Source organism: Patiria miniata, unplaced genomic scaffold (assembly GCF_015706575.1).
Source record: "Patiria miniata isolate m_02_andy unplaced genomic scaffold, ASM1570657v1 HiC_scaffold_20, whole genome shotgun sequence".
NCBI lineage: Eukaryota > Metazoa > Echinodermata > Asteroidea > Valvatida > Asterinidae > Patiria > Patiria miniata.
Window position 1 is genome coordinate 37,749,701 of NW_024037059.1, and position 142,863 is coordinate 37,892,563.

At 41.8% G+C, this 142,863-nt stretch overlaps 9 protein-coding genes across 10 annotated transcripts; 7 read left to right on the forward strand and 2 right to left on the reverse strand.

The window, feature by feature from the left end:
* Positions 1-693: 693 nt before the first annotated feature.
* Positions 694-25,978, forward strand: LOC119728993 (voltage-dependent calcium channel subunit alpha-2/delta-3-like). The gene is made up of 23 exons (XM_038201470.1): positions 694-835; positions 1,910-2,420; positions 3,354-3,503; positions 4,258-4,394; positions 4,828-4,980; positions 5,170-5,334; positions 6,164-6,292; positions 6,829-6,957; positions 8,733-8,854; positions 9,660-9,763; positions 11,830-12,092; positions 12,813-12,957; positions 13,855-14,001; positions 15,033-15,143; positions 15,658-15,766; positions 17,044-17,281; positions 18,795-18,950; positions 19,370-19,578; positions 20,374-20,575; positions 22,053-22,263; positions 23,534-23,672; positions 24,249-24,411; positions 25,436-25,978. Exons 2-23 carry the CDS (start codon positions 2,217-2,219, stop codon positions 25,644-25,646), a joined length of 3,597 nt encoding a protein of 1,198 aa, XP_038057398.1. The 5' UTR covers positions 694-835; positions 1,910-2,216; the 3' UTR covers positions 25,647-25,978.
* A 5,315-nt stretch (positions 25,979-31,293) lies between these two features.
* LOC119728994 (carboxypeptidase D-like) lies at positions 31,294-44,067 on the forward strand. The gene is made up of 8 exons (XM_038201471.1): positions 31,294-31,670; positions 33,077-33,177; positions 34,073-34,245; positions 34,631-34,815; positions 35,753-35,947; positions 41,599-41,751; positions 42,518-42,672; positions 43,123-44,067. The coding sequence occupies exons 1-8, from the start codon at positions 31,427-31,429 to the stop codon at positions 43,294-43,296; spliced, it is 1,380 nt and encodes a 459-aa protein (XP_038057399.1). The 5' UTR covers positions 31,294-31,426; the 3' UTR covers positions 43,297-44,067.
* A 1,414-nt stretch (positions 44,068-45,481) lies between these two features.
* Positions 45,482-53,558, forward strand: LOC119728995 (cell wall integrity and stress response component 3-like). Its single transcript, XM_038201474.1, has 8 exons — positions 45,482-45,834; positions 47,651-47,782; positions 48,561-48,725; positions 49,998-50,279; positions 50,538-50,930; positions 51,150-51,473; positions 51,657-51,735; positions 52,187-53,558. Exons 1-8 carry the CDS (start codon positions 45,753-45,755, stop codon positions 52,680-52,682), a joined length of 1,953 nt encoding a protein of 650 aa, XP_038057402.1. The 5' UTR covers positions 45,482-45,752; the 3' UTR covers positions 52,683-53,558.
* A 6,015-nt stretch (positions 53,559-59,573) lies between these two features.
* LOC119729001 (monocarboxylate transporter 13-like) lies at positions 59,574-66,694 on the reverse strand. Its single transcript, XM_038201481.1, has 5 exons — positions 66,240-66,694; positions 65,434-65,702; positions 62,047-62,190; positions 60,207-61,373; positions 59,574-59,817 (listed from the first exon to the last, which is right to left on the reverse strand). Exons 2-5 carry the CDS (start codon positions 65,684-65,686, stop codon positions 59,630-59,632), a joined length of 1,752 nt encoding a protein of 583 aa, XP_038057409.1. The 5' UTR covers positions 65,687-65,702; positions 66,240-66,694; the 3' UTR covers positions 59,574-59,629.
* A 4,607-nt stretch (positions 66,695-71,301) lies between these two features.
* Positions 71,302-80,327, forward strand: LOC119728099. Its single transcript, XM_038200172.1, has 11 exons — positions 71,302-71,331; positions 72,434-72,479; positions 74,573-74,679; positions 75,661-75,859; positions 76,707-77,441; positions 77,908-78,219; positions 78,320-78,402; positions 78,527-78,725; positions 79,010-79,095; positions 79,611-79,806; positions 79,900-80,327. Exons 1-11 carry the CDS (start codon positions 71,302-71,304, stop codon positions 80,325-80,327), a joined length of 2,421 nt encoding a protein of 806 aa, XP_038056100.1.
* Positions 80,328-80,417: 90 nt separating this feature from the next.
* Positions 80,418-85,520, forward strand: LOC119729002. Its single transcript, XM_038201482.1, has 7 exons — positions 80,418-80,949; positions 81,064-81,262; positions 81,413-81,718; positions 82,214-82,585; positions 82,693-82,791; positions 83,922-84,012; positions 85,134-85,520. Exons 1-7 carry the CDS (start codon positions 80,566-80,568, stop codon positions 85,348-85,350), a joined length of 1,668 nt encoding a protein of 555 aa, XP_038057410.1. The 5' UTR covers positions 80,418-80,565; the 3' UTR covers positions 85,351-85,520.
* Positions 85,521-96,345: 10,825 nt separating this feature from the next.
* On the forward strand, positions 96,346-107,631 carry LOC119728100. The gene is made up of 18 exons (XM_038200173.1): positions 96,346-96,372; positions 97,143-97,341; positions 97,899-98,633; positions 98,854-99,165; positions 99,482-99,564; positions 99,671-99,869; positions 100,022-100,107; positions 100,523-100,718; positions 100,950-101,267; positions 101,890-101,981; positions 102,129-102,218; positions 102,366-102,497; positions 103,158-103,302; positions 103,509-103,805; positions 103,934-104,239; positions 104,389-104,546; positions 105,200-105,353; positions 106,905-107,631. Exons 1-18 carry the CDS (start codon positions 96,346-96,348, stop codon positions 107,234-107,236), a joined length of 3,861 nt encoding a protein of 1,286 aa, XP_038056101.1. The 3' UTR covers positions 107,237-107,631.
* A 333-nt stretch (positions 107,632-107,964) lies between these two features.
* Positions 107,965-116,268, forward strand: LOC119729004 (PITH domain-containing protein 1-like). Of its 2 annotated transcripts, XM_038201484.1 has the most exons (6): positions 107,965-108,219; positions 110,041-110,084; positions 111,207-111,284; positions 112,116-112,220; positions 112,765-112,873; positions 115,181-116,268. In XM_038201484.1, exons 1-6 carry the CDS (start codon positions 108,031-108,033, stop codon positions 115,280-115,282), a joined length of 627 nt encoding a protein of 208 aa, XP_038057412.1. In that variant the 5' UTR covers positions 107,965-108,030; the 3' UTR covers positions 115,283-116,268. The 2 variants fall into 2 exon arrangements, with proteins under 2 accessions (XP_038057412.1, XP_038057413.1); XM_038201485.1 differs by lacking the exon at positions 111,207-111,284.
* Positions 116,269-116,587: 319 nt separating this feature from the next.
* Positions 116,588-119,280, reverse strand: LOC119729003 (39S ribosomal protein L15, mitochondrial-like). The gene is made up of 4 exons (XM_038201483.1): positions 119,127-119,280; positions 118,389-118,546; positions 117,664-117,829; positions 116,588-117,355 (listed from the first exon to the last, which is right to left on the reverse strand). Exons 1-4 carry the CDS (start codon positions 119,229-119,231, stop codon positions 116,894-116,896), a joined length of 891 nt encoding a protein of 296 aa, XP_038057411.1. The 5' UTR covers positions 119,232-119,280; the 3' UTR covers positions 116,588-116,893.
* Between the last annotated feature and the right edge of the window lie 23,583 nt (positions 119,281-142,863).

Below are 142,863 nucleotides of genomic sequence, written 5' to 3' on the forward strand. Positions count from 1 at the left end.
ATTTGGCGATGGAGCTTGATCAGAAGTAATCATGCTAATGCAAGCGCAAAGACCTTAAATGCGCCTATCAAATGTTTTGGTATCTGTCTTTCCTCATTTGTTTTCATAGCGTGTACAATATATTTGTGTGTATGCATATGTGTGTATGTTTTTAACATTTTCCTTTTCAAAAGGTGTAAAATAAAAGTGACACTGCAGTATTTAAAGTTTGAAGTAGTACATTGTGAGATTTTGTTTTCATGTTGTGAATTAAGGGGGTGGGGCTTTAATGAGTACCAGCCCACTTTTTGACCATCAAAGTAAGGTGTCCTTGAAAAGACATGCAATGTCATTTTTTATGCTGTTGTTTAAGGTGTTGTGTTGACAATTTTTCCTTTCTGGGCCATCATCAAAGGCTAACCGCCTTTTTCACAGTTCTGTATGTAGGACACTGCACATGCTGAAATCTAACGTTTCGGAATCAACTCTAGTTTAACCAATAGTGTCTACTGCCAGAAACCAAAATCTAAAAAAGAAATGTATTAAAAATAGTGTGAAGCAAATCGGCCATGTGATGTTTAGATATCACTTCATGAATCTCCGCCCCCAACTATTGACAAGTCAAGTTGACATGGATATGTTGTGCGAACATGAAACAGCCGTTTGGAATCTGCTAATCAATTTAATTATGGGGGTCAATTGAGGTCACGTCCGCCATCACTCGCGAAGTGCAGTAAATAACACGGCAGTTACAGTAACAAATTCGTTTGGGACGAGGGTTTAAAGGGAGAGTAATGATTCCTCAGCCAGAAGAATGAATGAAATACACGTAGGGGGTAATCTTCATCTGTGTGGTGTAAGTATCGTTTTTTTCCCCCAGCAATTTTCAGTTGATCATGAGGGATTGATCATGTTGAAAATGAAGTGATCGATCAGCATTTGCCATTCATATTCATGCATGTCAATGTTGTTTACTTTATGATCATGTTCATTGATTCAAGCATCGATCTTCATCATTTTCTCGGACATCCCTGGGCGATCGACCTTAAATTATAGACAGTATGACAGTGGTATTGTGTTTTCTTTCTGAAAAGAATATTTGTCAAACGCCACTCACTGTTTACTCAAATTCTCTTTGGCAAAGGTGCCTTCTAATTCATGTAATTGTAGAACTAGAAGAATCTCTTTAGCTGTTTAATTAAACAGTCGGCCTAAATAATTTCTTTTGGGGGGGGGGTTACTTTTTTTTTTTATAGATCCCTTTCATAGACAGTTTGTAGGCAAATTACAACTGTGTATTCAACGCCATCAGGTATTTGTGCACGCAGTGTGCAACATTTTCTAAACACGCATGCATGTTGCTCAAAATTTTTTCAAAATACAGCTCAGCTGATGCGCATCACGAAAAATGTCACTCCCAAAATGCCGATGCATAATGATGTGACAATATTCAGGCAAAACTTTAGCTATGTAGAAAGGACAATGGCTCCATCGGAAGCAATTTTGCATCAGCAAAAGAGTAGAGAAAATTGAGGAATCCATCCGCCCTCATGGAAAATCTGCCACCTTAAAGTTAAAAAAAAAAAAAGCCTGCCTCCTTTATTTTTTTCAAAAAGTCCGGATGAAAAACTACTGAAAAGGCCGGACGAAATAGTATTTTTTACTTGGCCTTATTAAATTTTTAATTTTGTTTTAAGGAAATATGGCATTAGTCACTTGAAAAGTGACTGACCGAATACGAAAAACAAAGATGAGTTCTTAGGCCCAAGTATCTTGGAAGAATAAGTGATATCGATGCACACATTGCCAATGCCAGGTGATATGTTTAGATTCATCATATAAAATCATTCCTTGCTCTTTGATCTTTGATCAAATAATGTACAACATTGATTTGTTGGTTAAATAAAACATTCATTTTTCCCTCTTACAGTGAATGAAAAGCTGACATTGCCTTCCCAAAATCATATCAGCAACATGAACTGACTGCAACAACCAACATGCCAGCTTATTCCCGCAACTGCAGCAAGCTCTGGACTTCGAGGGAATTTCAGCGAACACTGCAAGATTTCTCGATGACCAGGCACTTGCTAGCATCCCAAATTATGCACCGATAAGATGTTTTCTCCATACTTTTGTATTTAAAACTTGACATTCATCATTTTCAACGATTTGAAAATCTAAAAAAAAAAAAAAAAATTTATTTGAAGTAACTCTTGCACAGCGCAACTTTTACAAAAATGGTTGCCATGGGAACAGCTGTATTCTTGTGCCATTGCTTGGTTGCCACGGTGTTGATGTTGCCGTGCACGGAGACCCTGAATTACAACGAGATTGATCACGACGAGGGGCCCGGCTACAGTTACGCCTCGGAGGACGGGGGCGGACGATTGGTCGGCCACGTCCAAAACTGGGCCACGCTCATCCAAAATTACATCCTTCAGGTAAAACTGTTCAGTTCACAGGGTTTTCCAGTTGAAATTGTGAACCCAAACATTTACTCATTGAAAACATTTGTGAGAAAAGTTTGCTCACAGGTTTACTGTCGTGTAAACAACAACGAATCGCCAAAGAAAAGAAAATTTGTGATAGCAAAACATGCAAACTTTAAAGGGAATATACATCATTTGCTTTTGCTGTAATTTTCAGAAATGGATGGAATTGGGGGGTTGGAAATGTATAGCAAATATAGTTACACTGACTTTTTTGAGGTTTTGGGTTCAAAAATGCTATAAAAACCAAGAAAAACGATCATTTTCCTGTAGTCTGGTTCCCTGACTCCATATAAGAAAAAACAGAGCAGTTTACATACATTGGGGAATTGTAAGGTCAGGGAACCAGTCTAGCTGGCTTGTACCCGTTCATAGGTTTGTAATCGATTGCAAACAACTGCGATGGTCAATTGGGGCCAGTATTTGAAAAAAAGCCAGTTGTTTCCAACGCTGATCGGCCGATCAGCGTTGGAAATTGATACAAAAATACCACTTTTCTTGAAAATGACAGTATACCAGGTGCCATGATTTTACAGGATGCTTTACACTGTCATTCACTAACAGTCCAGCAAGGTATTTCACAATGATTTGGTAGTTTTATTTTTTGATGTTTGCAAATGTTGTATTTTCCCTTTAACATTGAAGCTTCTGCCTGAAATGACATCACACATTTGCTCATGACTATGGAAATTTGCATTAGCATAAAAAACAAAATTCACCAAAATACCCTTAAAAATGGCAAAACAAAAATTGAAAATAAGGTTAAATGGGACACAAAGGTGTATTTTTAAGGATTACATTAAAAATTACATTGCATGCGCCCTTTTATACTGTTAAATACATTTTTTACTTAAAAAACTCCTCCCTCATCTTGTTTATGTTTAGTTGGCCAGTGATGGTTTGAAGACGGAGTACACACAGAGTTACTATGACAACGCTGACTACATTTATCAGAAGAAGAATGCTAGTAACATTGTGGCCCACGTTAAGAAACTGTTGGATAGTTACTTTGCGCGTAAGGAGGACGTCGCCAAGGTGAGTCTTAAGATTGAGCCAGTTAGACTTTGGCAACTTCAACTTTTTTGGAATCTATTTTGATTTTCCAGATCCAATTCTGCTTAGAATGGACTGCAAGTTACCCAGCAAAAAACATTACAAAAAAATGTCTCCATAATTTCAGAGCTAAAACCCTTTCTAGAGGCCCTTTTTGCTTGGAACCATCCGCAATCCTCCAAAATCCTCCAAAATTATGCACATTATGTTCAGATGAAGGATACCCAGCGCCTCAATCCTTCAAAATCATCCGACAGTTCTGCCTCTCAAATGCATTCATCCTCAATCCTCCAAACTACTCCTCTTCAAACACCATTCCTAATCATGTGCTTCAACATGTGCTTCAACACCATTCATCCGCAATCCTCCAAAATCCTTGTGTTTCTCAAACACCATTCATCCTCAATCCTCCAAAATCATCACGTTTCTCAAACACCATTCATCCTCAATCCTCCAAAATCCCCAAAACTTCCAGGAGGATTTTGGAGGATTGAGGTGGGTTAGGGTTAAGAGATATAATCTCCAGCTTGTGTTGGACTTCACACTGGGTTGAGAGAGGCAATTGGGGTAAAGTGGCCTGCACAAGGACACAACACTTTGCAGACCCTCTGATCACAAGTTATGAACCCTATCCACAGACCAACGATTGTAACCTGCTTTATGCACAATTGCCAATGTTAGCAATTCATCAATTCTCTCATTGTTAATGCATGGCAGTTAATGTGATTTACTTTAGCGTATTGCGAATGCTGTCAAGCGTCTCCACGACGACAACTTGGGGAAGATTATCTACCGGTCGCTGCCCGAGATGCCTAAGGAAATCTACAAGGATTCGGACATACCGGGCCGCTTGCCCAAGTTGGAGTATAACGCGTAAGTCTGATCATTAGACTGGTGTTTATGGCCAGTGGCCTAAAACGACTGGAAATAAGTTATATTTACCTGAATGGGATGCCAGTCCACTGCAGGTTACTCCTCAGCGAATACCAGTACTCACTGATACTCTTGGGTGGAGAGAGGCACGTTGTGATAAAGTGCCTTGCCCAAGGACACAATATATGGCCAGCAGCTGGATTCGAACCAATGACTCTCTGATCATGAGTTACAAACCAAAAAAACTGGGACACTCTCCCCACTAAGTACAGGCAAAAACAACACTTGAACATTCAGATAAGTTGGCCAAACATCAGAAAAAGGACAAAAACTACAACTTTTTTTTGCAAACATTAAACAACGAAAGTTTTCATTGTAAGGATTCAACTGTTGGATGATGTACATTTGAAGTGAAAATTTCTTTTCTTCGCAGATATTTTCGGCAAGCAGTGAGTACCGAGTCGAGCACAGTCAAGATATCTGATGAGGTGCCACGCGAGAGTCAAGACACAGTGAACGCCGTCTTCTACACTAAAGATCTAGACGACGTCTTCATCAGCAACTTCAACAACGATTCGTCACTCAGGTAAAGTATCAGAATTTCCCCCTCCCCCCCCCACCCGGAAAAAACCTCTAAAAAAAAAGAAGAAACTATTTCATGAAATGTCACCGATTGTGGTACCTGATGATATACTAGATTTGGAACCAGCTCATTTTGCACTTGATGGAATTTATGTTACAATTGTCTCCATATTTTTTTTGTGTTGCTGTGTAGATGGCAATATTTCGGCTCAGTGGAAGGCGTCCTTCGCAAGTTCCCCGGCCGGGAATGGAGCCGCAACTTTGCCGGTTTCTACAACGACTACGATCCGCGGGTCAGGCCATGGTACATCACGGGCACCAGCGACCCAAAGGATGTTGTCATTATCTTGGACTGCAGGTACGCAATTGCAGTAAAGTCTCTTGCCCAAGAACACAAGTGCCATGATTGGTGTTCAAACCCACATACCACCACATGAGTAAGGCCGAAAATCCATGTGTCTGTCGGGCGGTATAAAGCGTAGTGCGCACTGCGTGATGTGTGAAAATCGGTTGTTTGAAAAAGCAACGTGCTTACGTCCATGTGTCCGTATTGCGCAGTGTGCTATCCGTACTGCGCTATCCGTTGACATTTTGTACGTTTCAGGTGGCGATTGAAACGGATGACACATACAATACGCACAGGATTTGTGGCCCGCAACTTAAAGAAACGATGTAGCGGTGGGTTAAAAAGATAAATATTTGTGGTTGTCTTTAAAACAAAGCAGTTATGTGAATCTTATTGAAACAAACTAGGGCCTGCCTCAATTTTAATTTTCAAATCCTCCATTGATAAAACACAAAATATTCATACCCTTTGTATCTTATTGAGAGGTTATAATCTTGTCAGTGTTTATTTGTAAAATGTGTACTTTGCCAAAGCTAATCCAAATTTGATTGAGACTTGATTTTTCTACTCGCACAACTGCTGCGTGCTCTCTAATTGCGCTTTTACGTCCGTCAAGTGTGCAGAGAAATACGTACACATGGAGTTACAGAGTACAGATACGCAACTGGTAAACGCACAGCGCAATACACACATGGAAAGCTGACACATGGATGTTCGGCCTAAGACACCATTATCATTGGACCTAGGGGTCTACATTGTCATAAAAACAACTTAACCATTGCCACTTGTTTTTATATTACCACCGTTTGTTTCAGAGGTTTTTGTGTTTCTTTCTTTGCAGTACATCGATGGAAGGCAAGAAATTTGACATTGCTATCTCCTTGGTACGAATCATCTTGGACACGCTGACAAAGCAAGACTACGTCAACGTCATCTGTGCGCGGGCAAGCCACTGGGATGAAGTCGGAGAGTAAGTTATGAAGAAAAAAAAGACATTTATATTCAGGCATGCAACTTTTTCTCGGATCCGCTGATTTCCTCTTTTTTTTTTACCGCTCATGAATGCCATCTCAAATTGAAAAACACTTTACAAAGTCCTGTGTGTTTTGGAATTTCCTCGTTTTTTTTTTCTTCTAAATTCCCAGTTGCATGCCTGTATATGAGAATTACTGATAATTTTAAACTGCGTGCATTTTCTGCATGAAGCTGAGGAGCAGACTGAGACCCCCAAAAGTATAAAATGTTCAAAACAAAATCAGGCAAATTTATTCACTCAAAACACAAGTTTCTCCAAACTTTTCATAAGGAGGTCCTTGGTATTTCAATTGCCAAGTTGGAGGTCTCTCACTTTTTATTTCAAGGAACAGTTTTCTTCAAATGTTTACACCAAATACAACTTTGAGACCTTCAGCACAATATTTTGAGAATCCCACATTTTTTTTACTGGTTACGTCGGGAGGGAGAATTTAAGTTTTTTTGATTATAAAACATTATGTATATTTGCAGTTGGTACCCCTTCAACACAACCGTTCTGAGTTGCAAAGATGACCGTCTGGTTCCTGCCACCACGGCTCATAGGAAAGACCTGAAGGAGAAGACCGGTGAACTGAAACCAAAAGGGACCAGTGAACTCAAGTAAGGAGAAATTAAGCCGAACCTATTCTGGATTTTAAAATTATATTTCTGTTTTTATAAATGAGAACAAATTTTTTATGATAATGAAACACAAGGATGTGACGTTTACACATTGAAACGTTAAAACAAAAAGTCAAAATACATTCACAGCTTTTCCTCAAATGTTAAAATGGAACCCATATTTAAATTTAAAAAAAGGATCTTGTATTGACGTGATCTGCCTTCCAGTTTTATTTTACAAAGAATCTAGGATGTCTGTAAACCTATTTAGTTTATGAAGCATTAGAAGCACCTTAGTGCCTAATCATGTTGTTGGAAGTTAACTTTACAAGATTTCAATGATCAGGAACTAGGCCAACAGCTTCGGTCCAAAAATTGGGCCACCGGTATCAAATGATCGAAAAGAGCAATGCTCATAGTGATTTTTGGCAAGGTATGCACATCTAGAGTTGGAAAATGTGTGATAGCTTTGCAGTGTGAGCGGTGGCAGTTTTTTGGGTGTTTCAAAATGGCCGCCAATATGCTTGAACTGGATTAATTATACGTGGTAACAAGCATGTTTTGGCTGCCATTTTTTTCTTTTTTTACTTTTTACAAGGTGATAGCACCCAAAAAGCTGCCACCGCTGCAATGCTGTCACATATTTTCCAACTACAGGGGTGCATACCTTGCCAAAAATCACAATGATCATTATTCCCCTCATTTGATACGGACAAAACCCCCAGGCTGATGGCCTAAACTATCTCTTAGTCGGCCATATACATTGTGTGCAATTTATTGTGTATGATGTCGTTAATACAGCATCTGGCCAAGAGCCAATATTCCATGCCTCTACTACGTGCACACATACTGGGGCAGCAGCCGTTTGTAAAGTATAGACCCCTCTCATAGACATCTTCGTAGGAAAATTACAACTGCGTATTCAACGCCATCAAGTACGTGCGTGCACAGCGTGCATGTTGCTCGAACTTTCTTTGAAATACGGCCGATGCGCGTCACGAAAATCTGACCCCAAAATGCCGATGCACGTGACAATCTGTAGGCAGTGGCGTCATTTGAGAGATATCTATTGGCTAAAAAGCCAGAGTCCATCATTTGCAGCTATCCAAAAAGTAACTGGCGTAATTATTGTTCAAAAACATACTTGGTTGAAAGATAGTAAGGGGACTAAACTCCCTGTGAAATTATTCTTTCTGGCAAGCTGTCATTTTGAAGAAATCAACAAAAGAAGGCCTTTCCAACGGTGCTTCTTAAGAAGCACCGTAGAAAATTCAAATTAGTAGTTCGTTTTGTTATTCGGCGAAGCGCGCGCAAGCATTGGCACGACGCACACATGCGTGCGGTTGCTATAATTCGTCGGATCGGTGCGCGACGTTGCGTAGCTGCAATCGGCTCAGTGATAACGTGTCTTGGATGCTGAACTCAGGCCCAATTCAAAACATGATTCAGCAACTTTTGATTTGAAATCGAGATCCTAGAATACTGTTTTTCTCGAAATAAACAGCTAAAGCTGAGCTGAAAGTTCATCAGGTTAGTTGTTCAGCACCCTTGTTTAGATCTTGAGCACTTTTGTTACTTCAAACAAACAAAATGCACAAATTGCAAATGATGGACTATACCTTTAAACAGTAATTGAAAGTTTTTTTTCTAAAAACTTGCCAAATTAAGCTTGGACACCAGGCCTTAACTTGGGGCCCATCTAGAGTGCATTGGCACATCCACTTTGAAGCCTGAGGAAATTAACGTCTTTCTTCTGTCATTTTTCTGCCCAACAGACGAGGATTTGAGAAGGCCTTTGAGTTGCTGTCGGGTAAATCTCGCACTGGTTGCCAGGCCCTCATTATCCTTGTGACGGACGGCAAAGACACGGACGGAGAAACAGTCCGCTGTGGACCAGGTACCGAGAATTTGTCACGTTCAATTCTATTTAACAATTATCCTTTTATCCTACTTGTGTTGGACACAATGAGAGGGCGCTATTTAGATTGGGTATTGTGGGTGCGTTCGTTTAGCTCACCCGGGTCGCCACGGGTCAGCTTCGTGCCGTTCGATTAGCTCTGACGTCATTCTCGGAGCTCACCCAAGTCAGCCATCACAGACCCTGCTCACGGAGCAGAGTCAGTGGTGAAAATACGTCACACGCATGCGTTGTTCATTCCAAGAAATGGATAAATATGGAGGCCGGGCAGCAGAAATCTCGATAGGACTTAAAAATTAACTTTATTTGAAATCGAAACTTAATTATTTATTGAGTTCATTGACTTTTGAGGCTATAATTCCAGCCCAACTTTTTGTGTGTTTTGCAATTGACTGAAATGCAGTAAATCTCAAACTAAGGCCCAATCCAAAACGGGCATTTTGTCAGTGGCTACAGCCGAGGCTACGAATGTCACGTGAGGATCGTGATGGCCCGCGGTTGAGCGTTCGATTAGCCCGGCTGTCGTGGCTAACCCGTCTGCCTTTACCGTAGTCGATCGGTGAGCTACTCGAACGCACCCATTACAAAAGAGTTTACCCACTCCAAAGAGTGACTTTCTATTGTGTCCACCACATCTCAATAAGGCTCATTAAACACCACATGATGACAAATTTCTGTTGTCGTTCGCCCCACTGTGCAAACGTATATTGGTACTGCACTAGCAAAGTATTACTTCGGCAAGCATAACTTCAACCAAATTGACATGTGGTGTATGGTTTATTAGGTTATTACACACGGAGTGGCTACGTACCGGGACCCATCTGCAAATACGATTGGAGCAAAGTGTGGAACCGAGTCAAAGAATTGAACGCTGTTGCTCAACCACAGGTATGTGTCGGCAGTGTCTTTATAATACGGGTCAGGGCTATTGACTGATTGTGAGTATGTAAATAAGGGAATAAATGTGTGCTTTGGAGGTTTTAATCAATCTGTTTACTTTTGTTCAACAAGTTCACTTCATGTTTTTTTAAACACCCCTCTAGCTAAATAATGGAGTGTCCAGCTCGCGAGTAAGATGTAAACAACTCCTCTATTGGAGATTGGCGCGCGTGTACTATGCGATGTCGCGCAGAATGCACCTGGGGCGTCGCGTTGTGAATTTAGGACTATAAAATACTGACTCACTGGTAGTATTGCGCTTGCCTACGTGAGGATTGTGAACGTTCAACCAATAAAACGGTAAGAGGCACTGGATATTTAGGAGTCCAAATTTCATGTGACACTGGAAAAGTGTTTAAGACCAGCTAGCCATGTCTTTATCATCCGTTTAAGGCCGGCCACGTGATGGGCTCTCGACCAATAGGAATGCGTCTTAGGTATTTATGAATGGAAATTAACACTTCTATTGGAAGACCCAGTGCATGAGTAAGACTTTCTTTATTATCCAACTCTTTTTCAGTGAAGTTCATTATTATTCCAACAAATTTTGCGGTGAACCAACACTTGGTGAAGCATGAACTGGTTTGTGAACCATGGACTGGTCTTTACATTTCTGTGATTTTATGATGCAGTCGGAAACAAAAATGTCCACAATATGGACATGTATTTTGGAGAAAGCATGACTAACCAACAATTTTAATTACATAAAATAAGACAAATTGCCTGAACTGTTACATTAAAAAAGACTTGTATACGATGGATTTTTATAGTATAAGGTTTGCAAATAAGGTTTACAAGACAGTATACAAACATTGAGTGGCTCAGAGTGAAATGGGAGGAAATATTATCACAAGGTAAAATCTGGACTTTCGCCGAGTGAACTGGAAAAGTCCAGATTTTAGCGAGCGATAATATTCCTCCCATTTCACAATTTAAAGGTAGAGTCCATCATTTGCAGCCATCCGAAAAGTAACTGGCGTAATTATTGTTGAAAAACTAACTTGGTTGAAAGATAGTAAGGAGACTAAACTCCCTGTGAAATTATTCTTTCTGGGAAGCTGTCATTTTGAAGTAATCAACGAAAGAAGGCATTTCCAACGGTGATTCTTAAGAAGCACCGTAGGAAAATTTAAATTAGTAGTTCGTTTTGTTATTCAGCGCAGCGTGCACAAGTATTCGAACGACGCACATGCGCGCGCGGTTGTTATAATTCGTCGGATCAGTGCGCGACGTCGCGTATAGTTGCAATTCAAAACAATTCAAAACATGATTCAGCAACTTTTGATTTGAAATTGAGATCTTAGAATGCTGTTTTTCTCGGAATGTACAGCTGAAGCTTAGCTGAAACTTCATCAGGTTAGTTGCTCAGTATCCTTCATTAGATTTTGAACTCTTTTGTTGCTTCAAACGAACAAAATGCACAAATTACAAATGATGGACTCTACCTTTAAAGCCATTCAATATTTGTTTTATATAACTGACATATAGATCCTTGTCATTTGATATATTTGAACTTTTATTTCAATACAAACCTGGCGGAAAATGTATTTCTCTCTTCCAAACCACCCCTTTATGAAAATGTTTGAACCCAACTCTGTAGCGCTGCCTCTTTGGAACAATACGCGCTACGCTGAACGTGCACACCAGCATGCATTTGCACACAAATACCGCGTCATGGAACAACAATGATCCTAACTGTTGAATAGTATTTCCCATTCCCCATGGGCGAATGGGACTTTTTGAGCCCGGGCGTGAATAGGAGCAATAACGAATGTCTCGTGATGTGAGTTCCACCAATCAAATGACAGGGATCTCTAATAATGTACATCACACTGCTGAACAAAAAACATTGGACAGGCCAAACAAAAAGAAAGTTGCTAATTCAAATTTTGCACCGTACGCGTATGCTGAGTTGGTGAAGAAATTTGACACTGTATTTGACCACTCAATTGTACTGATTCAAATTGTCCGTAATTTAATGGGTCACCCAATGTAAACTCTATTCATTTGTCCAGGCACGTATCTTCAGCTACGGCACCATCGACGCCGGCGAGATCTTCCCGGGCCACCTGGCCTGCAAGAACCGCGGCTACTTCAAGAAGCTGACGGACGGAGAGAACCTGATCGGCAAGATGCGGGACTACTTCAACTTCCTGTCCTCCAACTCCCAGCAGACCAAGGACTTCGAAGGGAAGTGGACCGCGCCGTACATCGACGCGTTCGGCCTGAAGCAGATGGTCACGCACGCGATACCGGTCATCAGCGATCGCACTGAGAAGTGAGTCAAATGGTCTTCTGGGCTCAGCGCGAAAACGTGGGAGTATACAGCGCGTGTCAATAAAAATGTTGCAGTCAATCCATAAATATTAAAAATACTAGCACTCTCTTTTTGCAAAACTTATCTATCAAGATTCTTTTCACGGAGAAATGGACTTTTAATGAAAATTTAAGGGATCAGATGTTCATAGTGTATGAGTTTGCATACATATTACAGAAATTCTAAACTTTGAATCAGGCAAGCAGTTTGAATAATTAACCCTCCTACATGTATGCAAACATACATTCTGTGCCAATTAGTCCTTTCAAAATCAAACAAGTGACTGTTTTCAACAGTTCAGAATTCCCAGCCTACAGAGAGCAGGATTGGCTGGCTGGGACTGTTTAAGTAACTTGATACAGCTATGCTTTGCCTCCGGGTGAGTGATAAAACAGCTGTGACCACAACTTGCCTGCTATGTCTGTTGACCCAGTTTGACTAGTCACAGTGCTTGCTTGACATATGATCTGACTGCTGGTGACTAGCCGTTGTTAAAAGTATAGCAGGGGAAGTGGAGGTGAAGTTTGACTGTCTGTGACTGTTTAAATATCAGGAGGGTTAACTGGAATATTATTGTGTGCTATATTACCAGCATTACCACTTGAAAATCTGTCAACCCAACTTCAGTATTGCAGTAATATATTGCCACATCTTGTAAACATGTAACTATGCATTTTGCAGACTTCTTGGTGTCGTCGGCGTGGACTGCACCTTGGAAGAAATTGAGAATCTGATCGTGAACGAGCAATGGGGATCAGTCTACGCATTCCTGATCGACAACTACGGGGGGACCATCTTCCATCCTCTCTTGAAACCGAGCAGCGATGTAAGTTCATCCGTCTACGGGCCCTAGAAAAAAATCAGGGTTGCTGACAGACTGGTGACGTCACTTCAATAGATGTAAACAAAGTGACGTAAACAAATGGCGACGAGTTTCCATACCAGAAAGATGATGACCTCTGAGTGAGCTCATCGCTTCAGTGGCAAATATTTTGGACCTAGCTAGGACATTATTTAATTGTTGCTTGCTGTAACAGGGTCTATGGTGTTTTGTACACCCGAGGGTGCAAATGGCACCTGAGGCGAACCCATGTGTAATAGGTGTTTATAAAACAAATGTGATGCGATCAAGCTACATGAGTCGTTTATCGGAAATTTTCATTGGAGATACAGGCCAAAATAGGGCCACTTCATCACATCACTTCATCACATCTCTTGGTGTTCCAACTTCCATAATTTTTGAACTAAAGATGGTACCAGCATGCGGTTTTCACAGCAGTAATGCTGAGATTGTGCTCTTTTCAAATCTGTAATATAAAAAAAAAATTGACCAGGGTCGACAAACGACTCGTTTAGCTTGATAATGAATGTTTTTCAATTCCTGCAATAGAAGGAATATTTTCATGAGGTGAAAGATTGATTGTCCATTAAACTTGGCTATGCCTCGTTGAATGGAACAGTCAATCTTTCACCTCATGAAAATATTCCTTCTATTGCACTCATAAACATTCATTATTTGTATACTGGTTCCCGGAGAGTCCATTCCAGTGCTTGTTAAATAGTTTTTAGAGACGTGGCTACTCGACACGAGTTCAAATATTGAGTGATTCTGAGACAAAACCGTTTGCAAAGGGTTTGCAAAACATCACTGAGCAAGCTGGTCTCAAAATTGTTGTTGAATTGAAACATTGAAACATTTTCACTAATTTGTTCCCCTCCGCAGCTTGTAGAAGATCCCATTCTAGTCCCGATCAGACAACTGGAGCAGCCTGAAGGCCAGCCAGAGGAATTCAGTGCAGTCATTGATGCTATGCTGAAGGGCGAGACTGGATATAGAGAAATCAAGAACGCACAGAGAGGGGTTCCTAAGGTAGTTCATATACAGGTTTATGGCTTCTGACTAGCGCCCCGTGAACAGAGACATTGACCAAATGGGGAACCACCAACATAGGGCTGGATAGCTCAGTTGGTAGACTACCTGAACGGCAATCCGGAGGTCCCAGGTTCAAACCCCGCTCCATTCAATTTTTAAAACAATATTAAAGTTGTCACTTGTTTGACCCTAAACCCTGCCAGGTTCTTTAAAAACCATCAGAGGGTTTGGAGGGTTTTGTAGGAAGAAGGAACAACTTAAACACTTTGACTTTTACATGGTGCCTGATTTCCCTTGAAAGTTAAAAGCGCTGAGAGTTTGCAATTGGATTCCAGTACAGTGGAGGGTTTTTGGAAGACTGAGGATGGTTCCTAGTGAAAAGGTCTAGGGAGCTACAATCCCGGCCAAAACGGTTAAGACACTTCCTGAGCCTGCCACCGTACGGTCTACCACTCCCCCGCTCCCCCGTTCAATATTGTTCTCTCCAGCTGATGGAGCACACACCAGGCAATGAGAGACAACATTGAGTGGGGGCCGGGGGGTTGGGCCGGGGCCCAGGGAGATTTGGTCAGGATTGAAGATCTAGCACAGTGTCGTAGAGTACTTTTCCAATATAAAGTTGACTGGCAAATTTGTAACTGATTTGGTGTGAACAAAGCTTGAAAGTGTGGACGGTGGATCAATAAGTAAAAGCTTCAGTCTTAGATTAGAAAATAAGTTACAGACTTTGGAATAGCACTTTTAAGTGGAAATTAAGCTTTGTAGTCAAAAGAACTCCAAAACACTCAACAAGTTGCTTATGTCGTACAAGCCTAAGTTTACAATAATTTGATAGTTCATCATCTGGAATCTCTTTGTTTTTGTTTTACAAAAATTATAAAAGGGATATTACTGAGCTGTTCATGTTCAAATGTCAAATTGCTTTATTCATTTGACTTGAGCTTTATAATAATCTTTATTTCTTCAATGGTGGGCTTTGTGAGTAGTTTTTAAAAGTTTGTGTTGATGTTTTCATTTTCTCATTTTAGGGTAGTTTCTCTGACGGTGTCAAGCGGCAAGTCATGCCGGCGACGTACTTCTACACTCACCTGGACAAAACCGACTATTCCTTTGCCTTCAGTCTCGCCAAGACAGATGAAGTAAGTAACGACATACTCATCATGGTTACCTTTGCATTTGGCGTGTGTGTCTGAGGATCGAATTGCAGCTGGAAGCTCGGTCTGAAATATCTCGGAAGCTGCGGGCCAACAAATTCGTGTTCATGCAGGAGTCACGTGATTGTGCCATGTAATTGCTGGAAGGAGTAGTGTTTTGAGTTTTAATAAAAAAAATCAGGTTTTTGACCCCAGTGACCCCCTGATGACCTTTGACCCCAGTTTGATCATGTGACATGTTGTGGTGGGGCTACTGATACTTTTGACAAAGTTTGACTGAAATCGGTCAAAATATGTACGAGCAGTAGACAATGTGAATGTTTGTTACTAACTAACGGGCTGACAGAGAGATAATGATCTGTTGAGTTGCTATCCCGCGGCTAAATATTATGCCTGAATCTTTGCAGATGCAAAGCATAGACTGCTGTTAGCAGTAGTGCCATTGCCCTCTTGTGTCCGGGATTGTATATCTCACTCTCATGTTTGTATTGTGTTCTAGGTTTTCCGGCAAGCTGAGGAACCCAAAGACCGATCCCACCTCCAGCCGACCAGCTACTTCAATCTCCTGAAGGAGTACAACAGCACACTGGGCAGGCAAGAGCTGCCAGGTAACGTCGCTCTTAGTACAGTTGTTAAATCACTGTTTGTAGCTTTTAATAGAATGTTTCCGTTGAGCAGGTGTTAATTTCAGTATAGAGTTTGGCCTTTGAGACACCTGTGACTGATTTCACGAAGCCCTAAGATATATCTTAGGAAGGGTAACTCGTCTTAATTTCGGCACTCATCCTAGGATCGATTTCTCTAAACTTAAGACGCACTCAACATGTCCTAATTTCCTTAGCAACGCAGCTGAACTCATCTTAACTTAAGATCGGTCTGAGAGTCGTCTTATCTCATTACTGCGTGCGTTAAGTCGTCTGGAAATCATTGCCGTTACAGATGAGGGTCGGCCTAGAGTTATAGTTGCAAGAAAAAAACCGCCATAGAAACAGATTTGAAAAGATTTCTGATACGTGGGTATTTTTAATAAAAATCGCCCGTTTACAAAATTTGATTATATGCCAACACCTAGTCGACTTTTTAATATAGAGTGATGAAACAGGGAGCATTAGAATGACTCTATCGTATCTTGTGTAGAACTGCCTTGCGTGTGAAATTGATTGAGTACAGTATTTTTTTCTGGCAAAAGTTCATGTTCTGTGCATGCGCACTGGAAGTCGGTTTTGCATGTATCTTTTCAACGACTGTTTCGTCCAGCGGTAAAAACCAAACATGAAACAGCCATAAAATTGGTAGTTCTGATGCACCGTGCTTAACTTGGGTTTAGTGAAATCGGTCTTAGGACGCTTCTTGGCTAGGATCGATCTGAGAGTGGGGACTCGTCTGAAGTCCTAAGATGAGTCGCAAGATAAGACGAGTTTTGTGAAATCAGCCCCTACACTAGTAAGCAGGAGGTTGTGGGTTTGAAGCCTACCAAATCAAGCTTCTGAAATGTTTCTCACCAGTTCTCAGACAATTGAGTGTCCAGTTCAAACGAATTAAAGTTGTCAATCTTGCCAAGCAATCTAAGCATGGAGATGTTCATCGAAAATTCGGCAGGCCGTGTCTGTATTTGTGCAGTTGTGTGTTTGGAGATGGCCGCCACATGGTAGATGGAAAAAAAATTTTACCAATGGATTTCTGGCTTAGGAAGGTAAACGCTATCCAAATATGACAAAAATTCCTTCTTTAACAACAAAAAAAATGCAAAGGTCAAAATGCGACATAATATATTATACTAGTTGCCCAAGCCAGACAACAGTGCCCTTTTTGGTAGCAGCTGCATTTTTTTCACCATTTTTTGGGGAGGGATAATTGGATTTCTTATTGATGATCTCGATTACAGGTGAATTTGAGAAGATGCAAGTATTTTACAACGAGCCCAAGTACCCGGACCTGCGGGTCTCCTACCTGTACTCCAGCTTCTTCCTGGCGCCCCGCTGCTACTGTGACCCCAATGTCTACCTGGTGGACGACGACTTGGCCACTAAGACGGTGGCCGCTCACAAGTTCATCAACGGCTGGGACCCAGACGTGGAATGTCCTAAAGATGACAAGAAGAATAAATTCCGGAAAGGCATCAGGTAAAAGAGCTGTCATTTACTTAACCCTTTCCTTACCATGGGCGACTTTTGTCGACAAGAACCCCCCTGCTGATTCCCATGGGCGACTTTAGTCGACCAGGAAACCACACACAGAACACCCTCAACACAGATATATTTACTAGTTTTCAGAAAGGCGGCATGTTAATATGTTTGGCCGCCATATCAACCATATACCAGCTGAAAGAGTGTTTTCGAATCGTTCTAATGGTGTAGTTTATTCACAGTGTTACCATAACAAAAAATTTAGAAAAGTGCTTCAGAAGTATCCAAGCACAATTTGAGGTATGGAGTGCCATTTGGTCATGTGGTGAAATGGCTTGCAGTTTGATAAATGGGACCAGATGAACAAAAAGGCATAGCTTTCTTATATTTGCGAATATGGACTTCATTTTTACATCACATGAAAGAGTAAGGTTCAAGGAACAAACTTTACACACAACACCTATGATTTTAATCACTCCTTGGCAGTGAAAATCTGGGTTGAAAAAGTGAGTTTTCTACTTGTGGTCAATTTTTCACGCTCTAGTGATTTCCACATGATTGAGCAAACAATTTGGTCCTGGGGAGAGCCAAGTCAATAAACAATGTGGTAATGAAAGGGTTAACTATCGACAAATCCGGCGGCAGCCATTTTCTGCGATGGCACCAGGTTCGCGCGAGTCTGGCTCCGGGATTACGCACGCACTCTGGGCTCCCTCGACCAATAGGAATACTAAAATGCGCGCGCCTTGTCTTTAAGAACGCGTGCAGAATGCGCGTGAGCATGACGCCACCGCAGTAAAAGATTCTAATTCTGGTCGCCGGATTCCACTATAACAGGCAAGTGCTGTGGCCTTGTGGTCCGGTGCGTCAAACACAAGATCTAACAGAAAATTCTGCAGGTTGTGGGTTCGAGTCCAGCCTGGGGTTGCGGTGCGCGTGTCCTTGGGCAAGGCACTTTGTCACAACTTGCTTTTCCCCGACCCAGGCGTAAAACCCTGCCTGTGAGGGTGGAGATGGTTATTTGAATTGATTTTTATTGAAGTCGGATACTGATGTGACTGCATTTCAAACAATGCAGTCACATCAGTATGCGATATCAATAAATTTGTTGAACCATGGAACCTTGGTCAGAGTGTTTTTTAAGCTTGTGTTCTTTGCTAGCGCTTTTCGTCAAAATAGTACAATGGATATACATGAAACTTTCACCAAATATGTCAAAAACACCAGCCTATAACAAATCTCATTTGCGCTTGTTTTGATAATTGCTACTTAATTTTAATATTTTAGTTTGCTACTTCATTTTAATATTTTAGTTTGGGTCCAGATCATTCTGACTCACCCTGTATAATTTGTTAAGTCTTGGACATACTTGGAAATCTAATGGTAAAGAAACAAATCTAACTGGATCCAAAAATGCTTTCAACTTGTAGGTAATTCTGATAAAATTATTGAAAGAAGAACTTCCATAATTTTGTGTTTTGAGTTTTGTATATTTTCGTCATGTGCGCAGAGCCGATGTGTTGATCACCTCCCAGATTGAGAAGATCTGGCGAAGTCGCAACAAGAAGATGTTGCAAGACGTGAAGTGGACGTACATCGGCTGTCGCAGCGGGGTCTTTAGGACCTACCCTGGCCACAGGTCCAAGAGATACTACGACCCAACTAAGTAAGATCAAATGGGGCCAATTCTGTTGAGCTTCTAAATAGCCTGAAGCCAGGTTCGGTTCATACTCAACGCAAATTTTACTGTGAAGCAAATTTGTTAAGGTTACGGCGAACGCCGCAATGATAATTCAAGTGTTGATGTCATGCCATTTGCTTCGCTTTCACGTTCGCTTTCATTTTCGTGTGAAATATGAACAGTCCTTTAAATTATATTCTGTTAAGATTTTTAAAAACCTGCTGGCTCAGTATTTTTTGTTTGGTTTTAAAATGAAATTTATTTTTTGGTTGGGCTAAGTGTTTCTCTGGATTGTCTTAGATATTGCCAAAACATCATTTAAAGCTTTTCAGATCTTGAACTTCTGAAATGTCTCAAGTTCATTGCATCCTGTTGTACCGGTACATTCGCTTCCTTACCATCAGGAGACCGTGGTACCACCGAGTCATCACCAACTCCGACAAGACCTCCATCTCCACGGCTTACATGGACTCGGCCGGCGTGGGCAAGATCATCAGCGTGTCGCAGGCCGTGTTTGAAGGAATGCCCACCATCGACGAGGAGCAGTGCGATCTGGTCGACGGGAAGAAACCGGGAGGTTGCAAATGCAGTACGGACGCCGACTGTGTGTCAGGTAGGCCCTGGGCCCTATATTCGGGGAGCTACAGAGCAGACAATATTGAATCGAATATCGAATCTGATGTAGCATTGTGTTTAAAGGAAATATACAACATTTGCAAACATCGAAAAATAAAACTACCAAGTTTTTACGAAGTAGCTTACTAGGATGTTGTTAAATGACAGTCTAAAGCATCCTGTAAAATTATGGCACCTGGTGTGAAGTCATTTTCAAGAAAATGGTATTTTTGTACACATTTCCAGCGGTGGTCGGCCGACCACCGTTGGAAAAACCTAACTATTTTTTAACTACTGCTTCAAATTTACCATTTTTTTTTTCAGTCCAAATTTTGTTTGCTATTGGTAACATGTTCATGAACGGGTGCAGGCCAGCTAGACTGGTTCCCTTTACCTTACAATTTTCCAGCATCTATGAATCGATCCATTTCATCTTTAGGGGAGTCAGGGAACCAGACTACTTTAAAATTTTTGTTTTTTCTTGGTTTTCCAGCATTTTCAAACGCAAAACTTCAAACATGTCAGTGTAACAATATTTGATCTAAAATACTAACCCCTCAAATAGTTCATTTCTGAAAATTACAGCAAAAGCCAATGATGTACATTCCCTTTAAGCAGTCAGTCATTATTGTATAATATAATTTTCGTCACTGAGATGGACATTTTTTGATAATATTGCTTATAAAATAAAACATTTTTCCAAAATTGAAATAAGATATATGTGTGGTTTCTTTACGCCTTCCTGTTTTAGAGATTCTGAATTTCATGCCCTGTTTATGTCCTTCTTCACCAGCTCGATGTTACAAGAGCAAGGCGGTTAACTTGACCGACACGACGCGGTGCGCGTCGGTCAAAGTAGAGGCAGTCACATCGTTGGACATCCTGTATAATGACTTCCACCTCAACGTGTTTGAGATCATGCGTGACATCGACATGCCATTGTCATGTCAGTTCACCTATCCGTGCCCCGACGGGGAGCCCGGCTGTAGTACGAGGTATGTAGTGTCCCTTTTTGTCATTGTCTCCCCTTTGTGCAAAAATCCCTTGATATGACACTGACATGTGACTGTCACATCTGAAAACAACCTGTTGGTAATAGATCAGCACCCGATTTCACGAAGCGCTGCGACGCGTCGCAACTCAAGTTACGACGTGTAACACGTCGTAACTCGCGACGCGTCGTATCTTCCATTTCACTAAAGTTGCGATGTGTTGAATACGGCGTAAATTCCTTGACAACGGCTTAAAACACGTCGCAAGTTACGACGTGTATAGTGGTCATCGCAAAATAAGAAGAGTCAGTTCTAAGCCAGTTTTATGCCACAAACATTACATTAACGAGATTATAATACCGAGGCAATGTGTGTAAAGTTTTAAATAGAAAATTCATTGAATAATTATGAATTAGACCGGAATATTAGAGTTGAAATTTCAGAGTTGAAGTAGCTATACAGTCCAATGAGACCTTGTTTTCCTTCAAAATTGCATCGCACAGCCGCCATTTTGTTTTACGTTTTAACATATTTTGAGCTGAGATCCGACGACTCTTTATTGAATATCTGACAACTATTTACTGTACGCTGACTAAAGACATAAAACAGTCACTGAGTTGGGCTATAAATACACCTGAGACGTGTCGCACTTACGACGTGTTTAGTGAAATGGATCGCAGGACGCGTCGCAGCTGCGACGCATCGTAGAGATACGACGCGTCGCAGTGCTGCGATGCATCGTAAGTTACAAAGAGTTTGATGAAATCAGGTGCAGAACTATCAGAACTAGGCGTCTGCGATTGGCTGGACGCCGCGTACGTCATCCTGAAGTAGCTGCAAGCCAACTCATCCTATGGGAACCCACACGTGGAGTAGCCTCTCGAGGTGGGCAGATGTTGACCAACGTGGGCCAGCTGCGTCGGGACACTGGGCTAGCCTCCGCAGCTGAGATCAGGACGGCCATGGGAGAGCGTGATGTATGGCGTGCCTTTGTTGCAGTCCGAGGAGAGTCGACCTGATGATGATTTGAGAATGTTCCTATGGCTGATTTTTGGATAACGATTCTTCTTGGGCTTCGAATTGGAGAGTGTGATGACGATATGATTGAGTAATGACTGTTCCCAGAGTTTAACAATTTCTTTTTTAGCTTGAGCAAAGATTTCTTCTTGATGTGCCCCAAGTTATGTCACTCTCATGTCCCTGTCGTGCATATATGTCATTAGTTTGACAAACGTACATTTTGCCCCCTAGACTGTACTACTACCACCAAAGTGTGACGTTATTAACCTCTGACATTGACATGATGTCATTGTCATATAAGGAAACCCCAAACTGTGACGAGGTTACATTTGTCACTCTCAGTCCAAATCTGCTACCTGTAGCGTCACTTATTCATCCATTGGGTGGGTTTCGAACCAGGGGTAGCTGCAATATTCTTTTTGATGTAAACTTGTCACATGTCATATACTTTTCTGGACAGGTGCTACCTGTTTGACAACTCCGCCAACATCGTCATCGATCCCCAGTTCATCAGCATCAGCGACCTGGACACGGCCAAGTACAACCGCGTCTCCCTCGGCAAGAAGGAAGGGGAGATCATGAGAGAGCTCATCTACAAACATAGGTTCTTCTTCCGCAAGGAGACCATTGATTTCCAGGGATCCTGTAGCTTGTCCTCCTCATCTCCGAGGGTGAGATTTATTTCCTTAAAGATTTCTGTTGTCTTCATTCCTTTTTCCCCCTATGTCTTTCCTTCAGCAAGGACTCATCTGAAGCTCAGAAGTTTCTGGTAGCAGAAGTGGGATTCTCATTGAAGTTTAGAAGTTTCTGGTTGCAGAAGTGGGCTTCTCACTGAAGTTAAGAAGTTTCTGGTTGCAGAAGTGGGATTCTTACTGAAGTCCAGAAGTTCATTACTGGACCAAGCCCAGTCTAATGTGGCTTTCGCGAACCCGGGATTCCCGGGTTCGTATTCATGAGCCCCCTACTAAGATAATGGCTATTTAATCAGTTGACGACCATAAATATGTTCGCACATACTAATAAAACAGGTGCGAGTGCAGTGATTTGTCCTTGATAAACAGTCAGGCTATCCCTAATGTATGTGCGTCTGTTGTCCAGAGCCAGCCTGCCTCCCATCAGAATTTGAGTGACGAGTGACGAGCCAGTTAAGTGCTGGAAAGCTACCTACAGCTAAGAATGCCACATTAGACTGGGCTTGGTCCAGTAATGTTCTGGTTGCAGAAGTGGGATTCTCACTGAAGCTCAGAAGTTTCTGGTTGCAGAGGTGGGATTCTCACTGAAGTTCAGAAGTGTCTGGTTGCAGAAGTGGGATTGTTTGACCAGGCAGCACCTGATTTGACAATTTCGGCAGAAGTGGGATTCTCACTGAAGTTCAGAAGTTTCTGGTTGCAGAAGTGGGATTCTCACTGAAGTTCAGAAGTTTCTGGTTGCAGAAGTGGGATTCTCACTGAAGTTCAGAAGTTTCTGGTTGCAGAAGTGGGATTGTCTGACCAGGCAGCACCTGATTTGACAATTTCGGCACATGGGGAAAAAAATGTTACATACCTGTATGCGTACGATTAAACCTTAACTGTGTGTGCATATGTAATGTTGAATTCAGTTTCATGTTAGGAATCGTGCCTCTACATACATATATTCAGCCTGTATACTGTTGCGCTTACATGCAATATACAATATATACAAATATATATACAAATATATTTTATATTTTAGTCAAATCCTGCTAAAAATCTGAGGAAATTGTGGTTAATGGCTGAGCTGATTAGAAATGCCCATACTGTGAAAAGTTTTTGGTATCAAAAGATGCGCAAGGCTTGAGGCTAAAAAGTCATAACAGCTCGGGTCGCGAAAAAAAATTTTTTCAAGGCTATCGCGGAAAAAGTCGAGGGCCGCCCCCCCCCCCCGGCCCTTTTATGAGATGAGTCCATTTTGTTTCTTCAGGTCAATCTCAATGGAATCGCTAAGACACCTGGGGAGCTGGACGATTACTACAAGAACAAAGGCCCCATCCCCAACTTCTCCAACAAGTTTGGCTGTATTCAGGACGTGGTGGGTTACCAGGCAAACAGCTCGGTACTCGGTAAGGACACTCTGAACTTTTGCCTCCAATCATTCATTAGACTTATTTATTTACGATTATTCGGCTAGTGGCCGGGATAGCCCACGAAAGTCTTTTGACTTATTTCCACTGGGGTCCCAAGATGTGGAAGGAAGTCACAGTTTTAGTGGGGGGGAAACCCCAGAATGATAAAGTCTAGGGAAAACCCACGGAATCAGGCAGGGACTGAAAACCCAATCCATATATTGGTCCAGGCAGGATTCACGCCCGGGTCACCATGGTGGAAAGTGAGGATTGAAAAAAAAATAGGCAAAGTCTCTTTTTTTGTTGGACAGTATGTGAGAAGCGTATTCAACTCGGACACGTTAGTCCCTTTTATTGCCCCAAAATAAAGGGACTAACTAAAGTTAGTTAAACTAAAATAAAGGGGCTTTATTGCCCCAATAAATTGACTCGGACACGTTAGTCCCTTTATTGCCCCAAAGTGCCAAAGCACTCTAAAGTTTTATGGAGTCATTAGAGAATAAACACAATGTAATACAATGTAATACAATGTAGTAAAGAGGCTAATTGGTCAACCTGTTCCTTTTGGCACAGAGCCAAGCGGCATGATCATTGGTAACATCTCCGGATCCTGCAAGTCGGGCTTCTACTATGTGAAGGCTCTTCCTAAGACCAACCTCTTCCTCTTGGTCGTGGAGAACTGGAGGAATTACAGGGAGAGTATGTACTTCAATTTCAACTGCCGCATCACCAACAGGTAAGTATGCTGTCTAAATCACAAGATCACAATTCAAATCACAGCTAAGTTCACAAGTCAATGCACAAGATTTCTAGTCAAGTTACAAATCACAAGTCAGATCACAAGGTCACAAATCAAATCACGAGATCACAAGTAAGGTCACAAGTCTATCACAAGATTACAATTTCAAAATCACAAGTCAAATCACAAGGTCACAAGTCAAATCACAAGGTCACAAGTAATGTCACAGCTCAAATCACAAGTACGGTCACAAGCCAATGCAGACAATTACTAGTCAAATTACAAAATCACAAGTCAAATTACAAGGTCACAAATCAAATCACAAGGTCACAAGTCAATTCACAAGGTCACAAGTCAATTCACATGATCACAAGTAAGGTCACAGATCAAATCACAAGTAGAGTCACAAGCCTAATAACAAGTCATATCACAAGTCAGACCGCAAGGTCACAAGGCCAAATCGCAATGTCACAGGTAAAGTTAAACCACAAAGTGACATGTAAGAGCACAAGTTACTGCTGTTTAACAGCAAGAAAGGAAATGCCTTTGTCAAAGGTTCAAAGGTCATCTGAAGAGCTTGTCACATGACTTGTGATTCAGCTTGTGATGTGGCTTGTGATGGTTTTATTACGACTTTTGCAACAAGCAACATTGACAGAATTTAACATTGTCTTCAGATGTTGAGTTTTGGTTGTGCATCGTGTTCAATTTGTTTGGCAATTTAGGGATTTTTTGTTTCTCAGTTCAAAAATTGATTATTTTGTAGCAATAAGCCTGAACAAACCTGCATAGAGAAGACAGTGAAGAAATGTGAAGTTTGAAGAAAAAATTGATATGGGGTTTTGCTCCCACTACTAAAACCAAAGATTTCTTCATTTGTCCACAGGATTCTATAGGCTTGCAGGCTACAGTGCCATGGGCGCTTTTGAGAATTCGTTTGTTTCATTACCAGAAAATAAGAGAATAAGTTACACCACATAAGCTAGTGTGATCCTCGATCTTATTTTGCCTTGTTTTGCAGAGTATCTGCGACCGGAGCGTTCCGAATCATCAACGGCACTTGCGCCCATGAGGATGACACCGCCTCACTGGCGAGCCTGAACCGGTGTCCCGTATCCACAAACTACGAGATCACCAACTGTACGTACAACACCGGCACGCCAACAAACACTCAGCTAGCGTGGAGCCTGTTGCTAGTTGGTCTTGGCTCTATTCATCTTGTAGCTCTTTAAAACAGGTGTGTTACATTTGGAATGGTCTCTGTAGACAAGTACCCCCTCAAGTGGTAACAAAGGGAGAGTTGGGGAAGACCACTTGGAGGGACATTCGAACCATTTCCGACAGCGCCTGGCACTCTTGCGAAGAGCTCTGAGTTTGTGTAGGTACAGAAGTGGTCTGTGTTCTTTGCACCATACACTCATGGACCAGTACAGGCATAGGTTGTGTCCTTCCTGCTTGGGCTTTTGAAGATGGTAACAAGCCCCATCTACCCTTCCATGTTGACAAGTTATAAAAATACTAAAGGTAGAGTATATCATTTATCATTTGTTCATTTTTTTTTTAGTTTGAAGCAACAAAAGTGCTCAAAATCTAAAGACGGGTGCTTAACAACCAACCTGATGAAGTTTTAGCACAGTGAATGCTGTATGATCCGAGAGAAAAAAAAAAATTCTAGGATCTTGATTTTGATTCAAAAGTTGCCCAGTCATGTTTTGAATTGCGCCCGAGATCAGCGTCCGGACCACGTTCTCATTCAGCTGATTCTCATTCAGCTACGCGATGTCACGCACTTAACCGATGAATTTTAGCAACCGCGCACATACACGGCTTTGCCGAATTAAAAACGAACTATTAACGGAAATTTCCAAAAATGCGTCTTTAGACACATCTTTGGAAATGACATTCTTTCATTGTATTCTCTAAAATGACAGCATGGCAGAAAGAATTCACAGGGACTTTATTGCTATCTTCAAACCAAGTATGCTTTTCAACAATAATATCGTCAGTTACTTTTTTGATAGCTGCAAATGATATACTCTACCTTTAAACTCAGTTATTTGGTACATTCTGGGTGTACGTGTTATTAATTTGTGAAAGTATTCAGGAAGACAGGGTTAAGTGGATTTAAAATTCACTGAGTGCAATGAAAATGTTGAAAACAATTTGTTTTTTTCTGTTACGGAAATAGGTTTTTAAAACCCAATCGTAAAATCAAGTTAGGCTATTGAAACTCATCTGAATGTTAAGATGCCAAATTCTATACCCTTGTTAGTGATTTGTTATATTTTGTTGTTTTCAACAGTATTAGTTTCAACAGTATCTGTAATAGCAGTGTACCAAGGAAGGAAAATACTGTTACTAACTAGTTAACTTGGCTAACTACCAAACTAGTTACCTAGTTAACAAACAAGTTAAATAAGTTAACTATTGATATATTTGCAGAACCTTTTATAGGAAGTTGTACACATTTTTCCTCAAAGAAGTGTTTGTCAGTATTTACTGGATATTGTTTTTGAATGAGATTCTAACTAGTTAACAAACTAGTTAACTAGGTTTATAATCATTGATATATTCACAAAACCTTTTATAGGAAGTGTGTACAAATATTTCCTCAGAGAAGTGCTTTTCAGTACTTACTGGGACCACTGGGTATTGTTTTTGAATGAGATTCAAACTAGTTATCAAACTAGTCAACTAGGTTTATAGACATTGGTATATTCACAGAACCTTTTATAGGAAGTATGTAGAAATATTTTCCAAAAGAAATGCTTGCCAGTATTTATCACCTATCATTTTTGAATGAGGTTCGTGTTGGTTTTGTCGTGGTAGATAAATTTTTACCATTATTTATATAGAATTAATATATTTATTTATTGAGCTCTGTGGAGTTGGAGTTTTGAAGATATTATTGAAAGTACCTTCAAATGAGTTGTAAGTGGTTGTGCATTTTATACTGAATAGACGCTTTATGGAGGCATTGTGAGGAATGTGTACTCTGCAGGGTGAGTAAAAAAAACACCCAAAACGGCATCCTCAATTTTTGAAGAAGTTCTGCATGTTGCGCGTTCATGATCTAGGATGTGAAATCCCAAGTTATAAGCTTTCTTTTCAGATTCAATGAAATCGCCGATGTACTTTTCCAGTTACGGAATTTTAAACACAAACACAGTTTTATAAGTTTGCCCACGGATCGCAATAAAGCAAATATATTTCAGCAAAACGAAGACCATTCACATATCAAAAATACATCAGAACTCTCTCATAAACCATGATAACTGGCACATATCATAACCTTTATTTAAAAACCTGCTGCTTCCAATGTTAAAACAACATGCTTTATAATGTCAAGAGTTGATAGTCTTGCCCTGCCTTCTACTTGGCTACCCCGGAGACTTATGGGATTATTCAGATATCATTTCATGATACGACATGGTTTCATTTTACCGAAATATCACGTACCTTAATTTAACCCTGGCCCCCTAGTACTTCCTCAGGACTTCCCTGCTAAATCAACCCGAGTCCAACCGGACTTTCCTGCTCAATCCACTGTGCCTCATTTTCAGTTGTCTGCTGAATCCAATGTAGCCCCATAAATGTGGCCAATTTGCTGGACTACCTCCGTAAACATAGGCCACACATCCACATGTACATAAAACGTGTCGCACTTTGCCAAATTTTGATTTTCATATTTAGGCTTAGTCTGTACGTTTTTTTTTGCTTTAGAAGCATACTCACCCTCTTTATAGGTTAATCAGACAGTGCTGCCTTTTTCAGATGTCTAATTTTTGTGAAATTTCATGTTGAAATTTTGATACGCAAACGTGTGTAAATGAATCTGGAAATTTCACGAAAAATTTATTTTTTATAATGCGGTTCAGTTGCCTGCTGAATCCAACATCTTGCATGAGGAATGTACACAAGGGGTTTACTGCTCAATATAACAGGCTCCATCGGGTATATGATATAGCTGGATCCTGTTGGATTCAGCAGGGTTGGGGTCAAATGTGATCTGTGGACAAATGTCTAAAAAGTGTTTGTGTTCAAAAGTCCATACCTGGAAAAGTACATGAGTGATTTGAATGATTCTTGTACTAAAAGAAAGCTTATGAATGGCCTTTAATATCCTAGATCTGGAAAGCGCTACATGCAGGACCGCCTTACAAAATAGGGGGCGCCATTTAGGTTTCCCTTTTTTTTTACTCGCCCTGTCACATTAACAACTTTGGTAAATACATGTACATTTCTGATGATCACTTTATCTTTCAATTACTCAAAAATCAGTTAGCTTTGTTACTCCCAGTTTGATACTTAACTTTTTGTGATCACTGACAATCCTTTGTAAGATGTAATTGTGTAAAGTTGTAAAATGCACCATACCAAGTAGCAGCATTGATAAGTATTTGATAAAGTGTAATAGATAACGTAACCACATGGATTGTCCATTGAACAACAAAATTGTGTTCTCTTATTATTGCAGTTTTACACATAAACTTAAAATATTTTCCGTTAAAGGGAATATACAACATTTGCAAACATCGAAAAATAAAACTACCAAGTTTTTACGAAATACCTTACTAGGATGTTGGTAAATGACAGTCTTAAGCATCCTGTAAAATTATGGCACCTGGTGTTAAGTCATTTTCAAGAAAATTGTATTTTTGTATACATTTCCAACGGTAGTCGGCCGACCACCGTTGGAAAAACCTAACTATTTTTCAACTACTGCTCCAACTTTACTACACTTTTTACAGTCCAAATTTTGTTTGCTATTGGTTACATGTTCATGAACGGGTGCAGGCCAGCTAGACTGGTTCCCTTACCTTACAATTTTCCGGCATTTATAAATTGATCCATTTTATCTTTAGTGGAGTCAAGGAACCAGACTACTTGAACATTTTTGTTTTTCTTAGTTTTTCCAGCTTTTTCGAACACAAAACTTCAAACATGTCAGTGTAACAATATTTGATCTATTATACCAACCCCTCAAATAGTTCATTTCTGAAAATTACAGCAAAAGCCAATGATGTACATTCCCTTTTAAGCAGACATACGAAATTAGGCCAAAAACTCAACAACAGCACTTTTCAGTAAATATCACCCAAGTACTGTTCGGTTGGTACTAATCATGTGCAATTTTGAACTACAGTATTAATCCACATTTGAGTTTGTTTCAATATTCATAGACGTAATTTATCGCAAAGAGGTAAAGTGACTGACATTATTTTAGCTTGTAGATATTTATTCAGCTGTAAATGCAAGAGGTTTAACAGTACTTAGAATTATGTGTGTTCAGTTGGTATTCGATCTGAAATTTATGAGCAATATAAGTCTATTGACTTGACAGTGGTTGTGAGTAGAAATGTGTTGAACTGTTTAATCTACAAGAGTCTTAGTGCAATAAACAAATTCCCCCAGATAGGGAGTTGACTGTCAATATCTTGCGAGGATTTTTTTAAGCTCTGGCAGGAGCTTCCACATGTCGCTTGCTGGTCGGTCGGACGGTCCGTCTGTCTGTCTGTCCCCGAAAATTGACCAAAATACGGTGTTCCATATGTGCCATCGGCGTCACATTTTTCGGCGTTGTATTTTTCAGCTCTGGCAGGAATCATTGTGATCGATTTCATGTAAGACTTTCATGCAAGACTTCTTGCAACACGGCCAGAGCTTATTGTGCGCTCGCTTTTTTTTTTAAAGTCAAGCGGGAACTCGAGAAGCAATTTGAGGGATATTGGCCCACTGCATGAAGACACAGAGTATCTGTTCATGTGAATCACGGAGGGAAAATTCCCGAGGCAGGATTTTTTTTCCTGGATTACAAATTTATAGGTGAGGGAAAATAGAAGCCGCGGCATCTTCGGACCATTTCATTCACGGAAATTATCCAATTTTTTACCAAGATGAAGTGATTTGTAAAGTTATGTTGCTACCAGCGGGATGTCGCGCTTGGCGCGGCACCCGCTAGCAGGGTGGAGTCATAATGTTTACTTTGACCTCAATTTGCATGTTGACCCCAAAGTGGGCGTGGTAAGCCTTGGTGAAGCTATTTTGCCATATTTGTTATCATTAACGATATGTTTACGTAATAGCGTTACGTTTTGGAGTGTTTTCATAGAGGTAATGTAATATTTAATAATTCAAAGTTTGAAAGAAACAAATTTGCTCAAAAAGCAAAATCGGGACATTATATACAACCACGGAGCTTCATGTTTTAACTAAGCCTCCCCATTGACCCTTGCATTTTGTGTTACCGCGAACTTCTTAGGCCTTTTTACAAAAAAAAGTGACACATAGACATGACACAGACAGCGTAGCTTTGATGCTGTAATTTCCTCGATCTAGAACGGTCACGTGTAAAGTTTTGGAAAAACGAATTGCGACATCACTAGTTGGGCCTACGTCGCTGAAAACGCAATAAGTATGTAGATATCGGTGCGCGAATAAACTTCCTTGCACCCGATGTCACAACTAGGGTAAGGGCAAATCGCGGCTCAAGTTGAGGTATACGCATGAGTGATGCAGTCAACAAATGATTTTCCAAATTAGGGCCCTACACATGTATTTTTCCCCTTGAGAAGTTGCAGGGCGTTATATTGACAGCAGAGCAAACAGACAACGTACTCGGTCAACTTTTCGTGTTTGATCACGTTCCAAACGTCCCATTGACATGGGCGTGTCCAGTTGTATACTAGGATCAACAACAAAAAGTTTCAGCGCGCACTCGGCAACCGCCGCCTGTCCAACCATTATTCTTGATCCTATAACTTAAGATTAAAGGCAAATATTGTAAAAAAGATGAGTAATGTTTACACAAAGTGCAATGAATAATGCAGATTTTACGATCTATTGATTTGCCCACCCGGCACCCACACACTAGCACCGTCAACCTTTGTACCCGTACTTTAATAGTGCAGTGATAGGCTTTATACGTCTTTGACAAAAACTTCACAACAACCGAAGTGATCATGACTCGCTGATACATGTATTACATTGTGCATCATCGGAATCTACACGCATGAACGCCCAACCGGGAACTACACATAAAACTAACGTTATAGTTTCCTCGTTCAAAAAACACCTTGTCACGATGGCCACCGTTCACTGTTTGTTGCTGTTGGCACTCGTCCCGTTTGCTACGGCAGTGCCCCAAATTCAGCACGAATATCATAACTATGAGCAGCTGACGTCGCTGATGAGTTCACTAGCCGACGCGTACCCGAGCAAAACCCATCTGTACAGCATCGGTACTTCGGTTCAAAGTGAGTAAATACACGGACCGTACATCCGATAGTGTCTCTTGATGTCTACTCAGTTTGTGTGTATATAAACTGATGTTTTCTTTTCGCCGGCAGCACGTGACAACACGAACAATCTTGTAAATAAGTCTGTGAGAAAGAACTAAAATTGCCTATTCGTCCACCAATTTATTTTAAAAAAGGTTTTAGAAGAAAGTCCCGAGTTGTGAATGTTTCCATGCATACAGTACGAAGAGTAGATAGGCCTACATGAGAAAAGCGTCTTTGGAATGTTGATTCGGTCCCTTTTACATGCATGGCGGCCTTTGTGTCAGTAATAACACATAACCAAACCCGATCAAGGACTACTATATGTTTTCGGTTGTGACTCGGTCTACTGCACCCTTTAAAGTTTACTTTTTATCCCTATCGTACGTGACTGTACCTTTACCCACATTCAATCCTACTATCTTTATGCGCCAATGCTACCGAATATAGATTAATCCAAGTAGCCAGCACGGTATTAATGTACACACACGAAGGCCCCTTCTGTGGCGAATGCATTGCCAGCTTTTAACTGCACCCATAGACCTTATAGACCTTACTACGCTTGGTTGGCAAACTGTATTTTTGCCAACCACGGCCTGCAAAACTATGGAAGGTCCAACACTGCGAAAATGAAGAAGAGTTATTACAGATAACCCAAATATTATTTGATACTTTGGAAATACAACATTGTCAACAAACATACAACATAATTTCTACACATGCCTTTTGACTATGTTTTGAAGGCGTTATGAGGACGTTTTCTGGAAAAATAATGGTCAACCCTGGCTTCAATTTATGCGCTTGCGGCAGTCCATATAAAATGGCGTCAATGTTTACAAACAAAAGAAAGGCCTATTCACGAAGAGGCCATGTTCGATCGTGTTCCCTGAATCTGTTTTGTAAATTGTAAACTGTTGAATGGAATGCTACCAGACTATTTTATGATTGGAGTTCGTTACAAGCCTCACTTTCATTTTTTTTTTTTATGTGGCTTAAAACATTAGGGTATGATAAATCACAAATTTTAAATTATTCATCAAAGCAGACTGGTATTACTTTAAAATGAACTTTATTTCTTTACTTTCATTTCTACTCGCACGTTCCAAAAATGAAGAGTTTGCCTCGCTTTCAATTCAATAATTATGGCCGACGGGTGATACAAAGTCTACGATGTATATCTGAACAATAGCTGGCTGGCGCAATGCTTTCCGCCATCGAAGGGGGCCTCCGTCGATTTACTTTTAACGTGCTCGGATTGGCCTATTCGCCAAACAGTTTTCTTTATAGAATAATTATCTAATTATTAGTTGAAAGCACTTTTTAAAATAGTTCAAAAAGACTTGATAACATTATTGACATTTTCCTGGCTATTGCTTTTTCAGATCGAGAACTCTGGGTAATGGCGATTTCTAACAGCAAACCCGACGACATCGTCCCCAGAAGACCCGATGTCAAATACGTTGGTAATATGCACGGGAACGAGGTAAATATTGGACAAATCCCCTGTTTGTAATTGACCTAAGACACAATGACGTCACGCCCAATGATAATACATGTGCGCTTTCCTGTGGGAGCCATTAATGGGGACGGTAGCCAATCGTGTCCCCACCTGGCTCCCATAGGAAAGCGCACATATAAACAAAACCGTGACGTCATTATTATATTAGGTCTATTCAATTGCTAATTCAATTGTTTCGCCTGGAATTCATCAATATCACACAGTGGGAGTTCAAGCAGAAGTTTTCGCATACTTTTTTGTCGTCAGTGGAAAAACCTTTCGAGACAACATAATCTGATAGATTATTATCAAACAATTCATCCATTTTTTTCGCATTTTACTCCAGTGGAAAGCTCATTTTGAAGTTCCAGTCTTGCCAAGTTTATACACGTTGTTGTTATTTTAGTAGTCCATGCCTTAAAAGATGGCGAACCTGTAGTGACGGGCCCGGTTCCCTATAAGAGAACAAAATCCACTTCTAATTTATTTGACTTTCCAAACTAGTTGGCGGCATTAAGACCATGCAGGTATGTCATACAAAAGAGGGCAGGGTTTCGATTTTTGGAGGGACATTTTGGGGTAAAATGACGATGACAACGACAAAACGCAACATGAAAATAAAGATGGCGATCACCGCGATGTACCGTGAACGCGCAATTAGGCGCGCTGAATCGCACGGCACCATGAGTACCAACCGTAAATCGTAATTTCAACTCAAGAAACTGTTCGAAATTACAATAAAAAAGTGTCATTAGAATTGAGAGAAGTCTGCTTTAGGTTGAAAAGGTAATTTTTGAATGGTTAAAAACACCATTCAATCTAAGTTGTCACTTTTTGTGACTGAGTTTTTATCCGGATTCACCCGTGGTTTCTCCACCAGGTTATAGGCAGAGAGGTCCTACTGCAGTTGATCGAACATCTCTTGGTGAACTCCGACAGTGACCCGGCAGTCAAGCAGCTGCTGGACGACACAAGGGTCCACGTGCTGCCCTCCATGAACCCGGACGGATTTGAAGTAGCTGTTGAAGGGGAGTGCACCGGCAACCTGGGCAGGTATGACGTCACGCCACGTCACACGATGAATAATTCATAAAATCGATACACTATTACCGATGACGACTAGCGCCATCTTGTGGCAGTGCATTTCTGTTGGCAGTTCCTTTTTGCACTTTGAAAAGATTAGAAAGGTATGGTAAGCCTATCAGTCTTTTCCCGTTCATCCAAACTAGCACAAACAACCTTTGCATTTGTTCCGATTTTTTTTTTCTTTTTTACTTTTCTTCCATAAACGTGTAGAGGTTTTGTTCTACATCCAAGTTTGGACACATTTTATTTGAACCTTCATATTGTTTTACAAACCTCATCAGCTTAGGACATGTATAAACAAAAATGAGCCTTTACTTTATGTTTTGATGACCCTTTTCCCCCATTTCCTTAGGGGTAATGCTAACGGACTCGACCTAAATCGTAATTTTCCGGACTTTTTTGAGCCCAACGACGAGGAGATTCAGCCCGAGACGAGAGCGATCATGGATTGGGTGCAGAGCAACCAGTTTGTCCTCTCCGCCAATCTGCACGGTGGCGCCCTTTTGGCCAACTACCCCTTCGACAACATGAAACCAGGTTGGTCAATAATGTGCCGGTGGTCTTTGTCAGTTTCGTGGTCAAGCTCGCAAGGACAGGACTCAGACCCACGACCTCGAAATCAAGGTTGTGGGAGGTCATAATGACCCAGTGTGGGATGTGCCTAAAGACCCCACCGTACCGCTTGGCTGCCCAATAATGTTGAAGTTTGATAAGCATTCTGAATTGTCAAATTAGATTTCAATCTCCGAAAAAAACCTGACCATTGCATAATCATGCTGGGCAAGTTGATGTAAGATCTCAGATTTCAACATTTGTTTTCTCTCTTTCATTTGTCCTCTGCGGTTTTAAATACAGGACGCTGCTGTTTACTGCTGTTTTAAATACAGGACGCAAAGCAAGTGTCCGAGGTCCCTAAAATGTTGGAGGCCCTGGGCCCCGCCCGGCCCGTGCATTAATCCTCTGCTGCCATACCAGTACAGAATGTCGTACCTGGCCAGTAAGCAAGAGGTCATGGGTTCGAGTTCGCTGGAGCATGCAAGCCAGAAACTTTTACTTCAAAAGATCTTGGACACAAGGGCGGATCTAGAACACAATTTTCTTTGGGGGCACCCAAAAAAATTTGGTCCCCCAAAGAGTGGGTCAAATTTTGTTTGGGAGGGGGATTCTAGATGCTCTGTGGTGCGATCTGAGGCAATTTCTGACCACTTTTACCAATTTTATTTTGGGAAAAAATGGTGGTGTACGCAGTGCCTGCCTTTATTGCGACGTCACTTTAAAAATGGGTTCGTTTTAGGGGCATTGGCCCCCGTTGGCCCACCCCCGGATCCGCCCTTGCTTGGACAATGCTCGTATAAATTACATTGCGAAGCCCATGCTGTAGGAAATCCGAGTCAAAAGTTGGAAACATTCGTCACGTCAGCCACAGGAACAGTTCTGATATAAACTCAGCTAAGTTATGATTTTCGATTGACAGAGGACAAGCCAGCAACTGGCGGTGCAGCCTACAGCGAGAGCCCGGATGACGCTTTCTTCCGAAAGATCTCATTGGCTTACTCCCTGAACCATCCCAGAATGCACCTGGTGGAGGAAAATCGGTGTTTCAGTAACGATAGCAACGATGGGTTCCCGGATGGAATCACCAACGGAGGGGAGTGGTATCTTGTCAAAGGTAAGATAGATAGTTTATCATTTTGAGGTTTTATCTGGCGAGTTTGAAAAGAAAAAAGGTGACGATGCCATGAACTCCGCGTTTGTGGACAAAGAGGGAGCTATTTGACTTCAATAACAATAAAAGCCTGTCAGTGAAAGTCGCTCGTTAACGCAAAATTGAAGGGGTGGGGTTGGGGTGTGGTGGGGGAGGTGGGGGGGGGGGTTGCTGGACATCATTTGACGTACGGGTGCGCTCTCCGATTTGATAGTACCGGACAACATCAAACCTTATGTGGTGCTATTTATGATGGCACATTTGCCTGAAAATTGCACAGTATTTACTTTTGACTAAACGGGGAATCTTTCCAAGATATTAATTTGATAGTCCGGCTGCCGACTCGAGGTTCTAAATGCCGACTGAAATAAATCTTCTTTATTAATATTGTACAAGTTTTGCCAACATAGGGAGTACAAACATATTATATCTTAATGATGCCTTAACGTCACCACCTCGCACAGTGTTCATCCAAAATATCTTAGACTCTACAGAATCTTAAATCGGTGAAACGCATCGGGGTCTTAAATAATAAAAATGTTCGAGAAACTGTAAGAACTATAAACATTTAGACAATTAGTTAAAATTAATTACAATGAAACTTGTTTTATAAATATTATTTAAACGTACGCTGTTTTGTGTATATCGTCCTACGAAAGTATATCAAACGGCAATCTCACTTTCTCTTCAGTTTGTTGCGTGTGCAAAGTTGAAGTGAAAGAAGTTCGCCATACATTGTTGTTTTTATTATTAGAAACTATTATCAACCAGCGAAGCTTTGTACATTGCATAAAACAGTCGAATCTGGAGTAATTAACATGGTTGCTATAAATTAACCTCTATTTTTTTTAATTTTTTTTTTATAATAAACTCCTTTTTCAAAATACAGTGGAAAATGATTTCCTAAAATTTGTCATCCTAAGATGACAGTGTCATCTTTCTGATGACACGTTTGCCGCGGCGTTACACTGTTAAAAATGTCTTCAGTGTCAACTGATATAATGACAATGTCTATTATGTGCACTGCAAAAACTGTAGTGTTAATTAATTTAACACCATTCGGTATCTATATAGGACAACACCAGTAAAATTTAACACCAGATGGTCCTATATAGATACCAATGGTGTACATTTAACACTCCAGGTTTCGCAGTGTACAGCGGTTATTTGCAAACTGCCGTCGTGTTATATTTGTTACACTGAAGTTGTTACTGTGCAAGACATTACAGAAGAAAATTTACATATAACTCGACGATGAAATTAATGTTATTATTGGTGAGTAAAAAAGGGAAACCCAAATGACGCCCCCTATTGGTTCTGCATGTAACCCGTTCAAGGTCTAGGATGTGAAAGCCCAAGTAATAAGCTTTCTTTTAGTAAAATAATCATTCTCATCGCTCATGTACTTTTATAGTTATGGACTTTTAAACACAAACACAGTTTTATCATTTTCTCCACGGATCACACTAAAGGTATTATTTCAGCAGAACAAAGACAATCCACATATCGAAAAAAACACGTCAGAACACTCTCATAACCATGATAACTGGCACTTATCATAACTTTTGTTTAAGCAGCTTCTGCTTCCGATGTTAAAACAACATGTTTAATGTCAAGAAATTATAGTCTTGCCCTGCCTTCTACTTGGCTACCTGGAGACTTGTGGGATTATTCTGATATCGTTTTCATGATACGACTTTCATTTTACTTAATTATCACGTACCTTAAATGTGATCCGTGGACACCATTTTAAAATTGTGTTTGTGTTCAAAATTCCATAACAGGAAAAGTACATGAGTGATTTGAATGATTCTTGTACTAAAAGAAGCAAGAAATTAGGGATTTCCTTTTTTTTTTTTTTACTCACCCTGTACATCGCACATTCTCACAGTTGTAAAATTAAGAGTAACAGAGTTTACTGCTGGGATTTTAGTGATTCTCCTCAAAGACAACAGGACTTCGTGTAAACTGTTGTAGGACTAGGACAACGTAATTGTTAATAGCACCGGTGTCATGCCAAAAAATGTCCGGTGCCCAATGGTGTCCGCTTAGCGTGCATCCTGTGACACGCTTGCGGTCAGCTCTCAAGACGTCACGAATGAAATAGTTTTCATCTAATTTTTCTTGTATAATTTCGTTTCAACTGTAACTTTTCTATCTGTTATAATTAAAACTGATTGAAGAATTTGTACTGAATTGATATTTCTGACATTTAAACCCACATTTGGGGGAGTAAAAATTTGTGTTTTCGTGCCAGGTCACCGACGCGTGTACGAATACGAGTGTAGACTAGATAGCGTGATAGTGGTCAATTTAGGAGTTATTCCGCTGGCTGCTAATTAATGGTTTCGCTCACAATTTTGAGCGTCGTTTTGCACAGTATTTGGCAAGAAAATTGACGAACAGTAGCGTAAGAACGGACTGAAATCCGTGCTGCAATGCATGACAGATCTCGGACACTATTTGGCACCGGACACAAGTGTCTTGCGTCTCAGATTGTACATGCTCACAGCGGACACTATTCATTTTGGCACTGGACAGCTTTTTGGCATGACACCGGTTTAATTGACTTCATAGAGACATAACCTGTATTTGGCGTCAGATACGCAGCCTCTTCTCCTCCAGCGTTTCTGGGCGGGGCCACCTTCGGTCCACCCCTCGGCTCGTCCCTCGATTCGTGCTGAGACAGTCGCCGATCATATACAGGTTTCGCCTCGGAGACTTGTTCGGCCTGATGACAGCGCTGCATGCCATTGAGAGGAATTTCAGTGTAGATGTGAAATTTGTCTTGCTCCGTTTGACGTGCTCCGGTCTCAAGACTTTGGATGGACCCGGTGGATCCACGATTTTGGGCGGGGACAGATCCTTGTTGACCCGGCATCGAAGTGTTTCTGTTCTTGAGTAGGTACATGACGATGCAGATGATGATCACTTGAAGGATTGCGATAGCCAGGATGCTGCCGATAATCGTCCACTGTCCAAGAGACTGCTCGCTGGTAACATACTCTGTTGAAGCTGCTACGGTCGTGCCTGACACTTTCCGGGTTGAGCGTAGTGTTCCTTGCTCCGTGGTCGCTGCTGCTGTTGAAGTTGCTTCGGTCGTGCCTGGAACTTTGCGGGTTGAGCGCAGTGTTCCTTGCTCCGTGGTCGCTGCTGCTGTTGAAGTTGCTACGGTCGTGCCTGAAACTTCCCGGGTTGAGCGCAGTGTTTCTTGCTCCGTGGTCGCTGCTGGAACCAAAACTAATTTGTACCAAGAGCTCATCTGCTCGCAGCTTGTGCTAAATGCGACCATACATCTTATTTGGTTCTCGTTGTCCGAGGCCGTGAGCGGAGAGATGATCAGTCGATTCGACGAAGTCGCGCGTCTGTCCGCAGTGGCGATTGAAACAGTCTGGTTCTCTGCATCCATCACGACCCATTCAAAGGTAGAGGCGTCTGGGTGAGGATCGATGTCGCAGACAAACTCGCCTTCGTCACCGACAACAAGATCTCGACTTTGATCGACTCTGATGGAAAGTTTCGGACAAACTGGTCGATCAGTCACAGTCAGTAGAGCGCTGTGGGAAATATCGTAGTCGGATCCAACTGCAATTCTGAATGCAAGGCAGAAATACTCTTTACGATCGTCCTCGGTGACATCGTTTATCACCAGTGTGTACGTCGTCGAGTCACCGCCATTTTCCAGACCGACCGAATATTTCTCAACATAGGCTCGATTCCGGAGTTTCGAGCAGGTGGATATTACCGAGCCATCCTCCCTGCCTTCTGACCGCTTCACCCATTTGATTCGGTCGTACGAACAGTTGACCGAATAGCTGGTTTGACAAGTGAATGTCGCAGTCCCTCCCACCAATACTCTCTGGGGCTGGGGATGAAGTCGAAAAGGATCAGCTCCCGATGCAAAAGAAGACGAAATCTGAAGCGAAATGAACACACAGAACACAAGAAACGATTGAGCCATTGTAGCTGCGCGTGGATCAAAAATGTAAAGATTCGAAGTTCATCGAGGGTCCTTTTATAATGAAATGCTCATCGAAACAAGATTGTTTTTATTTACATTAAACCAGATCGAAATTTCGTGGGAAAAGTGAAGTTTGAGACAGAGTTTTGATTCAAGAAATCACGTGATGCTGAAAGCTAGCCGTCTATTGGACTAGGATTCCGTGGTGTATTTTGTTTGTTAAAAAAGTGCATTGATTAGGCGAGTTTGCAAAACTAAGGCGAAACCTCGATTTTGCTCCATCCACTTTGTTTGTGTTTCGAAATTAGTCCGACTGAAAGTGAAGGATGTAGCCCAGCCCCACCGTAAAAGAGAATGGAACACTTTATACAATACCTGAATAAATCCCCGTCGTCTGATTGGTGGGTCGTTGATCACGTGTCATTGAATTATTCGTCCCAACGCACGGCCCGGCCGCACGGCAAAAATAGAGGTTCCATTGTATGGTCACACTTTTGGCCGCCCTGAACCAATCAGATGACGAGGATTTATTCAGGCGTTGTGTACAACAAAATAATGAATGTTTCACATTCGTCCAATGGAAAGATCAATTTCATGAGATGCCAGATGGAATGTTCCATTTCACCCGGCTTCACCTGGTGGAATGGAACATTCCCATTCCATCTGGCACCTGGTGATATTCTGACCACGAATGGGCAACATGCATTATTTGTATATTGTTGATCCTGGACAGGTGTCGTATTTATGTTATATAAGTATAATTTTGTTGAAAGTGAAAGTACATGTACATGAATAAGTCATGTGAATGGTTTCTCTTTGGTCCTTTAAACGGTACGGTGAGCGGGTTGAGAAAATAGCAAAACGGCAGAAATAAAAAAATATATGTGTATATTGTTATTTTAGTACCCGTTCATGTCTCTTTTTATTTAACGACACATATTCGGTTATGATCTTACTTTAAATCCATTTCATATTTTTATATTTCCTATTTTGAATATTTCCTAGTTTGAATAATTCGTGTATACTTTAAATCCTTTTACATTTGGTTCATTTCTTATTTTTCTTTGTAATTTTATGCTCATGGCCCCGTGGGAGATTGCATTATAATGTGAGCCGGCTACCCCGATTAAAGATCAAAAATAAATAAATAAATAAATAAATCAATCAATCAATCAATCAATGAATGAATAAATAAAGTCGAAAATAACACGAGGAAAGCAACATTAAATAAAGGTACAAATTCCTTTTAATCTCTGAGTTTTGGTGGGTTTTTCTGACTAGCTGATCTAAATTTAAACCGGTCTGTGTCACAAAAGTGTTCCTTTTTTGTAGTGAAGGGCCAGTGGCGTAGCCACGTGGGGGGGGGGGGGCTGGGGGAACGTTCCCCCCACACTTTCTGTACCCCCCCCCCCCCAGGTACCTGGCCCCACCAAAATACTGATAATGCTCCTTGTGCTTCTCTAACCAAAAAAGTTTTTTTTTGTAAGTTGTATTTTTCTCAGTGAAATCTGCAATAGGATTTTTGCGATAGTCCCCCCCCCCGGGATATTCTGATGCCCCCTTTGCCCCCCCCCCCTACAAAAATCCTAGCTTCGCCACTGTGAAGGACAAAACTCAACAAAGACTCTTCCTTTATCATTGTTTTTATTTCAAGGTGGTATGCAAGACTACAACTACATCTTTGCTGGCTGTCCAGAGATCACGTTGGAGATAGCCTGCTGCAAGTACCCGGCCGCGTCCACACTAAGCACACACTGGGACGAGAACCGGCCGGCCCTGCTGGCGTACCTCCAGCAGTCACACAGAGGTGGGTTCGGACTTCGGAGTTGAAAAGAAAGACATGATTGGAGGATAGGGATGGGGTTGGGGTTTGCTTGTTGCCAGTGTCTATTTTCCGAAGCAGCTTAATTTTCCTGTCATTTCTGACAACTACAAAAGTCACGAGTCAACTATGTGTTTGAAAGGGAATATACAACATTTGCTTTTGCAGTGTAATTTTTAGTGTGGGGGTAAGCGTTTTATAGGAAATATTGTTACACTGACCTGTTAAGATTGATATGTTCATAGATGCTAGGAAAACCAAGAAAAAAAAATTGTTCTTGTAGTCTGGTTTCCTGACCCTGCTTCAGATGAAACGGAGCAATTTATATAGACGTCGGGGAATTGTCAGGTCAGGGAACCAGACTAGCTGGCTTGCACCCGTTCACGGATGTGTATCGATTGCAAATGAAATGTGGACCTATTCACATTTGGTAAATTGGGGGCTGTATTAGAAAAAAGGTGATTTGTTTTCCAACAATGTTCAGCCGACCATCGTTGGAAATTTAGAACAAAAATTGCACTATTCTGAAAAATGACAGCACACCAGGTGCCAGGATTTCACAGGATGCTTGAGACTATTATTCACTTACAACCAAGTAAGGTATTTCATAATAATTTGACAGTTTAGTTATGCGAAATGTTGTATGTTGCCTTTAAGAATGTTGGGGTGGACGTAGGAGTTTTAGAAACGTTGGAAATAAGAATTTGCAAGGTCTATTTTTGAGCACACTTGCTCTGCGTCTGAATAACAGGTGTGAAGGGGGTCGTCAGAGACCGGTACTCAAGTGAGCCAGTAGAGGGGGCCCTTGTATCAATCGTAGGGCAGGCGAGCCCGCCGAATCCTGCGTCTACTACGAAAATGGGCGAGTACTGGAAACTGCTGCTGAACGGAACTTACGAAGTACAGGTAAGAGTTGTCCAAGCGCTACCTCATGGACGTGTCTCAAATCCCGACTGTGTCTCCGTCTCCGGCTTCCGGCACGCAGTTTGGCAATGGAGTCGGAACGGAGACAATGCCGGGGTTTGAGGAACGGCCGATGTCTCACCCGGATAAATAGTCAGAAAAAAGGGAAAATTGCGTCTTTGTCCCCTCCAATATGGGGTAAACTTAAATGGCCATCTGTAGCCCATATCTTTGTGACTTCAAAAATCTAAAAAAGAATTGTTTAAATGACGAGTCTCGCTTTTGTTGCCGGCTAAGACAAAACAAATTAGTAAAACCTATTTGATTAAAAAAGTAAAACCTATTTTGTATTTACCAAAATGTACTCACACTAGCACTGTACCCTCCTATTTCAAAAAAAGGTTTATACCTGTATAAACTTTAACAAATATTTTCGTCATTTTCATCTCGTAGATATCGAAGCCTGGTTACACGACAGAGTCCAAGTCAGTCACGGTGCTCGATAGTGTGGACCCCGGTGACGTCGTCATTCTTGATGTCCTTCTCAATGCAGCTAGTCTGGGTGCAAGTCCCTCTGGCGTCGTCATGGCAACGCTGCTCGTGGCTGGAAAATTGAGTCTCTTTTGAAAAAGAGCGGGGATTTGAATGAAGGTGTCTTCCATTTCTTGAAGAAATTAATGTAGGCGTATACCTTAATAAAATATTAGCTGACAAAAAAAATTATCAAAGAAATCTGTAATCAAATAAATAAGTTTCGTTGCACAATGGTATATTTCCTATGCCTGCATTTTGTAAATGCTGTAATTGTTTTTAGTTCAGAAGTTATCGACTATGCAAATAACTGACCATTTTTAACTTATTACTATTTCATGGAATTACGGGTCGGAATACACATTTTGATGAAATAGAAAAATAATATTTTTTTCATCTCAGTCACTATCATTAGAGATGCTAATTATTTCAATATAGTTTTTATGAAAGAAGTGCTGCAATGATTAAATAGTAGATAATAATTTGTTATTGAATGAAATTCCGTTTTTCTTTAAAAGCAATCCTAAAAGTACGACGTACGAATATATTGAAATATAAAATAATGATTTAATAATGATTTGACTTATGTATTGTAGTTTTGAACTTATAGGAGTAATATTTAATGCCATAACTATGCATTGGCCATCATTTAAACCCCAAATCGGTTGTGCTGACGTCATTGTGACGATGTCGTTGAAGATTGTGGCTTCAAAACTTGAATAATAGTTTACAATAATAGTTCAATTAAAGTAGGGAAATCCAGATTTGATCTTACTTCGTATATTAAACAAACTCTTTGGGATTTGGGAGAATAAAACATAAATGATGGGGGCAGGTGAAGCCACCGGAAGTGTTTCGAAAACTCAATTGCAGCTGTTTGCAGAGCTTAGGTTGTCAGGGTAATTGTTTCGTTTGGAATTCTGTTCCTGTTTTGTGGTTGTCATGGTAGTTACCCCCATGGGCGTCGCGAAGGGGGGGGGGGGAGGTCTCAGCATCCATCTCGTACCCAAAGTCATAAACTTGTGCTTTGTAAATTGGGGACTTGCGGGTTCGACTCTGTAGCCACAATGATCGCACGTTTTTAAACAGTTGTTACTGTGTTATTTTATTGGTGAAAAGATAACGGTGAACTACGCCGAGGATTTCCAAATCACGGGTTCGTTACAAATTCGGCTTCATCCTTGGCTCCACAATAATTTCAAACCATGTAGGCCTAATGCTAAAACCAAATGACGTTATTGGCCTATACTCTTAACGTTGGCTTTAAAACAGTTATACACGTAGTTTCTTGCATGTCAAATATGGACCTTTTTTGGCCAGAGTCTCTCAAGCCAGGGTTCCAAATTAAGATCTCCTTAAGCCGAAGCTTAAGATGAACCCACGGTTAGGAAAAATCGATAATATGCATGTACCCCCTCCCCACACTGCTCCATCACTGGCTAGGTTCCAGCATAACTACGTCAATACACCGGACGGATGTTGTTGATTATTCCACCACAACGTGGGCCTCACACCCCCACACTACAGATGACACTCCTGCCCCAATGATCACAATATATACAAGGATGCCCATAAGTTTGTTAAAATGTGAACGCATGAAGAAAATAGAGCCTTTTCGTTCATTTAAAAACAGGACTTTGTGAGAGTGGGTTTTTTTTTTGGCATACAACAACAGCGTTGGGCTTGTGTTGTTTGAATTCACGTGATTTCTCATGCAAGTTCCAGAGGTTCCACTTGTTTTGAAACGTAGTCTTCGGAGTCCATTATGTGTTGTTTAATTAAAAAAAAAACCCAAAAAACAACCTTGCAGATATAGATTCGGTCGCGAAAATACTGTTCAAAAGGCCAAGCCTGTATTGCGCAAACTATAGTCACATAGAGCACTCTTTGCTGTGGTTAAGAGACCAAATAGTGCTCAATCGCAAAAACATCCACTTCAACAATACAGATTTTTGAATAGAGTCACAAAAGCGAGTCGTCCACAAAATGTACACCAAGGACATAAAAACCATACATTTTAAACTTTTGTTTCAAATCTACACCCCTGTACTTTTGTGGTCACACCACGAAATATTATTTTCCCCTATATTTTCCCCGGGTCTTCTTTTTATATTATGGCGGTCAACGACTCGGAACCCGTAAAGAGCACGAAGGATGTTCATTTGTGCATGTGACACAGAAAAGGTACGACCTACACACAGTTATTTGCCCAGTGCTGGTCAGTGACTCAACCTTAATATTTTGCATAAGAAAAGCCGTTTTATGCAGTATTAACCATACACTATGTGCATTACCCACTATACTTTATGAACCGTCCAAGCGTGCACGCACTTTCTATTTGCGTTTCTTGCTGAATTCGTTGACTCATGGGAGACATGACAAACAAAATATAGTCTGTCTGCCTGAAAACCGACGGCATAAGTTGGGTAGACCATTAAGGGTTTGCAGTAAACTTCGATGTAAAGAGTACATTTACGAGAAGGGGTGAAGAAAGTACGAGGATTTAAACAGGATACTGTGTCATCAGTCATAGTTTTTATTACACGGACGAGATGGAGATAAGATGTCGTTGCTGTTTCTTACTATTGGTGTTATCCGTGGAAGTGTCATCACAAGACCCTATTGAGTTGACAGGTAAGTTTTGTTATTTCACGTCGTAGCCCCATAAATGTGGCCAATTTACTGGACTACCTTCGTAAATAAAGGCAACACTTCCACCATGTACAAAAACATGTCGAACTTTGTCAAACTTTGATTTTCACATTTAGGCTTAGTTTGTAGTTTATTTTTGCTTTAGAAGCATACTCACCCTCTTTATAGGCTAATCGGAAAGTGCTGCCGTTTTCACATGTCTAGTTTTCGTGAAATTTCCAGATTCGTTTGCACACGTTTGCATATCCAAATTTCAACATGAAATTTCCCGAAAATTAGACATCTGAAAAAGGCAGCACTTTCTGATAAGCCTAAAAAGTCTTTAAAGAGGGTGAATATGCTTCTAAAGCAAACATAAACTACAAACTAAGCCTAAATGTGAAAATCAAAATTTGACAAAGTTCGACATGTTTTTGTACATGGTGGAAGTGTGTCCTTTATTTATGGAGGTAGTCCAGTAAATTGGCCACATTTATGGGGCTAGGCTCACACAGCATATTTTGAAATAATTGGGAAGAAAGTACAAGTTAAAATCTTGGCCATTATTGGGGAATCCACAAAACATCGCTTTGGCTTTCCCTATGGATCGTTTCGGTAATATGCCAGTTTCTTTGCTCAATTTCTGTGTTTGAATTTGATTAATTCGGGTGCCGTCCGGAGTAGGGGGGGGGGGGGGGGGTTCGGAGCTGGGGCAAAGTTTACCTGGCTCATATTTATTACATTGCTTCTTGGTCAATGAAAGGTTGGAATTTAGCAAACAAACAAAATCTTAAATTGGGGAACATTTCAATATGGTGCCTTTGTCTAAAATGTCCCCAAAATAATGTTCAAACAAATTTGAAAATTAGGCATCATATAGTTTGTTATCAGTATAGGGCTAGAAACGAATTTCAAACTCGCCTCATTTCAGTAAAAAAATATATGAATGAACATAAAGGCCTGACACAAGGGCACAGCCACTAGAAGAGTGAACCTAAATTATTATGTCTAAAGCACAATAAGCTTAGGGCCATCTTTAAATTTTTCGAAATCGTCATCCATTGCCCACAACTGAGTCATTAATATTAAGGCGAGGAATGCACGTAATCCCGTTCTTAAACATGACTTTCTTTACAAACAACAGTCCCTGCAATTACAGAACATTGTGTATAATTATTGAAAGGCAACGACCCGTAGCGTAGGGATAGACATGTTTCACAATCACCAATCTATACAATAGTACACGGTCATATCACAATATCTGCTGTAACCTTCTACACCTACGCGTAAAGACGTCTTACGAAATCGTTCTTGAAAATCTTTTGTGTCTGTCAGTTGAAGCATGGAGGAAGGAACTCTCGAAAACCTCAAAGTACGTGGCTACAAGTAATCCTTTCAATGTACGTTAATCGATGTGAATGAGGAAAATTCCATGGTCAAAACTCATAGCTTTGCTCAGAATTTCAGCTATTGAGGATCTTCTTCGGAATTATAACATACAATGAAGACAAAAGACTGGCATTTTTATCGATTTCTCATTGTGATGACTTGATTTATGACTTGAGTGCTTTTTTTGGCTTGAAGTATAGGAACCAGACAATACTAAATTAATAAATAGTTTTAATATGCAGTTTTACTGCCCTGGCGATTTTTTTTTCTATCGGGATGAAAATTTGAAATCCTTTTGTTTGGAATAAACATGTTCGGAAATGCCAGAATCCTGAATTTACGGTCTTTGCTGTGACGAGTTCAACAAGAATTTGAACTTGCAGCCCAAGTCACTACGTGTTCATCGTTTGGTGAATGGTTTTCTTTACAGATGTCCGCTTGTACACAGAGGGCGGGCTTCTCTTTGGCGGCGCTGTGGAGGTGCGCACGCCCAACGGCTGGGAGCGAGTTTGCTACGACGGCTTCGACTCGCAAATGGCCGATGTCGTCTGTCACAAGCGAGGTACGTTCAACACGACTGTGATCCCGCCTATAATAGCTTGCTCAAGTGCAATTTTTGTCTTGCCGAGAAAGCAAACTTTGTATAGCAAAGCAAACCATCATTCATTGACACCCATTTCCCAGAAAAAAAGAGACTTTAAATAATTTCCCCTACCGTGAAATTAAAAGATCGTAGATTGTTTATAGAAATAGCCATGCCCTTTTATGGCAAGGACAATTCAACCACAGAGAGCTGTCATACCGTCTGCAAAGAAACTTTTCATTTTAAGGCTTGGCCAGTGCTCCCACTTTCCAAAATTGAATTTCCTTTGATTGACATATTTTTTTCTCCTGAAATTTCCTTGGAATTTTCTTGGGTTCTTTTCTGAATTTTTTATCTCTAACAGTGTAATTTGATATCACCTTGGTAATAACAAAATAATATTTCTTACTTGTTCCTAAGTTTCTAAGTTTCGCAGAGAAAAGTTTGGCTACGTCCTCTTTATCTGTACTCGCTATGCAGACAGCGGCTTCGGCTCTTTCGCGCGCGTGTGCTGGCCATGAACGCGGCCCTCGAGCCGTAGTGTCGACCCCTGTTCCGTAGAGGTTCCAAAAATAGCTAAGATTTTGTTTGGACACAAAAGTATTATCTTTTTAAAAATATTTTCTTGATTTTTCCTTATATTTTGCAATTTCTTTGAAGAAATGTTTTCAGATTTTGGATTTTCCTTAACATTTCCTTAAATTTTTCATTTGTACGATATAATTGATTATTATATTTTCTTTTTTTTCGTTTGAAGATTTCGATGAGGGTGCTATGGCCGTCCGATCATCAGCCAGCCTCGGGATAGAAGTCAACCCACTACCTTCGTTGGCGTGTCAGTTCACCACGGCAGACGGCGAGGAAGTAGTGCAGTGCGAGTACGCATCGACCTGCTCAGATCACGTGGTCGTCATTTGTAATTGTAAGTTTTTGCTGGTACACCACCATGACGGTGCTATCCAAAAGCGCCGGTGCCCTAACTGTGATCCATCTCTTCCACAGAATATTGTTTAGTAAACGCAAAGCATTGTGGGCACTTTACCACCATGTTTTATCTTGAATACAGTGCGCAGTCGCCATGCGCCCGTGCGCGGAGGAGTTGACCTCAGGTCAAGGGTTAAAAAGAACTTATCCAATGAGAGCTCACGGTAATCAGTTGTCACCAGTATCCATAGAAACAGCGATTAAATACGAGCGAACTGTGCGTCAAGAAAAATCTCGTTTACGGTGATTCTTGAAATGTTTTTGATCATACTTATTTCGTTTTATGGCGTCATGAGACATCTTGGCTCAGTTATTAGGACATTGGTGGTTTTTATTTCTGGGAATGAAATCAAGGATTCTATAAAATCACGGCGCGCCTGTTATATAGCGCGAAAATGGCTGTGGGTGATGAAGAAATGTGGTTCCTTTTTGAAAGGTAATTTAGAAGGAAGGAAACAACTTTACACAAACTATATTCTGGTGAAACCCCACACAAAACATTTTTTTATTACATGTACTATAAAACCCAATCCACAGTTGACCATGGCAGTTGGTTGTTTCCTCAAGAAAACTCGGTCACGGAAGTGGAAGGCGAGAGGAACGTATTCCAAATTTCCAATCAATAAACATCAACTGGACAAAAAAAAATACAGGGTGGATAAAAAACCCGAAACCGAGATATTAATGCTAACTGGAACAGAAGTAGGGCACATGTGAATCAAAGGGAGATATCCTCTGTTAGGGTTGAATCTCCTCTTTAAAATGACACCCTGATCATGTCATTACATTCACGGTTGACTGAGCAGTGACCAATTTCATGAAAGGGTCTATAGAGAATTGCGCCACTTTTCATGGTGAAATCTCTTTTTTTCCCCACCTGCCTTGATTGGCAACCATAGCCTTTCACTCTGTGACAAATGACACCACAAAAACCACAATTGAAAAGTGGCGCAATTCTCTATAAAATAGACCCTTTCATAAAATTGGTTACTGCTCAGTCAAACGTGAATGTAATGACATGATCAGGGTGTCATTTTAAAGAGGAGATTCAACCCTAACGGAAGATATCTCCCTTTGATTCACACGTGCCCTACTTCTGTTCCAATTAGCAATAATATCTCGGTTTCGGTTTTTTTTTATCCACCCTGTATATACTGAAACATTTACACGTTCAAAGTCTTTCGGTTTTTGTAAATTTGGAATTTCCTAGATCCCGGCTACCTGGGCTGCTACCCTCACACCAGGACCAACCCTGCCCTGGACGAGGCCTCCTTCGCCTTCGCCAACATGACCGTCCAGCTCTGCCTGTCGCTCTGCCGCCAGCGGGGCTACCCTCACGCCGGGGTGGCGTTCGGTCAGGAGTGCTACTGCGAGGCACAGGGAGTGGATGGCCTGGCGTCCGAGAGACTCGGCAACGAGGAATGCTTCTTACCCTGCGTGGGGGATCCGCTGCAGATCTGTGGCGGAGGGAAGGCGGTCGGGATTTATGATAGTAAGTAATCATTTCTTTCACCGGCATAATCTGTGTAGTCAAGTGCATTCCACATAATAATTTCCCTATTTTGTTTAAGATGTACATTTTGTTTGTATATCTGCGCAGAGGTACATGCCGTATGTAAAACAGTACAGATGCAGCAATTCCAAACTTTATCTTACTTTGACGAGCCACTGCACAAATCCAAATCAACAAGAAAAATGAGGACATCAATAGATTTCACGATTTATTTTGTGATTTTCTTTTGTTCTTCAGGTCGACTAGGATCGTGCAATAGCATCTACACGGATGTAGAGGGCGCTATAGCCACGCCGGGTTTTCCCGACAAATATTCAAATGACGAACAGTGCACGTGGACGGTCCGAGTTGATAACGCGGCCAACATCACGGTGCAGCTGAGGGCCGTGGTGCTGGCTCAGGGAGACAGGGTGGGCGTAGCCGCTCCTCAAGCCGCCGAACTCGTCGCCTTCACGGGAGGCGCGAACCCGTCCAACATTGGCTTCGAGTCGACCAGCCACATCCTGGATGCACGGCTCGAGTTCACGTTTACCGGGGGCGAGGTCACGGTGACCTTCAACTCCACGCTGACGTCACTCGGAGCTCAGGGAGTCGTCATAACGTTTTGGTCGTCGATAGGGCCGCCTACAGGTGAGCCATGCACATCGACATTTGTCTTGCGAAAAATGTAATCCATGGGTGCACTCAAGATGGCGCCCGCTGTGTCGCTTAGCAACGATAGTTGCTGGTATTGTTCGCTGGTTCACGTGCACTTATATCACACTACAAGCTTTTACTAAAGGAGCTGTTCGTTTTGCCATTACGAATTTGACATTCGATCTTCACAAAGTATTTTATCTTTTGACATAGATCGATCAATGCAAATAAATATGACACAGCCAGCCTCGACCGTGACGTCACACACAGTGCCCAAAACCACCACGGCGGGCCCAACCACCACCACCACTACCACCACCACCACTACCACCACCACCTCCCCAGAATCGATGACGTCACGAGCATTGCCAACGACGTCATCGTTCTCGCCCACGGTTGCAACTGACGACGACGACAACGCAACAACTGCAACAGCGGCGATCGCTCCCAACACTGCCACCGTTGATGGCGCACTACCCACCCCGAGATCGGTTACCATGGTGAATGGAGGTGGTTCACGGGAAGCGCCATCTATTGGTGAGTGTCATGAAATAGATCTCAAAATACTATACCAGGGTCTGTGAATGTTCAGGCCACGTCAGAATCTATAATCTGTCGCTTCTGTCCAGGTCTTCGACACTTATATTGGGAACAAGCTGACAAACTTTATGTTCATAGTAATTTTAGACAATAATATTCATATTAATTTTATGTACACAGCTGTTATCGTAGCTATCGCAGTTGGCATTATTCTGATCCTGTTGCTGTTTCTGACTGTTGCGGTTCTGTTTACAACGAGGTAGGCGATTATATGAGTTTTTATTAATACAAAAAGAGTAAAGTCTGTCATGAGCCAATGTGGCTCATCGGGCCGGCGTTTATCTCCAGTTTCAGTGGCATGAAACGACTGAGAATTTTTCTACTCCCCCTGGATGGGATGCTAGTCCATCGTAAGTTACTCCCCAGCTAATGCCGGTGCCCATTACTCCTGGGTGGAGAGAAGTGGCTTGCCCAAGGACACAACATATGACAGGCCTACATGTGTTTATATTTTGGATAAGTTCACTGAAAATTAACCAATACCACGTGGAAGTAAGTGATAAGTAAGATTGGTAGGCGATAATTGACCGAGCAATGACTGAATTTCAAAATAAAAACTAATTAATCCAATCCCCGATATTTAAATAACCTAAAAGTAACAAATCATAATTAAATACTGTTTGGTTTTCTTCCTGTCTTCGTCCTTCAAGTCACAAACACGATCGCAAGAGGAACAGACGTCATAACCACAACGTTCACGTGAACGCCGCCTACGCCATGTCGAACGATAACGACGGGCAGACGGACTCCGGCATCTTCGACCCGGGCTACGAGAACGCGGACCTGGGAGAACCCATCTACCTCTCCATCCGCAATGACCATAGGGCTAGGGCCGACTTGAAGTCAGCCTACTACGGCGGCTCGGACCAAGAGCAGGACAGCGACCATTCTTTGTCCCGAACTGCAAGTGTTAAGACCACCAAGACAGACGTAGACCACGATTACCAGAGTGTATATAGGCTCTCGCGGAGTAATACCGAGAGTTCGTATATCTCCATTTACCCCGACAGCAAGAGGTCTACTTTCATTGGCGGAAGGGTGTCACCGATCCAGGGGTCATCAGGCACTCAGTGTGAAGTGGCGGAGGACGGCTACATGGTGCCGACGCCCAAGAACTCCACGCAAATTCAACAGACGAAATTATGAAGAGTTTCGGACGAACAGCAGGGAAAAGATGATGATATCTTTGACGGTTAAGGACAATTGTGAAGATGATCACAATATGATGACCGAAACGTCAGTTCGAATCCAAACTGTGCTCTTTTAAAAACGTACATCTCGTGACATAATCGTGTGGGTATGCATACAGTGCGCATTGCACTTGTTGACCCGTACCACGCCGAAAGATACTGTATGGGCTCCGTGCGCCAACAAAGAGGGCACCCTTTTACATAGCAACGATGTCCCATGGGCGGGACATTTAGTTGGTTGACGCGCACCGTTCCTTGTGTGTGACCACGTACAGTACACCAGAGGATTTGTACTAACACGCAGTGGTACGGTAGCGCGTCGCGGCAAAATTGCAGTCAGGGAAGATGGCGTCGGTCGGTCGACCCCACCTGTACTTTCTTTGCCGGTGAGGGGGTACTTGTGAACGGAGCGGATGTTATTTTGGCAAACCTCATTTCAGAGCCACATTATAATATTTCGTGAGATGTCTGCATATTGTTTTCGAATAGAAAGGCTGGCCCATTTTTAATTTTTTTTTATTCTGTTTAATTTTGTTTTAATTTTTTTTTTTTAGATGCTTTAGAACGTTAACTTAGCTATGCATACGCAATCGGGAACGACACGTGCTGGCGAAAATGTCCATTTAAGAAGTGAACTTTATTTTAGCTCAATGTACTTTTCTTGAAATAGCAAACGTTTGAATTTTTAAATTCCTTTTTAATCGTACAAATAGATAATTAGTGATAATATTAATGCAGGCAGGAACTGCAGGTAACGGTGAAAAAAATTGTTAAGGTGAAATTTCTATTGTACATTTTGTGTGTGATGTACATTATATTAATGTATGGACATGCACATAACGATATTATGTTTCTGTGGGTTTATTTGTGTTCATTAAGTTTGAGTGTCCCAATGCTCCTTGCAATATTATTGCTTTGTACAGGGCGAGTCAAAAAAAGCGAACCCAAAAGTCGGGACTATTGTTTTGGTGAAATTCTGTATGCAGCAATTTTAAAACCTCGAATATGAAAGCCCAATTCATAAGCTTTCTTTTAGTACAAGAATTATTCAAATCACTCATGTACTTTTCAAGTTACTGAATTTTAAGCACAACCGCCGTTTTAAAATTCTGTCCACGGATCACAAAAAAAGTGTGCGTTCTTTCAGTAAAACGAAAACAATCCACACACATCCCTATGTGATTTGTTTTCGTTTTGCCGAAAGAACACTTACCCTCTTGTGATCCGTGGACAGAACTTTAAAACGATGGTTGTGTTTAAAATTCAGTAACTTGAAAAGTACATAAGTGATTTGAATGATTCTTGTACTAAAAGAAAGCTTATGAATTGTGCTTTCACATACTAGATTTTGAAAGTGCTAAATGTAGCACTTCACTAAAACAATGGTCCCGACAGTTGGGTTTCGTTTTTTTATTTTACTCACCCTGTATAGTGGCAACTTTGAAATGCAAAATCCGTGAAGTAAACACACAGGAATATGAGTGATCAAAGCAAAACACGTTTCAAGGGCGAATCTTTTATCACCCCAGAGAATGTTTCAGAAATCGAGGCCTAAAAACAATGAAATATCACAAGGTCAGACAAGGCTAGCAAAGCTGATCCAGGGGTACACAATTTCTATTCATTGATTCAGAATTAGTGGGGCAGATAGGAAAATAATGTGGAAGAATTGTGCCTTTGATGATGCAAGTATGGAATTTGGCACACAGTCAGAGTATGTCTTGAAAAAGATATTTTGGCTATGGAGCCATCGCAAATTTGTCCTTTGAAAAAAATATTGGTGCAATCACAAGCAATAGTTAAAATATTCAAAATGGCTGCCATTGCTTGTTATTCCTCCTATGTTTCTTTCAAAGGACAAATCTGCGATGGTTTTTATATCCAAATATCTTTCTTATGACATACTCTGACTGTGCCAAAGTCTATACTTGTATACTCAAAGGCACAGTCCAAACACATATCGGCCGTACTAAATGGCCATTCGCCGGGAGTCTGTTGTGCACACAATTGGCCAGGTTTAGCCCATTCATTGGCGTTACGGGGTAACCCTATACGACAGTACTGCCCGACTCACGAGAGACAGTCAATCAGTCAGTGACGACTATAGCCTGGCCCCAGTCTGTGGCCAGCAAAATGTAATGGCGCTTGCGTGACAATAATTGCTCGGAAGGTCAATGCCTCGCGCGTGTGGAGGATTAACGCATAGCGAGTTTCGTCGGGGCGAACATAATTCGAGTGAACTGAAGGCCGAGCAGGTGAGGCGCGATAACACGATTTGCATCAACCGCGTTGAAGACTTCCTCCGACAGAAGCGCAGGACTTAGAATGTCGATTGAAGTTGACTATCCGACGGTCCACCTTGTCATTATGTTAATTCTCTCTTGGCCATGCACGCAAATGGTTGGCGAGAGGCAAATGTTTAAAAGACAGAGTTAAGCCTTTTGGGTATAAGAATATTTTGTACCTGAACTGACAGGTATAAATTCACCGATGCTTGTTCAGACGTTCACGAATATAATCAACTTTCGTTGTTAATTTTGCACAATTTCACTGTTTCTGTTAAGGCAATTAACGACGAAGAAGGTGGAGATTCTTTGATTCGAATAGGCGAGGACGCCAAGCGTCCAAGCCCACCTTAATCAAAAGCATCTCCATTTTATTGAGTCGTTTCTCCGACTTAAACTACGTCCCTATGGACCTTATTCACAAAAGCCATTTTTTTTCGTGTTCCCAAATGAACTGTTGAATGGGATGGTGCCAGACTATTATGCATTCTAGTCTCACTTTTTTTTTAAGTGGCTTAAAATATTAGGTACGTTTAATCACAAATTATAAATTATTCATCAGAGCAGACTGGTATTAATTTGTAATGAACTTTTATATCATTGCTTCCATTTCTCTACGCAAGCTCCAAAAATGAAGATTTTACCTCGCTGTCAATTTAACATGGCCGACTCGTGAACAAGGCCCGTTGTCCAGTATACAAGGGAATAACAAGTGTGGATTCTTATTAAAGCTTTGAGCTATGAGATGAATCCGACCCATTTCTAGGCTGTACCGGATCTCATTGTTAACCCTTCGCATGGGTGCACAACTTTTGTTCCATTCGTCACTATGCACAGTACATTTGGCCTGGAAATACATGGAGAGTCGTCGCACACATGCATTTGTTGGGTGTGGTGCATATAGACCCTCTCTGTTACCTCTCATGTCCAAATGAAGTTATGCATCGTGTGCAGGGTGAGTAAAAAAAACGACACCCAAGTGTCGGGACTATTGTTTAAGTGAAGTTCTGCATGTAGCACTTTCAAAGTTTAGGAAATGAAAGACCAATTCATAAGCTTTCTGTTAGTACAAGAATCATTCAAATCAGAATTGGGCTTTCATGTCCTAGATTTTGAAAGTGCTACATGCAGAACTTCAATAAAACAATAGTCCCGACATTTGGGTTTCGCTTTTCTTGACTCACCCTGTATACGGAAATATACTGGATAAAAAAACTATTAGATGGTATCGATGTGATCGTACAGGATTGTGGGTTTTTATCACCAACCACAAGGAAATTTGACGGGCAACTCATTTGCGGAACCACATTTCATCGTCCATTCAAATAAAGACCACGTTACTCGCCTTTATATTTGCAACATGGAGTACACATCGAAAGATCGCATTCACCACTCGGAATTATTTCGTTGGGAAGATACGTAACTTTGGAATACCATCTGAGAAGTATACTGATCGGTAAGTTTCTAGAGGTCAATTTGATTAATTCATTTATTTTTTTCATATTCTATAATCATCCACGGATTGTCCTTTTGGTTTCAAGCCACAAACTGAAGAAGAGATATGATAAAAACTGAAAGTAATGGGCTAAGAAATGTGAAATACGGTGAAATTCTTTTGGAAAGAAAAGAGCAAAGACAAACTTTAAAAATCAAGTTGCAATTATTTTAACATTAAGATATAAATAATAAATATAAATAGAATTTAGAATTGGGGTCATTGTGTTTGAATGGTGATATATTTGAACGGATTTAGCAATTTAAGTAGTTTTTTTTTTCATCTAAAAGTATATGAAATTGCTTTCCAGTCATTTTCATTGTTGGTGCAGCAGGGGCGGATCCAGGGGAGGGTTTTGGGGGTTAAGCCCCCCCCCCCAGCTCTGTCAAAAAAATATCATACAAATTCCTAAAAATAATGCGAAACCCCCCCCCCCCCTGCTGTGACACCCCCAAAAAAGTAATACTGGTATAATGTCCGCCTGTTTAAAATACGGTACACTATTCTGTAATCTAGTGTTAATAATTGTCGAATTTGAACAGCACCCCCTATTGAAATATGGTACCAGTCCCCCCCCCCCCTTCCTCCCCCCCCCCCCCCCCCCCCCCAGTTTGTGATTTTACGGAGGCCAAGTGTCCAAAGAAAAAAAAACCTGTGTACATTTAAAGATTTTTTTGCTGATGAACCCTCCCCCCTGCGAAAATTCCTGGATCCGCCCCTAGTGCTTCATGCTTGTTTTTAAATATGAAATAAATTTGTTGAGGTTTTGGTTCTGCTTTTTTTTTAATCACCCTGTATTTACTTGCCGTATTTCAAGGCTGGGTTGGGGCAGGCCTTGAAAATATAAAAGCACATAATCCTGCGCACTGCATTTATTAATGTTAACCAAGTTCATAAAGTACAATACCTGTAATTTGTGTGAATAAAAAATGGCATTTGCAATTATTACCAATATTTTTAAAGCATTTACTCGCATCTGTATATGAATGTAAAAATATGCACACGAGCGAAGGTACGCACTTCAAAATAAACGGGCATTGCGGCCTGAAATCCCCGAAAGTGTTATTTTTTGGATTGTTTGCTTATCCTATCAAAGGTCTGGTTGAAAGAAAACTAGCCTAATGTCTTAACTTTCTCGAAAAAAACCCACGAAAAAACCTGGTTGTTTACATCGGACGCAGTGGACATTTGTGGCATACGTATACGTATTTCCAGCCGGCATGGAATTGTGGGCTCTATCTCGGCGCGGTGACAGCATCAGACTGGTGCCGCAAATAGCTCTGGTTGATAAATTTAGAACGACAGCGGTGGTTTTTTTCAACCCAAATAAGTCCACATCTTTACTCAACAGATGAACACACGCGCCTTTTTGATAAACGTTTTCAAAGTGAAATGTGTGCGACTGGAATCACGACTAGCGACAAAACACGGCTGGATTTTTCGAAGTAAAAATTGTGACCACAGAAATTCGTTCTCGCGCGCCATCTCACGAATAACACAAAAACGCCCAGTTTTTAAAGGATGGTTGTGTGGATGTTTATATCCTACTTTTAAATGCTCTTTTCAATAAACAGCATTTCGTTTAAAACACGTTTTGTAGCCCAATTGGGCGCATTCACAGGACGTCCCTTTAAAAAGCTTTAATTGGTCGAGAGCAATTCAATTTCCAATTGCGTTCGTTGATCCATAAAATTGTAATACTCCACAATATTAAAATTTATCTATTAAATGACAACTCGCTTTTATTAATTTCATACAGCACACCCGTCTCAAGTCCGCCTATAGACCTACACCGAAATAATATTTTAAATAAATACAAGTATATTTTACAGTTATCATTGGATAGAAAAAAACAATCTTATTGCTGAAAAGCAGTGAATGTGCACATAGGATATCATGAATATGGTAACAGCATAGTTGAGTTGTTTTGTATATAGGACAAAAACAATTTTTTTTTCAAAACAGTATACTTTTTGGGGTTAAGTATGCGTAGATATGGAATGGATTCTTTTCGTTTTATGAAACAATGCTGGATTCTAAATACATATACACTGTAATGCATTAATTAATAAATAAAATAAATCCTATATGAAAAGATCCTACGGGCAATTCCACGGTTACTCACGTTACATTTTGGGTGTACTTTTGAGTTTCCTTGGACTGTAATTACCTTACTGAAAAGGTTTAATAACTGTTATCCCCATGGTAGATAGAGTAGACCTAGACCTACTTAAGCACCAAAGATGACATCCAGAAAAATGTGTTATGTATGATAAACAAGACGCACAAAATCGGTTACTCACGTTACAAAAATGTAACGTGAGTAACCGTGGAATTGCCCCTACGCTGTCTCCCTGTGTGTCACATTCTTGGTAAAATGCCTAAGGAGTGTGCGGAAGCGCAAAATGCAAGGGTTCAACCTCCCGCTATTAAAACAGTCACAAACAGTCAAAATTCACTTCCCCTTCTATCCTTTTAACAAAGGCTAGTCACCAGCAGTCAGCTCATTATGTCAGGCAAGCACTGTGACTAATCAAACTGGGCCAACAGACAAAGCAGGCAAGTTGTGGTCACGGTTGTTTTATCACTCACCCGGAGTCGAAGCATAGCTGTATCAAGTTACATGAACAGTCACAGCCAGTCAATCACGCTTCATGTAGGCTGGGAGCTCTTAACAGTTGAAAACAGTCACTTGATTGATTTAACTGGCAGGACAGGATGTGTTGCATATGAGTTAGAAAAAACACCTCAAACTCGCCTCCCAAATCGGAGTGGAACGGTTGCAGCTATATATACGTTCTTGCCATGATACAAGGCATTAGAATACAGATCCTCAACAAATTATTTACAAAAATATACCTCTCCCGAATCGAAGTCCGAAATATCAAGAGCGTTTCCCAGCTCTCAACTGATAGTTTGTATCATGAGAATTGGAAGTCAAAAGATTTGAAGTCAAACAAAGAAAAAATAATATACAAAGATAAACAGAACAAAGTTTTACCCCACCCTGCCAAACGTTCCAAACTACAAATATGGTACGACATTTTCTTATAGTCGGCAACTTCCCTTTTTTATCTACAATGCTTTTAGGTCCATTTTCTATTTTAGAAATCTAAAGAAAATTCAAATGCTGTGATAGTCTCCGTTTTCCAGTCGTTTATTGCTTTCCTCGTCCAGTTTCGCATTCTCCCGCCCACGGTGCAGCCTCATCATGAAATACACGAGGGTTATAAATACGGTAGCTAGGGAGTAGTATACGCCAGTCATACAAAAGGATGCGGTGTAGGTGCCGGTGACGTCACGCAAAAGCCCTGCAGTACGACAAAGAAATGATGTGTATAAAATGAATCACAGATCAAGAGGAGTTCCAGTCGGATCCGTTGAAAGCTAATCACATCATCACAAGTCAGTCGCAAGTGATCGCAAGTTAGTCACAAGCCTTACGGTCTTACATAATCAAACGGATGGTGACGAGTGCGTTCCGATCCTATTCCACAGTTCATCCCGTTACTTGTGACTTGTGATTTGACTTGTGATGGACTTACAACTACAACTACATGCACATTAACCTCTCATTAACTCAAAGTCGGATAACTTGAAGCTCCGTTTATCTCGAAGTAACACTGCATTCCCGTCAAGAGAATAGGATTTTATGTTCATGTGTACACGTTTACTGAAAAATAATTGACTTTAAACCAACCTGCCGTAAAACCGCCGGCGAACACTCCGCAACTGTCAAAGAACATCGCTAATCCGTAGGTGGTCGGTAACCCGCGAAGACTGACCAAATCTCGCAGAACCACGGGTACCAGTGGATACACGGCACCAGACGAAAACCCGATCACGAGGCAAGTCACAATCACGCCTGCATAGGTCCGTGACAGGGCGTTCCCAAAGGCGCCTACGGCACCTACGACGAGAGCAACGATGTAGGCCGTGGTGGCGGAGATCAGACCGCGGTGGATGAACCAGCCGTGGGTCAGTCTGGTGAACGAGGAGCCGGCACCTAGCGAGGACAGAGACATGCCTGCCAAGTGGGCCGACACCCCTATCAGACCCGTGCGCGCCACCACGTGGAAGGTGACCGAGTAGAACGCACAGGCCTGGAAGAAACTCACCGGGCAGATCAACACGAACGCCGCGGTGTACTGCAGCCAGCAGTTGTGCTTAAAACTCAGCCGGTCCAGGGAGAAACGCCTGCTGCGTTTTGATTGGTCGGTGCCGTCGTGCGCCTCGGGGCCCGATTGGTCCAAAGTGTTCTTGTTGTCCTCTACGACGTCTGTTCTTGATTGGCTATCGGCCGTCACGTGATCAACGTCCGCCGAATCTCGACGTTCCTCTTTTTCGGCGCACTGCAATGATTGACTGCTACTCGAAATTGAACCTTCAAAGTTTGATAAAGTCGGTTCATCCACTTTCCCACTCGCACCAGTGCCCCCGTTCCGTTCGCTAGCGCTCCCTCCACCCTGTAACGAATTGCAATCGTCTAAATCGCAGTTGCTATTTTCGTCCACTTCCGGTTTGGCATTTTCTTTGTCCCCTCGTCCATTTTCCAGTTCCTCCATTTCGATTCTCGCGTAAGCCTTGTGCTTGGAGTTCGCCTGCTTGCTGCCACGGCAATGCGGTTCGCTCGGCAACGGTCTGAACAGCGCCGCCGCCGCTAACGTGTGCAAGCTGATGGCTCCCTGTATTAAGAGCGACCCCCTCCAGCCGTAGTTATCAATGAGGTAGTCCAGCAACGGGGGCAGAACAAAGATGGCGATGCCGGGGCCGCTGAAGGCCAGCCCGTTGACGATGGCGTAGCGCCGCTGGAAGTAGTGGCCTAGAATCACCGTGGCGGATACAAACACGAGGCCCGAGCCGATACCTGCGGAAGAGAGATTAAGTAGAGATAAAACTGGAAGAAGATAAAGACTGAAGAGATAAAGTCCACGTGAAAGACTTATCATTAGCCTCCCAAATTATTATTATTATTATTATTAGTCTCTCTCATGGACCTTACCCCTTCTCTGAAGGTACAGGTCAAAGCGACCGAGCTTATAGGCTTAGTACAAGTCGTTAAAGGTACCATGTACAACTTTTGTTGTTGCTGTAATTTTCAGAATTGATGGATTTGGGGTTAGTGTTTTATAGCAAATTTTGTTGCACTGACCTGTTTAAAGTTTTGTGTTCAGATGCTGGAAAATTTAAAAAAACAAGAAAAAAATGTTTTTCTTGTAGTCTGGTTCCGTGACCCTTCAGACGAAATGGAGCAATTTATGGACGTTGGGGAATTGTCAGGGAATCAGACTAGCTGGCTTGCACCCGTTCACGGATGTGTAACCGATTGCAAACAAAAATGTGGACGAACTAAATTTGGTAAATTGGGGGCAGTATTTGAAAATAAGCCGGTGTTTTTCAATGATGGTCGGCCGACCATCTTTGGAATTTGCTCCAAAATTCCGATTATAAGTGAAGATTGATCGTGAATGATATAAGTCATCCTCTGACACCCTCAAATAATTTTAATGAAAATCTGATAAATAAGGAAAACAGCATACCGGCAATTAATCCCAATGTGATGAAGACATGTATGCTGCACTGTGCGAAGGAACTTGCGATGAAGCCACACACCACGGCCGACCCGCCAATCAGCGACGTCGTACGGCACCCGAACCTCTTGACGCACGCGCTGCCGATCGGACCTTGCAATTGGAGAGAACATGACAACAACTCAGTGTCAGAGGATGTAGGCTGGTGCCTATTTTATATCGCGGATTAACTCTCTAGTTTCATTTCCTGAGAAGTCTTCTTGAAGTGGTTGTCCTCCCAATGCAGGAAACCAGTGACATGTTGCTTGCACGCCAACAAACTGGGACAGCATCAGGCCCATAATGAAAAGAAAATATGCCTTTGGGCATCGAAAATCATGACGATACAAATTTATCAAAAATATTTGGAAAAAGACAACCCCGGACAGGTGTTACAGTTACTATAAGTTCATCTCCGAAAGCACATTTAAAACCGTACCATGGCTTGGCATTTCCATTTTTTCTTGACCAACAAATGAATTACAAATTCAAGCCCGCGGGAACGGGGGGTGCTGTGGGTGCTGCAGCACCCCCAACTTTTTGGATTGGGGTGCTGGAATATGCTTCAGCACCCCCTACTCCCGGGCAAAAATGTGTTCCAGCCAGCAGTGTTCTACGACGTTGAAATTGCGCCGCTGCGCTATACATTATGCTTGCTCTACAAATATCACCTTCGTTTTGTTCGTTTCTAGTTTTGCCGCGGCTAAGCGCGGCGCTTTGAACGTCTAGCACAAAGTAACACTGTAAAATATCCAGAAGAGGTATTTTCTAAATCTTCAAGCAGTGCAGAATCTAATGTATCTAAAATCATGACATGTCTATGATATTTCAGCCATGATGGAAGCTTTGACCCGAAAGAAATAACCTCGGCCATGACAATGGTGGCAAAGTTGATAATGCTTGCCAGGATTTTTTTCATTCGGTCTTTCAATAGGGGCAAATGCTCATACCTTTTCCCTGAAGGTTTTTCTTTTCATTTTAAAGTTTCATTGACGTTGCTAGCATTCTGTACTCAACATTAACAAATAGCAAGGTTCACACACATTCCGAAACTAATTGGAGTGGGAGCGGCTTTCATTGAAACTAGTCATGCTTGACGCCAATTCCAGTGTAATTTCGTTTTAATAAAAAAGCTATTCAAGTTTTACCCTCTGTAAGTTTTTTCTCATAAGAACTCGGACCGATAAATCCTTGCCTAGCCCCAAATTTGGAAAATAAAACGAAACATACACGACGGAATTTACTAAATGTAAGAAAGCAGCCTTGCAACAATAATATTAACATGCGATGTCATGCATAATGATACAATTCTTTTTCCAGAATTAAATGGAACAAAAAAATGGAGATAAAAATACAGGGTTCTCGACTTTTCAGTACAGTAAAAACGTTATATTAAGAGCAACAGTATATTCTAAACAAAAAAGTGAAATAAATTGTCTTTATAATCTCAAAAAAACTTTTGCTAAAAAAAGTCATATGAAAGAGGCCAGGAATCGCCTCAGATTGCACCACAAAGCATCCATATTACAAAACTTTTAGGGGCCCTTTAAGCCACGCCGTAAGGGCTTTGCGCTCCGTGTTCGCATTAATTTTGTCCGTCCTTTAGAAATTCCAGCACCCCCTGGCAAAAGTTTGTTCCAGCGGGCTTGATTACAATGTACACTTTTAAAGGAAAACCAAATCGTTAGAGGAAGGCCCGACGTTTCGATCCAAGAGGAATCTTTTCAGAACAAGCTCGAAATAATCTCGGAAGCTGCGGGCCAATGAGTTTTTGTTCGTACATGTGTACCTTCTACCCGCACATATCTCTGGCACAGAAATAAAGGATTTCCCATTTGTTTAATGTCACAATGCAAACTTGAACTCGATAAAGCAAGTCTGTCTGCCCTCCCTTGAGGGCGATAAAACCGACACAGGGCCTCAAGCAGAAGCTGGGTAACAAACGACGAACGAACGAACTAACCTACAGACTGACACAGAGGCATGAGTATACTTGTAGAGCTGCTCAACCGCAGCTAAAAACGTTATTAACAGAAAGATCCTCGAGTATCGATGTAGCCTTTCGCCAAGGCCAATCGTGGCTTAGAGCGGCGGAGCTCTATGTGACCCGCCAGCTGGTCATGTGCAGGGTGGAGTACAGTTTCATTGTGTACAGCATTAGGCCAAAAAAAAAAGTCTCCGGTTTCTGGTATGGAGCTTGCCCAAAAAGTGGTGCGGCGACGCGGCTTTTTTTTTTTTTTTTACCTGATTTTTTTGCTTCAAATGTGTGCTGATGACTGCAAATGGTGCCCGACTAAACTTAGTGCAAATATATGGGAGTCCAGAAAGGCCACATAAAGCTTATTCTCGACCATAACCCAATCTAAAAACACGTTAAAATTGTGCAGCAGCAGGATTCCAGTCAAACCAGGGAGTTTGGCGGTTTTGAGACATCATCTTTCATTGAAAAAAAACCTTTTTCATTTTGCCGACGCGCATGGCTACGGCGACGCGCGCGCATACCAGAAACCGGAGACTTTTTTTTTTGGCCTTAGTGTATTTATTGGGAGTAAGTCCACTCAGCAAAAGAAAACAACTTTAGTCTTAGTTTACATGTTGGGAGTCAGGTTGGCGTTGCGGTACTTTCCTCGCCTTCCACCGCTGTGACCCGGGTTTGAATCCCGGCCGGGCCAATATGTGGAGTGGGCTTTCAGTCCCTACCTGATTCTGTGGGTTTCCCTCAGAATATTACTCTGGGCTTTTCCTCCCACCTCTAAAACTGTAATTTCTTCTCACTGTCTTCTCTCTACAGGTTTCTTCAGGCTTTCGAGCTACAGTGCTTAGGGTACTTTTGAGGAATCCTTGGTTTCAATACCAGAAAGAGATAAAATAAAAATAAATGAATGTTCACTCCCCTTTCTTGGTAGTGTTTCCCCCTGTTGGTGTATTTCAGCCCACGAGTTCCCCTATATAATCTGCCACATGGTCAAGCCTCGTATAGTTTATATAGTTCTAGCAGCCCAGCAAGACAAGTTCACATTTACTGCATGTTCCTCCTATATACCTGGAGTGTGTATTCCTGCTTGGGTTTGTCTGTTGACAAATGATGCATGTTGCTGCTTTATGGCAGGGTTTCTAGCCAAAATAGGGTTAGGGTAGTCCCGCTTGTTTTTCCAGGCTTTTCAAATAAAACTTTACTTTGAACACATTAGCTAAACAATGTTTGACACGACAAAGTAGAGTGGGGAGTATGGTAGGGAATGTTTGGTTCAATAAATGGTTTTCTTCCATAACTCGTCAGATCTATAAATGCCAGCAGAGTGTCTATTTGTAATCTTTAAAAAGGGTATGTTAGGGTATTAAGAAGCCAACACTCACATGTCGCAGAAAGCAATGTCGACCCTGAACTTATGATCCATCCAAGCTCGGCACTGCTGACCTCAAACTCAAGCTGGATGGCAGTGAAGTAGACTCCGCTACACAGCAGCGTGCCCATAGTCAGGAACATCTCCGTGAAGGAGCCGAGAGCGACCAGCCAGCCCCAGCCCCCATCGGGCGGCTGGTAGTCAAGCCTAGTCGCAGCCGAGTCTTTCCCGTGGCCGGGCCGGCGCGTTTTGCGATCTTTTTCCATGGTGCAAAACGGTTAACTGCAAACGCAAAAAAAAAGTAAAAGACACTTCCAAAATGATGAGCAACTTGGTACCCAGACAATTGGCCGTTCAGTTTCTGTTCCCGAGGCCGGGGAAAGGCATGACATTTGCATTTTTGGGGGGTGAGACAATAGTGGCGTGGGTTCAAGCCCGGGCCCGGACACTTGTGCCCTTGAGCAAGGCACTTGAACACTGGACTCATGCTCTGGTGTTTCAGAGGCAACAGTGGTGTGGGTTCAAGCCCGGGCCTGGACACTTGTGCCCTTGAGCAAGGCACTTGACCATTATTGCTTCGTCCTTCGGATGGGATGTAAAGCTGTACTAGGTACCGTGTGTTGTATAATGCACGTAAAAGAACCCAGCAAACACCTATCGCTAAGAGATGGGGTTCGCCCCGGTGTTTCTGGCAGTTTTCGTCATACATACAGTATGAGGCTGCAAGGGTGAAGGTCTAAAGTTGGTGTGATATTCTTAAGTGAATTTTACCGACAGAACCAGAACCAGAACCTACTAAATTATTATCAAAAAGCTTACCTGGATTAAAGATGGTACTATAGACTCCTCGAGAAATTATTCCGACTGGCTGGCTGTGGTTCAAAAGAAATCAAGAAATGTAGGTGATTTCCGACGATCAGTCAGGACTAGTGTAAAAGAATCACCCATTTGTGTGGCTATTTCACCGGGCAACCATTGGCAGTGCGAAATCTTACTATGTAGATAATGGGTCACTTAATAATGGCTAGAAAATGGGTCACTTCCTCGTCGGCTGCCTTGTATGACAATGACTTGAGTAGGCCGGCTCTTGATCCACTTGTCCCAATTTCCGAATATAGTACGCCCGCTCGGTCGTTGTTGTTTACTGTTGTGAAAAGGTTTAACAAGAATGCGAGTCCAGAGTCCAGATATTTTTGTATCAAGTACACATACTCAAAAGATACCTCCATTGTACAAAATCCGAATACATTATGCCATGGGGCCGGTGCATTGCACTTGCAGTGCATGTAGGGTTCCGAAAAGTAACACGTACGGTCCAACCTAGTGTACAAGTGCATTACAAAGAAAAGTTCAAAGGCTGTACGTGTAGACGAGGCAGACTTGCAACGTGACAGTCTGCGATTCAACCGAGTACAAACACTTTGACGTCATCATTTGTTGACATTTCCCTGTGATCTTTGGCCCGTGTCTGCGTGAGACCACGGGTAGAAAATGCCGATGTATTATCAATGACGACGATCAAGGAAGGCACTACTATGTGGTCACTCGACGTGTTTATTTTTTCATAGCTGACTGGGAATAAATTCGTGGAAAGTTGACTTTCTCAGTTGTAGATGATGATCTGGGTGGTTTTTTTTTTTACCCCAGATATTAAAATCGAGTATGTGGAGAACCTATTCGCCCGTCAGGTTTCGTCGCGCGCACCGACTTTTCTTTTAATGAAATTTCTTTCGCAGTGATTGCTTCCTCGTACTGTCAAGCCCTGCGTATGATGCTTATGGGGTCTACCCGATGTTCCCCAATACCGATGTTCCCCAATACCGATGTTCCCCGAGATCCTTAGGATTAGGGTTAGGGTTAGGGTTATAGGGTAAGGATTTCGGGGAACATCGGTATTGGGGAACATAGGTATGCACCCGATGCTTATTAATGCATGCCCGACAAGTGCAATTCGTTGAATACATATTACTCGAGGCGTGAAGGTCTGAGTGTTTCGTAAAAATGGCATCTCCCTCGCAACCTTCCCTCGTATCATGCGGCCTGGGTAGCCTAACTGCTCTGTAATATACAAGACTATAGCTCCCCATTCATGTGATTTCCTATAAGTACCAATGCCAGCTTTTTCTATTGGCACCTTCGTGCATGCGTTAAAGTACATGATCAACAGACAACTTTGCACTAAATGGACGGGATTAATAATCGAGACATGTCACGACATGTGAAATGACAATTCTGAGAATGTCTACATAAAGTTGTATGTTTAAATTATGTCCTTCCTGTGAATCACAACCGTCGGCACGTCCAACAAGCAAGTCAGCAGGCTCTTAGATTTTCTTCAAGGTTGCAGTTCTATTAATGATATGGAAATTAACAATGCTTTTTTTCTTCTTCAAATTGACTCAACTTAAAAAGTTACCCGTACCTCCCCGTACCCGTACCTCCGTTGCGCAAACGAATCTGGATATTCACCAATCTACGGTCCCGGTTATTTGGCTCAGTCAGTGTATAGTGATGTTTCATTGTGTTCGGTTACGCACGCACCATTAATGTGTAAATGGTCCGTGGGTTACGTAATCAGTGAAAACACTTTCGAACAGATTTAACTTTACTTATCCCAACACAAGAACTAGGAGCGCAAAACAAGATGAAGCACCAATTTCCACCTTAGTAAACAGCTCTTTTCAATGTACATTGTTCCTTTAAAAAACTTGACGTGCCATGTTTCAACCCGTCGCTGTTCAGGATCGAGTTAATCCTGATTGAAATCTCAAATTTATTATAAAACTACACACTGCCAAAACTGTGTTTGGCAATTAAACACTTTCCCAAGCACCTTCATACTGTTATCACTTTGTAAATATGTTTAAATACTAAAGACATGTTTAGAGTAGTTGATGGATACTGTTTAGCCATTGAACATTGATGTTTAGGAATTGTACACGTAAAACAAAAATTCCCTGGCACTTTATTCACGATAATTATCACAGAGGTGGTCGCCACCAGGCTGAGTCATTATTGCAAGTTTGTTAAGAAAAAAACTACACACACACTTAAGTTTGGGACACTAAAACAACAATTGAAATACTCTCGACAAAATCTCCATCCACAAACTTTGTTTACATTTGGTGAACGTGACTGACATTCTATTTCATGATCCGCAATTTGGGCACTAATTCTCTTTGACCATGAAACCGTATGCACCCGTCCCCTTTCTCTGTTATTTGCAGCATTACCGTTGAATATAATTGCCAAGTATATAATAGGATCTTTCACGTCAAACGGTAAGTGGCACTTGTAAAATTTGTAATTACCATTCTCGTAAAACGATCGCCGCGCCGTACACAACTTTGTGCAGATATTCATGCGAAACCAAATCCTCATTGCAAGCGCCACCAGATGGCAATACGCATATTTACATATCAATTCGGCTTTCACCAGTATTGCAGTTACAGAGCATGGAGGTCACAGTATTATTCAACCTCCATGCATGGAGTTTATAGTATACTCACCCATGGATGTCTACAGAGAATTCCAAACGTTTGTCCGGTATGGTTCTGCCCTCACGCCACGCATTGTGTATCTAAACAGGTAATGGCCAGTAATGACCAGGGAGTAACACTAGTCGCACAGGCCTGGTATACAAACACAGGTTGCGAATCTCAAAGTTTTGCCGGAAATATCGAATTCACGGTCCTATAACTAAGTTCCCATGCATTTCCAACCTGATGTGACTGGGTTCGAGCTTGTGCCTGTGTTGACACGCGAAAGTAAAGCAGCTGCGTTGGGTGACGGTTCTTGTTGTTGATTGAACGTTCTGATTGTTGCGAGCAAACATGCCGAGTATTTCCGTTCGGTTTGTGTTATCACTGGCCTTGCGGTAATATCATTATAAGGTGCGTAAGTCCGTAAACTTGTTCAAGTCCATCTGCATGTCGACTGCTTAGTTTCACTCAGTTTGCGGGAGAATTGGCGTTTTCCGTCCGATCCCCTGTGCAGTCGGCTTTGAATCCAGTAAAATTTAGCGAAACGATCATTCTTACTTAATCCGTATCATGTTACCAGTGGCAGATCGACAGTGAGGGGCGATGGGGGCTGGGGATGAGGGGGGGTGGGGGGGGGGGGGGGGTGGGGGCGGGGGGGGGGGGGGGGGGGGGGGGGGGGGGGGGGGTTAAGTGGGTTAGGGGGTTGTTGGGGGGGGGGGGGGGGAGTTAAGGGGTTTAATCCCCTCTCGTGGCCGACTAAAAGTAGGAAAATCGTACAGAAAGCTCACAGCAAATATCTTCATTGACAGGTCCCCCCGATCCAAACCTGCATGGATCCGCCCCTTCGGATAAAACTGAATTATATTAAACGCTGTAAATCGAGGTTTCCCTGGATCAAGTAGTACGTGATCACATAAAGACTGCCTTTTTCCATTCAAAATGCCCTTTTTCAACGGGCTTAAACCCCCCCCCCCCCCAATAATTTGTAAAGAGTGCCCTTTTTTTACGAAGTGCCCTTTTTTTCTGAACAAGTGCCCTTTTCAAAAAAGAAGTGGTGCCCTTTTTTGTGGCATCTGCCGTTGTGGGTGCCTTTTTCAGAATTTCGCACATGTATCGCCCTGGAAAGCACATAATGCCCTTTGTATGCATAATTGTCGGTTTTGAACAACGCCCCCATCGACAGATGCCCCCCCCCCCCCCTCCGCTTTTTGATTTTACGGAGGCCAAGTGTCCGGAGAAAAAAACCTGTCGACATTTCACAACGGATGTGCAAGTGCCCAAAATGATTGCGACGCGGTCTGTTAGGGAACCAATGAAGAATCCCCATAGTATGGGCGCCGTGCGCCGACGAAAGAGGGCGCCCTTTTACCTAGCAACGGCGTCCCATGGGCGGGACATTTCGCTGGTTGACGCGCACCGTTCCTTGTGTGTGACGCACGTACAACAGGGGATCTGTACTATGTACACGCAGTGGCCGCGCTCTGCGGCAAATGAATTGCTGTCAGGCAAGATGGCGTCGGTCGGTCACCCCCAACTGTACTTGCTATGCCGATGAGGAGGTACTTGTGAACGGAGCGGATAGCCCTTCAAGTTTATGGCGCGTGTATACACCACGATATATATTACCTTACCACACATTATCTTGCCTCTATTTAAAAAATAAATCATAAACAATGTCACGAATTGTTACAAACAATTTTTGTTAAGTATTTAATATATTGGTTTTTTTTGACAGTTAGAATTTGGTACTTACAGTTTTATGGATGATTTAGGGGTTCGCTTTTGGTTCTTTTCGGGGGGGGGGGGGTGGTGGACACCGACCGACTGACCGATCGACCGACCGACACCCGAATGACTTGTAGAAGCTCTGTTGCCAGAGCTTAAAAAGTTCTGAACAAGCATTGAAATTAAGAGAACCAAAACAAGTTTCGATATATTAGTTCGGTTTACATGGTAACCGATTGTACGAACAAAAAAAAACACAGAGCTGACACACAAAACATCTGAATATATTGAACGCTGAGCTTTCTAATTTCCTCGCCGGGGCAAACATTGATCATGAATTAGGGTTTCTAAACATCGCGGGCTCGACCCTCTCCGTTTTTTTTCTGTCCGTTCACCTAAAAATAAATCGAAAATACGCGCATTCAATAAAACGTATACCGCTCAGATTTTCATCCAGCGTCTACGTTAAGAGTCTGTGGATGCTGTTAAATAAGTGCATTGTCTACAATATAACAGTGACCACAGAATTGTGAACATCAGTCAATTCATTCTCCGCCAAATTCGAAGAGCTGACTGGGTGTATATCCTAACTAAGTGTCGCCGAACATGACCGATCTGATCTTATGAATGCAATGGCTTTCTTGAGTTTCCATGATATTTCAAACTTTGGAAAGATGCGCGGACGGCTCGCTTTGTTTTTAGTCGTGAGTATACATGTATAGTCGTGTCCCCTAACGTGGCGCACTTCGAAGCTTACCCGACTTTCCTCGTGGAGTGTTGCCAAACGTCTTTGTTGACAAACCTCAAATTCATGCAGTAAAATACTAGTACTTTTACCTTATTAATGCTTGCTATTTAACCTCTGTGAACAATTTCGGTTTCATAAAATTCTATCCGAAATTCAAAAACGGTGGCGTCCGGAAATTGGGCACAAATTGGCGGAGTGTTCCCTAACGTGGCGCACTGGAATAAATCTCGGGACAATTCCAAATTAACATTTAAGAATTTCTGTAAACTTGATAAATTCTGATAAACAATTATTATCTCTACTTACATACCCAGCCAGATGTTTGTCAGAAAACTATTTTCTTATTTTTCGGGGCATCAAAGGGTTCACTAATTTGCACTTGAAAATAAAATCGGAAAATCACTCCAAAATAAATGTTTCTTCTAACTTGGTTACGTGTATGAACAGGAGTGTTTAGAACTTGATGAAATTTTACTTTCTGTGAAATTTCAGTTACAACTTTTGCTCTAGGTAGGCGCTACAGGCGAAAAATCAAAGTGCGCCACGTTGGGGGCCGCGCCACGTTAGGGTACATCAACAATATATCCTTTTTTTTTTAGCCAATCTGCGATGTGAAACAAAGAGACGTACATAGAGAAAGCTGCGACATGAGGTGTACCGATTTTGGACGCCATTTTGAGTCCAATAAGAGGAGCACCGTCCGTCATAAAATTCCGGCTGGGGTCATTTAACCACATTGCCAGCGCCATTGACAATTACTGACAATTTCTGATGTTAAGTCAACATTTAAATGATGGGTTTTAAATAATTGTGCTGAATTTCAGAGTCAAATTCCCCATTTTTTCCATAATTTTTTTTAAAATTCAATAACTTTCGGATAAATTTATCACGCAGTTTGTGTTTGTTTCTTTAAACTCAGATTCTATACACAAAATTGTATCCGTTAATTCAAACATACTAACTTAAGTCTTCCCCCCCCCCAAAAAAAAATGTAATACAATTCCTTTTGATCAATGATAACGAAGTTTTTGTTTCATGTCCATCTGTATTTATTGCAGGTGTTTCTGCTGGGCGGGGAGTATACCTGCGGTCAGTGCGTCGACGGTGAGTCAAACCGGTTTTTTTTAAATTTTTATTTAAGCCGGCCTCAGGTCGACCTGCGATTTGCTTGCGTCACGACGGAACCTTCGGCATCAAACAGAAAAATAATACTCAGGTCACAACATTAAAACTGAGAAATCGTGTGATTCTCTTAAAACAAGCGGCATCCCGACGCAAAATAATCTCAACCATGCTCATTATGTCACCCAAGACGCGACGATCCACCACGATTCCACAGTATAGACAGTCTATGTGGCTTCTTTGACAATAAGGGAATAATTATGTGCTTAGTCGGTTCGGCTCGAGCTATTATCAGCGCATTCCCCTGATACTTGTAATATTCCCATTCACAAATACTTTTTTGAGTCAAAAGCCGACACACTAGTCAAAAATTATCCAACGATTTTGTTGAACAGTTTTACTTCCTTTTTTACTTAACACCCCTCTAGCTATGGTATGGAATATCCTCTCGCGAGTAGTAGTAAACTATCTCCTTAATAGACCGCTTGCAGACGCGATCGATAATTGACGCGCGAAGGTGCACGACGCCATGTTATGGGACAAAATGTGCATAGATAGATATACGCTTGTCCCACAACATGGCGTCGCGCGCCTTCGCGCGTCGATTATCGAACGCATCTGCAAGCGGTCTATATGCATGATTGAAGCGCGCGTGGTGCGTATTGCGTGATGGTGCGCGGAACGCGGAGCGCCGGTGTTGGTGCTGATTGGCTACACATTTGAAAACAGATGGCTTGATACGCGCACGATCGCGACGTCGTCGTAGAAGTTGAAATGTTCTACTCTTGCGACTGTTTATTTTGTTGAGCACCGACTCAGGTCGCAAAAAATCGGCGGCTGAAATGTTCCCGACGGTCGTAGCTCAGACGCATTTTGATCCTGAAAAGTCAGTCGCCGACTGATCTGTGTCGTCGCAAGGTCGACCTGAGGGCGGCTTTATACTGATCAGAGTATGATACCAGCAGAACCCACCTTTAAAGGGAAGATACAACATTTGGAAACATCATAAAACGAAATTATCACATTATCACAAAATACCTTACTGGATCGTTAGGAAATGACAGTCTAAAAGCATCCTGTAAAATCGTAGCTCCTGGTGTGCTGATATTTTTAAGAAAAGTTGTGTTTTTCCAATGCTGGTCGGCCGACCAGCGTTGGAGAAAACTGGTGTTTTTTTTAAAAATGCTCCTTATTTTTCAAATTTAGATATTCCGCATTTTTTTGCACTTGATTACATACCTGTGAAGGAGTACAAGCCTGCTAGACTGATTCTATGACCTTACAATTCTCTAAAGTCTATAAATTGCTCTGTTTCATCTTAAGTGTGGTCTGGGAACCAGACTACAAGAACATGATTGGTTTTCTTGGTTTTCCAGCATCTACAATTGTCAAGCCCAAAAAGTGAAACAAGTCAGTTGAACAATTATTTGCTATAACATACTAATCCTCCAAATCCATTTATTTGGGAAAATTGCAGCAAAAGCAAATGTTGTACATTCCCTTTAGAGGATCCATGCAATGAATTTTTCTTAGGAACATATTCTGTGCAACTTTCTACTCCTCTCAAAATGTTTCAAAACTATTTGACGTTCCTTTTTTGGTTAATTTTTGACTAGTTTTGATTTTTGACAAGTTGCATGAGTTATTTATTTATGTTATTATCTATGTTGTTTTATCCCTCAATATTTACATTCATCTCTTGTATATAATATTTATAATTGTTGTGTTGTCATTTCGGTTTTGTTTTGTCAATTGTCTCCCAACCTCGTCCCCAGGGTGTCGAGCAGTACGCGACCTGCTCTCTCACCCTGGTATTGGATCATTTGCATGTGCAAAATTTTACCCACGTATGCAAATGAGGAATAGTCTGGTGCCTGCCTGTACGTTACATTAGCGTTTGTTTTTGTATGCGGTGTCTGGGGTAAAAACACAATCAATTCGTCGCGCCTACTACGCGCATGCCTGCCCACCGAAGCCTTTTATAACTTCCAGTGCAACGACTGTACCGAACCTTTCTCTAAATCGAAATACAATGCACTATCCTGATTCAAATTCTGTCACCCTTTGCTGCTCAGAATCACCTATGCCTCCGATTGTACCACCCACGACCTGGACAGCATGGTACAACGCTGACGATCCGACTGATGGTACGGATGACGAAACACTCGCAGCAGTCAGAGCGGTTAGTTTGTCTCTGCCTCTGTCTGTCCGTCTGTCCACATGTCATGTCACAAATTCCGCCCTTTTGGCTCATCCTCTTGTATTTTAACATAATTACAACTTTTTCTGCCCATGCTCAACTTGTCCGCAGCTCAGATTATATATGAGATCCAGGAGCGGTTATCGGGGGGGAGGGGGGGGGGGAGGGGGAGGGCCTAGGGGGGGGCTTTAGCCCTCCTAAAGTTTTGTCTATCCCCCCAAAATAAATTCCATAAAAAACGGCAGTAGCAAATGTTAGAAGGTGACGTCACTTGCGAACGGTGTCCCCTAAAAAAATAGTTGTAAGAACGGGGATTTGTACACTATAAGGTGATACAGTGTGCATGATAGTAGAATTTTATCAGCGCTCCCCATTGAAAATATGGTACAGCCCCCCCCCCCCCCCTCCCCTCTTCTTTTGATTTTCGGAGGCCTGAGTGTCTGGAGAAAAAAGGTCTACATTTCAGCACGCCTCCCTGCACAAATTACTGGATCCACCCTGCTAGAGCCCCCCCCCCCAGAACATAGGCTCTAGAACCGTGCCTGATGAGATCTGCTCCCACGTCTCCGGATGAAGTTGACAAAGGCGTTTTTGTTTAGCTTTTGGAAAATCCGGAGGTTTCAGCTTCAAAATGATATTTAATAGGTACTGAGACCATATCACGCCTTACGAGACACCATCTCGCCTTCTTGAAGAAAGGAAGGATGAAGTGATACAATCCTGAGTACCAAATTATGAGATTAACACGCATATATGTTAAAAAAACCACACTTCTGCTTGATGGATTGTATACATTTTGGGAGGTTGTAGGATTTTAAGTCAATGATTCAGAAAATCATAAATCTTCAAAAATTGTAAATTCCACCCCAAACATGACCTCAAAATGGTCTCATGTAGCTTTTAGTTGATCTCATTTGTTAACTTAAGATATCTCTCATTGTTTTTATGTCTTGCGTACATCAGGTGCATCCCTCAATCTGCGCCACTCCCACCCAAGCCGACTGCCGGCTTCGATTCCTGCACACCGATCACGTGACTGCTGCCCAGACGCTGTCCACTGGCTGTTCTCCTACCGGAGGGTTGTTGTGCCGAGATGCTGACCAAGCCGGCTTCGTGAGATGCCTGGACTACGAAGTCCGATTCCTGTGCCCGACCCCTGTCGGTGAGTACAACATATTAACACGATCATTCGTTTCCTTCTAAAAGTTCTCGTGGAAACAGTATAGAGCGTACTGCATAGAGGAGGCATATAGCCTATATGGAATATCAAACGTTTTTGATTTCCGTTCATTCGGTCGGCATGGGAACTCGATTGACAAGTTGTATTCGTGATACGTTGTTGCGCATGCGCGCTAGTCGAATGCCATTTACACGTCATCTCAAAATCCTTCAGCACTGAGAGGCGTAGCGAAGGGGGGGGCGCAACTTCCCCCTTTGTGGCATTTGATGACATCATAAAACATAACACAACAGTATTTTAAGATGTTTTTGAACGGTTCGGACGTCGTTTGCATCCCCCTCCCCCCCCCCCCCCCCAAAAAGAAAAAGCTGGATGCGCTACTGGTTTATTGGTATGTTAATACATTTACAATGAATGCACAAGAGTTCTGCTCATACACTCTAAAAAGTCCCAGGTCAGATTTGACCCGGAAAAGGGTCACGTGGGGCCTGACCCTTTTCCGGGTCAAAAAAGACCCTATTCTGGGTCAAAAATGACCAGGAAGATGAGTAACATAGTGTGATTTTGACCAAGAAAAGTGATTTTTTGACCTGGAAAAGGGTCAGGCCCCACCTCACCCTTTTCCGGATCAAATCTGATTCGGGACTTTTTAAAGTGAACCTATTCCTCTTGAGCATTGCACACACCTCAACCTCAAAGAGGGCTGCAGTTCAAACGAACTAAATGCTGGTCACCGTCGTCTTTGAGACACTTGTTATCCTGATGGTCGCTTTTCAAAAGATAGCGATTAAGTTAACTTGATATATGATCTTTGTTCGTTTATTTTAAGATGCCCTTCCCGAGCCACATTTTCACTGGGACATGAGCACTAAGGCATCGATTGACGCAGATGAACCTGTGACCTGTGGTGGCGCTCTCTCGTCCATCTACCCTAATACTGGTGGCATGACGGGAACCGTCGGTGGCGTCCTTACTGCCACCGACAGTTTCGACTCGTCTGATCATCTGTGTGCCGTCAGGAACCAGAAGTCGGGCTGGGTGGATTACGGCTCTGGAAACGACAAGTGCATCGCGGAGCCCGCCTGCTGCACCTCGGGGTTTACCGTAACATTTTGGATGAGGAATAGAACGCCCGCGGGCTTGGGTTACATTTCTATTATACTTTCCACTGGTGGTCAAGCTTCGAAGGCAAGGGGATTACTACTTTATGCTGTCGACTATTTTGCTTTGGATGTTCGTGGATTCCCCTCCTCGGCTTCGGTTTTTAAACTTTGGGTCAACGGCTACTATCCAGGTGATCAGTGGACTCATCATTCCTTCACCTTCGAGCCAGCAGTCGGAACAAAGTACTACAAGAACGGCACCTTTGTTGACTCTACCAACGTAACTTTTAATGAGGGTCCCGGTACTTCGCACTTCGACAACGTCGTCATGTTTTCGAGAAACAACAATCCAAGTACGTGGCCGTTTGCGAAAATCGATGGAGACTTCAGCAATTTCAAAATGTTTTACAAATACTTCAGCGGTACAGAAGTGCAAAACGAATATCTTCAAGAAACCTCGGGTAAGTGCCAGTTCACAAGCCAATTTATCCTTGAGGGTTTGTTAGCGAATAAGCAATATTTTTACGTCACTTTGGCACTAGTAATGTCTGCATTTATAACACCTCACCCACAGATTCTTTGTCTTGATTGGCCGAGAGCGAGTCACATTCTCCTCCAGTTTTGCATTGAAATTGAAGTTTATTATAACCAAGCAGAATCTGTGGGCGAAGTGTTATAAAACAAATATTGAATGCTTTATCTCGTGGTGAAGTAAAACTAGCCTCCCTCGGTGATCCATGGAGCATTCGCCTCGGGAAAATAGAATGTCCATGGATCACCTTGGGAGGCTAGTTTTACTACACCACTCGAAGCATTCAATGTTAAGTTGTTGAATTTTAGGCAGTAGAAACCTTGGCAATTCCTTCCTCATTTCGACCCGTTCGTTTTGCCTTTTGCAATAATTCATTATAATCCCAATTTGTTCAGAATCGAAGCTACTCATCCACTACCTGAGGAAGCACAGTCACGAGGACAGCTTTGGAGTCGAGTTGGAGTGCCTGGCCAAGGCCGGCAGTCCGCCGGCAATCGCCTGGCATCGCTCGGACGACGGTACCTACTTCGAGTCGGTTTCTCCCTCGGTGGATGTGGCCATCTACGAGAGTTTGCCCAACAGCTACAGGAGACGATCCGTCTTGGTGGTTCGCCATCTCACCTTGGCATCTGACGTCGTTTTCGTGTGTGAGGCAGTAGATACTGCCCGTGGAGGACATGTGTCCAAGGCGATAACCATTCCCAAACGTAGGTAGTCGTTTGGGTCAAAATCGCAAATAGTTTTGCTGAAAAAAATTAACAATCACTACTACTGCACTATACACACTCTCAATGTTTTCTTATACAGGTGCCATGTTCTGGACGCCGTGGCTGAGCGCTGATAGCCCATTGGATGGGGATGACAGAGAAACGCTGATCCAGCATCAACAGGTACAAAAAGGCCTAGCCAGGCTTTGATCTGGTCACGGAAAGGTTCATTTTATTGCACCAGAAATCACCTGTACCTCTTTCATCATTAATTCGTCCCTCCCTCTCTTCATCCGGATATTTCCAGGCATATGATCTTCCCTGCAAATACCCCAGCGACATCCAGTGCCGTACAGTTTATGACGGCATCTCGTCCAATGAGACTGGGCAGATACTGAACATCAACTGCACGTTGTCCTCCGGGTTGGAGTGCTTGGGTGCCGATCAGGGCGCAGAACATGACAACTCATGCTTTGACTACAAGGTTCGCTACCAGTGCCCTGAACGTAAGTGTTAATTCTTAACCCGGTTGGGTAGTCTCCGACAATTTTCCAAATTGAAAAGCGATTGACAGTTATCTCAGTTAAGCAACGTTGAAAGCAGCAGTACTTGGATGGGAGACCACATCAATATGTATGGCATGGAAGACCTGTTCATTATCATACGTAGGTTTTACGTCTTTCGGTTAAAATATGTATACTTCGTGAGTTGTTTCCATGAAGTCATCAGGATTAAGTACTTCCCCTGTCTGCTCTAAAATGATAAGTATTTTTTCGGTTATCCTGAGCAGCTCACTATCGTTGGACGCCATGGTATGATGCCTCGGACCCCGATGGAACTATGGAAGATGAGACGCTGGCTACTCACATGACTCAGGTAAGATACTAGGTAGTCATTCAACAAATTGTATCACATCAAGGTTCTGAGTAACCAATACCAAGGTCCTGAGTAACCTAAATCGAGGTCCTGCGTATCATATCAAGGTCCTGATTAATTATACAAGGTCCTGAGTAACCTATACCAAGGTCCTGAATAACCTGTATCAAGATCCTGAGTGACCTATACAAGTTCTTGAGTAACTTATACCAAGGTCCTGAATATCCTAAACAAGGTCCTGAGTAACCTATACCAAGGTCCTAAATAACCTGTATCAAGATCCTGAGTGACCTATACAAGTTCTTGAGTAACTTATACCAAGGTCCTGAATATCCTATACAAGGTCCTGAGTAACCTATACAAAAGTAACCTATACCAATGTCCTGAATAACCTACGTCAAGCTCATGGGTAATCTATACCAAGGTCCTGAGTAACCTACACCAAGGTCCTGAGTAAACTATAGACCTTAATTCACAACTCATTGATTCATGTACCTTTATTTCCAACTCTGAAGGCGTACCCTGATCTGTGCAGCCAGCCCATAGGTGCAGAGTGTCGCCTTAAGGCCACCCAACAAGACCTCATAGCCAGCGGGTACATTCCTGAGGTTCCCTATCTGTGTAACGCGAATGGATTCCGCTGTCAGCATGCGGATAACACCGGATCCTGCCCGGACTTCGAGGTGCGCTACAGGTGCCCAGAGACGGAAGGTATTGATTAAATCTTGTCCTTCCTTTTGTGGTGTGGAAGGAATTTTATTTTTTCTTCTTCATTTTTTAAATTCTAGTTTTTCCTCCTCATAGCCACAGATATTGGCATCGACTATCTCCGACCACTGCACTCCCCAAGCGACACAATCGTTCGGCTGGAGTGTAGCGCCACCCCCGGTCAACCCACGCCACCCGGTTTCAACCTAGAGTGGGCGTGGTTGGATCGCACACGTCCCTCTGCGGCTGTTACGTTTACAGAGGGTCCAACCGTCGACATCTTGGTCAATGCATCTCATCCCAACCACTGGTCGTCTGTCTTGACGATTGTCGACTTCGCTTATACTGAATATTCAAGCAAAACTCTGGTGTGTCTTGCACGGGACGGCATAGTTCTTGCTGTTGAGACTATACTGCCACTTTTCGGTAAGCTTGACGCCATCTGTAGTAGTGCTGACGCACATCTGTTCACTCCCCGAAACTTGTTTTTGAGTATCATGATTCCCCTCTTTGTATCCCGCTAAAGAATGGTTCAGCTTATCGAGTAATCACGGATGAGTACGAGTACAGGAGAAGCATGGTATATCTGATTCATGTATCTTACTTCACTTTTCAGAACGCCTTGAACCTACCTTGCTGGAGTTTTGGAAGCTGAGCGGAGAGCCAAGCCTCAACTATCCAGATCCTTCTTCTTGCTCGTCCGTCTCAGAAAACACCTTCCCGTCGACCATTGGCGATCACAAGTCACGTGTCATAGGTCACATGACATACATAGACGCCCCGGCCGTCGTAGATCACGCATGCGCCGTTTTGAGTGACACCGACAGCGCGCTGGACCTCGGCAGCTTCGACGGGGAGTGTGTATCGTCTCCCGACCTTTGCTCGCGCGGCTTGACCTTTGCCCTCTGGGTCATGGCGTTTGACCCCGTGCAGATGACTTCTGATTGGTTCTTTTTGAGCTCCGGAGGTCATAGTTCGTCTGCGCATGGCATTGCGTTTTACCAATCTGCCTCTGACTGGTCGTTCAGGTTCAAGCTCCGTACATCTACGAAATATGTCGGTGAAGCCGTCGTGCCCAACAGTAAAATATCGAAGGAGATGTGGTTTCACCTGGCCTTGGTATTTGACCACAACGATGGAATAAAGGTATCCATCTTTCTTTCATTTCTGAAATTACTATTCTTCGTGAAAAGTCAAACACAATTGAGAATTCCAAAGGCTTTTTTCCCCATCTTTACCAATTCAAAATTTCTTCAACAGGTCTACGTAAACGGAAATCTTTCGGCGGAATCGCGTGATTTCCAAAATGAAGTGAAGAATGACGGTGAAGTCAACTTCGTCGTTGGTGCTGCCAGCACCTCGTCCGGATTCTCTAAAGCGGCATTCAGTGACTTGAGGGTGTACGCAGGCGCAATGACCCCATCCCAGGTCATGGATGTAATGACCTGTAACTCCCTGAGTAAGTTTCTCCAACAATGTTTAATTATGCTCGTTTTCAGATGTAGAGGCACTTGCTTGACTTATGATCAAAGAGGTGTTGAATGAATGACGTCATTCAGATTTCCCTGTTCTTATATCAGTTTACCTCTATTGTTTTCTTCACATTCAGATGTTTCTTTTGAAATCACCGAGGTCCGACAATTACAACCTCCGCTAGACAGCGCCCTCAGTTTCGAATGCCGAGCCCGGGGGATCCCAAACCCCATTCTCGAATGGGAACTCAAAGGCGGTAATGGAGAGTCGACAGTCCCTTCTAGCTCTCCACAATCTGTCGAACAGACAACTATCAACGTGACCGAGTGCGTGACGAGATCGACACTTCGAGTGCACTCCAACTCGGAGAATTTTACCATCGCAGTTTGCCGCGCAACGTCCTCTGGTCAGGAACTTGTGAAGGACCTGACAGTAGTTATGCGTAAGTGCTTACCACAGCTTACAGTCATTTTGACCATAGCAAGTCGTCCGTATTAAGGCCCTCCACTCAAGACACAGACTAGGTGACTGATTCTTCCCAAAGAGGCGCGAATCTTTCGATACCCCTGAGCAAAGACACTAACAAATTTGGAGACCGCCATCATGTGCCCATTATCATGTTGCGGCCATCTTGATTTTTCTTCCCATTCAATTCAACGTAACCAAAGCGAGGCTGGAAAAAAAATAGTCTGGTTCCTTTTTGCACAAAAAAAAATATCTTTCAGTACTGCTATTGGATACAGGGAACATGACTGAAATGGTGGCAGCATGATAAAGGTCTATTAGGCAGTTCCAGAGGTCGCAAGTTCATTCAAATTCTGCTGATGTCAGTTTGTTTTGTTCACCCTAAAAATCTGCGCAAAACTGTAAATTATCCCTAAACTAAGAGAGCGAAGATAGATTATATTTGAAGTGGTTCTTTTCGTCTTCATTTCAGATCGGGCAGAAACTATTACAACTAGCGCCGTGACAGCAGCAGTCACCAACCAACAAAGCCACCAAACTACCAGTTATACCAAGCAGCCTGGAGGTGACGTCATCACCGTAAAACCCACGCAGAATGGAAAGACTGGTACCCGAGGGGTGACCAAATCGACAGACACTACAGAGGCGTCAAGGAAGGAGGCAGCAGATAGAACGACATGGCAGTCATCATCAACCGCGGTCATCATCACCCAGACACTTTCAGGCAGTCGTGTGACCCCTGACCCAACACCGGAAACCATCGGAGAGGGAGAGGCAACCATCGTTACCATGGACGCCGCCGACACAATGCGCGCTGATTCTGGCGATACCACCCGCGAACCCGGTACGTGTAGAATGGTTGACTTTCTCTAACTACACCTATTGTTCGTTGATTATCGCGAACAGCTATGACTCGAAATGTGCTTTCCTGATTGTATTTCTTCATTTCAGACGACCGTGAGACCCCGGAACCCAGTGTAACAATGAGCTCTCCAAACGATGTTGACGGAGACGATGATTTGGAAGAAACGCCTGGTCAGAAATCGAAAAGTAAGTATGGTGGGACACAATATTTATGGGGCTATGAATATTGTGCTGCATTAGGAGCACTAGATTGTATTTTTGCAATGAGCATAGTGAATATAATATTCAGAGTTCCATTGTAATTTTCGATTTTTAGCTGCGGGATAGCAACTCAACAAATCGTCATGTCTCTTCGCTAGTCAGTCAGTTAACAAACGTTAACATATTGTCTATTGCTCCTACATATGTTGACCGATTTCAACCAAACTTTGGCAAAAGTATCAGTAGCCCTGCCCCAACATGTCACATGACCAAACTGGGGTCAAAGGTCATCATTGGGTCACTGGGGTCAACAACCTGATTTTTTTTTAAACTCAAAACCCTACTCCTTCCAGAAATTACATGGCACAACCACGTGACTCATGCATGAACACGAATTCGAGATCCGATCAAGCTTGTTTTTTTTATTGATTTTTATAGTCAATTTAAGCGCAACTGATAGGATTACATTGCATCATTCTGATGTTTCCCGCTATTCTTTAGAATAAGTCGGTTCGATATCCGTACTGCACGATTTGACGAGATCCACGACGGGGATTTGCTGTATATATTGCGTGCAAAATTATAAGAGGACACCAAGACAATTTGAGAAAACTTGGGTTGCATGTTGCAGCTTTGGTTGACATTGCGTCGACAAGCTCGTGTACACACCCACCCATGACCCTGTGGAGACATGGGTATAATAGGGAACAAAAAACTGAATACGTCTCCACAGAGCAATTTTTATTGATGAATACGTCTCCACAAGGTTATCACGAAATATATACATGTATATGGATTTTACTCAAAAACTAGGAATTTCCAAGATGTGTTGATCAGCCGCAAATTGAAGTATTTTATGTATGAAGGGATAATGAAGTCCGAATTTCAGCCCAGGAAATTAACTCTGGTTAAAATAGGAGCATTTTGAAACTACACTTTCAAACTCAAAAACTTAAATGCACGAGAACAAAGAAATGACCCCACAAGGATACAAATTCCAGTATGTGTGTAAATCCGTGTGTATATCTGTTGTGTTTATGGGAGAGCGAAAAAAAAAATCGGATTTATTAAAAAAAAACGTGCTCATATGATGGCTTGGTTTTGATTGGCTGCAGGCAAGCTGACTTGGCTGGCACCCGTGGGAGTGTGCATCGCTCTGCTGGGAATACCTGCCGCTTTTGTCCTTCACTACATTTGCAAAAAGAAGTAAGATTCACGATTTTTTCCCCTTCAATTTCTGAGTAACTCTCACAATTACACTGAGTTGTACATATAGATTTAAACAAATTGAAAATAGACAATCACGAACATGATTAAGCAAATTGACTGTAAACGGAACATTCTCAGCAATTTTTGGGATTGGTTTTTTAAAATAGTTCCACGAAATAATTCAGCATGGATATCAGAAGTGTTATCTTAACACCGCGTCACACAGTTGCAGAAAAGTCCATCACCAGTCAAATAACTTGTCAATCGTAAGTTAGTTTGAAGAAATGCAAATGAACAACGACAAAGGAAAGCATTTGTCACAGTTCATTATTATGTAATAACTTGTCATTCGACTTGAGTCTGAGTAACTTGTGTGGTATGGAGCGCCAAAGCTGCCTTCGATAGTTCGCTATCATTAATTTTGATTCGTCAGATTGATCATTCCATTCGGCAAATTCACCATTCCATTCGGCAATGTTATCATTTTTTTTTTTGCTTGGAATTCCTCATTCTGTTCTGGCGAATTCACCGTTCTATTCCGCAATTTATCATTCCCCTTCGTCCATTTTATCGCCTCATTCTGTGAATTCATAATTGCATTCTGCAAAATTCACCTTTCCATTTGGCGATTTTATCATTTCATTCGGCAAATTCTTCGTTGCACTAGGCGAAGTCATCCTGATGAATTCGCCGAATAAAAATGATGATTTTGCGGAATGAAATATTGATTTCACTGAAAGGAGTGATGAATTCGCCGAATGGCATGATGAGTCTGCCGAATGGAATGATGACTTTGCCGAATGGAATGATAAATGTGCCGAATGGAATAAAGAGTGTGCCGAATGGCATGATAAGTTTGCCGAGTGGAATGATGAGTTTGCCGAATGGCATGATGAGTTTGCCGAATGGAATGATGAGTGTGCCGAATGGAATGATGAGTGTGCCGAATGGAATGATGAGTATGCCGAATAAAATGAGTCTGACGAATAAAATGATGAGTCTGAAAAATGGAGTGATATGAACGATTGAATGCAGTTATGGCGTTCCATAGTAATGGACTTGCGATTGACCAGTGACGACTCGACCACAACCTAGTTTTTAATCTTTAATCTTTTCAGAAATAATTCAGTTCACGACTTGGCTGCGCTGTTGTCGACCAAGCAGGTCACGGTACCCAGACCCAAGTCCATCGAGCGATATCGCGGAGCCACGCCCATGGCCCCGCCCAAAGCCACGCCCATCCCCACGCCCACCCAGCAGGCTATTAGGATGGTGGACGTTCATGAGGTCAATGACCCCTTCGACCTCACCGAGTCTATGGAAAAGAACATGTAACTATATTACTCTCGCATTCAGTCGATAATGAATTTACAAATAATCGATTACCAACTGTACGACTTATCGATTTCGAATTTTTAATGAATAATCGATTATCAAATTTAAATGTAATCGATTCAAAATTTTATGAATAATCGATGAAAGAATAAGGCAATAATATGTGCTGGGCCGGTTTCAAACAAGTACGTTTAAAACAGGCTAGGGGCCTTGACTACGATAATGGCCTTCGCCTTCTGCTCGGGCCGTTATCGGCGACCAGGCCCCCTGCCGGTTTTAAACGTACTTGTTTAATACCGTCCAATCACATATTTATCCCATTCAAAAATACCTTTCGGTCAAAAAGTCAAAATAAGTCACAAAGTATAAATATTCAACGATTTTGTTCAACAATTATACTTCGTGTTTTGTGAAACATATCCCTCTAGCTATGTTTATGGTATGTGCCTCGCGTGAGTAGTACCAAGAATTCCTTATATAGCGATGTGGCGCAGAACGCAGCGGTGCCTGGTAGTGTGAATTTAGGACTCCATGAAATACGGACTAATTGGTAGTACTGCGCATGCGTAAGTAAGATAATTAGGAGAGTGACTAGTCACATGTGAAGGTTCAACCAGTAAAAGGGTAAAATGGACCAGATTTCATAGGAGTCCACATTTCATGTGACACCGGGAAAAAAGTGTTTCAAACCAGTCAGTGTTTTATCAACCGTTTAAAACCACGTGACAGGCTTTCGACCAATAGGAATGGGTAAACTGTCTTACATATTCATGAATTTTGTTTAAACTTTTGATTATTGTATTTGTCAATAGTAATTTTCAATGTTCAGTGGGAACTTGATACAGTGCAAACCGTAAGTGCAATTATTTCCAAATTAGCTCCGTATTTCAGTGTTTAAATATAGATTAACGTCATCGTTCTAGGTAATGAAGGGTACAAGTACAACACGTGATCGTTTTTATTTATGCTCTTTATTTATTCGAAGTAACTCCACAAAATCCACGACTATTTTCATATTTTATTGATGAATTTTAGTCTATTTCTGTGAATGTCTAATAATGCTTTGTGTTCTAGAAAGTAGCAGGTTCTAAATCCGTTCGATTCAGTTCTTTTTTAAATCTAATTTTATTGATTATAAATAAACCTAGTCAGTATCCAAATGTAGTTTATTTGATGTTTTGTGAGACAGCCATAAATAAACAAGCATTTTGATTCTCTCGAAGCCTTTGTAGCATCGACCTTGTTTTTAGTAAGGTTTGACATATTATAATATTGAATAAGTCGCATTGTTTCACGAAATGTTGCGTTTCATAATTTTACATTCTACTACAAACATACAATTAGTACATCGAGACTATTATATACACGTTTAATAAAGCCTGAACGTTGAGCCCTGGTGGCGCGCTTCCGGACCTCTCGAATAGGAAAATCAGCGTGTAAAAGTCGGAGTTTTAAAAATTATTTTTTTGGTACATTGATTTCTTGAGAAAATCACCCTCGGAAAAGGCCTTTGTCAAATTGTTACTAGCATCTCAATTTATGGAAACTCACATGACGTGAAAGAGAAATATCGTGCCAAAAATCGACCTCCAACTTCCGAAAATCTAAAATACATGTGGACTAGTGGAACTTGGTGTACTCGTACACAGTTGAACATTTATGAAATAATTTCGTGGCGGTCATAATGTTAAAACTGAAACTTAAATAGGAGACTAACATGTCTTTTGGGACACACAATTTTTTTGAATAAACTTGAAGGACTAATTCTCATTTACAAACAAATCTAAATGACCGTTGCTACGAACTGTATTCAAGCAAGCCCGACTAAACCTAGAATCCATCGGATGTAGGTAGGTATTCTTCGCGTCGGTGTCATTTTCGTTCTCACGCAAGTACGCGATGTGAAAACAAACTCGATCGAACAAGGAGATCTAGGTACGAAAATCCGGATGTGAAAGGTCTTAAGTAAAATTTGTTTCTAAACATCTCCAACTGAATTCTTATATTTTTTTCTTATGGAATGCCTAGATAAAATTCCGACATGAATATTTCTTGGGGTGATTACGATTTATAGAAATCATTCTGTCAACAAATTATAGTAAGAGAAAGAGCAACCCCGTGTAAAATGCCCATAGAAGGGTGGCGGAGGGATCCCGAAGCTCAAAGACAAAATGGCGTACTTTCAGGCTTTATTGTCATTTGGGTCCAAACTAGCGGTTGGAAATGCATGATTTGGAATGATAGGAAAGAATTCATCATGTATTACCTCAATGAAGGTCAGTCATTGCAAAAATGTTGAAAAGACATGAATTTGGGACCGAGAAACATTTCAGTTTTGGTAGAAAATACTTTGAAATGCACTCAATACTCCATAGACTTTGTACACAGCCAAAGAACTGGCGTGTGAATACTATATTCTGAAAAAAAGGGTCTTCATTTTATACACAATTCCTTGTACAACTCTTAGCAAAGCTTAAAATTGTTTATGCCAGTTCGCTCTTTTGGGGTTTTTTCATTACGAAATAATGAACCTTGGGAGTAAACAACAGTTGCTGCGCGGAATAATACCCATAAAAAAGCTCACAATTTTTCAAAGATTGGTTGTCGGGCTCTACCGCGAAATTAAAACTGACGCAATAGGGATCCTTCAGGCACTTGACACCGCACTGTATTAAGGTGCGGACCTGGTAGAACTTCATCTTGTAGGAGGATGGCGTGCTCCAGTGCGGCCGTAAGACGTCGTAGTAACCCATGGAAACGGCTGGACCGGAGTGACAAAAAAAAGTGGAGAAAATAACATAAAAAGCCATATTACTAAGGCAGCTTGAGTCGTAGACAAAATGATCGACCCGTCCCTGGCCTTCTGTGTGAAATTATCATACAGTTCGCGGAATCGTAAACATGGGAATATATATGTGCTTGGTCGGTTTTAAACGCCCTGTTCAAGACCGGTTGGAGTCCGGATGCTGATAATTACCCGAGAAGAATCCCATTCAATTAGCCTTTTCGGTCAAAAAAACACAAAATTTTCGGTTCCAAAGTCAAATCAAGTAAAAAATTATAAATTTCAAACGATTTTGTTCAATTGTTTTTATTTCATATTTTTGAAACTCCCATCTAGCTATAATATGGTATGTCCATGTCGTAAACAACCCCTTATATGGAGATTGGCGCGCGCGTCGCGCGTACTGCACCTTGTGGCGCAGAACGCAGCTGTGCCGGTGTAGTGTGAATTTAGGACTATGAAATACTGACTCACTGGTAGTACTGCGCATGCCTATGTGAGCATTGCGAACGTTTAACCAATAAAACGGTAACCAAAAGGCACCGGATTTCATAGGAGTCCAAATTTCACGTGATACTGGAAACGTGTTTAAGACCAGCCAGCCGGTCTTAACCAATCATTTAAAACCGGCCACGTGATGGGCTCTAGACCAATAGGAATGGGTAAACTGTCTTAGGTGTTTATGAATATGCTTTTACACTCAATTATCTTCAACACAAGTGTATACAAAATAGTCTTAATGAATAGTCTTAATTTGATTTAAATTAAATTAAACTAAACTCAATTTACAAACAGATTATCAGATTAATATGGTGTCTCTCCAAGTAAAGAAGAAAGTCGAAGAATGTGGAAAAGAAAAGGTAATACAAAAAGAGAAAAATGTTAAAACGATAAAATAAAAGAAAACATTAATAAATTTTAGTGGCATTATGATGGTGAATAGAAATAAATGTAAGCTACAACCAAAATGTTAACTGTAAAAATACAACTGTTCTTCAAAAGTTGAAGTTTGAAGGAGAATCGGTAAAACTTAAAGAAAAAAAGGACCAATAACATAAAAATATGTTTCAGCCCTGTACGCAGTAAGTCTATGTCAAGTTTTTGTAATTTTTCAAAAGATTTTTAAAGAAAAAATATTCAAGATACATTAATTTAAAAGAAAAGAAAATCCCTCTTTTCATTTGGAAAGGAGAATTTGAAATTGAAATAAAAAAATAACCCAAAAGCATTAGGAATAAAAAGCTATACAACGCAATTACCTTATGAATCTCTCCTCTCTCAGGGCCCCGCACTGAACAGAACAGGTATCATTTTTTGGATAAACATTCGAGTGCTTGCAAATAAATCACTGTGGTCTACAGGGTTAGTAAAACAAAATGTCCCTTTGGATACGTTTCTGTCTCTCACAAAAACGGGAAAGGTAATACCAGTTTTTTTCTCTTCCGCCAACATTCGATCGACCACATTCAGTACAAGTTTCACTGATATTCAACCATGCATGAAAAGGATACAGGCCTTTCTTTATGACTACCCGAAAACACTACCGACACAATGTTTCCTAATTTTTATATAAAGGGGATATTTAACGTTATTTAATGGCCAGTAGCACCCGATTTCACGAAGCGCTGAGACGCGTCGCAACCCGACTTACGACGTAAACACATCGCAACTCGCGACGCGTCGTATGATCCATTTCACGAAACCTGCCATGTGTTGAACGCGTCGTAAATTTAAACACAACCGCCGTTTTAAGATTCTGTCCACGGATCACAAAAAAAGTTCAGTGTTGTTTCAGCAAAACGAAAACAAATCACATGAGGATGTGTGTGAATTGTTTTCGTTTTGCTTAAAGAACGCACACTTTTTTGTGATCCGTGGACAGAACTTTAAAATGGTGGTTGTGTTTAAAACTCCGTAACTTAAAAAGTACATAAGTGATGTGAAAGATTTTTGCACTAAAAGAAAGCTTATGAATTGGGCTTTCTTATTCAAGATTTTGAAAGTGCTACATGCAGAACTTCACTTAAACAATGGTCCCGACATTTGGGTTTCGGTTTTTTTTTACTCACCCTGTATAGACGCATCTCTGGCTCATGACAATCATTTCTCCTCGCAAAGAAAGCTGCAAGCAGCATCAACTGGAACGTTAATAAATGTTACCTTTACATGACGCCGTCTTCGAATTTTCTCACTGTTTCACTGATCGATAAAATAGCAAGCAAGGTCGTCTTGATTGCATCGATACGCATCACACGCAAGACATCACAGAAAATGTCAAGCACAAGTTCAGGCATTTCTGAACAATGTGCGCCGAGTATACACTTGAATTGTTTCTTAACAGTACAGGAAAATATACCCTAGCGATTGATTATCACGCTTTATATAACCGACATACATATCCTTGCATTTGATTGGTGGAACTCACATCACGTGACATTCGTTATTACTCCCATTCACGCCGGTCTCAAACAAACAAACAGACAAACAAACCAGTGTACGTTATTCGAGTGTGTATCGATACCTTTTCCATGCTTAAGCTATAGCTTTTATAACGCACCGAATTCCCGCAGTATCGACTCTTTGTTCGGTATCGACCTTTTAAATAGAGCCGCGAAGACGTCAGACGTAAACTTCTTTGGTAAATTGTGTGTCTTGTTGCGTGGATTCGAAACACCGCTTCGATTATCCGATTGAAGATTGCTTGGTTGTCGCTGTTTCTGGCGGCGTCGCCATCGAAAATGGGTGCGTTGTATTGACATGGCGGACAGGACGAAAAGACGAAGTGAAATAGAGGTCTGTTTAATTACAAAATGGGTTGGTTGAGTTAAACAGGGGCGAGATGACAACAGAAATCACTCCATTTGCGATCGATAGACTATAGCAGTCAGGATGTTCACGGCTCCAGAAATTACTGGTACAATTATGATTTCATTCCGTCAAATTAACAAATTGTGGCGCGAGAGCTTAAATTCTTACTGAAATCACATGCATTCAAGATGATTTTGTTAACTTGTTGAAATCAATCGGCCCAAGGTCACTCTTTGGGACGAAAACAACAGTACGCGATTCCGTTGCCGTGGTTACTCATCCGCACAATATTGTCTACGATTCGTTTCCGGTACTGCTTGGGTTTAAATGCCACCGTTGCAGTCTGGTGACGTCATGCTGCTTTTGTACTCAGTACATCTGGCATGGATGGATTCCAAAAAGCGCAGAATGAAAAGGGTGCATAAGTGCGCATGCGCAACACGGTGTGTTTGATTGGCTAGCGAGCGAAAGGAAAAACAAAACCACCGACATGTTTTGCCATTGTCTTGTTTCCAGAACTGCATGGCACTATTGTAACATGCCGAACATGTCTGCAAACTGCATCAGATAAAAGGAGATTTTTCCCCCGTCTGTTTTTAGATTAGCAAGATTGCAAACTCCGGACAGATTTGGGAGTCGAAAATGTTGATGGGAACTACAGTCAAAATGAAGATGCTGTTCATAAGTATGGTGAGTTTTCTTCTCTTTTTTTCCCTCTCAAGATCACCCCAGAGAAATTATTTTCCCCCAGAAAATTCCAAATGCGCAGCTTAATTAGATTACGTCATTTCAACTTGTAATAATTTTAACTTATCGCCACTTCAGTTTTTAAGAAAGCATTAATGCAATTCAATCATTTAGAATCTACTTAATACATTTAAGGCAACCCACTTGCCTTAATTAAAATCAGAAGATTCAGCTTATTATAATTTAAGTAATTGCAACTCACATACAAAGGGAATCTAGTTATGAATAAACTGATGGAATTATCTGCTACTTTGTAAGATTTACCAAATTGTAGTAGTGCTACATACTTCAGGGTATCCTCACTTATCACAACATAATCTCGGTACACATTATAACGAAGTTCCAAGTTGAATTTTCATATTCAATATCGACAGCACTACAGTGAAAGCACATGTGCACTGTTTGCATTTACTGTTAATGTTCTAAAGACAAGACTCCGCGCGCATTCACTGAAGTGCTCGATTTACAACAGGGATTCGATGGCCACGCAATGCCATTTAATATTATCTCCATAACACTCAGAATTCATCGTACTACTCCTGCTGGTTGGTTGGACGTGAATACAACCCCCCCCCCCCCGAAAAACTGTATATTATGTTCGCACGAAAAGCAATTTGATGTCAAATACATACAACCTGATATTAAAACAATTTTTATTGAACATTGAATTTATCATTGAAGACTTAAACACTTTAAGTTATACCCACTCTTTGTGATTTACGTGTTTATTACTCAAACTTGCTGATCAAATCTTACGTATAATTAATGACTCTTTTATCGTTATTAGCTTTACTTAGCTTTGTTGTGTTTTTATGACAAAAATACTTCACGTTTCATCTTCAAGATATGGATTTAATATTTAGTACTAATATGAATTAAGTGCACGTGAGGAATCTGCTTTTTGAGTAATATTAACCAAATAGTTTAGGTATCATTAACTCAATTTTAAATGATGTTGTGTTTACTCATTTTCTTGGTGTGGATGAAACTTAATAAATTAAGTATAATTCACTTTTAACATTTTATGCTTTTTAGACTCAAATATCAACGTAAAAGCAACTAAAATTGAGTTTTAAGTATTATTCAATCATTTAATTGGTCTAATATTACTTCCGCTAGGGTTCATTTTTTTTAGTGTAACGGGGAGGGGGTGAATGCAAAATGAAAGAGGGTACTGGGTGGGGGTGGGTGATCCCATTGTTTATCCCTTGGGTCGAAATGGGGGGTGGGGCATGGGCGTCAACAGGATTTTTTTCGGGGGGGGGGGGAGGAGGCAAAGCACACCCCCCAATTAAATCATTGTATTTTCTCTAGCATATTCTCAAGTCATCATTTTTCGAGGGTAGGCGGGGGGCCGGTGGGGGACATAGCAAATATGACGTCACACCTCTTCTTTTTTCCCCTCTTTTTTTTTGGGGGGGGGGGCTTTTCGGGGGGGGGAGGCAAGCGCCCCCTTGCCCTATCCTAGCGAGGCCCATGCAGTAGGGGAATATATCCCCATACTCTGTGGGTTTTTTGCCCGTGCATATAATTCTCCACTTACACTTGATACACGTTGCATCAATGCTACGAGAACTTATGAGGATTTGTTGGTACCCGCGTCACCTTTATGCGATAAATTTCCGTTATTACGTACCCAATTTTGAAATTCGGGTTTGTCGTTTCTTGATCCAGTATTTGATTCTACGACCTCTGTCTACATCGGCAAACTGTGTTGATGGTAAGTCAATTCGCTTCTTATACACATTTTGTTTGTCCCATGTGTCAAATATTAACTACATGGTGGTGCCAAACGAAGGGAACCCACTTCCGACATCAATTTCCAAATACTTGTTAAGCACATTTCAAAAATTTCAAATTAATGGTATTAAAATATTAATCTTTAAACATAGGTAACGAAAAATGATTGCAGATGCATATTCTGTCTCTGATATGGTAGTTTAAACATGTCATATGCCAAACCTGTTTGTCCATGGACGGCTTTATTCCATCCGCTTGACTGAGCTCCGGAGCTTGATTTCAAGACAAAAAAAGCACTACACTAGACTTACTAGTGGACAACAGTAATTTTGGTGACTTGTATTCAAATTAGCATAATAACACTATTCTTGCGATTTTTGTTACAGTTTTTTTCACCACGTATAGTTGAAGAGCTACACTTCACTAAATTATAAAAAAAAAAACAGTTGAAATCAGTTAAGTAAGTAGGTTAACTTTACCTATCGAAAGTGGGTTTCCCTCTTTTTGCACAACTCTGTACGGATGTACTTTCTGTCGTTTTACCATGATAGTCTCCACATTGACGTTTGCAGCTTAAGAATACCTCTTGCGTGTATAATGATTCTACTACACGCGCGTCGCTATCGGCATGGATTTTAGGCTATTTTGGGTTTGGAGAGCTTTTGGTTTTTTTAATTGATTGCCCACAAAACAACAAATTCGCACACTCAAAAGGCTCCTTTGAAGTTAGCTATGTTGGCTTCCTTTAACATCGTCTCGTGCTTGCTAGCTACACATTTCATCAGTTCTAATGGTAATATTGTGCTTGCATTTAATATTTTGTTTTATCTAAAGTCAGCCGATTTTGAAATCCTGTTTTACTTTCTAATATGAATGAGTGATGACTCATTAATGCTTGTTTACTGATTTAAAAGATTAACGTGTCCCTTTTTTATAGCCTACTTCTTAATTTGTACAGGGTGAGTAAAAAAAAAACCGAAACCGAAAATGGCAGGACACATTTTTGAATGACGTTTTGCCTGTATGACATTCAAAATCTAGGATACGAAAGCCCAGTTATTAAGCTTTCTTTTAGTACCTCAATATGGAGACTGTCACGAAACGAAAACAAAACGAAAACAATTCACATGCATCCCCATGAGAAGTGTTTTCGTTTTGCTGAAAGAACACGAACTTTTTTTGTGATCCGTGGACAGAACTTTAAAACGGTGTTTCTGTTCAAAATTCCGTAACTTGAAAAGTACATGAGTGATTTGAATGATTCTTGTACTAAAAGAAAGCTTTATAATATTGAAACTTGGCTTTCGTGTCCTAGATTTTGAAAGTGCTACATGCAGAACTTCATCCAAACATTGGTCCTGTCATTTGGGTTTTGTTTCTTTTTTTACTCACTCTGCATGGTCATTTGGATGGTAGGGGCGCATTCACCACTGGTGTCATCAATCTTTTTTTAAATTGAAACTTCATAACCGGACGTAGCCACGGGTTGTCCTGACATCAAAGATTGTTTACCTATACCGACCACTTGAAGACTTTGTCAATTCCCAGGGCCCAATGTCTTGGCTCTGCTAACCACAGATAGTTCCGCGCTTACGATCACCATTTTGTGCTAACCGCGCTAGCACAAAAATTCTGTGCTAACCCTGTAAGCACAGAATCCTTAGTTACGGGATATACACATGCGCAGAAGCCAAAATTCCTCGCTTACACGTGAAATACGCTTACCGTAAGCACGAAACTTTCTGCTATAGTAAGTAGGGATTGTTCGCCAACTGTAAGCTGAGCCAAGAAATTGGGCCCAGGTCAACGCCACTCTCCCGAAAAAAAATTCGGGGGAAAGTGTGGCACAAGCCGGTACCCCATGCATTTGTGTACATTGCTGCGAGGACCATTTTGTGCCACACTCAAGACTTGGAATAGAGTCCCCCTCAAAATAAAATCGAACCTATGCTTTTCTAGGCTTTTTAATATTATGTAAAGACCCAAGTTAATTACCAAAACAAGTTTTGAAACTGGCCATAATTTGGCTGTCTGTGCAAGTCTATCGGGAAATTGGCAACTGAACTTAGTAAGTCAGAATAAACATAAGTATGAAGGTTGGTAGAGTTTTGCTTTTAATTTAGGACCATAATTGTTACTATAACAAAAAACCCTACAATGGTTTACCTTGTACACTGGGAAAATAATACCTGCATGAAAGGGTTAAGCTTCTTTAAGACGAGTATTAATTTTGACTAGAAACGAGCTCTTTGAGGAAAGTGGTCGATACTGCATCAAACGTACTGCAAAATGTACGAGATTGCACACATTCCAGTTTTAATACCAAAATACTTCCTTTAAACATCGTTTCTGGAAAATCATGCATTTCTCATTAATTTTCACTCATTTTTATCGTGAAAGAATCACCGATTCCTCCGAGTGTATCGCCCACGACCTGGACAGCATGGTACAACGTTGACGATCCGACTGATGGTACGGATGACGAAACACTTGCGGCAGTCAGAGCGGTTAGTTTGTCTCTGTTTATGTCTGTCTGTCCGTTAGTTCAACTTGTTGGAATCACATAATCCTCTTTTCCTGCCACGATAGCGGGCGGCATAGTAAAGCATAGACCATCCACTAGAATTAAGCGCCGTCATGGTGACAAATGCACATCAAATCAAAGCGTGTATCTGTCTGTCTGTTAGTCAGGGCTAGCTGTTTATCTGTCTGTCCGTTAGTCAGGGCTAGCTGTTTATCTGTCTGTCCGTTAGTTAGGGTTAGCTGTTTATCTGTCTGTCCGTTAGTCAGGGCGTGCTGTTTATCTGTCTGTCCGTTAGTCAGGGCTAGCTGTTTATCTGTCTGTCCGTTAGTCAGGGCTAGCTGTCCGTCACAACTCATCTTCACAAACCCACCCTCTAGACAACAATAATATTATGAAACAGTGTGTTTTCAACTTGCCGGTAAGGTACTCAGGCTGGGGGTGGGGGTGTTGAGGACGAAATTGTTTTTCCCCTTGAATGATTGCGTTTTTGGTCAAGTTGGTTTAAAGTGGGAGAACCAGCAGCCGCGGATGGGGGGGGGGGGGGGGTGTAAATTACTCCTCCCCCGCTCTGACCAGAAAAAAAGATTATATACTAATAATAATTACCTTTGTCTGCCTGTCCGCAACACTCGGACACAGAGGCGTACCCAGAGTTGGTAGGGGGGGGGGGGGGGGTTATTTGTACATTATTGTGCGATATGGTGTGCATGGTCATGAGATTTGAACAACGCCCCCATTGAAAAACCAGCCCCCACCCCCTTTTGTTTAGTTTTTACGGAACCAAGTATCTGGAGAAAAAAAGCTGTCTACATTTTAGCACTGATTTTGACGGGCCTGACACCCCCCCCCGCAAAAATTCCTGAATCCGCCCCTAACCAGAGGCTCGGTCTTTGACTCATGGAGGGAGAGGGTTGGGTTAGCTGTCTGGGTGGGGGTGTTGTTAGAAGGCATGTGCCACTGCTTTTCCTGCTTGTTTTTCCGGTCCAAGGAGTTGGACTGCCTCCCCCCCCCCCCGGTTGACCTATCACTGAGTATATTACAACAAGCAGCGGTTGAGAGGTGTTGGCGCTTTTATTTCCCGAAAAAGGGCAAAATGTCGCCTCAAAGGCAGTTGCAATGGGCGGCCCATTTCCATGATCAATACACCTACACTGTTCTCTCTCTTCGGGCCCTTGTTTATCCACACAGGTGCAACCTTCAGTCTGCGCCACTCCCACCCAAGCCGACTGCCGGGTTCGATTCCTACACACCGATCACGTGACTGCTGCCCAGACGCTGTCCACTGGCTGTTCTCCTACCGGAGGGTTGTTGTGCCGTGATGCTGACCAAGCCGGCTTCGTGAGATGCCTGGACTATGAGGTCCGATTCCTGTGCCCGAGTCCTATAGGTATGATTCCTGTCGCAAGTTAGTGTCAGGGTTTCTACGCTAATAGGGATAATATCAATTTAATTATGACCGTGCATCAAGACAAATGGAGATGACATTTGGCGTGACTCAACCTAGCCTGAACTAAAATGCTATCGAGCTGACTTAACCTGATATAATCTCACTTTACTCGAACCTATATGACGTGGCCGTATACCTGGCCTGATCTGACCTGACCTACTGACCTGACCTGACCTGACCTGGCATATGGCCTACGATGGCCTGACCTGACCTGACCTAACGCAACAAAACTTGACCGGACCAGACTGTTCTGGAATCAACGTAACCTAACAAAAGCTGCAGCGACCTGACCTGACTTGACCTAAACTGATTTGACCTGACCTGACCTGACGTGATAAGACCTAACTGATCTAATCTGGCCTTATCCGACCTAACCTGACCTGAGATGACCTGAGATGACTCGACTAGGCTTAATTAGCCTGACCCGACCCGAATCAGCTCTTACAGATAATAAGTTAATGTCGCAGTCTGATAATTCTTTGTGTACCCTTCATCAGACGCCCTCCCTGCGCCACATTTTCACTGGGACATGAGCACTAAGGCATCGATTGACGCAGATGAACCTGTGACCTGTGGTGGCGCTCTCTCGTCCATCTACCCTAATACTGGTGGCATGACGGGAACCGTCGGTGGCGTCCTTACTGCCACCGACAGTTTCGACTCGTCCGATCATCTGTGTGCCGTCAGGAACCAGAAGTCGGGCTGGGTGGATTACGGCTCTGGAAACGACAAGTGTATCGCGGAGCCCGCCTGCTGCACCTCGGGGTTTACCGTAACATTCTGGATGAAGAATAGAACGCCCGCGAGCTTGGGTTACATTTCTATTATACTTTCCGCTGGTGGTCAATCTTCAAAGGCAAGGGGAATGATATTTTATTTAGCAGATTACTTTTCCTTTGATTTAAGAGGTGTTCCGTCGAATGCGCAGGTCTGGAAACTGAATATCGATGGCTACTACCCCAATGATCAGTGGACTCATCATTCCTTCACCTTCGAGCCAGCAGTCGGAACAAACTACTACAAGAACGGCACCTTTGTTGGCTCTACCAACGTAACTTTGAATGAGGGTCCCGGTACGTCGCACTTCGACAACGTCGTCATGTTTTCGAGAAACAACAATCCAAGTACGTGGCCGTATCCGAATATCGATGGAGACTTCAGCAATTTCAAAATGTTTTACAAGAACTTTGACGATGCAGAAGTTCAAAGTGCATATCTCCAAGAAACCTCAGGTAAGTGGCATTATGAGAAACTAACCTTTGACACTTTTTGGTATCAAAAGAGGTATACGCTACTTCGCCGTAAAATCGTTTTCTATCCGTTTAAAGTATTTTCCGTTTGCAAGTCGCACAAGAAATAGCTTGTATTCAATTCTTTGCAATATAATGCTCGGGAATGGTGACCCTTTCACAAGTGAAAAAGTGTACCATTTTCACTCGTATTCTTTGCTAGAATCGAAGCTGCTCATCCACTACCTGATGAAGCACAGTCACGAGGACAGCTTTGGAGTCGAGTTGGAGTGCCTGGCCAAGGCCGGCAGTCCGCCGGCAATCGCTTGGCATCGCTCGGACGACGGTACCTACTTCGAGTCGGTTTCTTCCTCGGTGGATGTGGCCATCTACGAGAGTTTGCCCAACAGCTACAGGAGACGATCCGTCTTGGTGGTTCGCCATCTCACCTTGGCATCTAACGTCACCTTTGCGTGTGAAGCAGTCGACACTGACACCGGGGGAAGCGTGTCAAAGACGATCACCATTCCGAAACGTGAGTTCGCATGCTTTTATTTATTTTTACCAATAGTCCACAGAAAGGTCCATGCAGCTGAAACGATGCCTTTGTCGTCATTTGCATCTGGTCGCCCAAGTTCGAATCCTGCCCGGGCAGACATGCTAGTCTTGTTTCAGTCTCTTTCTGCTTCCCGAGTTATTCCTTGACACATTTTCCGTTTTCCTTTCAACCCCAATAACTTCTTTGATTCTATGCCTGGACGGATTTATCCAGGCTTACTTTCTTGCATTGAGAGCATATGGGAAACTTTGGATCGAATCGTGACGTCTGTTCTACCCTTTTTGCGCTGCAGGTGTCATGTACTGGACGCCTTGGTTGAACGCTGATAGCACGGTTGATGGTGACGACAGAGAGACGCTGATCCAGCATCAACAGGTATGAAGTCCACCACTCGCCTTATAAAAAAAACTGTATTTTGGTTATGCAGGCTCTTCTTCGAATAGTTTAACTTGATTGGTTGTAACTTCTCCTCCCAAAATAGGCACTCGACCTGCTCTGCAAGTATCCCAGCGACATTCAGTGCCGTACAGTTTATGACGGCATCTCGTCCAATGAGACTGGGCAGATACTGAACATCAGCTGCGTGTTGTCGTCCGGTTTGGAGTGCCTCGGTGCTGATCAGGGCGCCGAACATGACAACTCATGTTTTGACTATGAGGTTCGCTATCAGTGCCCTGAACGTAAGTACGATACGAACAGATAGGTTCGTTATCAAAGTAATGACCATCAAAACAATATAGGCCTACAACTGCTCAATATTTTTAAAGAGGTTTCCTACGGTATAATCGTTGTCTTTCCGGTCTCTATTTTTTTCACTCATTGTCTCGACCAGCCCTCTACCGTTGGACGCCGTGGTATGATGCCTCGGATCCTGATGGAACAATGGAAGATGAAACGTTGGCTACTCACATGACGCAGGTTGGTCAACAAACTATTGGCATTTGTTCATTGAAGTGGTCAGGATCTATGCAGCTTGAGCACAATTCCCCAATTCAAGTCCATCTATGTATTTTTTTTCGAAGGTGTACGTTGATTTGTGCAGAATAGAACACAATAACAAAATACACCTTCAGGTCCTGAGTCCACCACTCATTGAATCTCTACTCCAAATGTGTAACTAGATGGCTGCAGCTATAGTGTGTCAAATATCACCTTGGCGAAATCAGCACCTTCTATCGATTCACATTCACTTGTGTATTTAGCTCGTAAGGTGTACTGGACCTGCGTATAAGCCTCAAGTACTAAGGCCCATACTGTAGGCCCTGTGTGTCGCCTTAACGCGTGTGGTCACAACTCACTGAATTGTGATCATGTTATTTATTCGACTCCCAAGGCGTACCCTGATCTGTGCAGCCAGCCCATAGGTGCAGAGTGTCGCCTTAAGGCCACCCAACAACACCTCATTGCCAGCGGGTACATTCCTGAGGTTCCCTATCTGTGCAACGCGAATGGATTCCGCTGTCAGCATGCGGATAACACCGGATCCTGCCCGGACTTCGAAGTGCGTTACAGATGCCCAGATTCAACAGGTATCATAAAGATTTTAATAACAGTAACTAAATGTACGTCATAGTAGATGACTTGCTTGAAGTTGTTTAGTGTGAAAGGCCTAGATATGGAACAAAGGCGCGCACAAGGGTTAGGTGCTGTACATGACCTAATTTGAAAGTACCCACAAGGCGAACACACAACACATTGTATTCAATGACAGAGGATAGCTACTGCACCAACTTGTTTTCTTTATATACTGTGTTTTACAGCTTTGAAAGGTATCAGCGTTGACAGCCTACAGCAACGGAGTCACCACTTGGACCCAGATCTGACATTGACCTGTAGCGCCACCGTTGGCCACCCAACCTTAGGTCCTCTCACGCTGGAGTGGGCGTGGCTTGATACCTCCCGCCCCTACGCTGCGGTGACCATACCATCAGGAGGAATCGTCAGTAACGTTTCCAACTCCTCGCCGTCTGTAATGACGATCGAGAACTTCACCAGCAGCACGTACGCGAATACCACGCTGGTCTGCATTGCCCGAGATGGCATATTCGTTGATGCGAAGACTATTCAAATAACACTACGTAAGTTAGACGACTGGACAAATGTATTGTGTTCTCCTCAGAGTTGTATTGGAGTCACGATTCAGTCACACATCCATCACAAGGCAGATCACGAGTCAAGTCACAATAAGCAGGGGATGTACATTGACAAAGACAAAGCTGTGTCACTTTTCATTGGATTACCTGACCTTACCTCACCTGACCTTACATCACCCGACCTTACATCACCTCACTTCACCTCACCTTACCTTACCTTACCTCACCTCACCTCACCTCACCTTACCTGAACTAACCTCACCTGACCTCACCTGACCTCACCTGACCCCACCTGACCCCATCTGACCTCACCTGATCTGACCTGACCTGACCTGACCTGACCTGACCTCACCTTCAAATTACCTAACCTTCAAATACCCCGCCTCTCAATTTTTGACTGGATGACAGGTTATGACTTGTGAATATTTGTGAAAAAACTTGCGAGTGATTTGTGATGAGTGGCGGTGACTTGATTATAACTTTTAGGCTACGGCCGACTCACTTGGCTGGAAATTAGACTCCATGGATTACCTAGATTCAATCGCTAGACAGGCACGGTCAGGTAAAGATACCAATTGTTTACTGTGGGTTCTTTTCTTCTTTGCAGCATCGTTCTGTGAACTACCTTTGGGCGTATCCAGTGGTAAAGTCAACGTCATTCAAATCACACCGTCGACCATTAATTCGTCGCCTTTCAAGGTAAGACATGCTCAGCAGAAATGTTCATTTCAATTATAAACGCACACAGTTAAGTGTAATGCACCAGTTTTCCAGTCAAGGTCAAGTTTGACACTGAAGAACTTTGTCACATGTTCCAATGTAATGGTCCAACGTATTTTCTTTCAGGTTCCCGGAGTGAATGGTCTCGATCCGTGGGTACCAGCTGTCAGCGATGCCACGCAGACGCTGGATTTTGATCTTGGTATAGATTTCGCGGTATGCTGAAATATATATCATGCACTTCTGATCGATATGTACTTTTTCTTTTTATAACACTGTCAAAAATATATAATTTCCCTATCAATTCCAACATTTTGTTTGTTTTAATTGACATGCTGTCTATTTTTGTGCGTGGCTCTTCAGATAACAGGTGTTGCTGTACAGGGGGATCCTGACAGTACCCCTCCTAATAATCACTTACAAAGCTTCGGTCTGCGTCAGAGAGGCAATGAGAACGATCCTTGGGTCTCATACACAGACGGCCTTGGAGACAGCGTGAGTACTACTTTTTTTTCCACAAAAACTAAGAACAAGTACAAAAGGCCATTCCGTTTTTAACATGTTGATAACATTGAAGAAATGAAGAGTTTATTCCAAAACGAGATGTACGGCATTGTGTTCCATTTTAGAATGCTGCCCTCTCCTGTTGGCTGCCCAAAAGCAATTTCGACGGCTGTTACATACCTAAACACAAGTTAGGAAATACAATCAGGCGAAAATTAAGTTTAGAAACAGCCGTTATATATTGTTTTCATTCTTTAGAGTTTAATATCAACCGTGCTTAATGTTCAGCTTTTTTCCAAATGGATATGTCGCGTTTTGAAAATAAATTCTTCAAATTTAGGCCGAGGAGTGTATAAATATAAAAGACACATTAAATATATTCATTTGTTTCACCAAATCTTTCTAGCAAGTACCAGGTGATTGTGACCAACGAAAGACAATTGGCAGGAACTATTGTTAGTAACGGTTCTTATTACAAAATCGTAAACATGTACACCTACTCAGTGTCTGCATGTACGACGTCTAATTTTGTGATTATATTACAATGAAGAGCATAATGTGTTATTTCGACGGCCGCATTCGAAACTGTCTCTTAAAACTATTTCCACGGATTAATTCTTCCCAAACTGAACGGTGTTTTTTTGGTTGTAGGTTTTCACCACCAACTATAGTGACGGCTCGACTAGTTTCACCACTCTCACCCCAAATGTCACCACGAGGTTCCTCCGTTTTCAGCCGGGAGCCTGGACCGGTGAAATCATGGTGAGGGTGGAGCTCTATGGATGTGCTGTGGGAGGTAAGGGCGTGGCTAATGTCTGTTTCGTGAGGGTGGGGGATTTCAAAGTTATCATAAGAGGCGTATTGTCTTGCAAAACAGTGCGCGCCATTATGATTAGGACAGTCTAGTTGGTCGACGAAGGGTTGACAGATACCGAGTGCGCTTTACACTACAAATATGAATTAGTTGCTTTTTTGTACTTGACACTTTATTTAATATTTCAGCATCTACTCTCCGGATCCTTCAACTAACCAAGAAGTATGACGTCATCGCCAATAATGTCACCTTCACCTGTCGGGCCGAGCATTACCCGCTCCCTGCGATCACGTGGTTGGCCGATGGAGTGCCCATTGTGCCGCTTGAGGGGGCGCTCGAGGTCTCGCACACGACCGACGTGTTCCCCAGGGTGGCGTCGTCCCTGACTGTCATTGATTTCCACCGGGACAACGACAGTGTGACGTTTACCTGTCTGGCGCGGGCCGGGGTCGAGGTTGAGATGGCCAATATATCCACGGAGTACAGTGAGTCTTATCCCTCTTGCCAAAAAAATAAAAAATTGGAAAGACGAAAGTTAGGAAAAGACTTCTGATCCTCAGCTTTTCACCCTAAGCGAAGAACCCCAACTCCTTTTGTGTATTATTTTCCACAGATTTCCAAGGTACGGTGTCTGTATCAAGCGATCCCGTTGTCTTCTACGGAAGTGACGTCATTGTGACGTGTACAGCTTCCGGTGACGATATTTATGTCATGGACTGGGGTCACCGCGCAGCGTCCACGAGCGACCCTTTCGTCACTGTGCAGTCAAGTGGGCGATTTCTCATCGCAACGGTGGTGGATAATGCCACTAGCTGGCATTCGACGCTGACGATAAGCCAGTTTATCCAGAGTGACGAGGCAGAGTACGCATGCTTGGTGAACTCTGACACCGCGAGAGATACCGCGGTGGTTTTAGGCAGTAAGTTCACTTTTGCACCTTTTGTCTGGTTTACGTCCAAATTGATGACATTACTCCATTAATACCGAAAGCCTGAACCTATTTCTAAATAGAATTTGACAAAGCAGAAAGGGGTTTTGATCAGGAACTTTTTCACGAATAAATATTAGGGTCTGGTCTGTGGGAGAGTTGGTCAAACGCCACCTACGACGAGACGACCAATTCCTACCTGTTGGAGTGTGCGGTGGGGTATCCTACCATTGAGCCGAACGTCATTTGGGTTGTTCATAACGGCGATGGGGCGGTCCAGACAAACAACAAGTACCAGGTAGTGTTTTGTTGTTGTCATTTGTGACTGTGCGTTTATTTCAATATATTCGAATCATTACAAAATACCTTTTGATTTACTTGCGATGACATCTCATGACTTGAATATTTAATCAGATTTATGTTTTGAGTCGAGCCGATGTAAATTCTAATTTCCATATCGACGTAAGAAACGCAAAGTGAAACGCAAACAGGACCCAAACTGCAACGCAGAAGTGTGGAAACATTTCATCCGGAAGTGTCGCCGACAACCCAAACAGAAGCAAACTATCTCGCAGACGATCGGCAAAGTTAAACCCGTTGAATGCGTAGTCTGCTTAACGTCGATATGGAAACCAGGCGTAAAAATTCATTTTACTATCGAGTTTTGCCCTTCACGTCACTGACGTAAAAGTGATGTGCACCATAATACTAAGTGCCGTCTGAGAGCTTGTACGAAAAATCTCACATGCTTGGTGGCAATCAAACCCACGACTTCCAGTTTACTGGTACAGACGTTTAACCACCCCACTAAGCTGCAAGGTCGGCTGGCTGGTTCAAATCTTATGTAGCTAGCAGTGGGTTGACAATCAGCATCTCATAAGATGGTATATGCGTCGGGAAGATGTTAATTTTACAATACATCTCTGTCTTTCAATATCTGCCCTGATTTAGATCCAGAACCGCCTCGTCAGCTCCTCTGGGAATCTGACCAAAATTTCCACGCTGACGGTTCATCATTACAGCTACAGCCAGGACGACGGAGCGTACCAATGCTCGTTCACGTCGGCCGTACAGGAGCTCAACATCACGGTAGAAGCTCAATACGGTACGACACGACCTAGCTTGACCCTAAAAAGAGTTGGAGGCGAAATTCGTTGCTTTAACTTTCCTTTTCCAGTACTTCTGCCACAATTTCTGTTTTCAAGCCGAGGTGGTTTTTTTAGCATCTCGTCAAAAAAACTTGCACACTTTTGGTATCAAATGTATGAAAGTCAGAAGAACAGTTCTCGCAAAGTATCAAATCTGGGCGATTGTTCCCTTCAATTTTCACGTTCTTTTAAGTGATAAAAAGGGTTCTCGCAGATTGTATGATATCTTTATCTCATCTAAAAAAGTCGTGAGAAAGTTTGTGGACAAATGGGAAGGGAAACTACAAATCAATTACGATTTTGGTAAATGGTCTCGGGTATTTAATGTACCTTTCAATTGTACGGTTGATTCTAAGCTTAAATGGTTTCAGTACCGTTTAATCCACAGAATATTGGGCACTAATTCGTTTTTATTTAAAGTTAACAAGTTAGGTTCCTATGTTTGTACTTTCTGTAAGGACGAAGAAGAAACCCTTATTCACCTCTTTTGTAATTGCCGTCATGTCACTTCCTTCTGGAATTCAATTATAGATTGGATCAAGGACAAGACTAATACTGGTTTCGTGGTAGACAATGAGCTTCTTTTGTTTGGTATTACTGATAGTAGATTCAAATGTCTCAATCTTATATTTTTAATTTGTCGATTCCACATTTACAAAATGAAAATGAGTGACAAACGTCCATCCTTTGTAGCTTTTAAAAAAGATCTCAGGAGGTACTATATCTGTGAAAAATATATGTCTGTTGTAAATGGAGTTGTACAGAAATTTTATTCAAAATGGGCAAATTATTCTGTATTGTGTCAAGAGTAATCCCTTTTGCTTAAGTTGTTATTGATTAGATCTGTATCCTTAGCCCGTACTGTATTTGTTTGTCAATGGATGAGAGCTGATTGAAGAGCAAGAAAATGTTATCCCCGGGATAATAAAAAAAAAAAAAAAAAAAAATCTGGGCGCACAATAAGGCTGCTTGAAAATGTCATCGTATTCAACAACCGTGAGTATTATAGGACAGGGCGCGGACTCCAGTGTATGATGAACGCTTGTACACGCACGCTAAACTTGAACAAAATTTGTTGTGAATTACTGGGATATCTGAAGGGGGGCTAAACACGCCCGTACACACGCATGTTCACGTTACATAGTTACGGAGTGTGGACATTCCTTTGCTTTCGTGTTGTGAAAAAAACCCTCATTTTGCTAACACTGTGAAAACTCTTTCAACCCAATTTTTGTTCTATGATTCCTGTTGGTGTTTTTCTTCATTTTGCCATGGATAAACCTAACCCCAAAATGCCTCTAAACCTGTTTTCCAGAGAGGGGGAAACACTGTGTGGACGTGGGCAAGTCCTCACCACGTCGCTGCTACCTGGTTTATGTGGACCTCTTTTGTTCGGAAGTCCACACAGTGAATGTAATGCTTGTACACCTTTATTTCTGCTAGGTGTGCATGCTCGCTCTGACATGCAAGTGTTGATTCATGTGTACATTATTTTCAACACGATACAGCATACCGCGGATCCATCACTGCAAGCACAACGAAACCAATCGACGGCCAGAGCGTCCACCTCATTTGCATCGCTGGTGACGTCGTCGACCGCGTCTACCACGCCGATTGGCTGCGGGTTGTGGGCAACGACAGGATAAAAATAGAAAATGATGTCACTTACTCCGTCAGCGAGGACCGCAGCGGCGGGCAGTTCCGCCTGAATTTAGACATCAATTCGTATTCGCGGCAAGAGGACGGAGACTACGTGTGCTCAATAAACAACGGCACGGAAGAGGCTACGGTATTCCTGAGTAATTCGCTAGGTAGGTGGGAAAATAAGAGTAAGTATTAGGGAATGTCTCCTAGGGTAAAAGGCCGGTGTCTCTCCGCCTATTTCTCTTCCTCTTTCGCTGTCTGTCTTTCTTCTTCCAATTTTGGTTTCTTTGCAGCAAAGATTTGCAGGTTTGATACAGTTTAGTGGAGACTTGGAAGGATGGATGAAACGGGACAAAGCCACATGGTCAGCAACATAAGGTGAGTTTTATCTAAACAATAAACTCGAAAATGAAATGACAAACCTGATAATCTCTCCTTTAGCAAAGGATAAGGTTTTCTCCACTTAGCTAGCTCGCCGTGTGACGTCACGAGGGCCGGCTACAGCGCCATCAAGAGGCTTGGTGAAGTCTTGCTGAAACTTCCGGGAATACTAACGTCATTTCTCGCGTCCAGGGACCAACTAACCACTCATGCCGGTAAGTCGTACGTTACCTCTCTAATATTGAAACAGAGTCGATCATTTTTGTCATCGTCACATAAAAATGACAATGTGAAGACAATTAGTAGTGAACTGACAGAAAAATTACAAACTGGTCAAACAAAAATGTTATTGCAAAATTCAAGAATGTCCGTTGACTGACGCTCTGCGTCCTTTGTGCCGGCAACGTGCCAACCGCGATAATGATATAGCGCCCTCGGTTGTCCAAATCGTTTTAGGTTTTTTTCCCTGTCTAGTTCCCACTTCTAACACCTGTTGTAGTATGCAAAGTCTCACCGTGCACCAGTCTCAAATGTCACAGGTTGGAAGATTCGTCTGAGTTCAAACTTCAGAGGTTTACGTCGAACTTTTGTACTCATTTTGTCTAAAAAATGTCAGGGCATGGGCACAGTCACGGAGGATGTTCAGGGGGACATGACCACGACCCGCCGGATCGAGGGACGGAGTTCTCGCTGTACACAAAGATCGATACGGACCGAGTGGAGTGTTTGAATGAAGTCACGAACGGATCGGGGAAGCTGGTTTTTAAACCGTGGGATCAAAGACTGGACACAGAGAAGGTAAACTGGAAACCGGAGAAGGTTTTGTGGAAAAGTCCCCTCTGAAAGAATGTTGCATCCTGACGCCACTTCAGCAGTTGTGTTCAAAGTCTTTGGAGAGTCAAGAAAATTTCTAAGCGTTTCCCAACAAAAGAATTGGAAATGTTTCTCACTCAGTCGCAGATTCATGGCTTTTCAACATTTTTGCAATGACTGACTTTAATTGAGGTGATTTTAATGAAGAAAAAAGTGGCGCCAGGTTGCAACATTCTTTTCGTCCCCTCAAAACATTTATCTAGCCCAATAAATGGGGCCTCACTGCCACTTTTGGAAAGAATGTAGTAGGGGGGCCTAATCTCTATCAAGTATCATGACTGTATCAAGACGCCACTTGAGTGCATCTTCAACGTAATTTCTAACAAGATTGGAAATGTTTCTCAGTCCCAGTCCCAGCTTCATGTCTTTTCAACACTTGCAATGATTGACCTTCATTGAGAAAATATATGATGAAAAAAGTGGCGTTAAGATGCAACATTTTTTCCCCCAACCCAAATGTAGATTTTTGTTTCAAGTTGAATGACTATTCTCCATCTCCATTGTTTAAGTCAGCAAAATATCCTGCCGGATACATCAACGCTAACTTGACTATTCATTATATCCGCTATACACTGAAAGAACAAAGTAAGTTCAAATGAAGCAGATATTTTAGGTCAATGCTGTCCCAGCTCAGGAGTTTTCAATGGCTTTCAAATTGCCAAGCACACACAACTTTGTTGTACACTGTTTTTCAGTTTTCTATGATACTATATTAAAAAAAAAAATTAAAAAAAATATTTAATTGGTGATTTCGGCTTCTTTATGATTAGCTTTTGCTGTGTCCAAAAGTGTAATAGATCTGTTGGGATCTCGCACAAAAAGTACATGCATGATGGCTACCATGTTTATCGCTGAGTGAGCGCCACTGATGTACCGAACCGTGTTGTAGTGTACTGCCGTATTGGCCTGCACTCGTACCGAAGAAAAAAAAAACCCTGTTGAGCTGGATGTTTGTGAAAATTCTGGGGAAAAAATCCTTACCCGATCATTACTTTATACCTGCCGCCCAACAAATAAATGTTCACCTCACCTTGTGATTTCAACCAAGAGGAATCCAGGAAACAGCGGACATGCGAAAAAAAATTAGTAAAAATGTGTTTTTAGAGCACATTTTGGATGCACATGTAGTGCAGATCTGAGTTGAAGCAGCCGGTCAAAACTGATTGAAGTGTCTGGAACAGCGGTACGTTATACGCATGACATCGATAACCATGACGACGCGTCGCATGAGCCGGCCAATGATAGTGCAATACGTCATTATGAATATTTATTTTTCATGAATATTTAGTTTATTTCAATGGATACTTCAAATACATCCAAAGATTGATCATTGCAGCAGCGATCGTGCGCGGCCTAGCGGTTAAGAGTCTCGTGTATCAAGCAAGCGTCCGAGGTTCGAATCTCGATGAAGTAAGTGACTGATTAATAAATAGAAATAAAGGAAAAGAGAGGGTGAGAGTAGAGGAGGGAAAGTGGAGGGAATAACCATAAAGGATGCAACTTTTGGCGCCTGAAAATTAATTGAAAAAAGTGGTGATCGAGTATGGAATTTTTTCCAAATACTGGTTTAGAGATTGTATGCCTAAGATTCTCTGGGGCACTAGTACGACTGACCAAAGTCAAAATCCAAAGTCAAAAGTTCTAGCGCCTCAGTTACTGGGTCTACTACTGACTAGCACCCAATATTTATTAGTACGGTGATAGCATTTTTCATTTTGTAATGATATGGTTAAATTCTTCTTGCAGTATGTGGAGAGTGATGACGATGAGGAACTGCTCTTCAATATTCCGTGAGTTGCTCAGTTGACCCATATTTGGACATGCTGGATATTTAGCAGTATACCATCTGATTTTGAGGGGACCTTGCCTGAATCCAGCAAAGTCCTGGCCGAGTAAAAAAAAAAAATAGTTTCTCGTCCGGGGTTTTTGAAAAAAGGGAGGACGCGGGGCTTTTTATTTTTTATTTTTTATTTTTTTCAAGATGACCGCCTTTTCAAAATGTCCTGCAACCGTTGGTGTTCCACTGTTCAAAGAAACTTTTAAAGATGAAAAACAAGTTGGACAAGAGAACTGAGCATATTTACAGTGTCATTTAGAGTTGTATTGGTATTGGTATTTATTTTCCGATGAATTTGTAGACTTTTTCAGTGTTTTTCTACTACATTTTTCAAAAAAAAAAAAATAAAAAAAATCCAGGCGGCCTCCAAAATGGAAGCGGGCGGGGACGAGAAACTTGTTGTTTCTTTTACTTCGCCTTACAGGCCAACACAAAAAAAAACACCATAGTTTCTCTTTTAAAAAATGAAGGAGACGTGTGTTTTTTTCCCCCCAAGATGGCGGACGGATTCTTCAATTTTCTCAACTCTTTTGGTGAAACAAAATTGTGTCCAAAGTAGTCGTAACCCCTACATAGCTACAATTTTGTTAGAAACAAATAAAAAGACAATATGTGCACAAGTGTATTGCAACTGTATGAATGAAAATAAAAAATAAACAAAGGCAGGCAGGAAAAACAAAGCGGGCAGGGATGAGAAAGTTAATATTTTTACTCTGCCTAACCCTGTCAATATCCTTCAAAACTTTTCCGAGAGGTTTTGCAAGTTTTGGAATGATTTTGCAAAGTACAACCCTAGCCAATGTGACTTCATGCAACATTGAGTTCCTGTAATGTTGTGGATTTTGGATGGTTTCAGAAGCTTCCATGCTTGGATGTTATGAATTACAGGTCAGATATACACCCCCCCCCCAAAAAAAAAATAAAAATTATTTATTTTATGGACCGTGGCTTTGCAAGATTTCCTTAGTGCTCCATTTCAAATAACTTCAGTTATGGTGTCTATTTTGGCTGAATGATGATGTTTTGTGACCCTACAATTCTGAAACCCCTGTTTTTGTGGGTGTTTTTTTTGCAGGTTCACTGGCAACGTGAAACTCAAAGGAGTGATTGTGATAGGAGGGAATGAAGACAGCCATCCAGCAGAAATGAGATTGTAAGTCTAATGGGTGGGGCATTGGTGGATTGAAAGGGGGGTGGGCTAGGGAGGGATCACTAGTTAAGATGAATTCCTTTTCCCACGGCAGTGTGAAACAAGCCGTGAGCTTGAGCTGCTTATGTTGGTTGCTTGGTGGGTGGGTGGGTGGGTTGTGGACAGTTTACTCGGCCATATATTGTATTCATTCAACTCGAGTATTACAGCTTTGCTTCCGAAGGCCGGTTTTGATAACACTGATACGCATGCGTCTGATTTGCATATTTTTGCATATTAGATCACACCCCATTCGTGTTCGTTTTCTGTACTCTCGAGATACCGGTATGGCCTGGGTGCGCACACGGACCGTGCCGTAAGCCGTCTTAACACGTTACCCGGCCGCCGTGCGTTGTACCACTTGGTACTTGTTGCTCTTTTAGGACCACTGAAAGGCCCCAAAAATTCCATTGCTATGCCCTTCAATGTAGAGCATCGTCAGCCAGTCAGTCAGTCTTTTCACACTGTTTCAGTGACTGTTAGTGAGCCACATTTTACTTTCACAACATCCACAGAAGATCCTGAACTAGTAGAGTGAGTCCCTAAAGTGCTCACACAGCAATAGTGCCTTTAAGTGTTTTAAGAAAATGATGTGGACTGATTATGAATAATCTTAATAAACAAAATTGGAGAATGTACTTTAAAATATATGACAATAACAATGATAGTGCCGTTTTCTTACAGTTCAGAGGAAAGGGTGTTTGCGCAAAGTAGTTGTTAATCAGAGTATTCCAAGAACTAAAGTGAATGTTATGATCTTGAGGTTATTCAAACTTGATGGTACAATTTTCCCAGATACAAGAACCAGCCCAACATGACCTTTGACGATACGCGGAGCGATCCGGACCAAGTCTTTGAGATGCAGCGCGACACGTCAGGAATCCTGGAGTACAACACAAAGTATGGCCAATGTTCTTAGATGAGAAGCCGACCAACTTTGTATCACCCTCAAGTAGGAGGAAGAGTGATACATGAATTTTTGTGCGGATGATCCTTGTAACTCTTAAAAAAAAAGTAAAGGGGACAAACCTGTGTTCACAGGAACGGAGTGCCCATCTCTCTTTCATTAACGATTGGGCCAGACTCATATGCTGCTGTGGGGGGATCGCCACACCTCCTCCACAGCGAGTCTGTTACCTTCCCAGCATTGAATAATGCCGGTACCCATTTAACACCTGGGTTGAGAGGAGTAATTGAGGTAAAGCGCCTTACTCAAGGGCACAACACACATGGCCATGACAGGGCTCGAACCCACAATCTCTCTATCATGAATCCTGTGCTCTACTGCTAGACCACACGTGCCCGCTTCAGCGATGTACATGTAAATCCTCCAGCAGTCGTAGGAGGGGGACCCCTTCCGTCACATATCTTGCTGCAAATGAAATAATATTTCACTCTGAAATTATAAACATTTAGCTAGTCCTCTTGTATTTCTTCTCAACAGGATTGCGCGGTTTTCCAACGTCAACCACCTCTCTATCCATTTCTCCAAGAACTTCGGAGCCGAGACATCGATAGTGTATTACATCGGCCTGCGAGGGGAATTTACAGAGGTGAGACAAGTCTCATTCCAAGGCTGGATTTGGATTTTATGCCCCTAAAGACAGCCGGTCCCTGACCAGCGTGATAAAATCACCGCTACGGTAGATGGCGCAATGAACAAGATGAATCGTATCTAGTATTTGGAATTTTGGCAATGCTACCCAGGAAATCCTGTGCGTTCCTCACACACGTGCTTTAGCTTGAGTACACACGCGTGTTAGGTACGTTCAGAATTTTCTGGGGAAAGAAAGTAGTATCCAGACGCCACTTTGGTTGTGTACAAAGTCTATAGCGAGTCGAGTGCATGTTTAAAGTATTTTCTAACAAAATTGGAAATGTTTCTCAGTCCCAGATTCATGTCTTTTCCACACTTTTACAATGACTGACCTTCATTGAGGTAATATGTGATGAAAATAGTGGCATCAGGATGCAACATTCTTTCCTTTTCTGGGTAGCATTGCCAATGTTCCCAAGACTAGGTTTGATTTATCTTCTTAACCTCTACCGCAGCAGCTTTACTGCGCATGCCAGGGACTGCCTGTGTTCGGGGAATAACATCCAGATTCAGTCTTGAGACCTAGACTAAGGTGAGACTAAAGTACCGTAATTTCCTGCGGATAAGGCGCGCGGCGGATAAGGCGCAGGTCCCTAAAATCACCCCAAAAAATTCAAACGCCAACAGATAAGGCGCACCGCCGCATAAGACGCATGTTTGACCGCACACAGAAGAACACCAGGCGTCACCCGGTGTCGGTACATCGCCACAAAGGGGCCATTGTGTTGCCTTAGAACGATCACACTATTCGGAGGATGAATTAAGCCGTGTCCGCACTGGATTTTTTTTTGGAAGGTTTTACCGAGACGATAGTAAAATGAGAAATGGTCAAATGTGACCACTGTCCGCACTTGGACTTTCGACACGGGAAAATTTACCCAGACCGCGTGGGAGAAGTAACCGAGCTGTCACAGTGTCAGTATAAATAATTACTCACCGTACACAGAAAACAAATTGCCGATCACATTTTCAGCCGCCGATACGCACAGTAATATTACACACGCCATTTGCATGCACAACATAATCGTTTACACGATATTATTTCATCTTGACACGCTAAATCTTGACGAAAAGGCCTGTAATTCTGACACATTTGTGATGCACGTCGTCGAAGCCATGCCGCTGTACGATGTTCCGTGCGGCAGCAGTGCCATCAGTATTCATTGGTTCCCATCGCATGCTTACAGAATCGAAGCTATGATGTGGGCCAGGAACCAGTGACTACGGCCTACGTACGGTACCGGACCATGATGTTCCGTGTATGACTACAGTAGCGTATCAGGACGAATTTGGATCGTAGAAAATAACATACATCGGTGGAGAAAGAGAATTTCCGCAAATTAATTCTCAGAACGTGATCTCTCTTCTCTGTGTATGTATTTGTCCGTTGAAATATATATTTAACGAGATTTTACCGCTCGGACTTGATGATACACCGCAGCGTGTTTCTACAAAATGTTCGGCCACACGTGCACTGAGGTTCGTGCGGTCTCTGTATGCATAACATGGCGCTCGGGCCGGAAGTACGCTTTCTTGAGCCGCTTTTACCGACTCGCACTGTTTTCATCTTGATCTTCAGGCTTGCAGAAAAAACCAACCGCACACCTTTGAGCAACACCAAAACGCGGTGAATGGAGGAACCTTGTTGACTTCGGTTTCAAAATGATGCCGATTGTCATGTTGACATTAGTACTTCATATTATCCCAAGTCTAAAGCAGACTGCGAAGATATCCTGTACAAAAAACACCCTCAACGTTCACACCATAGAACTTGAGTGAATGCGATTTCCAAACGTTTAAGTAATTCTGATTGCAGCATTTTCGGAATGAAAAAACGGCCACAAAGAAAAACGTTTGTATTGCATTGTTGGAACGAAAGCACGATCACTAAGGGGATCAATGCATTGTGGCATTGTTGGAATGAAAGCACGATCATGGGGGATCAACACATCGCGGCATTGTTGGAATGAAAATACGGTCACAATGTCTGGAGAGTTGAGCCTTGGTTGACCGCATTATTGATTGCGGCATTGAAAGAATTCTTCACACAAAGACCGTCACTTTGAACTCAAGCGACACCAGATAAGGCGCACCTGTAGATAAGGCGCAGCGATGTTTTTGTGGTCTAGAAAGTCAGATAAGACGCGTCTTATCCGCAGGAAATTACGGTAGTAGACAAATGCCACATAAAACCACATCCTGTGTTGCATCAGTGAAGGTGGAGATTGATAAATTGGTTTTATTTTTCGTCTTTTTTCCACAGGCTCAGCGACAAGGGATCATGATCGCCCAATACGAGGCGTACGCCAACCCGAAAGATCACAAGACGTCCCTATTTGACAATGTACAGCACGAGATCAGTTAGCCTTCAGCATTAAAATTACAAAATAATTACTAAGCAATCCATGCAGGGCCGTCGCCAGAGGGTGGGGGGGGGGGGGTGAAACCCTCCCATTACTGTCGGCAAATCCATAATTGTCCGCAAATTTGTGAGTTGAGGGCCTTTTTATATATTTTTTTTACTGTTGTCGGTAAATTATGAAATCTGAGGACCATTTTTTTTAGGCTTGTCAAATATTTCATTGCAAGTGTGTTGGCAAATTTGTTGCAGTAAATTTGAGGACTTTTTTTTTTTTACTTGTCGAACCTTTTGTACGCAAACTTGTCGGCAAATTTGGTCCGACCCCCCCCCCCCCCATTGAAAATGTTCTAGTGACGCCCCTGAATCCATAAATGATGTCAAATTATGGATGATTCATGTCCCCAAATTGTGTTGTATTATAAAATCACAGTCAAAAAAGGTATACTTGATAACGCATGTGTGCTTATATATATAAATGTATTTGGAACCTTTAAAAGGCTACAGATGTGTGAAGGAGATGTTAAAAGTTTCCGATTAAGGACAATTATGCATGTATTTGCAGCGAAACATATCAATCATTCAAGTTTTAGTTATTCTCTGAATATCTACAGGGATGCCCAGAAAGAAAAGGACTTATCACAGTGTTTTTTTCTAGCACTCCAAAACTTCATGTAACTGAGCCATGCGATGGATTTTTTTATTTCAATAATGAAATTTTGTTGTCCATCTTTATGTCCCATTCGCCTTCCTTTCAGTCTTCATATCGCAATATAACTTAGTGAAATTCATTTTCATGGCTGCCTTCTATTTTGCAGTTTGAGAAAAACTGAATGTGTATATGGACTCAAGCTGTACATTTTTGTGTGGTTGCATGTATTTCCATAAAACAAAATAACAGTGAGTGTTAATATAGCCATTAAAAGCCCAAGAGGAAGCAAAATAAGACCCATATGATGGATGTTAAAATTTTTGTTAAACTCATGTTTCACAAAAAAAAAAGAAGGCATGTCCAAACGTTTCTTGTTGACAATTTGTTGCGGTTTATTATCAATAAATCAGCAATTTTTTTTTTTATATTTGAAATTAAATAGTCTTGTTATTGTTTGGGGTTGAAACACTGATGTGTTCTTTCGAATTGAAAGTTCAGCAAAAAAATATTTAAAAGCCAGAACATGATGTGCATTAAAATGTAAAAACAATCTCGTGAATTTTTTTTTTTTTTGGAAGCTGTAAAAAATACACACTGGAAGTGCTGATCCCGAGTCGTGCACCAGTTACCAAAATTCATCTGACGACAGCCAAGACAAATAAATAAGCTGTCTGCAGTGAGCTGAAGACATTTATAGAGAGTTTCCAGTGTTTCTAAATAGAAAAGGAAGTTATCTCAATGGAGCATTCAAACTTTCAAAGTGTTCAAATATCTGAAACACTAAAAAACCAGGTAACTTGAAAAAATTACGCATTCTTTATACTTGAAACTGTTAAAAGGAATTAGCCAAGAAAATCTTTCCCAATCCTACAAAATCCTACAAAAAGCCTTGACGGATTTTGAAGGATGTAGGAGGGTCAAGAATAAATGAAATTAAATGGTATTGTTTATGTTCTTTTTTGGCTCTATAACTTGTAGTACTCCACAAGTTTCTCATCGGTAGGTTTGAGAACAGTCCTGTCGGTCAGGTTCACGATCCAACCCGGCTGCAGGCCGAAAAAAATCTGTCTAGGGTCCTTCCTCATTCCCAGCATGCCTCGCTTGGGGTCGGAGGTCAAATCCGCAAGGGCATAGCCAAACTTTTCGGCCAGCGCGACTCTGGCCGACCGCACCTCGTGCGGATCCGCCAAGTATCCGCGGTTCTCGGCGCTGGTGTAGAACGGCACAATGTCCTTGGGCGGGAGTGCCCGTTTGGGAATGGGCTTTCCTCTGTTGAAGTAGAGGAGAGGGTGGGCCAGGGCATCGAGGCTTTGGAGATCGTAGAAGCCTAGGCTGATAATGCCGCCGTTTCGCTCGATGGCTGCAAGGGTGAGCTCCGTCGCCCACTGGACTTCGATGTTTAGCTGGGCCTGGAAAGTGTCAGCTCCCTGTGGAGAAAAGAATAAACTCCAACATTCTCTGCACGGCTGGTTACAACTGAACAATGCCCAACAACAGCAAAACCAATCATGATGTCGCATACGCTCAAGATTAATCTGAATGATAGTGTTTTATTTTCTGGACATTTTAGGAGTTGGCTAATTCCCTGAGAATTTGTGAACAATGCTTCCCTCATAAAATTTATCTTAACTTGGGAAAAAAACTTCAATGTTCAATCGAACTTGTGTATTAATAATCAGACTTGGTTCCGATCGAAGTGGACCTGTGTGAAAAGATTTCAGGTCTTTGGGCTTACTTCTTCGGTAAGATGAATGCCATACTGCTTCTTGTAGATATCAATATTGATCTCCCCAGCATTGACCAGGGAGGTCACGTCGATGGGTTCGTCGGGGTCGATTCTGCCAACGTCGATCAGATGCTGGATCTTGGACAAGGAAACCGGCAGGTACTCTCGCTTTAAGCTGGCGAAGGAAAATACAGCAGAACAAAAGCTTTTTAAAATACAAAGGTGTTGCATCATGTGGTACTTTATAGTGCTGTTTAAAATGCCAAGTGGATCTAAAAAAATACGGGCAAGCCTAGAGGGTTAGTCCAAAGATAGATTTAATAACAGTTGATAGTAGTGCTGTATGTTGACGATCAAGTTCGGAAATTTTATCCAAACAATGGTTTGGTTCAGATTTGGCAGCCAACTGTAACATAAATGTAAGTTATATCCAAACAAAATGGGCCTGGAATCAGAGAGAAATTCTCCTGAACATTGTATTTTTTTTTTTTTTAAGTTGGTGAACAGCTGTAGTAATGGCAAAGACATGTAGTAGATCACATTAATGATATTCTGAAACCATTATGATTTTCAAGAAGTGAGAAATCAAAATGTTTTTAGTTGGCAAATTTGCTAACATGATGTTTAGTATTTTGATGATGGTTTCACAGCGTGACGTTAATAGGCAACCACTCTAGGCACAAGTTGTTAAAAGAGGAGCCTAATAAACAGAGGAGGAAGTCGGACTAACTTACTGATGGCCCTTGTAGTAGGGGTATTTGGGTATTCTCAGGTAGAATGGTGTTTGGCCGCCCTCGAATCCAATCCGCGGTTTGGTTCCTCTCATTCCTTGCCCTGATTTACCGTGCCCACTGGAGTTGCCTCTATATTGTCCCCTACCACGGGTTCTGGCCTATGCAAATGTACACAGTCACAGACAAATTTTAGTATTTTTTTTAGAAAAGAGTTTTAAAACGAAATATACAATGATGAATAATGTAAAACAGATAAGAAACAATGTTGCATCCAGATGCCTTTTTTTTTCATTATTACTAAAAAATAAAATCTCAATGAAGGTCAGTCACTGCAGAAATGTTGAAAAGATATGAATCTCAGACTGAAAAACATATCAAATTTTTTGTTGAAAATACTTTGAAAATGCACTCGACTCTCCATGTCTTTACAATCAAAGAAGTGGCGTCTGGATTACTACTACATTACTACATTCTTTCCAACAGATAATGTAGACCAAAGTAATAATTACAATAGATAGGTGCTTCTAATATTACCCTAAGCAACAAGAAGCAAAACCAATACATGCCACAGCGCCCGAAATCGACGCTCACTAATGCTCAATTTTTTTTTCACGAAAAAGATGCAACATGGAATGTCGATAGAAACATTTGGCTAGCACCAACTTGAATTAATTATACGCCAGTTCAACCGACATCGAAAAACCGAGAAGTAGTCATGAGACATGTTATTTTCAATACCTTTTTCCTTGCACCGGGATTGTCCCTGATGTTATTTAATCCTACTCGAGGCAAATTTCTAATCAGTTCTAAGGCGCGTCGTGTGCCTGTGCTGGAAGTCGCCATGTTGGATGGGTTTCTAAAAATAACTTTTTTGGGATGGTTTACTAAACTGGCCTATTACAAGTTTTTAAATTATCAAACTCATGCATTGTGATAGATTTTCAAAATAAATGAAAAATAAAAAAAAAAGTTAATTTGATATATTGGTAGGAATCTAAAGATAAAGTGATTTTAAAAATAGTTCAGAGACCCCCAACGTCGATTTCCCAGGTTGCAATGCAAGTATCAAGATGGCTGCGCCCTTGTGCAAAATGTGGAGTTTGTTTTTCAAGTTTGTTGGAACGATGAGGAAGGAGGTCTCATCGATGGAACTAATGGACAAAGGTAAGAACCATTTTTTTTGTCATGATAAAATGTTCAATTTAACACCCAAACATACTCGGAATGCAGTCTATTGGTTATTAAGTCAATAAGTGAATGTGGGTCCAATTCCTATTTGTATAGCGCCCTCTATCCCAACTCTGACAAAAAGTTTCTCGCGGTCTGTGCAAAATTCCCACGCCACGGTACTGCGTGTCGCAACCAAACAAAATTCGCAGAGAAAGAAAAGACATACATGTACAAACAAGTGATCATTGGGAACATTTCTGTATCAACAGTCTGTGAAAACTGCAAACCACGGTTTTCATCTTAAATATTATTGTAGGCTATAGGCCTGTATACTTTCAAAATGTCGATCGTATGATGATGATCTGAACGTGCGTTGTCGTGTTTTTTTTTCGATGGAAAGATTTCTTTAAAATTAATTTTTTTTTTTAAATAAAATATAATTAGCAATAGCAGACGCATGAGAATGCAATCGCCACGATGAAAGTGCGCCCTCAATGCATTTGTTAAGCGGTACATAAAAAAACTTGTGTTAAAAACAATCGTTGGGGGCGCACAATACATCATCCACTCCACTTGCGATTGCGAAAAAAGGGCATGTGATATTATAGGCGGTGGTCTTTCCTTCTATAGTCAGTATATTCATAGAGTTGAATTTATACGAAATGAAATTCTTTACTAACGGATATAATTTATAGCCATGTTGAATGAGAATCCGAAAATTTCAATCTGGGTGGAAGATTTCATCCCCCTCCTTCGGTTTGCTTTAAATAACATCGCCTAAATAATTTATGTCGTGTTTGATGTAATTCAGTGAGGATGTTTAAGAATTTACCAAAACGTTCACCATAAATACGTAGAGCCTATGCATTCTACAAACTGCAGTTGTTCGTGAGAGTATGTTTCATATAATTGTCTTTCCCATAATTTTGGCTAACATTTTGTAAGTGTTCTTGAAACCATGTGACACAACATGCGATTCTTCATTATCGTAGAGTTGATATTCAGCACTGTTCATGTTAATGTTCTGTTGTGAAGTTGTGAAGCGAAGGTGATATGTCGTAAAGGCGTTGTAGTTTCCGTTCAGATCTTTGCTTTGTTTCAACATTTTAGTGCATGGACCTCGGCTTGTCGCCCGCCCTTCACTTTCCAATTATAACTCTCCACCGACTTGGTCCCCCGTCCGTGAGATCGTTCACCCTCCTCCCTGCCACGGATAAACAGATTGCGATAATTCGATGATTACACGAATATTCAATTTGGCGCGCTTTTTTTGTGCACTGGCAGCGCGAGTGGCGTGCACGGCTGAGAGGAAACACACGGCAATTTCCACGGCGAGCCGCAGCGCGCTCATCGGCCCTGCTGTCTCTCCTTAATACCCTCGCGTGTGCTCCGCTTCGTGCTCCCAACTTCTCCCGTCCTTTAAGACTTGATTATCTGCTTCCCACTCCAGACCATCTCACTCTAGATTTTGTCCTCCACTCTTTCTCTTTTCTTATACTGCTCAATCCCCATTCCTTTTTTTTCTTCTTCTTCGCGACCCGAGTGCAGTTTTTACCTGCGGGCATGTAGGATTGCGGCCGGGGCGTAAGGGCGCTATATAGCTGCTGCTGTACATATGCACCCGCGATCTTAATCTTTTCTCTGGGTTTTTTAATCTTCAATAAACTTAAGTGATGCAGAATGAGGATGTGTTTGTGCGATGAAGACGTTGAAGGGAGGAGGAGGGACATACGTCATGCGTCTCAGCTCATCACCAAGGCGTGGCATGCCATCTCTCTTAGTGAAAGACCTTTAATTGGATGTTCGCTTTTGACATGGATTTATCATTGTATTGAATCGTGGTTGGCCAAAATTATTCGTATTTTTTGTAGATAAAGGCTCCGATTCGGAGTTTGTAAATGGAGAGTGATAATTCTGCAATTCCATTTGTGCCCTTCACCTGTTTTTTATTATTTATCTTTACCGGAGCGTTCAGTATAAACTTGAGCAATCTGTGATCTCAGTTTTTTTTGATACTGTGAATTTAAGAATTTGAGGGCGCACTTCACTCGATTTTGTTTTGATGTTGTGAATTTAAGAGCTTGAGGGCGCACTTCACTCGAAAGGGCTTCATGCCCTTATACTTTCATTGTACAATTCGATTGTTTGACACAGTCCAAAGTCTGGGAACTTTGGAGCATCCTTTTCGAGCAAGGACCAATTGCATTTTGTAATATTGGCAGCGAATCAATATGATTGGAAACAGCGCCCTCAAGAGCTCGCCGTACCCATAAAACCATTCAAAACCAAAGCGGTCTTCACATAAATAAATGTAATTTTTCTAATATAAGCTCAGGAATGTTATGCCATGCACAAAATATCAGGACGTAATATGTTGTTTGTTTTTTATCGAACAATCTCCACGGATATCCTGCAAATAACAATGGACATCAAATTACAAATTCAAATTAAAACCAACCAACCAACCAACCAACAAACAAACAACCCAACCAACCAACAAACAAACAAACAGACAACTGAACAAACAGACAAGCGATGAACGCATATAACAATGTATATCTGAGGCGTTGTCGAGGATAACACACAAAAAATACCAGCAGCTTATTTTCGAATTCCATAGGCCTAATGTTGCTTTATGCCTTTTCGTCTTGCGGCTTTGTAAACATTCTAATGCCCTAAATAAATCGGTTGCTTACTTAAATTTTCTTCGTGAAGTTGATCCCAAACCCTGTCTTTATGTGTACACTTCAGTTGCAGAAACTGAAATGCCAGAAAATGAGAAAGAAAATCACTCTATTCACTTCATTCGGAAGGTAATATCAGAATTCAAACCGTGGTTTATCATAGAGCTTGCAAAATTAAACATCAACTGAACCGTGAACACAAAGACTTTCAGTTTTTAAATATGACTTTGGTTAAGAAATTGATTTACTCGTTAATCGATCTACAACTGCTCTGTTGCTTGAATATTTTTCTTGTCTGTCTGTGAGATGATGTTTTTTTCCGTAAGCAGCAATCGATGTTATCGGTTGGGAAAACTCCCAGTTACTTCTCCGCAGTTATTCCCTGCTCTCCTTAATAGTCTCTGGTTATATAATTTTCGTCTGGTATATCTCCCAGGGGATGTGCAATGTTATCATTCCACGGCCGGGAATGAGGAGGTTTCCCCTATCAATTATTGTAAACTAAAACAAATTATAGCGGGCCCGGTAGCGGGGCGAGGCGAACGGATGCGTGTATCATGTCTCTCTCGTGCCGCTCGAAATAAAAAAGAGAGAACCCGGCCCTATATGAACCGGTGTCCATGTTTCCCCACACCGTATGTGTGAGTGTGTGTGCCCGTTACCCCCCGGGGACGTGCCCGGGGTGGAGGTAACGGAATACTGTTGTTGTTGAGCATTTTGATGTCTCACCCGCCCCTCTGATGCTACGGGGTTGGTGGATGCCCCCCCCCCCCCCCCAACCAAACTCAAACACACGCGCCCGTGTGGTTGGCCAAGTAATTTTTGCAGGGGCTCACGAAAGGTATAGTATCTTAATTAGTGAATCTCTCCTGTTGTAACTATAGTTTACTTACTCTGCAAAATGTTTTTGTGAGGCCAACTTTTTAATTTTTTTCTATTTCATGATTGGTGAATATAGTTATGGATCGGACCGGCGTGTTTTTTTTTTATTGACAAGTTGAGCTTGGCCCGACTCTCTTCTTGTGTCATGTGACGATCGTCATCAGGAATTTTAAAGGAGAGTTTGAAAGAGAGTTTCCCAGAACAAAATTGTGAATCGCAACAAACTATAAAGTAGATTTCTTTTTACAAAGGTTTGCTTCATGTTATACGCTCGTAAATTTTAGATGACAGCAATGTAGCAGTAATTACCGACAGTCTAAATTTAATTCATATAATTTCAGTACTTAAATGACCGTTGAGTTATCGTTTTATACGAGTTAGAAGTCTATCTCTTTACTTGTGGTGCAAAGACTATAATTTCTCAAACATCATTGTTTGGAGGGGGAGGGGGGAAGAAGGGAAAGCTACTGCTGATAATATGAATTTAAAAGAATCTAATTTGCCCAATTTTCAAGTATAGTTTGAGTATCGTTCCAATCATGGAGCTATAAAGTTGGAGCTCCATGTTCCAATGCGGTTACACGCAATATTTGGTGCATCCAAATTGCAGCTGAACCACAATTGAAAGTGTTCGCGGTTTCACGTGTCGCATGATAATGTCCACATTAGTGCCATTGTTTTCGCCAGCCGTCACTTGCGGGGTACCAGCATAGGCTGACTAGTGGTTCTAACGGTGAAGGCAATTTCGCTTAATCAAAGGCGAGAGCGAGATGGATTTCGTCTCAATCTTCCAACTCTCTTTGAAATTACTTTCTCGCCTTTTGTTGCGACGGCATCGCTGCAAATGAGTAAGATCACGGTGTGATTTTATTAGTTCTTACATTCATCTATACAGTCAGAGTCATTTACCAAAAAAAAAAATGAAAATCATTTTGCTTCATGTTGGGTGCCTTGTCGGAGAAATAATTGTGATGCCTGGGGGCTCGTAAAAAGTGTCCTTTTCAAGCAGGACGGTGCACATGGAAAGGAAACTCAAAACGTGCATTTCTTTAATCATCTTAATTCCCACAACAAAAGCTTGGCGAGTTAAGTTCACTCTTGGCCTGTAAGGGGACCGGACCGCGTGTTAATTATCAGGGCCCAATAAAAACCAACTTGGCGCGGTTAACGTGATTTTCCAGCGGGCCCCGACTTGGTTCCGAACTGAAATTGAATATCTTGTTGCTTTTTTTTGTTCAACGCTCAAGACGCATCTCAATGGCGATGCCATGGCAACCGAAAACTCCCGTAATTTCTGACAAATTTGAAGTAAATTCGTTGCGACGTGAGCGCGGTGGGACTCCGAGCTTGCACGCTCTCTCAGCGCGCGTGGAGGCTTTGATTCGTACCGGGAGGAAGTGGTGTAGTACCCCGGTTGGTAGGTACTCCGCCCACGGTATAACGTTGTACGACCATGTCTGCTGCCAACTTCGTTCTCGACACGTATACCCTGAGCCTGTCACGTTTCATCCGTGATCTTCCGTCTTGTAACGGTCAACTTTCTTTTCTAATTCAAATTGCAAAACTTTTAAACTTATTTAGTTTAGTTTCCATATATACAGGGTGTACCCAAAAAAAAATTCTCAAAAACTACTTAACATGAGCATTTCATCATGATGGAGCATATCAATATTATACTCTTGTGTATAATCAGTGAAAATGTCATGGAAATCTGTTCATGCAAACCAGAGATCCAACAGATTATAAAAGGCTATGGATTTTTCAGCCATTCCAATGGTATGGGATTTACACACTTAACTTAGTTAACAGCGTGAAAAGGCCCATGACAATCTGATGCACCGATATCGCTAACTGTGTAAATCCCATTGGAATGGGTGAAAAACCCATGGCCTTTTACAATCTGTTAGATCTCTGGTTTGCATGAACGGATTTCCATGGCATTTTCACTGATTATATACACAAGAGTGTAATTATTATGCTCCATCAAGATGAAATACATATTAAGTAGTTTTTGAGAAATAAAGGGATATCTGCTCTTTTTGGACACTGTATATGTATGTTTGTGCTACTATGCGACGGGTGCACTGTTGGAAAAAAACCGATTATTTTGTTTGTTTTATAGTCAACATTGATATGTTCCTCATACAGAAAATCTTTGGAAAATTTGCAATTAGAACAAAAATCTGAAAGTCAAATGTATATACGACATATCGAATGTAACATTGGTGCCTCCAGCACGCACCAAACTAATATACAACGTCACCTCTGTTCTAGAAATTGTTCCGAAAACAAAGTCAACCATTTCAAGATTACCATGGTTATACCAGAACGTACAATGAGTTTCTCTCTTTTGTTCTGAAGGATATATACACGATGAAGGCCTCCCAAAATATCGTTGGATGTTGTTTGAAATTAAATTCTCCTTGTCTTATCTTTTTTTTATTGAAAATTCCTTATTTACCTTTGATAGGGGAGAATTGGATGGAAAAAAATTGCTGGCCGTTATATAGGCCTAAAGCAACAACAACATGAGGCACACGCGTTTTCCACCTGGAGTTTCACCGCGCGCCTCCTGCGCTCTCGACGGGGAGGAAAGCCCTCGCGGCCCCGTCCAATACCGCAGCGCGACACGCTGGATCACAACCCTTGACACTCGCCATGTTGCAGCCTGCTAAGTAAAAGTTGACAAACATTAAAAAAATGAAATAAAAAAAATCAAACACCGTATGTTATGTCCCACGAGTTTTCCAGGCTGACGCTAGTTGCAGTGCTATAAACATGGAAAATGCCTGTTTTCAGATTATAATATCACAATAATAGTAAAAACAAAAATCGTGTGGCAATAAGTCTATTCTAGTAGAATAATTTTGTATAGAAAACAGCCATGATGAATCAAATTGAAGATATCCTTCATTGATCATTCTTAACGGTGTCAGAGGTAGGTTAAATCATTATTTTGTAATTTTGATTGAAAGAATTGTCAAATTTACGGGAGTTGGCAAACAGGTTATTTTGTGAAAGCCGTTTGGGGCATGTCTAACTGATATCATTTTTTTTGCGAATGATAAAGTTCTAATAAACAATAATTTGTTGATTACAACATGTAGTTTAACGTTCTTTTCCGATCTCTCACGGGAACCTTGAAACTTTGAAAGCAACTGTACCTTATTACAACATGATAATGTAAGTAAAGTCTTTTTTAAAGGGAATATACAATATTTGCAAACATCGAAAAATAAAACTACCAAGTTTTTATGATATACCTTACTAGGACGTTGGTAAATGACAGTCTGAAGCATCCTGTAAAATAATGGCACCTGGTGTGAAGTCATTTTCAACAAAATGGTATTTTTTGTATAAATTTCCAACTGTGGTCGGCCGACCACCGTTCGAAAAACCTAACTTTTTTCAACTAGCTACTGCTCCAAATTCACCATTTTTTTCAGTCCAAATCTTGTTTGCTAATTGATTACATGTTCATGAACGGGGTGCAAGCTAGACTGGTTCCCTTACCTTACAATTTTCTGGCATCTATAAATGTATCCATTTTATTTTTAGTGGAGTCAGGGAACCAGACTTCTCCACCATTCGTGGTTTTCTTGGTTTTTCCATCATTTTCGAACACAAAACTTCAAACATGTCAGTGTAACAATATTTGATCTATTATAGTTACCCCTCAAATAGTTCATTTCTTAATATTACAGCAAAAGCCAATGATGTACATTCCCTTTAAATGGATATAGTTGTGTTTTCTCTCCCGTGTGTGAATACAGAAAGTCTAAGCATGTTGGGCTTTCAAAGTCAGACACGCCAGACTTTTTGTGTGACCTCACGCGAACGCTGGTGCTCATTGTGAGAAAAGACTCGCAAGGGGGTGAAAAACTCCAGCGTCAATGACTCGGCCGGGCTGGGATCTGCTGGTATACCCGCTCCCTATTCTTGTGTACAGTAGCCAGCGATAATTAATTCCCAAAGTTGACTACTTTCATTTTGAAAGACTTAAAAGAACCGGCCGTGGCAGCCAACATAGTCCGGCATTCAGCGGCGTTCCCTGTGAAAACACCGCCAAGAACTCGGGGAACAAAGGACCCGAGAGAGAACTCAAGATCGTAAAAAAAAAAGGAAAGAAAAGAAACGGGTTCAGTCCACTACTGTCAATGTGTGTGAGGCTTAGTCCAATAAAAACAGGTCACGGTTATTCCGGGGTCTGTATACCAAGGCAGGGTCAACGACCGGGGATTTTTTTTTTCGAAGAGGGTAAAAAAACCACCTCTCTCACTCACTCTCTCTCTCGCCCTGCAACTCTTACCGAAGCGCCTCGGGGTCATACACGGCTTAAAATGGAGGGTAAATGCTAGTCCAAATTCTTCAAGGGGGGAAGCTATGTTGAATTTGACCGCTGTATACCGGACCAGGCCCCCCTAAAAAGAAGGGGGGAAAATGAACCGGATGGAGGGTTTGAAATCCAAATTGCAGCAAAAGGCCTCCTTGACGTTTATGCATCGCTAATTGAGCGGAGATGGAGTGCATCTGCACCCGGGCCAGAAGACTATGGGACCGCCAATGGCCGACCGGCCGTTGGCAGATACAAGCCCGAGATTACTTGGTTAAATCCCCGCGACTTATTAAAAGATTGGGCAGAAATACTCAACTTTTCTTTCTTTCTTTCTTTCTTCGTTGTGCCGAGATGGGTTTTTTTTTGTGGTTGTTGACCGGTCATAACGGTGGAGAGAAAGGTGTACAGAAGTCGGCAGGTTTCAATAATTTGTCATTTCCGGGAGAGGAATATCTGTCGAACACGCCGGAGAAGATGACTTTTGTAGCTGATGTTTGATAATGACCACAAGACATCATCGGTCTGATGTTGCATAAACTTGAAAATGACCACTTGTTCCTTAAACCTTTATTGATGTGTGTTTCAATGTCAAAGGCCGTGTGAGTTGCTCGCGATAAGGTTAAAACAAGCTTAAGTCAAAACTTCAGGTTTTCAATTTCTGAGTTAAAATTCGGAAGTTTACATTAGGCAAGTTAACATGTGGAAAGTACATGTATGAGAGAAAGAAAAATGGCCTCTCGATGACTTTTTTTTTCTTCAGGAAATTGATTTTCCCTGTGTCTTAATCCACTTTTAATTTCATTTGCATAACAAAGGCGAATACGTCATCACCAGGACGACCGAGGAGGTCAAGAAACGATGGTCAAATGGACCGGACTGACTCACTGTGTGTCATAGCAAACTCGCGTCTTCGACATTTCCAACTTTAATAGATGTGTTCCGCCGAGTCAGCGAGCTCCCTCCCCCCCCCTCCTCCACCCGACTTCCCCCTCTGGCCAATTTACAATCAGCTTCAAACAAAGAAACTCAGGATCCGATCGAAATCTAGGACCGTGTGGGTTCATCAAGAACGGCTTTATGATGAACTGAGAAATGAAAAAGAGGGGAAATAGACTTCCGGACTTGTGCGGCCATGCAGGGATATATAGCAGTCGAGGATTTGTCCTCGGCAACGTCGTCAGCTTTTCCTTTGCCCCGCTGCGCTAAATATCCTTGTTTCAGTCTCCCAGACCTATCCAAGTATTTAACCATATTCTGACATTTTCCCAAATTTTTGTCATTTTTTTTTTGCAGCTATATAGCTGGACTTAGGCCTACACTCTCTGAAAAAAATGACAATCATTAAATAATCACTTGCGCACCGAGACGTTTTTCGGGGTTGGGGGGGGGGTGGATGGAGTTACTCAATCTTTTGTTTGGCTCGGCCTGTAGAGCAAATTCGAAAGGGACAAGACATCATACGACGCTTGGGGGCGCTGTTCATAACAATGATACGTATTCATGTGTGTATAATAGCCGCATTGCCGCATTTCAGGTTCCTTTTATGCAGGGACTTTTTACTTTGAAAGTAATTCACATTCAAAAGCTAAAATTGCCGTCTGACTTCAACGTTTTCCCCATGTTTCTCCCTTTTTGGTGATGGTGGTGGTGTGGTACATATGCATTCATGTAAGGGCATTTGTTGACTTTTATTTTGGTATTTAAAAAAACTGACCTACACCTTGACACACCATCCTGAATCCTGAACCCCTTCCATCATACCCATCCCCAACCCTATACCTTCAGCCTCCCTTCCCGCCTTCTGCAGTGAGCCATGGCGGCTTCGCCCTTCTACTTTTTTTTTTACTCAAGGGGGAATCGAACCCCCAACCACCACGTTGGCAAGCAATATTTCGTCGATGTTTTCTGTCATTGAGTAAGACGTTATGAAGACATGAAACACACATTTAACAGAAAATTAGGACTTAGGGGTTTCTATTTGAATTAGTTGAATTGATTGTGCTTGAAATCAACTTTGTGTGTGTGTATTTTCCGCGTAATTGAGTTGTCACTCTGCGTGTAGTGCTCTCAGCAATAGTTTGAGTAGTAAGCTGGATTAGAATGGTCAGTCTGTGGTCAAGTCTGTGTGGTCAGTATATGCGGTGACCATCGCACTTCTTGAGGTCACTCAGGACATGGTCATTCCCAGAGGCCAAAGGGGGAGAGTGCAGCCAGTTCGCAACCCAAACACGATGACCGAAGGGACTGGAATTGGGTCGGTTAGTTTATTATGATTAACAGAAAAACGGGCAGCTATACCCCGAATTAATTGCTTGTCCTTTGTCTGTCCGTTTTTCTTCAATTAACCATCACTTGGTGGCGTGAATTGGTCGTAATCTTGCGGTCATTCTCCGGTAAAGTCAGTGCCGGGCCGTTGTTCGGCGGGACAGAGCCGTTTTCCTTCCGGTCCAGCGAGCCGCTTACCTCTTAAGCAGGCTCAGGAGAGGTCCGTTGTTTGGGGGAGAAAATAGGCGAGAATTTTTTATTTTTTTTGCTCATAGTTTGGGGCGATTTCTGCGTTTTTGGGGCGGTCGTCACCGTTACAGCTCATTTGCATCGTAGAGGGCGCGATGTGACTGTTCCAGGCGATTGGTCGGGAATTTTGGTTCATGATTTTTGGTATAACATGATATTGAATGTCCAAAATAGTCCTCTGTTTTGTGAGCCAGTAAGGAAATTCAGAGTGACAAAAGAACAGCGAGATGTCGATGGTGAAACGGGTCAGAAATAAAAAAGAAGAAAGATTTTGTTAAAAATATTTCCTTTAACTAAAATATTCAAGATTTTATTTTGTACATAAACAGCGCTAGCAGATGTGATGGTTAGGCACTATTAACAATGCAAGCGTGTAACTTTACAGGTCAAATGTGAAATAAAATCACATGCTAGCTTTGATTCGGCGTGACAATAGTTGTCCGGGTTGTTCTGATGACAAACAAAATACCTATAGTCACGTGTCTCATCATCTCGAGGTGTGATAAGAACTCGTAGACTGGTGCCTGGTTTGAATGTGTACACCTGGCGTGCATGCAATGGCGTCGTGTTACCAGTCACGATGAAATGTCGGCACCAGGAAAACGCTATATGTTTTGCAAGATATTTACTTTAATCTGGAAACAGTTTAAACTTGTCACCTGTTTGTTTGTTAGTTTAGTCTCGCTGCTGTATGGTTTTAAGTTTTGGATACGCACGCGCACAATCTTATAGACTGTTTGTTCGTTCGCCTTGTGTTTGTCTGTCCATAAACCCATTTGCCGTGATACTGACGAGTGGTGACGTTTACACTGCATCGAGTACGTATTTTTTTCCCTTTTTTTCAAGCTTGCGTTTCGGAGCATGCACGGCGTGGGTTGTAGGATAAGTCTGATGTTGCTAGTCTCTTTCCGTAACATCATGACGAGCTGATGCGCTAGCTAACTAGTCTCCTATCGTGAAAGCTGGATTGGAGAATATATAAATGCCCGAGTATCATTGCCACGATCTGCTTACACCGTGTTTTAAGGCATCAGTCCGCATCCCTTCGCTGTACATCATCATATGAGGATTGTCTCTTATCCCGTAGTCTAAGATTTCCCTATATCGCCTCGACGCACAGCCAATTCGCGTCAAAGATACGCTCCACGATCCTTATAGAGTAGGCACATCCGTCTGAGATGCCGGCAGTGTGTACAACTTAAGTTCGGCTTCGGTTCGCCATAAGAAGAAAAAAGAAAAGTAGAAAATGATGCTGTTTGAAGCTTGGTTTCCTTCGGTCTTTTTGATAGGTTTGCCGGCTTGACGACCATGCAGAATTAATGGGGGATCCGGGAGAAATAAAGATAGGTATGTGAGAGGGGTTTTGGGGCATGGAGCGGAGCGGGACGGATTACACTCGACAAGCCTGTGTTTCCGTTAGTCGTGGGGCTAGCCAGGTATAGCCCCTCCACACGATGCGCGCCCGAGAAAAAAAAAGGCGGATTAGGTTCGCCGTATACCAAGCTCGAAGTATCTGTCTTATGAATCTCCGGCAAGCAAGGCGGCCCGGGCAGCGTGACGGGCGTAGCATGTCGAGGGGGGAATCGGCTTACAAACTCCCGGCATGCCAGCGAGCTGTTCATGCTCAGATTTCTCCGGTCTCGTCTGCGGCTTTCTGTTTTTTTATGTCTTGTTTTAAGTCGTTTTTTTTCTTCTTCCTAAGTCCTATCGCGTAGAGCAAATCCGCACCATTGAAAGGAGAATTTGGGGGGGGGGGGGGTTAGGAAACGACTTCTCGTAGCGTTTCTGTCTGCAGCAAATTGTTTATCGTAAAGATAATCTGGCACCGTTTTTTGGAAACTTGACCGAGAACCTATTGATAGAAACAGCATCAAATTAATTTTGCAACACCAAACGTTGATACAATTACATCGGATAAAGGGTTAAATTGAATTTAAAATAACACTGTTATTTGACATTGAGTAACTAGTTTTGTGGCTTTGCAAAGGTTACTTTTGTCGTGACCTTTTGGTTAGGAAGTTAGCAAACTGTCTTATCAACTTGTAGCATCTTAAAGATGAAGTCAGGCTCGTCCTAAATAATTATGGACACAAATATTTCTTAATATTTTGCTCAACTTCGGTCAAAATATAAACGGCCTGTTAATTTTCGGGAAAATTCTTCCCCATAAATTTGGGGACACTTGATTCGAATTGACCAACAACCGAAGTCATTTCTGTCCGATTGTGCCTTATATTTTCACACCAAGATTTACTGATTGATTGTTTTATGTATGTTTCCAAAAGTACTTATATTCATGTAATTTCTTCACAGTTGCTATGGGTACTGTGCCACTGAGGCCTCGTGTATTTTTTTTTGCAGCCGTATACTACGCACCGATCCAAATCGGCGCTCGCTCGCCAAGTCGCTACACGCCGACCGAGGCTTTCAAACTCGCCGGCACGGAAATTTGAGGATAAAAAAATGACAGAAAAAAACCTCGGCGAGTGCCAGGGCCAAGTTTCATATTTGAGCGTTTTAATCCTCTCTAAAAGGAACCGAAAGGGGCAAAAAAAATGAGGCTCCGTCTTAAGACGCAACAGAAGGGAGGTTTAGGACCCTGGAAACCAGAGGAACCAAAAAAAAATGCCCCGGCACAAGAAAGAGAGAAAAAGGCGGCGAGCTGTACACGGCTCGGACACATCAGCGCGGAGAAGAATCAGTTTACGACGGTTGCCTTTCTTCGCCATCTGTTGTAGCGTCGTGGTGAAATCTTAAGGCGACTCGTGGCTAGCTTGGGATGTATATGGGTGGCCCGCTGCCGCGTCTCGGGCCCACTTCGCCGCACATTTAGTCGGATTAGAAACACATTAGCTCTTCTGCGCGTATCCATTGACACCTATACCCACGCTGTAGATCCGAGGGTCGGCGTATATATTCCATTCCAGAAGCCAGTATTTTCCGTTATTTTGTTTTTTTCTTTAGATCGTGACTATTTTTTTTTTGGGGGGGGATCGGGGTTACAGTGTCAGATATCACACTTCTTTCTCGTTTGAAGTGCCGTAATCATGCGGAAAAGTAACATCTAAAAGAATTTTTTATTATTTTTTATTTTATCACATATTGTTACAATTCGTAATGTATAGGCATACTTTCAAGAAAAAAACCGCAAATATCAGCTGATATTTTTGACCTGTAAAGTTTTCCGAGTTTGGCAAAACGAAGTACCTTGTATTTGTCGAGGATTATTTTGATGACACAACACATCATCACTGCTTTCTATATATACAATTGCAAAGAAAACTTACAGCTGTACTACTTTAAAAAACATATTTCTTGCATCACCCGTGCATTTTCATGTATAAAGAAGGCTTTATTGTTGAAAATAGCACTGTGGTTGGTGGTGCAAATATGAATATTGATTTACAGGACAATATTTTCCCACAGGATCGCCCGTTTTTTCCGTCACTTGTTACAAATTCGGTGGTTGTGGCCAACACACACAAACGATCCATTGTCGCTTGCCGTGTGACCGGCCCCTCGCGCATTGTGCACGCAGTGTTGACTTTACGAACAGAAACATTATGAATTGGGGTTAATTTTCCCCGCGCTTTGAAGCAATGTAATGAGGCGTCGACCAATTAATGCCTCCGACAACAGAAAGTAAGACCTCTCCAAATTAGTGAAACCCAAACAAGTTACTGGAATTTATAACAAAAAATAAAAAAAATAAAAACGGACCCAGGGTCTTATAAAGTTACCAGCAATTAAATTAGACCCCCTTTAGCCGTTTTTATTTTAGTAAGTAGTATGGCGGAATTAAAAAGAACCCGTAAACACCAGAGAGGGAGCGAAACAACATGATTAGGACGCACAGGACCCATGTAACCAGTGGTTGGTTGGGCGAGAGAGGTGCAAGGATTTATTCATTCTGTCAAACAGCTCCAAGCAGCGTGGTGTTTCTATTATTCCATGCCTTTGTCCTACTTTAGTATCTTTTTTTATATCATTATATAAAGAAAGTGTTGGGTGAAGGACTAGGGGTTATTTTGACAGCGTTAAGGGGACGGGCTTTAACTCGGTGCGGGACCGGGCGCCCCCCTTTTTTTTGCGCCGCTTTTTCCCCCCTACTTTTTAACCTCCGGCACGACTTGCAATCTTATAACACGAATCTTGGTTTTTTTTTCTCTCCTATCTTTTTGAGTGACCGAACATGAACTTGGCTCGTTGTTGTTGCTAAGTCGTGTTTTCTCTTTTCTGATTTTTTTCTTTCTGTCTCTCTCTCTCTCGGATTCCGGCCTTTGTACCGACACCGGCCCGCGTCATTGGCTTTGCCCCGTACGCAAACAACCAAGCCAACTGGTTTCATTGTCAAGAAAAGTATCATATCTCTTCATTACTTAACAAATTACCGCGGTAGTGCTTCTCTGGTAACCGAGTATTTTTCATAGAATTTTTTTTTGAGGGTCGGGAAACTACTGGACATTTTTTTTTTAGTTTGACCAGTACAGTACCGCAGAACACACGTTGCCGTGCAACACTTGGGAAGCGAAAACTATAGCCAACAGAGTGGTAAGTCACATTATTTTTTGTTTACTACATTTGTGGACATAATGAACAATTAAAGGTTTGTTTTATTGCAAATTGAAAGGTTTCTTTGTAAAAAAAAAAAATCTTTGTTAGGAATACGAAGAAAAATCGACGCGAGGCACGACATATCATGCAAAGTGAAAATGTCCACCTTGTCTGATCATATATCTTGCTGAAAAAGCCCTATTAGAAATCAATGGTGTTGTTCTCTTGTAGGACAGACATTCGTAGACATTTTGTTCATTAATAAGACTGGACTTGAATGCCCTCTCACTGACCAATATGCACATGCGGTCTTTTGTCTCCGGAGGGCGTTTCAATTAAGTGGTCTAATTTTTTTCTGAGGAAATTATTTTTATTTCCTCACAAAAAGTACCCCAAACCCCAAAGAAAAACGGAACAAAAAAGCAAGCTCTTGTCAAACAAACGTCGCTAAATATTGTGAATAAATTGTTTACACGGACATAAACAATGTGAACTTCATGGGAACAAACTGCAAAACAAACAAATAGACAATCTAACAAAAATCACAAACAAACTGACAAACTAATAAACGAACACCCCATCAAACAAACAAACAAACAAACAAACACCCCAACAAACAATCAAACAAGCGCATCAGGATCTTAAAACCCGAAATGCGTCCAAAATGACGTTGCATACTTACCACGCTACCATAACAACGCGAGAAAACGAACCAACCGACCGATCTAGACGCACAGTGCGCAGCAACTTAGCTTACTGGAGTAAAGATTCTCAAGCAAACTAACACTGAATTCTGCAAAAGAAGAGAGTTTGGCGTGATTGACTGCAAGTGTTGCCCTTGTCATGGCTATTGTCGTCCATCGTTGTTCAGTATCAGTGTCAGTTGTTGCCATTGTCGTTGACAAATTGAGTCTTCAACATCGATGTCTCTGAGTGTCACAGCCACCATTTCTTTAAGAATTCACATCCGTTTTAAGTGACTCCCTAACTTTCTTCTTTATTGTCATGTCTCTTATTATTTATCCACTGTTTTGTAAAGATTACACCATTTCGACCGATCTTTTAGCTTTATTTTGAGTCCAAACAAAAAGTATGCTAAGCGGACAACTTGTCACCCTTTGTCCCACTTGATGTGACAGCAGTGTTCCATCTTGCCCAAATGACGAAGTGTCTTTTGTCGACGAATTAGAATTTGTCATTTTGATCATTTTGTCATTGTGATAGCTAGGCTGACAACATTTAACTTGTCACCCTTTGTCCCACTTGATATGACAGCAGTGTTCCATCTTGCCCACATGACGAAGTGTCTTTTGTGGACGAATTAGAATTTGTCATTTTGATATCATTTTGTCATTGTGATAGCTAGGCTGACAACATTTAACTTGTCACCTTTTGTCCCATCTTGCCCACATGACGAATTGTCTTTTGTCGACGAATTAGAATTTGTCATTTTGGTCATTTTGTCATTTTGATAGGCTGACAACATGCAACGTGTCACCCTTTGTCCCATTTGATATTACATAAGTTTTCCGTCTTGCCCAATTGACGAACTGTCTTGTCGTCGAATTACATCTGGTCATTTGGATGCCTAATAATGTTTATTAAGCATGACAAGTCCTTGTTATTATTATTTTTTTATAGTTAAGTCTCTTAGATGTTCACTCCTTCTTTTAATCGGTATAATCAGTCTTTTTTTGTACCCATATCTCACCTCATCCCATAGTTTTGACAGAGACAGTTTAATAACATCACTTTCAGCGTCTTATTCTTGTCACATCTCTCATCTTGGGAATAGATCCAGGCTATTTTCTGGCCAGACCCTCCCCCAAACACTCTCCGCGGTTCGGCGTTCCACTCTGACGGCTGTTTGCAAGTACTTTCAGCAAAATCCCCTCCGTCCCCTTCCGTAGACGGAGCATCTTCAAAAGATAAGAAGACGACAAGGAAGAAAAAAAAAGAGAAATGAAAAAGAACTCGGCCAATGCGCCGAAGGAAAGTTTGTTCTCGGACACAGGTCAAGTTTGAACTCAGCCGTTTATTTTCCCCCACCGGGTACGTCAAATATGGTGCATGTTTTTCCCCTGCAGACCGCGAGCTAGCCGTTTTTGCTGATGGAGGCACCAAGACAGCCAACCCGGGCACCTCCTAGCTACAGACGCGCTAGCCGTGTCCTCACCGACGCATAACGAGCTGATTTAATTCATCATGTCAGACGGAGTTTTCTTCAAAAGTGTGCAAATACTCGCGGCTAATTTGTAATAATTACGAGAGCGATTTCTTGCGGGTCGTTGAAAGGCCCTTCGCGCGGAGTGAGCGTGTTTAGCCTAATATCGCCCGCTTCAAGACCCATAAACACAAACCGACGCGAGTCTACTTTTTTTTATTTAACTCGTCGCGTCTCGCTCCGACAGGAAACTACTTGATTCGTTCCGAGCTGAGAGCGACCGGGGAATTTTGTGAGCAAGCGTCGATCTGGGGGCAAAAACGAATAATTGCATGACATTTGCACAGAACAAAACAAAACAAAAATTCCCGCAGCTTAAATATATTTATATGCGCCACTTTTGGGGGGTGCGAGATGCCGATAATTTAAAGTGCCTGAAACAAAAGACTAGCGGGGGTGTTGGGAAGAGATGAACGACCCTTGTGAGGTTTTGTATTTAGGGGGATTTGACGTGATGAAGAACGGGGAAAAAGATGTGATTCTCGCGCTGCCAAGAGTTTTCTTGTGGAGTGGATTAGAATTCTAAGCGGGATGCTTCGAATGGCAAGTTGTATAATTGCTCGCTAATTGCTGAATTCTAAATTGTTCGCTGTCAACGTTGAATATCAAACTGAAAAAAGACTTGCAATTTCGTAACGGGATATTCCCGAGCGTCCTGTAATGGATTCCCGGAACCCGTTCAAATCTAGTTTGAACTAATTTCGCAGGTACACCGAAAGCTATAGAAAAAAATGGTCAGTGTTGCCATTAAACAAACACTGCGGTTCTTAGGGGAATGACATGAGTATTTTAATGCTGTACTCTTTATGGTAAAGCTAATTACTCTTTGGTTTTTCTTCTGTCTTTGTTGTTTGAACAGCCTTACGCTTTACTCGCTCTTTAGTGGGGCAGATAGGGAAATATTTGGGAGAATTGTGCCTCTGATGATTACAAGCGTGCAACTTGGCGCACAGTCAGAGTATGTCATGAGAAAGATTTTTGGCTATAGGGCCATCGCAGATTTGTCCTTTGAAAAAATATGGGTAGAATAACAAGCAATTTTCAAAATTTTCAAAATGGCTGGCATTGCTTGTAATTCTACCTAAATTTTCAAAGTACAAATCTGCGATGGCCGTATAGCCATTAATATCTTTTTCATAACATACTAGCTGACTGTGTGCCAAATGCCATGCTTATATCATCAAAGGCAAAATCCCATCAGCCGTACTACTTGGTATAAGTCTCATAATGGCCATTTTTTTTTTTTTTTTGGTGGTCTGGTGATTGTGCAAATCGGGCGTTCACTGGGTTAAAGTTGCTTTTAAGTTTTGTCACGTCAGATCTCTTAAAGAAAATAGTCGAGTTTCAACTCTGTTTTTTCGCCTGTTCTGACGAACTGACTGAAATCAAGTTAAGACCCATATCTACGGGGGAAAAACACTGATCGTTTTTGCCTTTGATAGATTCCCATCCGATGTAGAATTTCCAGTCAATAATTCCTAGTAGAAATAATAATTATTCTGAAAAATTTCCAATTAAATCCAGGTTATTCTATTCTTTAGGATCAGCAGGGTGTTAATTTTTTTTTAGTCAAATCTGATTTCTATTTTTAAGAGTTTAGAGTCTAAATAAGGCCAGCTCTAAACTATGAAAAATTGGCATGGTCATTGTACCCAAACATCGGCATGAAATGTCTGCAATTTCTGATAAAAATGCGAGTAAAACAAAACCACATTTTTGGAAGTTGACCAATGTTTGGCAAAACATTGAGCAAAATTGTAATTGTTGGGGATGCATCGTCAGTATTCGGGTCCAGTCCATCCGTACTTAGTTTCATCTTAATGCCGTATCATCGTCCCAGTTTCTGGTTTCCCTTGTACTCAGCGCTTTCTCCCCATCCGTCTTCACACCTACACACCCATTTCCAACGCGCCCATCACACGCCGGACGCAGCCCGTGCAGCGCCACCGTTTATACCGCGCGCTCCGTGGTCGCCTCCATCCGTCCCCTCGCCCCGCTTCCCCCAACCGTTCGTCGTGTCTTCCGTCTTAGTCCCCCTTAACACCTTGGCCGTAGTCCGGACCACGCGTCGGTGTCCCTTTGTGGCGAAGGTTGAAACCCAGACCTCCTAAGAACCTCATAATCGAAAGATGTGGTAATAATTAGAGCCGGGTCTAATGAGGTCACAGCATTGATCCGTTATCGGGTTGAACTCCGAGAGATATTAGGTCGCTTAGCCTAGATTTTTGTGGAGTTATAAGGTTTGTTCTTTTCATGGCTTATATCGCACTGCGGTCAGATGATCGAATTACCTGACCAGTATCAATTGCTCCTTTTCTCTCGTGTGTTGTCCTGAACAACTGACATTATCGCACCGGGAACATATCTTTAATAAACCTCACTGAGTTTATTTAATATTCCATCTTTCAGAATTTTCTGAATAAAATACTTTAATATTTCATCCAGAAAATTGAGGTTTTGAAAAACCTCAACATGCTTTCATCAGATTCTAACATCCCATTTGACTTCCAAGTTTAAGAGTATATTTACGACCGACCAATTAATATGTGCAGTCGACCCTCTGTACATATTGTTCTTACTGGTAGTACTATAAGAGCACTATACACTAATGCAATAAATATTGTAGAGAAAAATCCAAAACAAATTCCGCAGATATCATTATGCAGATGGGGTCTACCCGATGTTCCCCAATACATATGTTCCGCAAAATCCTTAGGGTTAGGTTAGGGTTAGATGCTTAGGGTTAGGGTTGGGGAACATAGGTATTGGGGAACCTAGGTATGCACCCATGCAGATGGATATCATAATAATACATGTACATGGTGTTTTTATTTTCCCTGTCTTGAAGCCCCTTTAGTCTAAAATGTCGGTCAATGTCTGGTCTCAATTTGAGGACCCAAACCACCCTCAAATCTTGACTTATCTAACAAAAAAAAATAAACGTCATGCCACAGTCACAATATTCGAAATACTTCATATACCAGAATTTCCCAAAATTTCCCCCAAGATGTTGAGCACATTTTTATTTTGGGGTGTCTTAATTCCAATCTCGATTTCTGATTTCTGTAAGAGGCGGATTTTTCTTACCCACTTTAGCGATACACGGATCACTCCGTTGCGTTAATCGTATTATGAATGGGGTCACGCAGTGTCATATTTCTACAGATCTTTGTCGGTGATTTTTTTTTTTTTACCCGTGTACGCTCCCACACGTGTGACCGCAAAGGCCCGCTCATGCTTCGCCCAAGTTTCGTTGATCGAGTGGAACTAATTAATGGTCTGAAAACGAGAGCAGTGATCGATAGCACTGCTCGACCGAAATGAAGTGTAATGAAGGTTCGCCTCTTTATTCTTTCCCGATTTGACAGCAGTTTTTTATTGGTCATTTGGGTATGGAAAAAAAATATGCTATTCTTGTACATGTTCACCTAAAACGGTTTTAAAATGTTGGGCAATGATCAATTAAAGTTGGTTGTAAAATTACTCCGATTGTTTGGTTAATTTGGTTAACAGCAGTCGGTATAATTAACTCCCAAAGGAGAAATTTTAAAGCTCTTGCAGGATCTTCTACAAGTCACTTTGGTGTCTGTCGGTCGGTCGGTCTGTCGGTCCCCGAAAATTGACAAAAAATTTATGTTACCAAAATTGAGCGAATGCCATGCCGTCGTCAGTAAATGCACTCTAAAAGTTGTTTGTAACAATTCGTGAAGTTGTTTCCGAAAATTGTGTAAACGGAGGCAAGATATGTGCAGTAATGTTATAGTCAGGTGGTATTTTATGTAGTGATTGGACGGTATCCAGAAGGAGGAAATGAAAATTGACCAGAATTTGTTAGCCTTTTTTGAAGGTAGGATTTTTTTTAGGTATAAAACCAGTGAGTTTAACCCTTTAAGAAATACAAATTTGTTAAATTTTTGAAAGAATTTTGCGTTGTAACGATATTAATTTAATTGTGTACTGGGCTTTTACGTTCCAGAATTCTGATAACAATCTATCCTTTGAAGTACCCTTGCTATCGGCCCGTCGACCCCTGTACGTGTCAGTGGTCAGACATCTGTCCTTAATATCCAGCAGGTCCTGGGTTCGACCCCCACCCGAAAAAGCTTTAATCTTCTATTATTTTTTACTCCTCGAACAGTGATGAGAAACAGTTCTTATAAACCAAGTCTGAAGGCAAAAACAATCCCTAAAAAAAACGTGGAATGTTTTGAATTCAGGATAAAAAGGTAGACAGAATTGTTCGTACCATTGAAACAAATATTGTTTGTTTTTTTCATTGACAATTTATTGTGATCAGTACCAGAATAAAAACGCAATGGCTATAAACGAAGCACTTTCCAGATGAGTGAAGACATTCACTCGTGGGTTCGAACCCGGGACTTCGTAACTGCCGACAAGTCACTCTGTCAACTAAAGTTACTCGTACTTTGAGTAATCTTGCTAAGTTGTGTATTTCAATCATTTGAAACGTTTCTTGTAAATGTTTATGAATGTAAACATAGAAAATAGAGACTTCATTCTCTTTTCATCTCATAAAAACTATATAATTGTGACCTGTCACTACAAAATTTAATAGCTTTACAGTCGGACTTTTTAAGAATTGAGATATTTTTACAGGGTGAGTAAAAAAAAAATGAAACCCAAATGTCGGGACCATTGTTTTAGTGAAGTTCTGCATGTAGCACTTTCAAAATCTAGGATATGAAAGCCCAATTCATAAGCTTTTTGTTTACTACAAAAATCATTTAAATCACTTACGTTCTTTTCAAGTTACGGAGTTTTAAACGCAACCGACGTTTTAAGGTTCTGTCCACGGATCACAAAAAGTTCAGTTTTCTTTCAACAAATCGAAAACAAATCACATAAGTGAATTGTTTTCGTTTTGCTGAAAGAACACACACCTTTTTTTGTAATCCGTGGACAGAACTTTAAAACGGTGGTTGTGTTTAAAACTCCGTAACTTAAAAAGTACTTGAGTGATTTGAATGATACTTGTACTAAAAGAAAGCTTATGAATTGGGCTTTCATATCCTAGATTTTGAAAGTGCTACATGCAGAACTTCACTTAAACAATGGCCTAGACATTTGGGTTTCGTGGTTTTTTTTACTCACCCTGTATACTGAATTCTGCAGAACAGGAGCTTTCCAATGGTGTATAACATTAATGGTACTGAGTTCAGTAACGGAAATATAGACCCCAACTTACTGCAAGTTGTGAAACTGATTCGCAAGAAAATGGCATTTTAAAGTCCTACAGTTGTGTCACAGTGAATGAACGACGAAATAATTAAATAAACCGGATGAAATAGATTTTAAAGATGTTTGACAGAGCGAACAAAATTGGAGAAAAGTACAACAGGACTCACAGATTAAGGTTCACCTGAAAACAAATTGTGGACCACCGCTTTGAGTTTTGGTTTTGGCCCACTGTACTGCAAAAAAAATGGTAATTTTCCAATTTTAAGCTGATTCGTGGTGAACCTCCGAAGAGGTCAAATTCGAATGTTTAAAGTCCTGTAGGTCAATCATCCAAATATGCACAGGATAACTGATCCGAAAAGGAATAGAAATTGTAGTTTTAAGGGTTTCGAATTGAGTTACATGCAAAATAGTTTGGTATTTTGACGTTTCGGCCATCGGAAGCGGAAGATGATACGTTATTTACTTCAGGATATAATAAGCCTGACCAAAAACATCACGGCAAATATTGACCAATGTTTTTAGACTCCTAAGCCGTGGTTAAGTGACTTGTCAGCATCCTTTCTTGAAGACGGTGTTGGGACATGATGAGATGACCGGGCCTTATTGTTGTTGACACCTCCGTCTCAAGTGGAACATCTCCTCGGCAAACACGGCCGGGATGAGAGTAGAACTCGAGTCTTGAGACCGATCGCACGGGATAATCACCAATTGTCTCAGAGAGTGAACAAGCTGTCATCTTGAAAGAAGACAGAAAAGAAGGCCAGGCGTCGCGGAGTCTTAGTTTACTCTATCGCCCGGTCGGCAGAACAATATGGGAGCTTTCCTCCACAAGAAAGGAAGGGAGAACGTTGCGAGTGAAAGTGTTTATTTTGTGACACACATTTTCATCCATAGCAGCGCGCTGTTGTT

Bases quoted from the DNA above. Each gene is read 5' to 3' on its own strand.
- LOC119728100 (XM_038200173.1), top strand. From the start codon at position 96,346: ATGAAACAGTGTGTTTTCAACTTGCCG. The intron at 97,342-97,898 runs GTATGATTCCTG...ACCCTTCATCAG, and splicing joins CCTGTGCCCGAGTCCTATAG to ACGCCCTCCCTGCGCCACAT. The intron at 103,303-103,508 runs GTAAGGGCGTGG...TTAATATTTCAG, and splicing joins CTATGGATGTGCTGTGGGAG to CATCTACTCTCCGGATCCTT.
- LOC119728995 (XM_038201474.1), top strand. From the start codon at position 45,753: ATGGAGATAAGATGTCGTTGCTGTTTCTTACTATTGGTGTTATCCGTG. The intron at 50,931-51,149 runs GTGAGCCATGCA...CTTTTGACATAG, and splicing joins GTCGATAGGGCCGCCTACAG to ATCGATCAATGCAAATAAAT. The intron at 51,474-51,656 runs GTGAGTGTCATG...TTATGTACACAG, and splicing joins ACGGGAAGCGCCATCTATTG to CTGTTATCGTAGCTATCGCA.
- LOC119728099 (XM_038200172.1), top strand. From the start codon at position 71,302: ATGCGCGGACGGCTCGCTTTGTTTTTAGTC. The intron at 75,860-76,706 runs GTGAGTACAACA...GTTTATTTTAAG, and splicing joins CCTGTGCCCGACCCCTGTCG to ATGCCCTTCCCGAGCCACAT. The intron at 77,442-77,907 runs GTAAGTGCCAGT...CAATTTGTTCAG, and splicing joins ATATCTTCAAGAAACCTCGG to AATCGAAGCTACTCATCCAC.
- LOC119728994 (XM_038201471.1), top strand. From the start codon at position 31,427: ATGAACGCCCAACCGGGAACTACACATAAAACTAACGTTATAGTTTCC. The intron at 33,178-34,072 runs GTAAATATTGGA...TTTCTCCACCAG, and splicing joins GTAATATGCACGGGAACGAG to GTTATAGGCAGAGAGGTCCT. The intron at 34,246-34,630 runs GTATGACGTCAC...CCATTTCCTTAG, and splicing joins TGCACCGGCAACCTGGGCAG to GGGTAATGCTAACGGACTCG.
- LOC119729001 (XM_038201481.1), bottom strand. From the start codon at position 65,686: ATGGAAAAAGATCGCAAAACGCGCCGGCCCGGCCACGGGAAAGACTCG. The intron at 61,374-62,046 runs GTATGCTGTTTT...TCTCTTCCGCAG, and splicing joins CACATTGGGATTAATTGCCG to GTATCGGCTCGGGCCTCGTG. The intron at 59,818-60,206 runs GTTGGTTTAAAG...GTCGTACTGCAG, and splicing joins CGCCGGCGGTTTTACGGCAG to GGCTTTTGCGTGACGTCACC.
- LOC119729002 (XM_038201482.1), top strand. From the start codon at position 80,566: ATGACATACATAGACGCCCCGGCCGTCGTAGATCACGCATGCGCCGTT. The intron at 80,950-81,063 runs GTATCCATCTTT...TTTCTTCAACAG, and splicing joins ACCACAACGATGGAATAAAG to GTCTACGTAAACGGAAATCT. The intron at 81,719-82,213 runs GTAAGTGCTTAC...TCTTCATTTCAG, and splicing joins GGACCTGACAGTAGTTATGC to ATCGGGCAGAAACTATTACA.
- LOC119729003 (XM_038201483.1), bottom strand. From the start codon at position 119,231: ATGGCGACTTCCAGCACAGGCACACGACGCGCCTTAGAACTGATTAGA. The intron at 117,830-118,388 runs GTAAGTTAGTCC...TTCCTTCGCCAG, and splicing joins CCCTACTACAAGGGCCATCA to CTTAAAGCGAGAGTACCTGC. The intron at 117,356-117,663 runs GTAAGCCCAAAG...TTTTCTCCACAG, and splicing joins GCATTCATCTTACCGAAGAA to GGAGCTGACACTTTCCAGGC.
- LOC119729004 (XM_038201484.1), top strand. From the start codon at position 108,031: ATGTCAGGGCATGGGCACAGTCACGGAGGATGTTCAGGGGGACATGAC. The intron at 111,285-112,115 runs GTAAGTCTAATG...CAATTTTCCCAG, and splicing joins CATCCAGCAGAAATGAGATT to ATACAAGAACCAGCCCAACA. The intron at 112,221-112,764 runs GTATGGCCAATG...TCTTCTCAACAG, and splicing joins ATCCTGGAGTACAACACAAA to GATTGCGCGGTTTTCCAACG.
- LOC119728993 (XM_038201470.1), top strand. From the start codon at position 2,217: ATGGTTGCCATGGGAACAGCTGTATTCTTGTGCCATTGCTTGGTTGCC. The intron at 5,335-6,163 runs GTACGCAATTGC...CTTTCTTTGCAG, and splicing joins GTCATTATCTTGGACTGCAG to TACATCGATGGAAGGCAAGA. The intron at 24,412-25,435 runs GTAAGTATGCTG...CTTGTTTTGCAG, and splicing joins AACTGCCGCATCACCAACAG to AGTATCTGCGACCGGAGCGT.